Source organism: Silurus meridionalis, chromosome 12 (genome assembly GCF_014805685.1).
Source record: "Silurus meridionalis isolate SWU-2019-XX chromosome 12, ASM1480568v1, whole genome shotgun sequence".
Taxonomy (NCBI): Eukaryota; Metazoa; Chordata; class Actinopteri; order Siluriformes; family Siluridae; genus Silurus; species Silurus meridionalis.
This window is the reverse complement of record NC_060895.1, coordinates 5,252,760-5,396,938: the sequence shown is the minus strand read 5'-3', so window position 1 is coordinate 5,396,938 and position 144,179 is coordinate 5,252,760. Positions and strand designations below refer to the sequence as shown.

The window sequence follows — 144,179 nt, the reverse complement described above, 5'->3', positions numbered from 1 at the left end:
TGACTGAATGATCATAATCAATGTCAAACCGACCAAAACAATCAATTTCAGTGGGGGTTGAATAATTTTGAACACAACTGTAAATGCTATAGACTATTGTGTATAAAATCAGTCAGCGGTTTCTGTGCTAGTAGTGAAGGGGAAGAGTTTAAGGGATGTCAGAAAACCAATTTTATGCATGCATGCTTTTATTTAGCAGTTTTAATGTGATGATACAATGACCAAAATTTCATTAAGAAAACAGCTTTATTACTGTTAAAGCATTGCACAATGTCTTAAAAGTAGCTGAGGTTTACTAGTGTTTGGGTCAATCAACTGTATTGCTTATGGCCATGCTGAAGGAAAAAGGCCATTCGTTTAAAGATATTTAAGATCAGACACCATGAATTGATCATTACAAGGTTCATGCTGCACTAACATTTGCCTGTCCTGCACTTAAAGTTAGGAGCAAGAATCTGCTAATCTCATTTAGATAGACAGTGTGTGTAATTTTTATATTAGAATTTAGTAATAGTATTAATATTATTTTACCTACAAGTGGGATATTTCAGTGATTTCTGAGTAATGGAAGGATTGTATATTTAAATCCTAAACCTTTAACAAAGCCATTGTAGGCCTGTGAACACTATTTTATAGATATTAGTTCTTTAAACCCTAAATTATATTTTTTGGGGGTAAAAAAATAATCATATTGTGTAGTTTTGGTAGTAGAGACAAGAACAAATGTTACATTGGAAGATGATAAAATATATATATATATATATATATATATATATATATATATATATATATATATATATATATATATATAGAAACAGTTAACATCGTGTAGGACAGACTTTAAATATATATTAAGTAAATATTAGCTAAATATGATTGCAAAAGTATTTGGGGAAATTTTCTAAAGTGAAATAAAGAATGACAGTAAAACATTTAAAAAAAGTTTTCAATATTTATATAAATAATGATTTCTTGTTGATATAGATTCCATGCATAATGTTGCTGTTGGAAACACCTAATTAAAATAAATAATTTGGTGCATTGATGCATTAATAGGTGCATCCTGTGTACAAGTATGTTATCTCCATGATGTTACACATCATTAGTCAGATGAAACTCTTTTGGTCTGCCTGGATGCTTGACAACTTTATAAAATTAGCTATTGACAATGCTACCTGGAGAGAAGAATGTAATAATTCCCACTAAGTCTGGCAAAAGTTAATTCAAAATTATGTCTTGCAAAGGAAAATATATATATATATATAAGTTTAAGCTGCCATCTTACAGATGCAGGATGACCAGCTAGATCCAGTGAGTGAATTGTGTACATAGCATCCTATGCATGTGTTCTCACCTCAGTGTTTCTGGGATTTTTGTAATGTGTAATATGTTCATGTGTAATGTGACCTCAGTTGTAAAATGTATTGTGTGTGTATTGTAATTGTGTTTAAATGAAACTGAAAATAATCACAGTTGAAAACACTGTGAGACATTTTGAGTCTACTTGATTAATAAAATTAATAAAATCTAAGTCAGGCTGTTGAAATCTTTTGTGGTATCTCTGTTCATTTTTGGCAAACAGATATCTATTTATCTCATCTCTATTTATCTTCATTTTTGCTGGTATTTTGCCTGGTACATGCCCTCTCTGACAATTACAGCTAAACTTTAAGTCATTAGGTGCAGATCAATAATGTAAATACTTGACAGGCCATTTTGCACCAGTGCATTTTTCTGGAAGCAGATTTTTTTTTTTTGCATAATACAGATTGTGCTGATTGTGGTTATTCTTTGACTCTAAAGCAAGGTGCCAGCAGACACCCTGCAGTATTTTTCTTTTCCTTTTCTTTTACTTTGATCAACTCTTGCCAATAAATAAATATTGCCTACAGAGGGCAGTATTCAACTGCAATTTAGATTTACAACGTTTGTGGGTAGATTTATGTGCATATGCAAATTTACCAACATGAATGCAATGCAATATATAGTTTTTAATTATAGTTACAGACAAAATCTAACTAAAATATTTGATATCTTTTGAGCCAGCCTATGCAGATTCTTTTTTGTATCTAATTACAGTTTTTTTTGGATTGCTTACACACTAAAATTAAAAGTAGTACACTCAAGAGGCAAAACATCAGCCCATATTTGCACAACTATAAGCACATTGTCAACCTCACACTTGTTGCAAAACCCTACACACAGTTATTTGCAAAACACTAAACACACTTAACATACATTACACACAAAAATCTATCATGAAGTCACTTCCTTGCAATACCAAAGCACTGACTGTCAAATTACTGCACCGTCCAACCAATTGGTTCAACACAGTCATCAGGTGTGCAAACACTTGTTTGCATAATTGTAGACACACCAATCAGGTGTATAAGCACTATAAAAAGCAGCAGGTGAGTTCATTGGTCTTCAAGCACAATGGAAAGAGTCAGAGAAAGAGTAAGACGAGGAGAAGAACAAGGAGAATGAGGAGAACGAGGAGGAGGACAAGGAGGAGGAGGAAGGGGAGGAAGAGGAATCAACAGTGGAGGAATCAACAGAGGAAGAGGAAGAGATGGAGGCCATGCTGGAGGTAGAGGTAGAGAAACAGGAAGAGAAGAAGGTGCTCAAAGAGGACCGAATCTGACAAATGAGATCCGCGCAACACTGGTTGACCACGTTGTCAACCACAGCCTGACGCTGAGGGAGGCTGGACTGCGAGTACAGCCAAATCTAAGCCAATACACAGTGGCAAGTGTGATAAGAACATTCCGACTGGAAAATAGGTATTGTAAAAATATCATCATATCGAAAACATCTGCACGGTTTCAGTAACTGCTCACAGTACTGTATTCTCAGCACTTCTGTTACTTTTTTCTGTGAAATTACTGTACTATTGTATACTGTTTTTTTCCTACATAGGATTGAGGGTCAGGAACGACAAGGGGGAAGGCCAAGAGACGGAGATAGTAAACATGGTTATCGCCAACAATGCTATAACACTCAATCATCTCCAAGCTAACATTGTCAGTAACCACGCCAGTTTCAACGATATCCATCAGGTCTCAACATCAACACTGGCACGCATCCTAAAAAAAAAACATATTCAAATGAAGCAAATGTATCTATTGCCTTTTGAGCGCAATTCCGAAAGGGTGAAACGACTGCGGCATGATTATGCAGAGGTATGTATTCACTTTAGCAGTGTGTTCTTGCATACTGTCTCATAATCTTTTACTGTACTGTAATATGTATACTAGATCTACACTGAACTACACAATTTTGCATGACACTGTTCTTCAGAGAGTTTTACGAATGGATGGAGAGGAGATCCAGCATGAGTTCATTTACGTAGATGAGGCTGGGTTCAACCTGACGAGAACACGAAGGAGGGGAGGAAACATCATTGGCCACAGCTATAGTCAATGTCCCAGGGCAACGTGGGGGTAATATAACAATCTGTGCAGCCATTACACAGAATGGGGTCCTCCACCGCCATGCCCATATGAGCCCTTACAACACAGCACTCATACTTACATTCTTGGACCAATTGCACAACATAACAGCAGCAAATCAAAACGATCATATGCAATACATTGTTGTCTGGGACACTGTGTCTTTCCACTGCTCTGCTCTGGTTCAGAACTGGTTTCAGCAACATCCACATTTCACCGTCCTATATCTTCCACCATACTCTCCATTTCTCAACCCTATAGAAGAGTTTTTCTCGGCTTGGCGGTGGAACGTATATGATCTCCGTCTCCAGGCTGAGGTACCCCTCATCCAAGCCATGGAGGAGGCCTGTGACCAGATGGAGGTAGCAGCAATGCAAGGATGGATTCGTCATTCAAGACGTTTCTTTCCAAAGTGTCTTGCTAATGACAACATGCCTGCGATTTTGATGAAATTCTCTGGCCAGTGTGGTTTTTAAAAAGAAGTGTATAGTTTTTACAAGAGTGTTTAATTATGCAAGGGATCTGTAGTGTTTTGCTAATTGGGTGTGTGGTTGTGCTAATTGTGTGTAGTGTTTTGAAAACACGGGCCCTGTTTTGAAAATCGTGCTTAAGCAATCCAAAAAAACTGTAATAAATGTACTAGTATTTATTTATTTGTATAATGCTTATTTTCTCATTTAATGTTTTACAGTTTTTTTTCTGATGTGTGCTGGTTACTGCTTGTAGGAGAGATCCAGACCCAATCTTGAGTTGCAGGTTTCTTTAGGCCTTGATCCACCATATGTGATGTTCATGCAGTGATTTATATTATAGTATTATACCTGTTTTTATGCAGTGCGATCTGAGGGCCTGAAAATCATGACCATTTAATACCACCCATTTGATGATCTAAAGTACTGCAAATGATAAATTACAAATGTAATAATTGTATTAAACACTTTGTTAAATACATATTACATAAATACATATATGTGATCACTTTATGCAAAATCTACTATACACCATTCAACTGTGCCATCCAAGACTACTTACTTTAGGGCAAGACTATACAGCTTTAAAAAAAACAGCTGGTCTTATGAGATAGATAGTCATGTGAAATAAATTGATATATTTATGCGCAAGTCTCTTTGGAGCAAAAAACATGCTTATTTTAAGCCTATTCAAGGATCTCAGGTTTGGCACAACAGGAACCAGTCTGAGGTTAAAGGCTGGCTTATGATCTTCCTGTTTACTTTAACTGTCAGACTGTGGGTTTGATATCTGTACGTGTGTGTGTGTGTGTGTGTGTGTGTGTGTGTGTGTGTGTTGGCCGGGGGAGTTAAGCCAGGTATGTGTGTGTACGTGTGTGTGTGTGTGTACGTGTGTGTGTGTGTGTACGTGTGTGTGTGTGTGTGTGTGTGTGTGTGTGTGTGGTGAGGCAGTATGAGTGTGTGTGTGTGTGTGTGTGTGTGTGTGTGTGTGTGTGTGTGTGTGTTGGCTGTGGGGAGTTGAGGCAGGTGTTTGTGTGTGTGTGTGTGTGTGTGTGTGTGTGTGTTTGTGTGGTGAGGTAGTATGAGTGTATGTGAGTGTATGAGTGTGTGTGTGTGTGTGTGTGTGGGGGGTGTAAGCAACATGTTTAATTGTAATCTGTGGTACTATGAATAACAATGCTACTGTCACATTTGTGCGTTTAAGTGCTGTGCAGATTCTTTGTTAGTCATCAAAACTGACAAATATATTTTACTTGCAAATGTTTTTATTATGGGAACATTAAACACATGACCCACATGTATTTAATGTTCCCATAATGAATAAGTTTGCAAGTTTGATGAATAAAATGAGAAACTAAAAAAAACATAGACTGAAATATTTTTTCTTGATATAATTTGTCAAATGAATCAATAAGAAACAAATAACAAAACAATAAAGGTGGTAAACATTTTAGCATAGTTTCCAGTGAAAAGAAAAATTGCAGTGGCCTCACTTTCTGCACAAAAACACTATCATACTGGTAAAGGTTTGGGCCTCTTAGCTCTAAATACAGACTTTTTAATGTATTTGATAAATAAGACAAAGTAATAAATGTTGTTCCAAATCCAGAAGATTCCATAGCCATCTGTACCCAGTGGTATGTGTGGTCTGAAAACATCTACATGATAGTAGTAAATAATAGGAGACAAATGAATAATTAACCTCCCCACATGTTTACCACTTCTAAATTTGAGAAGACACATGTGACGAAAAAGCAGAACAGGTGGTAACAGTTTGGAAAAAAGTGGTGGTAAAAATGATGCAAAGTGCACAAAATAACACAGAAATAAAAATGCAGGGACATCACTTTGTGCACAGAGGCATTGTCAAACTGAAACATTTGTGGGCCCCGCTAGAAGGGAAACTGTAATGCTTTAGCATAGGAAGGAAACTCATTCACCCCAAGGTTCAATGTTTCATGCACAAAACCATTGACAGTGCTAGGCAGTTAAGGGTATATCCTCAATGTCCAAACAGTATCTTTATGGCAGTCCTGAGAATTTACCTTACAACTGTTCAGCTAATTGCACATAACCATATTGCCAAATGGCACACACAGTATTGCCAGTATGTTCTGTTTCTCAATCCACTTGAATATTAAAAGTAATGATTTTTTTGTGTGATACAGCGTCCAGCTTTGACTAAATCTAGCACAACTGTTATAAACTTACAGACAGATCTTTTTTTGCACTTTGATTACAAAAGCAGTTGCTAAAGACTTTATATACATTTCTTGTTAGGAATCTAAAATCTAAACTGCCAAAAAAATTCACTTGAAAACAAAATCCTTATGAGAACATTAAATAGAGCTTATTAAATAAGTTAAATTCACTCTGTTGATTCATATTTGTCACAACACATGTGGGTAATTTGATTATTTAAACTGAGACACTGAGAAACTTCATAGACTGGGGCTCTTTTTCTTATTTTGAAAAATTAACAGGTTAGAGTCATATTAATCAATAACAAAGAAACAACACAACAACAAACAAATCAACAAATAAATAAGTAGTCAAAAAAAAGGTGGTAAAAATTTCTACATAGTAAAAAAGTAAAAATAATATTTTATATATATATATATATATATATATATATATATATATATATATATATATATACAGTGGAACCCAGTTATGTCGATGTCCTAGGGGGTCGCCAAAAAGCATCGAGGTAACCGATGATCGAGATAAATGAAAATCAAAATGGCGGCAATATATTAACGTGCTTGAAATTTCTTTATGTACATGATGTGCGTTAATAAATGAGAATGTGCATGCACGTGTTTTTGGAGGGTTTTTTACACAACAACGTTGCTGCGATTTGTTTGATGAAGGCATGCTATAAAAATACATACAGTACATGTTTATCTGTCAGGAATCCACCTGCCACGCCCCCTTCGGCCCTCTTCATCGTGTCAGGTGCTTTCTCGGCCGCTTTCTCTGAAGCTTCCAGTTTCAATCGCGCACATACGGTGCTCGTTTATCATCATCACTAGCTCCTATTTAAACTTCCACACTCTCACTGTCCGTTATTGTTGGTATATGTTGGTTCACGGCGGTCGTTGTTATCGCACACGCGTATCCCGATACGAGCCTTCCCACCGGCACTCTCTTAACGGCTGCTCTTTTCTTCCCAAAGCAGCGCCGCGCCCCTACTAACACTATGAACACTAGCACTATCTAACAGCAGAGATTCACCAGTATACAATACAACACCTGTAGCAGCTGTAAGGCTTGATTTTTCCGCCACTTCCGCGAGTTCTTCTGCGGCTGCACCGAGATAACTGACGTTAAATGGCAAATTTTTCCCCACGAGATAACCGGGTTCCACTGTATATATATATATATATATATATATATATATATATATATATATATATATATATATATATATATATATACATCTCAGTTAGATTTTTTTATGCCCACAATTGCTGATGGAGGAAGATAAATTTATTTGGTCTCGGACATTCTTAAAAATCCATTTTTAAAGCGGACTTTACGAAAAAGTTAGACATCGTGAGGAGAGGTCGACCAACCCCAAAGCTAGCTAGCTTGTCTCATTGTTTGCTCACCACTTCCAGACCAGTGCCTACGAGCGGTACCACTGGATTACAGCCTCTGAGGAGCGGTGCATTATGAGTATGCATCTCTGGTAAGTAGGTTGTATTTGATTTAAATTCTTAATGTTTTTGTCACGTTATTAGACAAATATTCATTCTGAACTGCTCTAGATGATGTACATGGCACAGTTATGGTTGTAGTGTAGAGCTTTGGAGATGTCTTTACTGGGTTTCTTGCTTTAGTAAAATGGTATTCACCCTCAAATTTGTGAAATGCCTCTCTCTTTGTAATGCCATGCCTTGTTATATTGCGTTTTTGTATGGTATTGATGGTTTCTATAATTGCTACCTGAAAGTGGTAGTATTAAGATGTGGATTAAGGTGGGTAATTCCCCACTGAAGGCCCAGGTACCAAATGCACTGTCATATTTAAGCTCATGTTTGGGCCCCTGCTAAAAGGGAAATTGTAATACTTCAGCAAAGGAAGGAAGTCATTTACCTCAAAGTTTAGTGTTTTCTGTATGCTGAGAATTCAGAAATTATGTATAGTGCCCAGCAGTTAAGGAGGATATTCCCAAGGTTCAAGCTGTATCTTGATTGCAGTCTTGAGAATTTACCTCACAACTTACCAGCTAATAGCACAGAACACGAGACAACACTGTCTTTTCTTCTCATGCTCGGCCCCATGTGAACACCCATGCAGAGGAAGAAGTTCTAAATGATGCCCACTACCAAAGCATCTTACATTCAAGTACCTACAGTATGACAAGTCTCCATTTGGACATCCAAGGGGCTCCACAGGTGAGGACATTTTCTTTATCTAAAACACAAACTCCATACTGCCAAATGGCACGTACATTGTCAGCATGCTATTTTCCTCCCACTGACTTTAATAAAATGCATAGTGTTGCCTGTGTGATTCAGGAATTCAGCATTCAGATTTGTCTAAACACTGCACAACTGTAATAAACTTACAGACAGTTTTGGGCAGTTGTTATTACAACAGTAATTCAAAAGAGTTTGGATGCTGTGTAAAATATAAATAAAAACAGGATGCAATAATTAGCATCTTGAAGCCATATCAAATGTAATTGACAACAGTTCATTAACATGATTGGGTATAAAGAGAGCATGTTTGAGAGTCCCTCAAAAGTAAAGACTGGAGGTTCACCAATCTGTCAAAACTGTGTCTAAAAATTGTTGTACAGTTTCAGTATTATCTTTCTTAATATAAAATTGCACAGTACATAAGATCATAAAAAAATCTTCTTCGAGGGCTTCTTTTTTTTCTTCTTTTTCTTCTTTCGGCTTCTCCCATTAGGGGTCGCCACAGAGGATCATCGTCTACATACCCTGTCCTCTACATCTGCCTCTTTCAAACCAACTACCTGCATGTTTTCCCCTCACCACATCCATAAACCTCCTCCTTGACCTTCTTTTCCTTTTTACCTTCTTTCAGGCAGCTCCATCCTCAGCATTCTCCTACCCCTATTCTCCTATACGATATACCCCATGTCCCTCCTCTGCACATGTCCAAACCATCTCAATCGCACCTCCCTCACTTTGTCTCCAAAACGTCCTACCTGCGCGGTCTCTCTAATAAACTCATTTCTAATCCTGTCCATCGTTGTGACGCCCAACAAAAACCTCAAAATCTTCAGCTCTGCTACCTCCAGCGCCACCTCCTGTCTTTTACTCAATGCCACTGTCTCTAAACCATACAACATTTGCAAGTCTCACCACAGTCCTGTAAACCTTCCCTTTCACTCTTGCAGATACCCTTCTATCACAAATCACTCCTGCCACTCTTCTCCACCCACTTCACCCTGGATGCACTTTTCTTCATTTCCTTAACAAACTCTCCATTACTTCATCTGGGTTGCACCGAATTTCCATTTATAACAGATAAACGATGTTTTGCACTGACAACTTTTTAAGACGACATTGCACTGTTGACCCCAGGTACCTAAATTGATCTGACTTCTCCACCTCTTCTCCCTGCAACCGCACCACTCCACTGCACTCCCTCTAATTCACACACAAGTACTCTGTCTTTCTCCTACTGACCTTTATTTCCCTTCTCTCCAGCATGTACCTCCACCTATCCAGGCTCTTCTCAAACTGCTCCCTACTCTCACCACAAACCACACTATCATCTGCAAACATCATAGTTCACGGAGACTCCTGTCTGACCTCGTCCGTCAACCTGTCCATAACCACTGTAAACAGGAATGGGCTCAGAACCGATCCATGATGCAGTTTAAGCTCCACCTTGAACCAGTCTGTCGTTCCTATTGCACACTTCACTGCTGTCACACTGTCCTCATACATGTCCTGCACCACCTTCGCATACTTCTCTGACACACCTGACTTCCTCATACAATACCACAACTCCTTTCTTGGCATTCTGTCATACGCTTTCTCCAAATCCACAAACACAACTCCTTTTGACCTTCTCTATACTTCTCTATCAACATTCTCAAAGCAAATAATGCGTCTGTGGTGCTCTTCTTCGGCATAAAACCATACTGTTGCTAACAGATAGTCACCTCTTCTCTTAGCCTGGCTTCCATTACTATTTCCCATAACTTCATGGTGTGACTGATAAACTTTATTCACCTGTAGTTACTGCAGGTCTGCACATCTCCCTTATTCTTAAAGATTGGTACCAGCACACTCCTTCTCCATTCCTCAGGCATCCTGTCACCTTCCAGAGGTCAAAAACTCCAATGCCATCTCTCCTGATCATCTCCACATCTCTCCTTAACATCTCCACACTTCTACTGTTATCTGTCATATGTGATCTGGTCCAAACGACTTTCCACTATTCATCCTCTTAAACGCTGCTCTCCTTTCCTCCTTACTAATCCTATTCACTTTCTGCCAACACCCTACAGTCTCCAATCTCCTTCAAATTGCATCTCCTGCATAGAACATAGTCCACCTGTGTGCACCTTCCTCCACTCTTAAACGTCACCCTATGCTCCTCCTCCTTCTTAGAATAACTATTTACCACTGGCTTTTCCATCCTTTCAACAAAATCTAGCACCATCTGCCCTACCACATTCCTCTCCTTAAGGCCATACCTACCCATCACCTCCTCATCACTTCTGTTCTCTTCACCAACATGCCCATTAAAGTCTGCCCCAATCACCAATCTTTATTTCCTCTGTACACTGTCCACTACTTCATCTAACTCACTCCAGAATTTTTATTTTTCCTCCATATCACAACTCAATTGTGGAGCATAATCACTGATGACATTTATCATCACCCCTTGCAGTAAGAGTGCACTGGCTTGTGCAACCCTAATGGCTGGTTTGCTCAAGGGACGAGGCCAAAATTCAATATTGGATGCTTGTGATTTTCAAAAACTGGTGTGATTCTATAATGGAAATCAAAAACTCCTCCAGAAATTATTCTTTGTAAACATAGTTCACCACAAATCATTAAGTCATCCACGAATGTAGGTTAAAGCTTGATCTTGCAAAGGAGAAGCCATATGTAAACATGATCCAGAAATACAGCTGTCTTTTCTAGGCCAAAGTTAACTTAAAGTGGACTGAAACAAAGTGGGGAAAACTGCCCTGTGGCCGAACAAATCAAAATTTTGAATTCCTTTTGGAAACTAAAGATCTAGCCTGTCATCACCACTCAGGTTAAATAGGTTTTAGAGAACATATGCTTATTTTAGATGTCCTTTTCAGGGAAGACCTTCCATATTTCAGCAAGATAATGTTAAACTGTGCACTGCATCATTACATCAACTTGTCTTGAAGAGCCCGGGTGTTGCAGTTCAGACCTTTTACCGACTGAACACATTTGGAACATAATAAAACAATAAATATGACAAGGATAAGACCCAGGATTCTTGAGCAGTTAGAATTTGCAAATCATCGCATTCTGTTTTTTTTTTTTTTTTACCTTTTACACTGCATCTTAATTTGTTTGCAAATGAAGTTATAAAATGTTACTTCACTATAATACTTTTTTCGTCACTTTGATTACATAACCAGTTACTAAAGTCTTTATAACCACAATTGGATATGTATTTTTGGGTAATGATTTTTTTTGTTTTGATTATGTGTTTATTTACAGATGGGCACAGTTCTTGTTAGGCATCTAAACTGTTAAAACTGACAAAAATATTGATTATGGGAACATTTATCATTGTTCGTTAATTCAGTTACATTACCACTGCTGACTATGAGCACATGTGGGTGGCTTGTTAAAGACAGAAACTGTGAAGTCTCAGAAGTCATATATTGAAACCCCTTTTTCTCGCTTTTCATTGACTGAGTCAGGATGTCGTTGTAAACCTCAAACTTCATCTCTATCATATGATGACTCAGCAGTTACAGTTATGTTTATTTTTCTACAGTTCTAAGCATTTAGAAAATGTCAGTAGTGTTGAATTTAGAGCAACTTAGTAAAGCCAGTTGAGCAACGGTTAGCTAATCTCACTGTGCATCTCTATTGATGGTTACACTTGATGGTTACACTTTGTGATATTAATGGTCATTTAATATGATAAGAACGTATGTAGCTGATGTTGCTGTGTACTATAGAATATAGTATTTTTCTTCCATATATAACAGTTTTTAAAATCTGTATAAAACTTTACACAACTGAACAGTGTGTCTGATATAATAATTGATATAGCATTCTTGCAATATTGCAACATTGAAATTATTGAAAGTTTAGAAAGTAAGAAAAAATGAAGTAAATAAAACAGTGCAGTCTGTGTGGGTTTTACAAAACTGGCCTACCTTGGGGTTTGGGGTTAGTAAAACTCACACACACACACACACACACACACACACACACACACACACACACACACACACACCCACAAAGACAATTTCTAATAGGTGCCACCTCTCATACACAGATCATACCCACTTCTCTCTACTCTATTGGAGCACTCTGCAGTACTTTTTTTTATTCAATCTTGCTATATTGTCATAATAAATGTAATCTCATTAAATGATTTAAACATGTTATTTCCAATATTTGTGACATTTGGACTCATCATTAATCTTCATCAGAGCTTGGGACATCAAGGTAGGTCAGGAGAGCTTTACTTTTTTTAATCAAGGCATATTTTATCAAATAGAGATCCATTACATTATTTTTTTGGTGTATTGTTAATGTTTGAGCCAATTCTTTCATGATCTCTTCACCACCAGTTCAAGATCTTTCAGATTAATTCCTTCAGTGCTTGAGTGCATTTTATAATTTCCTGACTGCATCTAATAATAATCATAATCATAATCATAATCATAATAACATTGTGATTTGTCAGGTGTAATTTTCTTTCTTACCTTTAAATAACAAATCATTTTTTAATCAGATCATATGCACTTTTGATAAGATTCTGTTATGTACCCACATCTATATTTCCCTTGTGCAATTATTGTATTGTATCTATTAAATCTGATCTGCCTAAAATTAACCCACTGAAAAAAAAAACAGCAGATTTAGAAGACATTTGAATTTGCTGGTGCTATAACATTGTTATAAGAACAACTTGTGAGCTAAGCACAATCTGTTTCAAGGGGGATCAGGGCTTCTAGTGACTGATTTCTATAATACTTTTTGTTTTATGGCAGCTTTACCCTTGAATGTTAAAAAAATGTGCTTTGTTATCTTGAAAGCCTGTCTAATGTAAAATATATTGCTTATTGCATTGCTTGTCAGTAGTTTTCTTTACTATTAGGAAAAATAGACTAAATTTAAATTTAGTGTCCCCCCAGTATTGAGGATAGTAATATTAAATAAATAAATAATCAGCCATGTTTGAAACTTTGATGACTGAATTGGGACATTTCAATGACAATGTTTCAGGTTTGGTTATTCAACCAGTTCAGTTTTATCAATAAGGCAACAATGTAGTAGATGTAGGTATGCCCATGTTCAGCTGGCATCCGCATTGGGACAGGTAGAAATCAGTGTGGTCGGCTGCACCATATAGGAATGCCTCAGATGCAAACCACACACCATCATAACTTTATACCTCAAAGTCACATGACTTGAATGCTGTGAAATGGTTCACTGTTTCAATTAGAGAAATATTGCATGTGTCACTTAGATTTGTTTGATAGGTGGATTCCCTATCAAATGCTGAAACAGAAAAGTAGTGAAGTAGCAAAGCTGGTAATTTAAAAAATATAAATGATTTAAACGTACAATGACTTCACAAACCATAAGAAATTAAATGAATTGTATCATTTAATAAATTAATGCTGCACTAACACATGTAATCTATGAGAATTTATTAAGAATTTTCAACACTGATGTTTATTTCATTTGCCAAGAAAATATGTGTGTGTGTGTGTGTGTGTGTGTGTGTGTGTGTGTGTGTGTGTGTGTGTGTGTGTGTGTGTGTGTCCGTTCATTCAAAAAATGAACAGAACATGTCTTCTATATGCATTATTTTCAACATTGGCACTCTTGCCCTAACAACATTCAGGCTTTTTGTGTGTGTCGTACATGACTATTCTCACAGATGTGTGTTTTTATCATCTTTGAAATAGATTTGATCTTAGGAGAGATCATTATTGAACGCCATGTGACAGGAGTGTTGGGAGAGGAAGTAAACCTGCATTGTTTGTACACTGGCAAACTCAACGTCAGTCATTCCTTTTGGAAGCGCCGTGATTCAACAGGGCAAAGGGCAAAGTTGTTGGCAGGATACAAAAATGGCAAACCATTTGCAAAAGACAACTTCTCCACTCCAGCATCTATCACTAATCTTACTGTGAAAATGGATATAAACAGCTTAGAGGCAGCTGGAGTTTACACATGTTTGTTCAGCATAGATGATGATGAAATTATGGAAACAGTAATCCTTAGTGTCATTGGTAAGTTCATATGCACCAAGCCCTCTGATATATAAGTTTAAAAATTCCATAGCTATCTGCACACATGAATATAAAAAGCATGAACAGGAGACAATGAAGCTCATGAATAAGTAAAATCCCCATATATTTACCATTTCTGAGTATAAAAATGCATGTTATGAAAGAACAATACAGGTGGTAAGAGTTGGAAAAAAAAGGTAAAAGATGTGGTAAAGCTGCATAGTGCACAAAATAAAACAATAATAAAAAATAAAAATTCAGGGGTATCACTTTGTACACAGGGGCATTGCCATACTGGAACAGTTTTAGGCCCCAGTGAAAATGTTATCATAAGAATGAAGCACATCCAACTCAAAGTTCAATGTTTTGTGTATGCTGAGAATTACAAAATGTAACTCACAGTTCTCCAGTTAATAGCACAAAACCCAAGACAACACGTCTGACAATGTTTCTTTTTTCTCAAGCTCGGCCCCATGTGAGCACCCATGCAGAGGAAGAAGTTCTGAATGGTATTCACTACCAAAGCATCTTCTGTTCATCTTCTAACGCCAAGCCCAATGCGACTCTCCATTGGGACATTCATGGGGCACCACCCAGTGAGGACATTTTCAAAATCCACAACACACACTCCAAACTGCCAAATGACACATACAGTACTGTCAGCATGCTCCGTTTCCCCATCGACTTGAATTCTGAAAGTAGCGTTGCCTGTGTGATTCAACATCCAGCTTTCACTGAGCCTAGCACAACTGTTATAAATTTACAGACATTTGGTAGGTTATTATTGGAATGTTACTACACTATAATTCTTGTGAAAACGTCTTTGCACTTTGAGTATTAAAACATTTACTAAAGTCTGTATTGGGTAATTACATCATTTTCAATTTGACAAAGGTATATGAGTGTGTCTGTGATTCTGCCTCTTGAGTTGACTATGCTACAGTTGATCTCTTTCTGTGTGACATGTGTTTCCTGTATAATATAAATACTGAAAAAAACTGTTCCACTTCCTCTGAAACTGATGCTTTGCACATAAACAAATAAATAAATATTTATTTTCTTATATTTCCTTATAACTTTTTTTAATCTTCCATTTTCCCTATTAAGTTTCTCCAAACATATCCATGGAAGTAGCCCTCACTGAAAAAGAAGGAAAAGCAGTCTTTGAGGTCATCTGTAGTGCAAAAGGAGGAAGGCCTCATCCGTCAATCACTTGGATTCAACCTGAATCTGCAGACACATCATGCTCTGCTAATTTTGTAAACTTTGAACTGGTTTCTAGTTCTCAGTGCTTTCCATTAGATGTTTATGAGGGGAAAAACATCACCTGTGTATTTGGATACTCTCTTCTTGCTGCCTTGGAGAAAACCATTACACTGCCAACATACTGTGAGTATTAGCACAATATTCAACATTGATTGTGTGTGTGTGTGTGTGTGTGTGTGTGTGTGTGTGTGTATGTGCATGCAAATTGTTTACTGCCCTTAATGCATCTTATTTTCTAGATCTCACCACTCTTCATCTGACAAATAGCAGTATTAGGATGGACCATTTGAACAACTCTAATTTGCTGATATTAAAAGAGGAGGACGGTGACATTAGAGTCGGCATTGAAGTGTTAGGAAATGTCCCAAGATATGAAATTAATTGCACAAAGTAAGAGTTCTCAATAGCTATAATTTTAATTTTTAAGGATATTAGGGATTAGACAGATGGCTGATCCATGTACAGAATACTGATATTTGTATCTGCTTTTCAGGGATGGTGAACCTCTCTCAGAGTATGGGTATGTGGATAGTATTGGTCTCATGATAAGAGGCCCAGTTAGGGCAAACCATGCAGGCATATACCAGTGCCAAGCCTTCTACTACAAACATACAGCTTCTTTACAGTTTGAGATAGATGTGAAGACCAAATTCAGAGAACCAGGTACAAGCAAAATATTTGTTTTCCTAAAACTCTCTTTGGTTTTACTTGAGTGTTCATTTAACGTTATTTCATCTTATGGATCACATCTCTTTCTAAAAGCAATTGCTTGCTTACCTCAAGATCTAACTTCATATTGTCTGTTTCTCCCTAGCAAAAGCATTTATAATTCATATTTCTGCTTGTATGTAAGTTATTAATTATTTGGGTTTAATTCCTCACAGCTCCTATAAAAGTGACACTGACATCCAACACATCTTGGGAGAATGGATTTGAGTATAGCGAGCTGAAATGCATGGCAGATAATGTGTCTCCTGATGCTAAAATCACTTGGGAAACAGGAAACTGCAGCAATGGAATCAGTGCCTCTAAGCATGGAAATGTTGTATTTGGAAGTCAGCAGGACAATGGTGTGGTTTGGAGCACAGTATGGCTCCCAATTTATTCCTATGCAGGATGCACAGTAATTTGTGAGGTTCTTTACCATTCATCGTTAGAGAAACCGGTACAAAAGAGCATCGATATCCCTTTAATAGGTAAAATTTACAACATTGTACTGATTAAGGGATACAACGTTATAATACTATAAACTACAAAAGATCTATACAATATAATCAAATTCCTCAATAGTATTTACAATGGGCTCCTAAAAATAAGTTATTGTCAGATGTATATTATATTAAGTTTATATATTATATTTAATGCTGTTTTATATTATAAATAACAATTTTCCTCTATTTAGCAACTCTCTAATAGTTGATTGTTACCAGGTCGGCTTAGGTTAGCACTTAAAATTTTGGGACCTGGATTCACTATGCCACAGTTCAAACCTTCAAACATTTAGTGATCACTGGTATTGCGTTGATTACAAACTTTCACTTGTCTTCCATTAGAACCACCCAGAAGTCATGTGAACGTCAGTTTGCAGAGAGACTCCACACACTGGACTGCTGTGTGCAAAAGTGTTGAAGCCATTGCCAACATCTCCTGGGTCATTTCTGATACCAATATAACTGCTCTACCGTTGGTCATAAATAAAACAATAGAGGGCAATAAGGTGCTACTCACATGCATTTATAAATTTAATCTGAAGCAGCATGAAGGAAAATTCTTGACATGTGTAATCCAAAATGTGTACGGGGAAATACGGAGAACCATACATGTCCCACATTTTGGTAAGTTGATCACTGACAAATTAAAATTTAACAAGCAAAGATTGGTTTTTAAAAAATCAAGCATAAATTTGTTCTGTACATATTTATTTTGTGGCCAAACGTACATGAACACTGAGTATTAAACATTCAAGAGCAATAGTGAGGTCAAGCATTTGGTGTCAGGTGAAAAGCTTGGCATACAAACTGACTTCCAGTTCATCTCAAAAGTCTTTCGTGGCCAATTTAGGCTACCCAAGTTCTCCATACCAACCCTGGTAAACCATATCTTTATGGATATCACTTTGTGTTAAGGGGCACTGCTATACCAGTACATGTTTGTGCACACTCATTCCAGTGAAAGAAATATGATTAATACTAATTAATATAAAAAAAATAGATATATTAATATTATATGTGTACTTTATTAACATTTAGTAAAAAATACACATTTCTGCTCTTCCTTTGATTCTGCAGTTATCTCATCTATTGTGGTTTGTAACAAAACAATTCCACATGCCAAACATACTGGCTTGCACAGAGTGGCTATACAGGAAAATGTTTCCAATCAGAGGATAATTTTTAGAGTTAATGGGAATGCATCATCATTATCTAATATAAAATGTTTCAGGTAAGATAAGTTAGAACAAATTTGTGTGCAATGTCCTTATTACAATACCATATTTCAATAACATATTTCAAATGAAAAAAAAATGCTAAACTTTTATGAAAAATCTATAACTATAAGTCTTCAAAATGCTCCACATTAACTTAAAACATTTACTTTTCTGAATTATTAAGAAAGCAACACAACAACAATATGTTATTACAGCTATTGCATATCAGTGGTTGTCCTTATGTCTGTGCTTGACTGATATTAGGTCCAATGGACTTTCTGCACAAACTCAGGGTATGGCCCTGGTTTTTCCCCAGCAAGTGTCAGAGAGTGATGCTGGTTTGTATACATGCTTTTCATCATGGTCCAATCACAATGCCACAGTCACTGTTCTGGTGGAGGTAACCAGCCAGGAAATACACAGCAGTGAGTACTACTTTGCCCTAAGTGAAATTATAGTGTCTATACAATGGGCCTTGTTATAACCACATAATAACAAATAATATCAACTATTAATTTAATTAAACATTATATGGCAAAACTTTAAATCTTCTTTCTTTTATAAGGCATAGTGATGCTTATCCTGATCTGCTTTTCCTCTGCTGTTGCAATCACCCTTATATTGATGGTTGTACTCTGCATATTCTGGTGAGTTCTGGTGTTGTTTATTTAAACAACTGTTTCTTCCAGATATAGGTGAGATTGTAGGCAAAACAGGAAACAAGGTTGTACACCTAGACCTGCGTGACATGCTATTCATAAACAGGATACGCAGTGGTTTATATAGACAGGATACCTACTGCCACAGTACACCTTCTGTTTAGCAAAAACAGATTCTTTTAATGACAGTGGATGTATGTGAATTCTTATTTGCCTCTTAGCTTTTCACAGTAGGAATGAACTCATAGGGAAGATTTTAGGGTGTGCTAAAATATGCTAATCATTATACAATTAAGCAACTGAAATTAATTGAATTAAATCAGGGATGGTAAAGGATATAATGAAGCATTCTATGAAGTTTGTACTCTGCAAGTGTTAAATTTCATCGTTACATTTTAATAGACTTCAGGCTTGCTGCACTGGCTTGGTGTAAAAATAATTTTTTGCTTCTGTCTCCCTTTGTAGCAAAAGAAATAAAGAGGTGCAATGTTCAAATCAGGTACAGTATGTATATTTAATGACATTTTTAATTGTTTAATTTCAGTGCCAACTTCAGCTGATCTGTGCCAATGTGTTTTATATAAAGGACTGGAAGAAACGCGAGTCCCTGGCTGCCTTGATGCAGGACCAACGCTCACCAGAAGTCAAGAAAGCCAAAGGGCAAGGGCAAGAGTATGCAGAGTTAGTGCACTACTCCATAGTGATTGATGTGAAAAGCATGGTGTGAAGGAAGCTAAGAGTATTCAAAGGTCTAAAATATGAATAGATCTTAAAAAGCATTATGTGGATATAGTGTATATGAAAAACAAAAACGAAAAGTATCCAACATCACGCTTGCAACACTTCATTTGTAGTGTTTTTCATCTGTGATATGAATGAACTCAATGAAAGACTTATTAACATGTACTTTCATTACAGTAGCTCTTCCATCATTAATTACAAACACACACATGAATGGGTTTGAAAGGCTCATAGAAAGTGGCCAAAGGCACTTTTGGGACTAAGTGTGGAAAAGTAACAAGTAATGCTGACTACCATTGACTTGTTGCACCGTTGCTTACTAATAAGTAAATGTAGTATAAAATGTATTAATGCAAAATAAAATCTATTAATGTATGTCTAACTTAACTGTAATAAAAAAAAGAAACTATAGTATTGCCCTATCACAACTAAATCCAGCATTTGCTTACATTTCACCTCCCTGAGGACACAGGAAAATCATTTAAATTAGTGGTGCTGTAATTGTAACAGTATTAATGACGTCAACTCTTTTTAACAAAGACTGTGTTATAATCATTTAAATAAACACAGAATAATTCATCACTTAGTTTTAAAATTTAGATTATTTAGTTATACATTTTGCTTGCTATATAGTGCTTTAGTGTTATAATCATATCGGTATATCATATATCATAATTTTGACTGTTAGGAGGAAAAGCACTGAAGGTGTGCAATGACATGTGCATTGTTAATCTCCCTTTATTATTATTATTATTTCTCTTCTGTTTCTTTTTCTTCAGGCTACTGCAGCCCTTACACTGTAAAAAGTCTTTAAATGGGTAGATTTAATGAATAAATGTAATGAGAAAACTTAATTTAACAAAATGATTTTCTTGTTGTTGGTTTTTTTACAGTTTTTGTATAAAATATGTATATATATATATATATATATATATATATATATATATATATATATATACACACACACATTCACTCACTGGCCACTTTATTAGGTACACCTTACTAGTACCGGGTTGGACCCCCTTTTACCTTTAGAGCTGCCTTAATCCTTCTTAGCATAGATTCAACAAGGTACTGGAAACATTCCTCAGAGATTTTGGTCCATATTGACATGATAGCATCACGCAGTTGCTGCAGATTTGTCGGCTGCACATCCATGATGCGAATCTCCCGTTCCACCACATCCCAAAGGTGCTCTATTGGATTGAGATCTGGTGACTGTGGAGGCCATTCGAGTACAGTGAACTGATTGTCATGTTCAAGAAACCAGTCTGAGATGATTTGCGCTTTATGACATGGCGCGTTATCTTGCTGAAAGTAGCCATCAGAAGATGGGTAAACTGTGGTCATGAAGGGATGGACATGGTCAGCAACAGTACTCAGGTAGGCTGTGGCGTTGACACGATGCTCAACTGCTACTAATGGGCCCAAAGTGTGCCAAGAAAATATCCCCCACACCATTACACCACCACCACCAGCCTGAACCGTTGATACAAGGCAGGATGGATCCATGCTTTCATGTTGTTGATGCCAAATTCTGACCCTACCATCCGAATGTCGCAGCAGAAATCGAGACTCATCAGACCAGGCAACTTTTTCCAATTTCTATTGTCCAATTTTGGTGAGCCTGTGCGAATTGTAGCCTCAGTTTCCTGTTTTATCTGTCAGGAGTGGCACCCGGTGTGGTCTTCTGCTGCTGTAGCCCATCCACCTCAAGGTTCGACGTGTTGTGCATTCAGAGATGCTCTTCTGCATACCTTGGTTGTAACGAGTGGTTATTTGAGTTACTGTTGCCTTTCTATCAGTTTGAACCAGTCTGGCCATTTTCCTCTGACCACTGGCATCAACAAGGCATTTGCACCAACAAAACTGTCGCTCACTGGATATTTTCTCTTTTTCGGACCATTCTCTGTAAACCCTAGAGATGGTTGTGTGTGAAAATCCCAGTAGATCAGCATTTTCTGAAATACTCAGACCAGCCCGGCTGGCACCAACAACCATGCCACGTTCAAAGTCACTTAAATCATCTTTCTTCCCCATTCTGACGCTCGGTTTGAACTGCAGCAGATCGTCTTGACCAGGGGTGGCCAACCAGTCAGAGACCGAGAGCCACATTTTTGACTGTGTTACCCCAAAGAGCCACATCATACACATGGGCACAGATGAACATCACCCATCCTTTCCTCTTACACACACACACACACACACACACACACACACACACACACACACACACACACCTTTTCTTTTACTATGCATGTTACTTAGTGGGACTTTTGGCATTCTTTGCCTTGAACAATCCCCTTCAAATCTGCCTCGTATTCCGTTGTTGCCACTCGAAGCAATTCTTTCACATGGGTGTCAGTCAGAACAGATCGATGCTTTGATTTCATGTGTTTCAGGGTAGAAAACAAGGACTTTGTTTGTGGGTTTTTTTTATGTGCGTGTTCACTTCGCTTGAGTTCAATACGGTATTTTCGTCAAATGCGCATGTGCGTGAGATGAATATACCGCAGGGGTGGGCAATTAATTTTTACAAGGGGCCACATGAGAAACCTGAATTGTGTCAGAGGGCCACACCAACGATAATATTCCCATCACTGGAAAACTTTCCTGCCTTTTCAAAAACGTCCGCTACAGGCGGAGTGTGCATGCTCGGATTGACTACTTTTCTGCGTCGCGTTCTTCTCATATTCAGAATGGCAATCGGGATGTTTGGATTTCAGGTGATAAATTAAACCTGACTTGGAGAAACTCTTTGCAGAGACACCCCCTCTTGAAATTTCGCGAGCCGCGGGTTGGCCACCCCTGGTCTTGACCATGTCTACATGCCTAAATGCATTGAGTTGCTGCCATGTGATTGGCTGATTAGAAATTTGCGTTAAGGAGCAGTTGGACAGGTGTACCTAATAAAGTGGCCGGTGAGTGTACATACATACATACATATAATGTATGTGTGTTGACTCCCATTTTCAGAGCATATGTATATTTGAAAATGTAACGCATGTTTTTACACCGATAAACGAAGTTACAGACTATAAAGACTAAATAAACTAGCATTGCAGATGTACAATGTGTATGCTATTTCCCCATTCCCGTTTCCCCATTCACCTAAACACTTTAAGCCAGATATAATTGAAAAACCTCAACTTTACCAAATGAACCTGATTTGATGTGAGTGATCGTATTTATAAAGACACTGGAACAAATCAATCAACAAATGCCTCAGAAGAAATTACTAGAAAAATTGGATCACTTCTTTTAAAATCGGAAAGTGTATATAATGTGTTTAGTAAATGCATTGATGAGCTGGTGGAAGAGATAAATTTTATTTGCACAGCTTCTGCTCCCATTAGCCAACAAGTTGCTCATAGAATTTTGTAGAAATACAGCTGTTCTGTTATGGAGGACATGGTTACAGAATTGGTGGAGGAACCGTGCAAGTCATATCCTTATACGCAGTATAAGGTCATATAAGTATGTCATACGCAGTGCACTAGGAGTTAAAGGGCACTTTGTTTCTTCCTTTAAGAAAACACCATCTGAAGTGCGCTCCACACTAACTGCAATACATTGATGCAGTGGTGGGCCATGCATTTGGTCCCTGGGCCTTCAGTGGGGACATACCTGACTTAATATACCTCTTTATACCACCACTATCACGTTGCAATCATAGAAACCATCAATACTATAAAAACACAGTATAACAACGTGGCATTACAGAGCGAGAGAGAAGGGCATTTCTACGGTGGCCGAGAAGTGCAAACCACCTTAACAAATCAGAAAACAAATAAAAAAATTAGAAAACACTAACAACTCTGAAAACAATATAACAAATGCAAAAACAAAATAACAAATCCAAAGGCAAAATAATAAATCCAAAAACAAAATAACAAATCCGAAAACACAATGACAATTTAGACAAACTGGAAAAGGTAGGTATAGTTTGTGAATGGAACACTTACCGATCATTGGACGAGACACCTATCATTCAAGATATGAAATCTTATAACTTTGTTTCTTGTACATGTGTAAAGTTATCCATTTACTTTAAACTATTATTTTTTTATTTCCATTAGTGCACCTTTAAATATAAGAAAATAACAGAATTAAACATTGGAAAGCAAAGAGAAACTGTTGTACTTCAGGTATATCTTGAATGACAGGTGTCTTGTCCAATGATCTGTAAGTGTTCCATTCACAAACTATATCTACCTTTTCCGGTTTGTCTGAATTGTTGCACTAAACACATTAGAAGCATAGAGATGTTTAGGTGAGATGCAGTGGAGTGGAGATTGTTTAAAAGGATTTTGGAAGGTGAGAAGATGCCTGAGGAATGAAGAGTGTGCTGGTACCGATCTATAAGAATAAGGGAGATGTGCAGACCTGCAGTAACTACAGGGGAATAAAGTTGATCAGTCACATCATGAAGTTATGGGAAAGAGTAGTGGAAGCCAGGCTGAGAGAAGAGGTGACCACCTTAGAGCAACAGTATGGTTTTATGCCAAGGAAGAGCACCACAGACGCATTATTTGCTTTGAGAATGTTAATGGTGTAGTATAGAGAAGGTCAGAAGAAGTTGCATTGTGTGTTTGTGGATTAAGAGAAAGCGTACAACACGGTGTCAAGAGAGGAGTTGTAGTATTGTATGAGGAATTCAGGTGTGTCAGAGAAGTAAGTGAGGGTGGTGCAGGACATGTATGGGGACAGTGTGACAGCAGTGGAGTGTGCAGTAGAAACCACAGACTGGTTTAAGTTGGAGGTTGGACTGCATCAAAGATCGGCTTTGAGCCCTTTCCTGTTTGCAGTGGTGATAGACATGTTGACAGACAAGGCCAGAGAGGAGTCTCCATGGACTATGATGTTTGCGGATAATATTAAGATTTGTGGTGTAGGGAGCAGGTGGAGAAGAGTTCAGGTACCTGGTGTCAACAGTGCAGAGTAATGGAGAATGTGTTAGAGAACTGAAAAGAGTGCAGGCAGGGTGGAGTGGGTGGCAGGAGTGATTTGTGATAGAAGGGTATCTGCAAGAGTGAAAGGGAAAGTTTATAGGATTGTGGTGAGACCTGCACTTTTGAGACTCAAAGAGACCTGCACTTTTGAGACTTGTGGTAAGACTTAAAGCACTTTTGTACATCGCTCTGGATAAAAGCGTCTGCTAAATGCCCCAAATGTAGATGTAAATGCGATGTTGTATGGTTTAGAGACAGTGGCATTAAGTAAAAGACAGGAGGTGGAGCTGGAGGTAACAGAGCTGTAGATGTTGAGGTTTTCGTTGGGAGTGACGAGGATGGACAGGATTAGAAACAAGTTTAATAGAGGGACAGTGCATGTAGGACGTTTTGGTAACAAATCGAGGGAGGCGAGATTGAGATGGTTTGGACATGTGCAGAGGAGGGACATGTGGTATATCGGTCGGAGAATGCTGAGGATGGAGCCACCAGGAAGGAGGAAAAGAGGAAGGCCAAGGAGGTGGTTTATGGATGTGGTGAAGGAAGACATGAGGTAGTTGGGTTGAAAGAGGCAGATGTAGAGGACAGGGGGGGGTATGGGGACGGATGATCCACTGTGGCGACCCCTTTATTAAGCAATTACTCATATACAAACAACGTGGCAATAACAAGTACAATTTACATTACAATACACAGAACAGGTGCATAAAAATACAAATATATACACATATTTAGGGGAAGAAGGAAAAAATTGATAAATAAATAACATTTATAATAATAATAATAATAGTAATAATAATAATAATAATAATAATAATAATAATAATAATTAAAAATGTATACAAAAAGGATAAAAATAATAGGACAAAATAAACAGGACTATTATTTATTCTGTAAATCATATTTTTCTATAAAGAACATAAGATTCATTGCATATTTTTTTTTTATCACTTTAAGGGCTTTTGTGAAATAAATAAACTCATTATAAAATGCAAAAAAGGTTGGTTTCACTTTCAAGTATTTAGATTTGTATATAATAACTTTTCCCATCAGAAATATAATATTAACAAGAAAGTCGTGTTTGTTATTGTTCATTACAAGTCCGAAAATTATGTCCTTCACAGTGAAATTTCTTAGATGGAAAACCTTTGGGTAAAGCCAGTTGTGAATATGAGGCAATAAAGTGTCTGAAGTACAATTCAATTCATTTTTATTTGTATAGCGCTTTTAACAATGAACATTGTCTTAAAGCAGCTTTAAACAGATAACAGTATCTGAGTGAACTTCTGTACCAGTATGATCCACGCCTACTTAGATCAAAAGGTGCTGGCTATCTGTTGGTACCTCAAATAATGAAGACTACAGCAGGGGGCAGATCTTTCTCTTATAAAGCCCCACAGTTATGGAACAGCCTTCCAATCAGTGTTCGGGACTCAGACACAGTCTCTGTGTTCAAGTTGAGGTTGAAAACTTATTTATTTAGTCAAGTCTTTTATCAGTAGATTTTTTTTTCTTAGGTAAAGGCGCCGATCTGGAGGGAACATGGATATAGAGTGTTTGGTGAACTGGGATATTTGTATGCTATCGTCCCCTCACTCTCACACGTTCATGGTGGTGTGGTGGGTCGTCTCTTATCCCAGAGATCCCTCATGTCTGTGTTACCTTCTGGTTCTCCCTTTTAGTTATGCTGCCATAGCGAGCCTTGCCGGAGTCCAGACTGCACAATGACATTAACTTTCATACAACAATAAGGACACTTAATAATCCATATCCATGTTCCTGCCCCTCCCGGTCCATCCTCGTCACTCCCAACGAAAACTTTAACATCTTCAGCTCTGCTACCTCCAGCTACGCTTCATGTCTTTTACTCAATACCACTGTCTCTAAACCATACAACATCGCAGGTCTCACCACAGTCCTATAAACTTTCCCTTTCATTCATGCAGATACCCTACTATTACAAATCACTCTTGCTCACTCTTCTCCCCCCACTCCACCCTGCCTGCACTCTTTTCTTTACTTCCCTAACACACTCTCCATTATTTTGCACTGTTGACCCCAGGTACCGGAACTCCTCCACCTTCTCCACCTCTTCTTCCTGCAACCGCACCCCTCCACTGCCCTCCCTTTTATTCACACACATGTACTCTGTCTTACTCCTACTGACTTTGACATATCTACTTATGTGAAAGTCTATCTTATCCTGATCTGAAAATTTCAGAGCATTGTCAGAAGTTGCAAGAAGTTTTCCCTAAGCTGAAACTGACACCAAAACACCATTTTCTGGAGGCATATGCTGCTCTGATAGAAGCTTTGGTCCTATAGTTGGAAAAGGGACTATGCACTTTAAGGCCAAACAAGTTGTTTAAATGAGTACTCACATGCATGGGTAACTTCAAGAATGTTTTGTTGTCTCTTTCCACTAAACATCAGATGATGATGATGGCCTACCATTGGCAGATCTCTCCTCTGGAAGTACTAGATGATAGAATCCAAGAGTCTGTTAAGGAACTGTTCTCTTAGCTAACCAGCTAACCAGCATACAGTTGTCAAATAACCTACTATAGGACACGGTATTCTGCTGGAATGTTCCACTGCAGGGCTACCTGATTTTGTTAAGATTATACATACAGTGATTTTGGAAACCAATGGCTACTTTATTGTAAAGAAACTCAGTGCCTGTTACCTGGAGTCTTTTCTGTTAGAAAGCAGTGGGGAATTGATTCCTTTTCATCACCATAGCCTTCAAAATCATTATCCATTGGCATTTTATTCTGTGGAGGGAAAAGGCAACGGTTACAATGAAAAGACACATTTATTGCAGTTAACCATAATACTAAGTACCTTTATAGCTAAGGCAACTGCATATGTCTACAACAACACTAATTACGTAAAAACTGCTTTATAACATTTAAATGATCAAAGTAGCACAGTTTGCAAAGGCAATCAACAACACAGTTTTCTACGAGTGTCAGTGAATTTTTTGTTCTTGTTTCTTGTTTCTTGTATTTTAGACATGGAAACATGGATTCAACAGCTCTCAGGGTATTCTTTGACCACAGTATAGAGAAGCTAACACTGCCATCTGGAATACCAGAGTCCTTGGAGATGTTATACTTCACTGTCAAGCAGTCTTTAAATATTACAGATGATATCAGTCTTCAGTACATGGGTTCAGATTTTGAGGTTTTTTTTACTCTTCATTCCACTACTCTCCATTGCACCAGTAGTTCCCCTTCAGGAACTCGAGCTGCGGCGAAACGCTATGGGAACGCCCCTGCGTGACCGCGCTCTGAACCACGTGTGTAATCTGACCAATAGGCGTTTGGGCGTGGCGTCATCAGCGGGCGACGCCGCGTAAACAGGAAGCTACAAATGGCTGCGAGATGGACCAGACGCCAGCTTTCTGCTCGTTCAGGTAGCGCTGTTTCGCTGTGTTTTCTGGTCGGTGATGGCTGGCAGACAGGGTTTCCGTGGCGCGTGCATCCGTGTCCGCGTTTTATTACCGGTAAGGATTCGCATGATCGGTGCGTTGTTTGCCTAGGAGTGGAGCATGCACAATCGGCTCTCGAGGGAGTCGATTGCTCTCATTGTAGCCGCATGGCTATGCGCCGCTTCGCTCGGAGGCGCTCTTTGAGAGGAGCTCTCTCCCTCGCGGCTCGGTCCCGCTCTCGCCGAGGCAAGCGGCGCCCGGCGCTCGTGGGGCTCGCAGGCGATTTAGCGGCGAGTTGGAGTCGGATGAGTCCGCTTCAGCCGTCGGCTGAATTGAGCTTCGGCTCTATTGGGGAAGCAGGCCCGATGGCTGCTTCTTCTCCCGGTACGAGCAGCGCGGCATTACATGTCTCTCTCTCCGAGGAGGGTGAGCTGATGGATGCTAGCGAGCCCGTGGAGCCCTCTCAGCCTGTGCTGTACGAGGAGCTCCTCGAGGTCGTGACACGAGCCGTTGCTAAGCTGGATCTAGCTTGGCGGTGGAGCAGCAGAGACAGCGCGCGCAGTAAGCTGGATGAGCGTTTTCTGCGTCCTGTGTCGCTTCCTCGGCGCCGGGGCCTGCCGTTTTTTCCTGATCTGCACGCCGAGGTGTCCAGTTCTTGGGAAACCCCATACTCAGCGCGTGCTTCGCCACACCACTCCTCGATTTATGCAATGTGGTTGGGGCTAAGGCGTGCGGCTATGGGCGATGCCGGCGTGTCGAAGAGGCGCTAGCTAGCTACCTCTCTCCTAGCGTGGCATCGTCGCTAAAGGCTCCGGTGTTCCCTACTAAACCGCTACGTGCTACATCGGCTTTAGTGGGGAAGGCTTACGCGCAGCGGTCAGGCTGCGGGATGTCTCCACACCATGGGTGTGTTGCAGGCATACCAGGCTGACCTGCTGCGTGACTTGGATGAGGGACTTAGCTCCGGGGCCACCGACATTAAGGAGTTACGTCGCTGCCGACCTAACCCTTCGGGCCACGAAGCACACGGCGCGGGCCGTTGGTCGGTCCATGGCGGCCCTGGTAGCCACAGGCGGCATCTGTGGCTCACCCTGTCCGACCTCCCGGACAAGGATCGAGCTGTGCTCTTGAACGCACCGATGGCTCCTCCTGGTCTGTTTGGTGGCGCCGTGGCGGTCGTGAACAGGTTTCAGGAGTCTAAGAAGCAGTCGGCGGCGTTTCAGCAGTACCTCCCTCGCCGGTCACGTGGGGCTGGTCGGCGGCAGCCCCAGCCTGGTCCTTCCGGGCACCATGAGCTCAGAAACAGAGCGTCGCCACCCGGTCTCCGCTGGCGGGTCCTAAGGTCCCAGGCGTCGCTCTGGGCCCAAGAAGGAGCGGGCTGACCTGAGGGTCACCCTCGGCTCCAGCAAACGGGCCGTGGTGCGGAAATCCTGACGATTTTCGGTCGAGGGGGCGGAGTTCGCCTCACGCTACGGTGCCCGTCCCTCCCCCGCACCACCAGGAGGCCGGGCCGTGGCCTCTGCCACAGGATGTGCTTCAGAGCGCGGCCGCCCTCCAGCGGGTGCCTCCCTCCACCCAAAGTCTCGGTACGGATGGGGGAGCCCCGCCGCCTCTTTCGAGGTGTCTTCAGCTGCAGGGCCCCGCCCCAGCTGCTCTGAGTGGGTCAGAGGCCAGTCCCGAGGGGCTGGTTCCCCTGAGGAACTTTCTGGCAGCTTGGGAGGTGCTGCCAGGAGTCTCCCAGTGGGTCCTGCGGACCGTGGAAGGGGGTTACGCACTGCAGTTCGCGTCCTCTCCTCCCCGTTTCAACGGGGTGTGTCCCACCCTGGTGGGTCCCGAGCAGGCTCTGGTCCTGGAACAGGAAGTGCGCACGCTCCTGGGGAAAGGGGCCATCGAGGTGGTTCCCCCCTCGGTTCGAGAGTCAGGCTTCTACAGCCCGTACTTCGTTGTTCCGAAGAAGGATGGGGGGTTGCGTCCCATTCTGGATCTTCGCTCCTTGAACCGCTCTCTCAGGAGACTCAGGTTCAGGATGCTCACCCTCAAGGGGGTCGTGACGCTTATCAGGTCCGGGGACTGGTTCGTCACTGTAGATCTGAAGGACGCGTACTTTCACATCTCCATCCTTCCTGCACACAGGAGGTTCCTGAGGTTTGCTTTCGGGGGCGTAGCATACCAATATCGGGTCCTCCCGTTCGGTCTGGCACTCTCACCCCGCACCTTCACGTTGTGCGTCGATGCTGCACTGGCCCCGCTGCGGCTTCAGGGCATCCGCATTGTGAATTACATCGACGATTGGTTGATCGTGGCTCCCTCGGAGCACCAGGCGGTTCGGCATCGAGATGTCGTCCTCTCCTGCATGAAGGTGCTTGGGTTTCGGCTAAACGCCAGGAAGAGCGTGCTTTCTCCTGCACAGAGAACCACCTTTTTGGGCGTGGTATGGGACGCGGCCAGGATGCAGGCACAGTTGTCGCCTGCTCGGGTCGAAGTCATCCTTACGGCCGTCAGGAGGGTGCGGGAAGGCCAGCCACTCACTGTACGGCAGTTCCAGAGGCTGCTGGGGCTCATGGCGGCATCCAGCATAGTTCGCTCGGGCTCCTGCACATGAGGCCCCTCCAGTGGTGGCTCGGGGCAGGGGTTCTCCTCAGGGAAACCCGCATCGCACTATCAAGGTCTCATGGCGTGCCCTTGAGCCTTGGATGTCTGGAGAGACCGGACATTCCTGTCCCGTGGCCCGGTGTTGGGGGTTCCGTGTCGTCGCATGACGCTTACGACGGACGCCTCCCTCACAGGGTGGGAGCGGTCATGAGTGGCCACTCCGCCCAGGGTTTGTGGGCGGCCACGTCTCTCGTGGCACATAAATTGCCTGGAGATGATGGCGGTGTTTTGGGGTTAAAACACTTTCTCCCGGACCTGAGAGATCGCCATGTGTTGGTCCGTCACGGACAACACAGCGGTAGTCTCCTACATCAACCACCAGGGGGTCTCGATCTCGCCCCTTGTACAAGCTAGCACGGGCGGTCCTCTTGTGGTCTCAGGACAGGTTCCTGTCCCTGAGGGCCATTACATCCCGGTCGGTTGAATGTCAGAGCAGACGCCTGTCGAGGCAGGGGCCGAGGCCTGGGAATGGCGTCTCCACCCGAGGTGGTGGAGCTGGTATGGCGGAGGTTCTACAGAGCCCAAGTGGATCTTTTGCGACCCAGGAGACCTCGCACTGTCCCTCTGGTTCTCTCTCTCACCCAGCCCGTTAGGGCTGGATGCCATGGTGCAGTCGTGGCCGAGGCTACGTCTGTACGCCTTCCCCCCGATCGCTCTGCTCCCAGGAGTTCTGGAAAGGGTTCGCCGGGAGGGAGTCCGTCTCCTCCTGGTGGCGCCTCGATGGCCGAGCAAGCCGTGGTTTGCGGATCTGGTGCCCCTACTCGAGGGCCCTCCGTGGGAGATTCCACCCAGGAGGGATCTTCTCTCTCAGGCGGGCGGGACCCTGGTTCACCCCCGCCCAGAGTTGTGGAGGCTGTGGCTGTGGCCCCTGAAGGGGCGCGGTTCGTGGCAGCCGGTCTCTCCACCGAGGTGGTAGAGACCCTTCTCCACTCCAGAGCTCCCTCCACGAGGAGGTCGACGCCACACGCTGGCGACTGTTCACGTCTTGGTGCGAGCACCGTGGCCTGGATCCTGTTAACTGCCCGGTTGGGTCCGTTCTGGGGTTCCTACAGGAACAGTTTTCAGCAGGGTTAACCCCCTCGACCCTGAAGGTTTACGTGTCGGCCATCGCGGCATATAGCTCCCCGCCTGCGGGGCAGTCGCTGGGTAGACACCCACTGGTAACACGTTTCCTCCGTGGCACCCGGAGGCTGCGGCCCGGGACGCGACCCAGAGTGCCTGTCTGGGATCTGGCTGTTGTGCTGGCGGCTCTTTCTGAGCCCCCCTTCGAGCCGTTGGCCGATGTGGCCCTTAGGTTTCTGTCGGTTAAGACCACCTTTCTGTTGGCGATTTCCTCCCTGAAGAGGATTGGGGATCTGCAGGCTCTGTCCATGGCCCCGTCTCGCCTGGAGTTTGCCCCTGGCATGGCCAAGGTGTTTCTCTACCGAAACCTGGAGTGCGTGCCTAAGGTGCCTCGGCCCCTCACGCCCTGTCGTGTTGCAGGCATTCTGCCCTCCTCCGTTTACTGCCCCCGACCAGGAGCGACAGCACCGACTGTGTCCGGTGCGAGCACTGGATACTTACCTCCGCAGGACGAGTCCTTGGAGGAAGTCGAACAGCTGCTTGTCTGCTATGGCCCTAATAAGAAAGGTTTTCCGCCAATAAGCAGACATTGAGCAGATGGGTTGTGGATGCGATTGTGTCGGCTCACGAGTCCTCTGGCCTCCCCGCACCGCTTGGGGTTCGAGCTCACTCCACCGGTGTGGCGGCCTCTGGCCTGGTCTGCTGGGGTCCCACTCCAGGACATCTGTGTGTGGCGGGTTGGTCCACCCGCTGACCTTCGTCAGGTTCTCGACCTTGACCTCAGAGCCACCCGGGCTCCTCTGTTTTGCGTGCTGGTGCGAGGCCCTCACTCTCTAGGCAGGGTCTGGTCAGTGTGGCGTGATTGGACACTCGTTCCCATAGCGTTTCGACGCAGCTCGAGTTCCTGAAGGGGAACGTCTCTAGGTTACGACCGTAACCCTAGTTCCCCGAGGGAACGAGACGCTGCGTCTCCGTGCCACACTTCCTGCATCCCTGCGGCGCTTACCTTCTCTCGCAGGAGCTAGCGTCTGGTCCATCTCGCAGCCATTTGTAGCTTCCTGTTTACGCGACGTCGCCCGCTGATGACGTCACGTTCCAAACGCCTATTGGTCAGATTACACACGTGGTTCAGAGCGCGGTCACGCAGGGGCGTTCCCATAGCGTTTCGACGCAGCGTCTCGTTCCCTCGGGGAACTAGGGTTACGGTCGTAACCTAGAGACGTTCTTAATTTTTATTCCACCCAATGAAAGCTTTACTGAAGGTTATATCACAGGCCAATCTCTTAATACTACCTCCTCCACATTTACTACCATACAGGACTCCTCTGACACATACGACTCCTTTGCAAACATGGTCATCCTGTCACCAATTAACAGTCCAAAAAGGAAGTCATGGCCTAAAGAATTCCATGCTTCTCTGTTGAGACTGAAATGGTTCTGGAAAGAGCCAATTAAATTTACAGAAAAGATGGGACAGTGCTAACTACCCCAAATATTAACTCAGACATACTTGAAAAAGTGGCTCAGTCCATTTACACATACACTGCATATCCATCCAGCCTTCAGATTCTTTCCAAGATAAAGCACTTGTTAAAGCACACCCATGTCTGAAGGATTGCGGGAGCTTTTCAGGCCTTTATGAATAGCAGACAAGCATTAAATACAAAATGGCTAACTACTGAAAAAAGGTTTTGGCATTCCAGAGGTCACATGCAATGCTCTAAAACACAAACACCTGGATGACAGAAAGTCTGTGAAAAATGTTAAAAAAAAGCCAAGAATAGCTGAAGTCAGTTACCCTCCAACTTTCCCAGTGGGTGAAGATGATAAGAGTTTGGGAAAACAACGTGACGAGCTGGTCTCAAAATTTAAGAAAAGGAACAATGAAAAGATTATGAGGGAAAAAATAAACAAAACATTTGCACATAGACGACATGAAATTATTAATCAATGTCCAAGTGTGGCAGACATAAAGGAACAATGGCCAGCCCGGTTTCAACCTTCTCAAGTGAGTTGCCAAATATGTTTTGAGGCCAAAAGGAGCATAAAGTATCTAAAGCACCTTCTGGAAAAATTTCCTTAAATTAATTTGTCTGGTATTCCATATTTCAGGTGACTGTAGAATTTCAGAGAATAACTACAGTGCAACTGGAATCTAAATTTATGTCCTCTTTGGATCTTCACACTTCCAACCTGCTGAAACTGTTTTGTGCTAAATGAGGAGCATTTGGAGAAAGACTGAACATTGAAATAGAATTGCTGAAGGTACAGTTTATAATGAAGCATGCAAACTAACTGGTTACAAGAGAGGAATCACTTATTCTTGTTTTTTTTGTTCATTGTCAGCAGGTAGCATTTCCCCTTTTTAAAGAATGAAATTGGGAATAAATTAAATTGGGAACATGATTACATTTGAGTTCTCAAACAATTAAGCTGACAGATACAAATATTCGTAAGAACAATTCATTGAGTAAATGTTGTGCTGCATTCTGTTAATTTCATGGACTTTTACATACAACGTTTAGTAAGTACTTTGTTTGTAGAACTTGTAGAAATTCACTGAACTTCAAAACCTTCAACCTTCCGTTAAAAATAATATAATAACAACTTTAATTTAAAGTTGAATTAGCTGTACAGAACAGTTAAATCAGCTGTACAGAAGATAATACAGTGCCATTATGTTTTTATTCAGCAACCTCTGTTGGTAGTTTCAAGCACAGGCTTCTTGATAAACCAAGCTTAGACGGTCATATTGCTCACCGGTTGACAAATTGATTATACAGCTACTTTACAGCACTAAATTAAAGAAATCCGAGGACATATCTTTAATTTTTTTATAACGAGGACATATCTTTAATTTGTTTTCTTTCTTTTATGATGAGCAGTGTTCTGTTTGACCAGAGAAGTGGTATTATTTAATTCCTTGGGGAACATGCAGAAGAAATCTTTAAAGAAACAGATGTGTGAATTTAAATCAAAGTTACTGTTGGTTACTTCCTGAATGGGCCATAATATTGTTAATTGGACTTTATTTTATGACAGTGATCAAACAAAATGTTGAGTTTCAGATTTTTTTATTTCTAATCAATATTTCATAGCTTTTGAGTCTCACTGCTATTTAATGTTGCAGGACAATCAAGAACAGACAGGAATTGAACAAGAATTCAAAGGACACTGGAATCGTTTTCGAGGGAGTCAAAGATCTTATAGGCCTTGAAGGTGTTCCCAGGGTTTGCTATCTCCTCCTCGGTTTGACCTAGGCACTGAATCTTTATTATCCTAGGCATCTCAAGTATACCTTTGAGGTATTTCAGAAACTTCTATTGGAGCTGAATACTTCTAAGCTGTCAAGCAAAGTCCAGTCACTCAGGTCTAAACTGCTGTTTTACAAATGTGTTGGTTCCATGTTGTAATTTCTGGTTCCATGTAATTATTTTGAACATTGTGTGCCCAAAAAGAAACACCAAAAAGTTTTTCTGCATACTTGAACTGTACTTATCCTGTGTTAATTGCTATACCATGCACTGAGAGGTGAAAAATACACAAACAACAATCCTGTGAATAAACAGTGTTCATTTTGTTGTTAGGTAGGTTAACTAATTCCAGTTTTTAAATGAGATTGTTATTACAGTTTTTTACGATTGTTTACACACTAAAATTAAAATTTCCACACAATTAGCAAAATTTTACTCCAATGAGCAAAACACCTCCACAGATTTGCACAACATTACACACAATGTCTGCTTCACCCTTTTTGCAAAACATTACACACAGTGATTTGTAAAACTCTACACACACCTTAGACACAGATAAGGATTGTAAGGTTACTTCATTGTAAATTCAAAGCACCGGATTGCCAATTACCACACTAATGAACGAATTGGATAAACACATCTACCAGGTGTGGAAGCACACATGTGCTAATTTGAAAACGCAGCACTCAGGTGTGCTATAAAAGGCAGCAGGTGAGTTCACCTGTCTTCAACAAAAATGGAAGGAGTTAGAAGAAGAAGAAGAGTGAGAATGGGAGGGGGAGCTCAAAGAGGAGATGAAGGCGGTAGAGGAAGAGGAGAAGAAGGTAGAGGAAGAGGCATAGGTGAAGGAGAAGGAGGTAGAGGAAGAGGAGAAGGAGGCATAGGTAGAGTAGAAGGAGGTAGAGGAAGAGGCATAGGTAGAGGAGAAGGAGGTAGAGGAAGAGGAGAAGGAGGCATAGGTAGAGGAGAAGAAGGTAGAGGAAGAGGCATAGGTAGAGGAGAAGAAGGTAGAGGAAGAGGAAAAGGAGGTAGAGGAAGACACCTAGGTAGAGAAAGAGGTAGAGAAGGACTTGAAGAGGTGATAGAACCTGAACAAAGAAGACGAGGACTAAATTTGACTCGAGAAATCCGTGCAACACTTATTGACCATGTTATCAACCATGGACTGACACTGATGGAAGCTGGACAAAGAGTTCAACCAAATCTTAGCAGAAATACTGTTGCGTCAGTAATTCGGATTTATTTATTTTTATCTTTTTTTTTTTCTTACATAGGATTGAGGGTCGAGGACACCAAGGTGGAAGGGGACCTATGTTTAGTCGTGCACAAGAGGCCGCCATTGTGAACATGGTTTTGGCCAATAATTGTATCAGGCTACGAGAAATCCAAGCTAATATCATCAATGATGACAATATTTTCAATAACATCCAACGAGTCTCTCTGTCAACATTAGGTCGAATCCTAAAGAAAAATCAAATATACATGTAGCAACTGTATCGGGTACCATTTGACAGAAATTCAGAGAGAGTGAAACATCTGCGCAATGAGTATGTGGAGGTATGCATTGTTCATCTGACTATGGTGTGGTATCATGCACTGCTCATAATGTTTTGTCACAAAAAAAATACTGTGCTATAGATATTGAATAGCATCCTATTTTCTTTAATGTGTTTCAGAGAGTCTTGCAAATGGATGCTGCTGAAATCCAACATGAATTTATATATGTGGATGAGGCTGGATTTAACCTTGCAAAAACAAGAAGAAGAGGGAGAAATGTAATTGGGCACAGGGCAATCACCAATGTGCCAGGGCAGCGAGGGGGTAACATCACCCTTTGCGCTGCTATCACACAAAATGGGGTCCTCCACCACCATGCAAATCTGGGACCCTATAATGCAAATCTGATACTTGCATTTCTTGACCGATTGCATGAGATTGTCACAGCATTACACCAAGTGGACCAGATGCGGTACATTGTCGTTTGGGACAATATCTCATTTCATCGGGCTGCTCTGGTCCAGAACTGGTTCCATGATCACCCTGATTTTGAAGTTTTATACCTTCCCCCATACTCCCCCTTCCTGAATCCTATAGAAGAATTTTTTTCAGCGTGGCGGTGGAAGGCATATGACCTGCGGCCTTATGACCGTTTGCCCCTCATTCAGGCCATGGAACAGGCGTGTGATCTTATTGAAGCAGCTTGAGTGCAGGGGTGGATTCGCCACACAAGGCGATTCTTCCAACGGTGCCTTGCCAATGAAGACATAGCCTGTGATGTGGATGAAATCTTATGGCCTGATCCAGCCAGACGGAGAGACGGATAGTTACAGTATTCTTGTTGCTTTTACAGTAGTTTTCTTTCATTTCTGTTTACTTTTACTTTACTTTTCTTCAGAGTCAAAGTGTATGTACTGTAATTCATGCAGTAATTTTTATTTGTCTATAGATTTTATTTGTTTACAGTAATTGATATCATTGTTGGTTGATTACTGTAACTGATTATGGTAAGAAATACTGTAAGTATTGAAATAAATACTTGAAATATTCAGTCTGCAGCATCAAGTGTTGTGGAGTGCTTGGTAAGGTTATAGTAGGCCTACAGTATTTGTCTACATTCTCCTTATATCTCAAAACAAATCATGAATAATGTTGTGAGTTTCTCACTATTTTTTTGTCACCTAAATTTTCTCTTACATACAGTAAGAATGTCTGGCCAAAAATCTATTTTTTTTTTTTTTTTTACAAATGTGTTTTTTATTTATCACAGCAGTGTGAAACTGGCTGCAATAGTGTATGATCATTGATGACTGTGTTGGTTAAATGAAAACAAATAGCATTTTCACAAATATGTGTATATGTTTTGACTGAAGTGTGTCATTTTGCAAACAATCTAGGAATTTTGCTAATTGATTGTGGTGTTTGGATAATTGTGATTATATTTTGACAAAAAGAACTCTGTTTTCAAAATTGCGTGTAAACAATTGAAAAAAACTGTAATATAATCTCTTCTGTGTTTCCATGTTGCTTTACAAGACATTGATTTAATTTGTGTGGTCTGAAAAGGTGGAAACTCATGTTTCTTACATGTATTTTATTTTAAACAACGTAACTGCATTATGTATTTTGAACAGTTTGTGTCTGGATAGTTACTTAAAAACAATTCCATTAAGTAGTTTTCAAGTAATGGAGAGTGTGTTAGAGAAGTGAAGAAAAGAGTGCAGGCAGGGTGGAGTGGGTGGAGAAGAGTGGAGGAGTGATTTGTTAAATCAAGAGTGCAGGAGTGAAAGGGAAAGTTTAGGACTGTGGTGAGACCTGAGATGTTGTATGGTTTAGAGACAGTGGCATTGAGTTAAAGACAGGAGGTGGAGCTGGAGGTAGCAGAGCTGAAGATGTTGAGGTTTTCGTTGGGAGTGACGACAATGGACAGGATTAGAAATTAGTTTATTAGAGGGACAGCGCATGTAGAACGTTTTGGAGACAAGGTGACAGAGGCGAGATTGAGATGGTTTGGACATGTGCAGAGGAGGGACATGGGGTATATCGGTAGAAGAATGCTGAGGATGGAGCCACCAGGAGAAAGGAGAAGGAGAAAAAGAGGAAGAACAGGGAGGCGGTTTATGGATGTGGTGAAGGAAGACATGCAGGGAGTTGGGTTGAAAAAGGCAGATGTAAAGGACAGGGGGTATGAAGACAGATGATCCGCTGTGTCGACCCCTAATGGGAGAAGCCGAAAGAAGAAGAAGAAGTTCTGAATTGCTTTGGATGGGGGTGTATGGGGGTCCAATGAAACCAACTATTTTGTTTAAATTTTATTAAAAAAAAATTGTATGCCCTACCTGCAGTTACTCATTTTTAATGGTTTATTTTAAAATTGTATTATTTATTATTTCATTTTTATTATTATTTGTCCTTCTACACGTTATAGCTCTGCTTTACTATGACTGCTTAGAGTGCTCAAAGTGCAGAACAGTATACCTGTGATGCCAAGTATGCCTCTGCTAGGAAGTCATATATACCCCAAAATATACCTTTACTCTATGGCTATAATAAAATAGCATGCATCCTGCAACATGTAAGTCAGGGCTACATGTCAATCCTCTCAGACCTAAAATAAGATGGCACCCATTTCTAAACAAAAACATGTCAACATTCATAACAAAAGAACCTCCTCACAATATAATCTGAAGCACTGTCCAAAACACTGTGCATCTTTGTCTGAGAAAACATGAGTATGGACTTGTAGAGCTGACTATGCGCAGCTAAATGGAAGAAATGGACAGAACACATATTGTGCACATATTGATGATTCGGAAGAGAAAATCAGTGACAGGTCAAAGTAAAAGATACTACTCACTCTAGTAATTGGACTTTATTGTACTCAACATAAGGGAAAATTATGGCCTGCATCAAACAAATAAAACAAGGACTGCTGAAATCATTGGAATTAGGTCCAAATCTTTATTAAAACCGAGAAGAACGAGAGTTAATTGTGAACAAAATGTTCTCAGAAAAAAAATGAAAATGATTGTGTTCACATCATGAAAATAGAGAGCAGAACTTACAGCTATGTTTAAAACCGAAAGTAAGAGTATTTCCAAAAACAACTGAGTGGCAACCAAAAATGGTACTTGTTTTTGAGACTAATCAGAAACAAAATCACTTCAGTTTGCTTGAGACCGTACAGACCGTGCTGTGTAGCAATGGAAAATGTCATGTGGTCTGATGTGTTCAGATTTACCATATTTCAAAGCAATGTTTTTGGTCATGCAAAGTGCTGACTGTACAAACCACTGGAGGCAGTGTTATGATCTGAAGTTGCTTCAGTTGGTCAAGTCTATCCTCTGCAAGATTATGCAGCAATAAAATTAAGTCAGCTGAGTGCCTGAATGCATGGAATGACCAGGATGGCCATTAAAACATGATTCATAAAGGATAAAATAATACATGTTCTGGTACCAAATGTAGACCTTGAAATGGGCCTGGATACGGGTCTTTCTATGAATAATACACAAAGGGAAACAGATACAAAGTTCATTTCAAGCAAACTCAATAAGTACTTTTGGAACACCTCTGCCTTTTGTTTTAAGGATCCTGTACATACTATAATGAGTCTGACCAAGAGGAATAACTGGAAATCCTTATCAATAAAAAACCCTAAAAAACTGAGATTTAGAGATGCTTCAAGAGCTTGCACACAAACTATCAAACATGAATGCTAGTAGGCAACAGCATAAAGATCACAGGCATCTCGTTGAACAATAAATACTAGGTAACAAGAATTTGTAAAGACTACTGTTTAAAGCTGTCAGATGACAATGAAAGTTAGGTTAGAAATGACATTTGAAGATAGTACAAAATTGGCATTATTTAATTATCCATCTAAACTGATTCCATGGCTACTATTGTAGTGTACAGTTAGTTGGGTGATGGCCCTGAACCTGCTGTGCTGGTGCAAATGTTCCAATATTATTCTTCTTGATTGAAGAAGGTATACAGTTTATGACTATGATGTGAGAAGTGCACGATGATTTTGTGTGCTCTGCTCAGACGTCTGCAGTAGTGAAGATGCCTAGTGGTGTTTGTGGTTTTTGCCACTCTTTGCAGCACTTTCTGTTCATAAAGAACATCATATTCATTCTTTATCACCACATTATCTGTGTAAAGCTGCTTTGAGACAATGTTCATTGTTAAAAGCGCTATACAAATAAAAATGCATTGAATGGAGTTATTGCGCCATCTGGTGTACATTAACAGTATCGCCATTTGAATCTCTTAATTGTCTCCGGAACGTGTTTTTTTTTTTTGTCCTTTTTAAACATTCCGATCTAAACACAGAGCCATTCCTACGTCACAGGAGTCTGTTGACAAGGAAAGCTAACTCCATAGCGACACTTTAACACAACAGTAACAGACACATCGCTTGCTGCAAGCTTGCCGGTAACTCTTTTACATAATATACTTAATTTATACATAACTAATCACAGTGTGTATTATATTAATATTTAATAATTTTAGATACTTGTATTTTTTGATTTATTTTTTTATAATTTAAAAGGTATTTTAAGGTAAAATGGTGCATCCCCTAGTGTTTGAATGTTTCTAAATTCGGATAGTTCATAGTTGGGATAAGTTATTAATCTTGTCCCCTTGTCAAGATCATGTTTATTTCTCAAGTTTTTGGTGAAACGATATAGATGCAGTTGTTTTTAAATCGCTAATACAATAAGCTAGCTAAGTGCTCTATTTTCCTATTCTTTAAACAGTTTTTACTTGTTACAAAAATGTACTTTAAAGTAAGGAATTATTAAAACAGAACATCAGATTAAGTTTTCTCCCTGTTTCTTGCATGCTGCAGCCATGTCTGTGCATGAAAAAGATGTTCACAGAGACACAACCAAGTTTACAGCTCCAAGGGGAAGCAGCCCTGATAGACAATCAACCCATAATTCAGGATCTGTAGAATCTCCTATTGTACCCCTGCTGGCATCTTCCTCCCCAACATTTTTGGGTGACCTGCCAACTGAGCACCCACTCAACATGCCTCAGATATCACAGCTACCTGACACATCTGCTGTTGAGGTTCCTCAGTTGGTAGCAACATTGGGTCCAGAGATGGCATTAGCAGATTCGGTATGGATGGAGAGGCCTGGTCTGATTTCATCTGCCCTTACTGCTGAAGAAACCCAGGGAGTAAAAACAATGTAAGTAATGAAAAATTATTCTTCATGTTCTTCTTCAATGAACAGATTTTTTTTTTGTTTGTTTTTTATTGTGTTGTGTTTTTTTTGTTTTTTAAGCTCTCCAGGTGAATATATCTCCAAAGAAGTCTTCACAGAGGGATCAGAGATTGGGAAAGAGAGTAAGAGGAAGTGCAGTCCTCTTACTGGCATTGAGGTGTTTGAGATGTTTACACAAAAACCGCACCTCGGGGGGCTTCAGTTTTACCATCTTAAGACTTCGGAAGATGGTCTATATAGGTAACATTATCATTTTATCTGTTGTCCTGATGTTTATATACATGTCCTTTTTCACATGACAGAAAGGTTTCAGACTTTCTTTTGACCTGTGTGCTTGTGTCAGCTGATACTTGTCTGCTATGTGTCTGATACAGTCAAATCTGTGAAATGTTCTAGAATACTGAAAGAGGTAGAAAACTAACGAGCAACTATTTCAAGTATCAGCTCAGCTTTGTGCTCAAATCCTACATGTGTGTTGTTTTCAATTAAAACCACTGTCTATAATTGACATTTTTTAGACCCTATGATCTGCATGTTGTGCCATGCATCAAAGCAGGCTCGGATCACTACATCTTCTCGCACACCTCAGTAATTCATGTAAAGGATGGCAGTAGTGTTGGACTCTTGAAACTAACAGAATGGTATCGGGAAGCCATGCTATGGAAAGCCCTGAGAGATATCCCATTTTTCAGAGATTATCTGCTACGAAAGACTTTCACTAGGTGAATAATTACAGATTTAATCTTTGAAAAACATTTTTTTTGTTGTTTGTTTTTCAGCACTGTTCATGCAAATAAATTTTTTTAATTAATATTTATTTATTTATTAGATGGCACAGAAATATAAGTCAAGCCTCATTTCAACGCAAGTGTAAGCAGCTTCAGTCTGCATTACTGATAGCTGTTCCTGAGTTCAGAGATGCTTTATTTCACTTGACCAGGTGTTTCATCCTTTTACATTTTAGATTATTCATTATATAAAAATTGCTCTTTACTCATTACATAAAATGTTTTTTTTCTGTATGACACTTGTTGCATTTTTCCTTGTTTTTAGACAAATTGAAGAGCTTAAAAGAGTGCACTGGTTACCACAGGATGAGTCAAAAACATACACACTTGCAGAATTCCAGACTGCACTGTTGACAAGCAATCAGCAGTCTCAAAGCTCCATAGAAAAATTCTTACATCACTGCTCTCAGATACTGACTAGGGTAAGTTAAAATGTCATCAAAGCAGGTAGCTGCTAATAGAACTCATGCCCATGTTTGTATTGTTGACAGAGACCGTAGTTATTAGAAAAAGCTATCTAAGCTATCTTCAGCAGGAATTTGGCATAAATAAAGTGATTCAACTATTCAACGATATATTTGTAAGTTTTGTAAAATCTTGGCAGGATTGCATTTCCAATGGTTAGATTTTTGGAGCTGAATAAATTGAGCACATCCCACACATGTACAAAGATCTGCCTCATAATATATGGTGGTTCTAGTGGTGGTTCCTTACATTCTAGTTCACTCCACCAGATGTAGCCATCAAGCCAAATATTGAATTCATACAAAGAAACCAAAACATTTAAGTATACAAGTTGAGTCATAATAAATAAAGTGAAATGACACAGGGAATAAGTATTGAACACATGAAGATAGCAAGCTGCAAAATGGCATAGAAAGCCAGGAGATCACCTGAAATCTGGCAGTATTGAGAGATAATTGATATCAGCTGCTTTAGTCCTAATTGATGGCCTATAAAGGCTTCTCATTTCCCAGGAGGCACACAGGAAAGACTTCATGATGGGTAAAAGCAAAGAACTCTTTTAAGATCTTCGTAATCTTATTGTTGAAAAGCATTTTGATGGGAATGGTTATAGGCGCATTTCCAGAATGCTGAATGTTCCTGTGAGCACTGTGGGGGCCATTATCCGGAAATGGAAAGAGCATCAGTTCACCATAAACTGGCCGTAAGATCCCTGTCCGAGGAGTCCAAAGAATAATCAGAGTTCGCCAAGAGCCAAGAACCACTCGGACAGAACTTCAGGAAGACCTTGCATCAGCAGGTACCGCTGTTTCAAAAGAAAACTATAAGCAATGCACTGAACCGCCATGGCATCCATGCACGCTCACCATGCAAGACTCCATTGCTGAACAAAAAGCATGTTGAGGCTCGATTAAAGTTTGCAAAAGAGCATTTGGAGAAGCCTGTGGATTATTGGGAGACTATAGCATGGTCAGATGAAAGCAAAATTTAACTTTTTGGCTGTCATTCTACACACCATGTTTGGAGAAGAAATGGCACTGCCCACCAACCCAAGAACACCATATCAACAGTTAAGTTTGGGGGTGGAAGCATCATGGTTTGGGGCTGCTTTTCAGCAAGGGGTACTGGCAGACTTCATATTATTAAGGGCAGGATGAATGGAGAAATATACTGTGACATTCTGAATGAAAATTTGCTGCCATCTACCATAAAGCTGAAAATGAAAAGAGGGTGGACATTTCAGCAAGGCAGTGATCCCAAACACAAGGCCAAGGAAACAATGAAGTGGTTTCAAAGAAAGAAAATCAAGTTGCCTGAATGGCCAAGTCAATCACCTGACCTAAATCCCATAGAAAATCTATGGAGAGAACTGAAGATCAAAGTTCATAAAAGAGGCCCAAGGAACCTTCAAGATTTAAAGACCATTTGTGTGGAAGAATGGGCCAGAATCACTCCTGAGCAATGCAGACGACTGGTCTCTCCATACAAGAGGCATCTAGAAGCTGTAATCCAAGGCTTTTCTACAAAGTATTAAATAAAGTGTGTTCAATAGTTATTCCCTGTGTCATTTCACTTTATTTATTATGACCTAAAATGTATACTCAAATGTTCTGCTTTCTTTGTATGAATTCAATATTTGGCTTGATGGCGACATCTGGTGGAAATTTTGTCAATAGCCCACTTAGAAATCCCATTACTTATAAAAATGCTTATACTTATTTTCCCTGCTGTGTGTGTGTGTATGTGTGTGTATGTATGTATGTATATATATATATATATATATATATATATATATATATATATATATATATATATATATATATATATATATATATATATATATATATATATATATATATATACCAGGTGTGTGTGTGTGTGTGTGTGTGTGTGTGTGTGTATGTATATATATATATATATATATATATATATATATATATATATATATATATATATATATAAAATTATAATTATTGTGGTGTGTGTGTGTGTGTGTGTGTATATATGTGTTTATAACAATGATTTAGGAAGGTTTTACAAGTGCAGTTGCTGTACCTTTAATTCTGTGTAATCACCTCTAATCTCCAATGATTATCAGCTAGCTAGTCAACCAGTTCAGAATTTTCTACAAAGTGCTTTTACATAACAGTGGATATACAAACTCTGTACACACCAAGATAAATCATGTGTTTTTTCACATTAATGTGATATAGCAAATGATAAGTCATATAGAAACAAATGTTAGATTTAGCTAAAATGCTACATTTTGCTTTTAAAACATATCAATTGCCACCATTGACACTGACTAGCTCTTTGTTCAGGTACTGGAGTCCTGCCACAAAACATACATGGAATTACAACAAGAAGTGGAAGAATTTCAGTTGAAACAATGCAGCCAGCCTTTAAATCTTCAACAGACCTTGAATAGAAACCTTCACATAAAGCTTAACCAGATTGTTAAAGTTCTTCAAAAGCTTGGAAGATTTTCAGCTCTTATGGACTGCATGATTGTACAGAACCTTGTGTCTATCACTCACTCTAAGCTCATGAGCTTCCATAATAAGATTTTGAAGGTAAAACTATTCTGCTCATGACTTGTTAAAGGTTACATAGGTATATTATACACTAGCTGGAAGTCCACAATTGTTATGTCATGCCTTGGTCAATAATATTGGTAGGCAATTATGACAGATGATGAATACAGAGTGTAATGGATCTCATGTCACTAAAGATTATGTTTTATTTCTGATATAGTTATTTGACTGCAAGCCTTTAATCATGCTTACTGGTGTTGCAGTCAATAAAAAAGTGCTTTGCTTGTTTTAATAGAGTTAGTGGAAGTATCGGAAATATTAAATCAATTACTTTAATTCGGAATATAAACTGTCTGAGGCACAGGTCGTATTAGTGTAACATATTTGTGTGAAAAAATAGACTATCAAGAACCTGACTCAAAACGGAACCCATCTTCATCTGGGTGGCAAAAAATGTCTATTCATTATAGTTGTTGGGACTTGTCAAGCAAACTGAGTTTCAGTGTGATTAAAAATAATACAGATAAAGTATGGAAGCAATAAATATATTCAAAAGAGAATTTATTGCTTCTTTATTTTATTATCAGTTAAATTGTTGGCATCACTTTCAGTACTTAATGTAGGTGCCAAATGGGGCACTTATGACCATCTGTTTGTTGATCTTTACAGAGAAAACAGGAAAATCAGGGCAGTCTTTTCCAGGCAGAGTTGACATTTGGAGAAGATGGTCAGCTTGCTTTGTGTCCAACCATGCACCTGTTTCAGGAGCAGCTTCTTAATGCGTTGCAATCTGTGGTTAATTCTACTATGCAAGTGAGTAAGAAATGAGCTTTAAGCATTTCAAGGACTGTGGTAAGTCCTGCTTGACTTCCATGCTAATAAACGATTTGATACTTTAATTTACAGGTTATTGATGACCACAGTAGTTCACCAGATTCTCAAGGTTCTTTGGCTCTTAGTTTCTCTTTTGCCAGTGATTTACAGCAATCTTCTCCAATTCCTGACATTACAAGTTGCACAAGTGTTCCTGTCAAGAGAGGTGACAGAAATTCTTACCTTTTTCTAGGTTCAACCTAAACAATTTTACATGTTTAAGGTGCTTGGAAATGACCATTAAGCAGTGATTTTATATTCATTGAAATAATAGTTACATAAATCCCTTTTTACAGATTATTGTATTTATTTCAAAATATGTTATTTTTAGCATATCAACAGCATGATTCTGCACTCAAAAGTACTGACAGTTTTCCCTTTGAGGAAGAGTCTTGTATTGTATCAAACACAAAGATGGTGGTTCCCAAACTGAGCTCTTTAAGGCTTCAGTGTCAGAGACTGCAAGGACAGCTCTATCCTCTGTGCATTAAACAGTTAGAATGGCACCTGCACCACCATGCCGGGACACAGGAGTTTGAGAAACAGCAATCCAGAATTATAGAGGTAATACTAATTGTTCTTTAGAATGCTTTAATTGTAATTAAACTGCTTATTGCTACCTTGTTATCTCGTTACCTTATTATCTTTAGGCTGTGGTATGAAACTTGTTAGATTCCTGTTTTCTGTCTCTGTTACTTTCTCTGCCATAGACACTTTCTCATGAGCTGTTGTCATTTATCTATTTACTCAGGTGTGAATGTACTCAAAACATTTATTTAATAATTATATAATGATAGAGATGATAAAAATTAGTACATTGTGCAACAGTATTCTGGAATTGGAGTGTTCTGCAATAGTATTAGCAAAATAAATAATAGCTTTAGAGGTGATTTATTTAGGCTGTTTAGTTTGGAGAGTTTCTAAAATGATTCCTGTTGATCTAGTTGTTTTTAACCTAAACGGTGATAAATAGTGTTGATGGGAATTAAGCCCCAAAGCCATCTTCTCACAACAGGAGGGGTTTCTCTAAATGACAGGGAGTGGAATTCAAATGAATAATCCACAAAATCCACAGATTATAACAGGACATCCCCAAGTGGTTCTTCTGCTATTTTGAGTTTTCCACAATTTGACTGATTATTGGTGTATGCTAGTGTTGCCTGCCTTCCCTTGATCCCTGCTTCCTACAGATATGTTGTTTTCTGTATGTCTCGATTGTGACTGTTTTCCCTTTTAATCTAGAAAGCCCTCCAAGAAATCCAAAATCTGTGTGAAAACCATTCCTGGTTGGTAAACGTTTATTCGTTTTCCAATCAGTGGAGCCCAGCTTCACTGGAAAGCATGCGAGGATGGCCTCCCCCTAAATATATGGAACACATCCAGATAACACAATCCTGGATCAAACAAGTGCACAATATGCCCGCTGCTTTTACCACATCCAATAAGCTCATCACCATTAACTGTTCACCTCTCCAAGAGATGCTAGGTGTGTATATTAACGTACGCACACCACCTACAGATATTTGACAAATTACTGAAGAAAAAAGCTCCCAGAAAAATGTACTACATAAATAAATGGCCACTAATACAATTATAAAATAATAATCCACATCCACTATAACTACAGTTTGAAAGTAATGTAAATTACATTCTGTGGCTTTCAGTCATTTTGGACTGATGTTATAGAGCACTAAATGGCTAAATACCTTAGGAAGACCCTTTAATTTTTCTTTTAATTTGTCACAGGTGTATGACTATAATTTTTTCAATTTAGTCTATTCCAGGAGAAAGACTTGTTTGGTAGTGATTTATTTATATGATTTTTATTTAATTTCCCCTACAGAGCTTTTACTGAACACTATGGAGGAGGGTGTTTTAAATTTGATGTCAGAGGAACTGCAGTTCTATGCCACAAAATTGCTCAATGATCTGAAGAAATGTATTGAATGCTTCAAGCTTGAACCCATTGACCTCAAAGAGTTTGCAAATTATGCAAACATGGTATTTATTTGTTAATAGTTTATGTTTTCACTTATAAGTAGTATATAGCAAATATACTGCACTGTTTATGCTACCAGAATCTGAAGAAACAACTGATTTTATGTTTAGGTAAAATGCTACAGTGAAACTAACATGCACCAACAGCTAGACAACCTGTGCGCTTTTCAAAAAATTCATTTTGAAAACATGACTTCTAAGGAACTTACATTGATTGAGGAGGTAGGGAGCTTGATCTTAGTGTTTTTAAATGTTTTAAAATTATTGTAAGTCCTTTAAAATCATTATTATTTAACACACATTGTCAAGACACTATATATTTTTTGTTGTAGACATTTGGCCTGTGGAATCAGTTTGTTCCTCTGCTGAGGACAGCAAAAGAAAGAGTCATGCAGCAACTTCCATCCATGATTGACATTCTGGACAACACATTTTCCTCCTTAACTAAACAACTCAATGGTCTGGTCTGCAGTACCAACACTGGACCTTATCGGGACCTAAATTTTGAAAATTCTAGCCATATAATTCCTAAGATGAGGATAAAGTCTAAACAATTAGATATGATAGTTTCACAACTGAATGAGCTGAGTGAGACCAATCAATGCCTGAAAGGTATTGACTTTTGTTAAAATATTTGACCCTTTTTTTGCAGTGTGTTTGAATTTTCAAATTTCAATCATGTTCCAATAATGTTCCTAGGGCAGCCATTAGATCTCTCATTTGTGATGGCAGCTAAGCTGAATATAGAAGCACGGACAAAGCTGTGGGAAATAATTGAGTTGTCCACTACACAGATTCAGGAATGGAAGCTCATTCTTTTTTCAAAGGTGTGTAATCCAATTGCCGCATCAGTTTTCCTAAATTTTACATGTTGATAACCTTAACCATCTTATCATTTTTAACTCTCCCTAACAGTTTGTAGTATCTGAAGCCCAGGACAAGTTAAACGAATGGCTTCAACAAGCAAATTCAATAGCGAAAGGCCTTCCCTCCTCAGATGAAATGCTTCAGGAAACTTTACATGTATTTGAGAAGTTTAGCCAGCAGCTCTTGCTATTAGACAAACTAAACAGTCCTACAATGAAGCACAAACACTGGGCACACATATTTAAAGGTAAGGCAACAAAAGTAAAAAAGAAAGAAATATTTATATATATTGCATACAATGATGGACAGAAATGTTAGAATTTCATACTTTTACAGATAGTGGCGATATGCTACCCATTTCATATAAACAATTAATTTTCTTAATATATCACATTATATTTTTCATAATTCATTTCATCCTCAAAATAGAAGTGGACCTGCTAGTTGCTGAACGACAGGAACTAACTGTAGGCGATCTTACCTCTAGTGGACTGTGGCAGCATCAAAATAAAATTAGCAAGGTCAGTTAGCACTTATGCAACTCAATGATTAAAATATGATGACATTCAAATAGTCAATTTGTTAAATAAGTACATTTTGTTAAATTGATGCCCTCTCTCTAGATCTGCAGTGAATCCAAAGCTGAAGCAGACATGGAACAAGCATTCCGTAGGCTTCAGCAGATCTGGGAAGGGACAGAATTCAAACTTACAAAATTCAATGTCTGTCAAAAGAAGAATCCACAGTGTGTGGCATTTTATTTGTTAGACCTGGAAACTCTGATGGCCCAGGCTGAGGATAGTGTTATGACTCTGTCCAGCATGCTTTTTTCTCGTCATGTGTGTGATTTCAAAAGGGAGGTAGAAACTTTTAGCCAGCTACTGCAAGAGCTTGGTATGTGTATTTAAAACTATATCAATAATAGATCGGATGTGTTAGGTTAGTATGTTCATTGCTTTTTATTTATTTTTTTAGTGGAGCTTCTAGATTTTTGCAAAAGATATCAGCAGAAGTGGATATTTCTTAGCAGAATTTTTTATGACATGTCTATGAACACAGAAAACATAGATTTGGTAAGTTACTTTTGTTAATTTTATGTATTTAACTGATATTATTGTTTAATATTCATATAACCAATTATATTTTTTATTGCAGATAGAGAAGTTTTCCACAGTTGATCAGATGTTTCATGAACTGATTCAGGCTATATCCTGTGACCCCCATGTGCTGAATTTAGTTAGATTGAAGAAGACAAGAGAGACAGATTGTGACTTGCATGGAAAAAAACTACGCACTGTCCTCCTTAAAGGACTTGCACTAATGGAGGAAATTTGCAGTCAATTATTGTATCTTTTAGACTCGCCACGACGTGAGTTCCCAAGACTGTGTATTCTCAGTGATGGGGAGGTGATGGAACTTCTCTTACTGCATCTGACACTGTTCTCCCTTCTATCAACTGTGCGCAAATGCTTCAGAGGAGTACAGTGGTTTGAGGTTGATAGCAATAGTAAAAATGACATGGCCAACCAACTCCCTGAGCCAGATCTACCCAACACTCAAACGTGGATAAATGGGGTATATGGATCGCTAAAGGAATATGTACCCTTTGTTTGTCCTCTTAAATTTAATGCAAATCCTGTGGTTTGTCTCGAATCTTTGGAGAAATGCTTACAACAAACGGTCAAGCATCTGATTTTTAAATCCATTGCTGCGCAACTAGAAAATAGACCTGAGCAGAACAAAGAAGTTGAAAACAACGGCCTTACACTGGACCATGATGTCATTTTAATTACGTCAGCAAAAGATGAAGACAAATCTCTAAATGTCATTGCATCATCATTTTTAAAACTAATATCTGAATATCCTCTGCAATGCCTTTTGGTTGCTGAAGAAGTTCTGTGGTACAATGAAATCTGTAATGTTTCTTCAAGCAAAGCTCAAAACAAATGGAAAGATATTAAAGCACAAAATACAGCAAAACTGCAAAGCCTTTGCAAAGCCATACAAAATCTCATTGCAGATTCCTGTAATGGCAACTTGAAAAAACAGCGCACTGTGACCGCCCTTCGTGCCATAATTCTACTGATCATGAAGCATTCCCAACAGATTGCTGGACTTGTTGACATTAAAGCCAGTCTGGAATCAACTTTTGAATGGCAGACACTTATGAAGTATCGCCATAATGCTATTGATAAATGGAGCAATGTCAGCCAGGATAACCCACACTATAGTGAAGACTCTGTTTATGTTGATATCTTGGGGACACAGCTAGTCTATGGTAATGAATATATAGGACCGGAAAACTGGATGATGGTGAACACCACTTCAACAGAGAGAGCACATTTGGGCATTCTTCTCAGCCTCACTAGTTACAAATGTGCTTCAATTAGTGGACCTCTTATGTGTGGCAAGCAAAAAATTGTACATCAGTTGGGATGGGCATTAGGACAACAAGTTTTCACTTTAAAGTGTTGTTCAGATACAAATTTTCCAGTTATTTGTCGAATGCTGCTTGGTGCACTTCAAAGTGGTGCATGGCTAGTGCTTAGTTCTGTAGACTTATTGGAACAAGGGATTTTATCTTTTCTTGGGCAGTGCTTGACAGACATACAGCAAAGTCTGTCAATAATTATGGAAAATGGACAACAGACCGAGGTTCAAAATCACAGTGATAATGTTCAAAGGAAAATGATGACTGAAATCAAATGCAAGGGCCTGTTTGGTGAAAAAAACATTTTGGCCAAGCTAAGTTATGGCTGCATCATAATTTCATCAAATAGCTATTCAGCTGAAATCCCAGAAAACCTGCGCATTACTACAAGACCTGTTTCATTGATGCATCCTGATTATGGCATTATTTCAGAGATTATGCTGATTTCTTTGGGATTTTCTGAAGCAGCTTGCATTAGTCGGCGTCTGATTTCTCTCTTAAGCCTAGCAAAGGATTCATGTTGCCTTCCAGAATTTGTCTGCAGAGATCAGTGTTCCTGGTTGGTACTGCTCAGAAAAGTCATAGATGCTTCTGCTGTATACCTGTACAAACTAGACAAAGAAACGTATGCGGAGAGACCAATTGAAGCATTTGAAAATAGATTACAGGACTATCTCTTACCCTCTCATAGGATCACCAATAAAAACACAATGGCAAATGCTATAAGAGAAGAGCAAGCATTAATTAAAGGGGTAATGTCTGTATTATTGTCTGCCATTTCTGATCACAATAGAGCCTGTCAATTCTCTACCATTTTTGAAGAAATCTTCCCAGCAGCCAGATACTGTCCAGATTTTCAATATATTATTGAAGAGAATGAGAGAAATGCCCTTAGAAATGCGGTCACAGAGGAGTTACAACAAACAGCATTTTGTGCTGATTCACAAATACTTCACAATGCTTTAAACCTACATCAAGCACTAAAGTTTTCAAGAGCAGTTGTCATTGTTGGACCAGCAGGCAGTGGAAAAACAACTTTATATAGAGCTCTTGCAGGAGCACTTAGGCGACTTGCAGAGACATTTGTGCAGGAACATGTTGCAGATCCCAGCATTTTGCTACGTTCATGTTGGAGTTTAGTTGACACAATTGTCTTATTTCCAAATGCTTTGTCACATGAGGAACTTTTTGGTGCATCTTATAAACAATCAGGTTCCTGGAGAGATGGTGCTATAACTAAAGTGTTGAGAGACACAGAACGGCATGATTTTACTTTTCATTCATTACCACAAATTAAACAAAAAGATGGGCCACGAAGAGTTAAATATCTAGTGTTGGATGGTGAACCTTTGACCTGTCCTAAGTGGATTGACTTTCTGAGTACATTTGCCAACCCTGAAAATCCCTTTTTTTGCCTTTCTTCAGGCGAGAAAATTCATATATCACAAGAGGGATTAAAAATTCTTGTTGAAACCATAAGCCTTGAGGATGCCACTCCCTCTTCATTGGCATGGTGCGGCCTGGTGTATGTTTCTGGAAATGATATGTGGAAAAATGTGTGGAAAGCTGAAATCGATGTCCTATACAGGCAGCATGATTTAGATAAGAAAACTGTGAAAATGTGGACGTGTCTGGCCGAAGATATTTTTTCTTGCACTATAATTTTCCTGAAGCATAAAGGTTTAACCTCAGTCATTTCCAGTGAAGGACATGGAGCCAGTAAATCAAGTCCTGGAATAACAGATGGCTTGCAAGAAATAATGTCATTTATTAAAATACTCCATGCTCTTCTTGGAGAGTCCAAAAATGAGATTGACCTGAAATCAGCATGTGAACAAAAAAGAGGTAAACATTTTCCAATACATTATGGATATATTCAATTATAGCGATTTTAACAATGGATATTAGCCACAGATAATGTGGTAAGCCTGATAAAGATTGTTCTTTATAAGTGTAAGTTTGTCCCTAATTAGCAAGCGGTGGTGAATATATATATATATATATATATATATATATATATATATATATATATATATATATATATATATATATGTATGTATGTATATATATATATATATATATATATATATATATATATATATATATATATATATATATATATATATATATATATATATATATATATATATATTCTGTTTCATATAGCTACTTCGAGTAGGGTTTTATTGAAGGGTGTTTACCCGTTTGACTGCCCCATCAGTATGACCTCAGTAGCCATCTAATGTTTATTATAAGTTAATAAATTACTAATTCGATATTATATTACTAATCATAATTATATTTAATTATTATAATTTGATGGTATAGATAGAGATAAATAACAGAGATATTTTTTTACTTCGGTTTTGGAGTTTGTTACATTACAAAAAGTTTAGAAAAAAATGGCAGGATCTGTTATACAATTAGGACATACTCACAGTGTTGTTGCCAGTAATGGGGCTGTTTAAGTGGTATTTTATTACATATGATTTTAAATATGATTTTCTTTGCACATATACAATATTTTGAAGAATTTATATTTCTTAATGACATAGCTATGCAAAAAAACTAAACAAATATGTCACTTTTGTCAGACATAGCCACTATCCTGATTAGTTGTCTTATTATCTCTCTTCTGCTAGAACCTACTCTCAAGCCACCAGTCACAGAGCCTAATGCAAGAAACCTCTTTTTGATTGCTTACATTTGGGGTTTTGGTGGGCAGCTGCATCCAAGGTAAGTTCACAATTATTTTCTTTCTAAAAATTCATGTGCATGAATTTTTTTTCCTGTTTAAAATATTTGTGTTACTTTCTTCATTGTAGATACTGGCCACAGTTTGATATATTTGCTCGGGAAGTCCTGTTTAAATGCCGTTACAAAATTGAAGTACCAGTTCCAGGCACAGTTTTTGAGCATTTTTTTAACCTAAATGAGGAAATGTTGGAAGATGCTACTTGTTCATTCATGGAGAACAGTGGCCCACAACATTCTTGCACACCTGTGTCCCAGGTTCGTTTACTTAAGTATTAAACAGTTTCCTGTATATAAGCATTATCTTTATATTTGCCTAAGGGCCATTTACTTGCTCCTCTTCACACAATAAGGGTTTCACAATTTTTATAATCTTTCTAATGTAAATGGAATAGCCTAGGTATTTATTTTATTTTATTTTAGTAAATAAATAATTAAATCATAGCACTAGACCTTATGTTTTGAATAGTTTGACCTTGCTAGATGTGAACATATTTCATTTTGTTTAATAAATTGTAACCAATTCTTAATATCTCTCAACACAGTATAAAAAATATGCATACCTCCTGGAACGTTTATTAGAAGCTCATTATCCAGCATTACTAGTAGGAGAAGCAGGGAGCGGCAAAACAGTATTGTGCAAGACTTTAATACGGAAAAGACCACATCTGCGCTTACCAATAAACCCACTTCTCTGCTCTGCTGATTTACACAATATACTTGAGGGGATTGGGAGCCAGAATGCATCACCGAACTCTTTGGATTCAATCAAACAGCATGAGGGTTTGTTTCTGTTTGTAGATGACTTACATGAATCAGCGATAGGTAAATACATTTTAAAGTCTTCTCTGTTTTGAGCTTTTTCTTAGTTTTTTTTTATTTGACCTGTGTAGATTAATGTTTATTTTCTTTTATACAAGGTAAAACATCGGCAACTTTGGAAACCTTGCGGCAATGCATTTCAAAGGGTGGATTGTGGACTTCAGATGGCTATCACTTTAAGCTGTTTAGCTCGGGAGCAGTTAGTTATCTTGGCAGTTGCAGGACTCTTGAAAGACAGAAAAGTGGCTACAGTCAGATTTCCCCACGGCTTTCTAGACTGTTTAATATCTTGGCACTTCCTTTAATGACTGCAGATATTCTATATTCTTTCCATTCGTCACACTTACAGCAGTGGCTGAAAAACTTTCCACCAATGTCAAGCATGGCAGATATGGCACATTGTATTGTTGATACAACCTATGATGTCTATCTTGCTGTGTGTAAACATTTATCTCCTGCTGCATATTCTCCCTACGTTGTTTTTTCAGTATCTGACCTTCAAAAAGTTTTCCAAGGAATGTACCTCTTTGATTCTAGGACCACAGCCCAACACTTAAACCAAAGATGGCCTAGCCACAGTTTTCAAAGTTTTTCTTCAACTTCATTTTCAGCCTTTGATCCAGATTTCCTGGGCCCCGTAATGAACATACTCAGTATTGCTCGTCTGTGGATGCACGAGTGTTTGCACACTTTTGGTGATCGGCTGTCCTCAGATGAAGAAAGGCAAAAACTGATTTCATTTACTTTACAAGCATCTGAAAAACATTTTGGTAGCAAGTTGGTAACGGAATCCCAAATCTTTGGAGAAATGTCTAGCCGTGGATGTCTATCAGAAAGCACAACCACAAATGGCATTAACCAGCAAGGACAAGTGACTATGCAGCGAGATATTGTTGAGTGTATTGCGTCTAGAATAGAATCTTTTACACCTCCCATGGATGTAGTGAATAGCGGTCTGTCAGATCTGCCTGACTCAGACTACTCTGTGGAGTTAAGCAGCTCCGACTCTACTGCTGCATGTGAAAAACCTCATACCATCTTTAGGCCTGAGCAGCTGCTGTTTGAGATTAGTTCTTCTAGCCATGATATGGTCTTTGGCCCAGAATTTACAAGACGTCATGTGTGTAGAGCACAGAAGTTTAAACAAAACACGTACGAAGAAAGAGACATAGATGTGTTAATACAACAACTGACTAATATCGTAAAAAACAAAGAAGAAAAAGATACTTGTTGGAAATCTGCAAAATTTGCTGTGTATCACCAGAGAGTGCGACAACTTATGCATATCTTACGTGTTTTGCTCATACCTAATGGACATGGGGTTCTGATTGGATCAGCTAAAAAAACAGGACGAAAGACAACCATACGCCTAGCAGCTTATTTAACAGGATACCATTTAATTGAAGTCCATTGTGGTAATGAGGTCAGACTAAACGAGCTTCTCGAAGAGGCTCAGCATCAGATTGACATGAATAGAAAACATGTCATTGTTTTGCTTCATGAGAGTACTAGTCAAGCCACTAGGGATGAACTTCTGGTGATCATGGAAACCTGGCATCATGGAGAAGATATGAGTTCGCATATTAGTGCTTTGTTAAAAAATTCACCAAATCAAAGCATTCACCGATTCAATAAACGGAAAAAACAAAGACATATACATGTCTTTTTACTTCTGCCTCTCAGCCAGCACACTGATCAAAGAGAACTGGAACAGTCATCTGTAATTGCACGTCATGTTACTAAGGCTTTAACTCTCTGCTATTGTGTAGAGGTATACCATCCTTGGAGCACTAAGACTTTAGTAAAAATTGCATCTGTTCATCTGAAGAACAGTCTAGGTAAGTGATTTAGAGTGGTCAAAACTTTAGTCAAGAATTCTAAATCTATCAGGAATCTAAATATTTTCAGTGTGATTAAAGGTATTTTTTACCTTTTTGTAGCTTACATCCTGAAATTCTTTATACAGTATCTGTATCTGACAATAAAGTTCATTTTATTTATATTTTGTGTTTAGATGACAATACTTTGGTGACCAATATTTCTCAGGCAATGGCTGAAATACACCGGTCTGCAACAAAATATGCTTCAGCATTTCTAAACACAGTTTCTAAAAATCTGTTCAGCCCACAGACATATATTGAACTGATTGAAAACTTTAATCACCTTTTTGACCACATCTGTGAGAAAGGTAGAACACATTCCAACAGGTGAGCATTGATGATTATGTGCTTTCATGGAATATAACTCACACCATTGAAATATGATGACAACCTGGTTTTTCTTTGTTTTAACCTATAGGTTGGAAACCGTTCTGGGCCGTGTAAATGATCTGACTGACACAGCCCAGGATTACAGCCAGGAAATTTTTGGGATTAAAGTCAAAATTCAGGAGGCACATAAGGTAAAGGCACCTGTATAAACTTATAATAATATTTAAGTATGATGAATTGGCTTATCGTTTTAATAATAATGCCCATAGATACTGAATGCTAATATAGTGTTAATATATTGAACATTTACTTGAAAATAATAAACATTTCCTTTAAGCTGAATTATATTTGAATAAAAGGACATTTGGCAAAACTTAGTATTGGATATGATATTACTGGTGGTGTGTACATAAAACCCCACTACAAATTTTGTTGCAGGAATTAAGCCATTCGCAAATGGCTATGGATATTGAGTGTGCAGTGTGTGAACAGACTCATCAGCAATGTTTATTGGAGGAGAGCTGTCTTTCTGAGCTACAAGAGCAGTTAGATCTAGCTGAGAAACAAGCAGAGGATACCTTTAATGAGGTCAGACTAGCTAGCTTTTTAAATTCTAATATGCATTTTGGATTTTTTTCAATATTTGGTTTGCTTTATTGTTTGATAAGGCCAACTAACCAACAACCAACTTGTGTTCTATTTAGGTGAATCCACTGTATGAGGCAGCACTTATGGCTCTGCTTTCTTTAAATCAGTCTGACATAGAAGAAGTCCGTCACTACAGACAACCTCCTGATGGAGTGGTCATCCTGTTGAATGCTATATGCAAGCTATTCAATTGTTCATGCGACTGGAAAAGTGTCAAACATCTTTTCGGGCAACTCGATTTCCTACAGGTAATTTATTGCTTACATTGTTATCTAATTAATAACTATCTACTGGTAAAATGTACACAAACCTTATTCTCCTTTACTGATCTTACTCCATCAGGAACTAAAATTTTTTGACCACTCAAAAATAAACGATGAGTTATTTGAAGAGTTGGGGGAAATTGTACACTCACCAAACTTCCAGACAGACTTAATTTGTGGTGTAAGCAAGGCTTGTGAATCTTTATGCAACTGGGTACGAGCAGTTTACCAGTATGCCTGCGTTAAGCGCCAGATGGCTCCACACGAAGCTCACAAGATCCATGTGAACAATTGCATGGCTGAAATCCGAGCACGGCTGAAGGTGGCTAGGATGCATAAAGAAGCTGCTCGAGAAAGACTAGAGGTTGCGGAAAAGCAACACCAGGCTATCAACAACAAATTACAGGACCTTTCAGCCGAGCTAAGTAAAGTTGAAATCCAAGAGAAAGAGGTTGCTTTCACTATTAAGCAAGTAAGATACTACATGGAAAAATGGAACATTGCTAAAAATGTAAGTAAATCATATTTTTTGTTAATGATAAAATTCAGTTTTCCTAGAAAATAACTGGGCAAATTCTTTTGATTTTGTTATTAGATTAAATTACTATTTTCATATTTACATATAATTGAGTAAAACAATTTAGAACTGGCATATTTTTGTTCAAACACATTTTTCAAGTGATATAGGCACATGTGACTGACGTGTTTTTTGCGTGTGCTCTGTTTTTTTGATTGTTCAAAAATGACTATCTACTTTTAGTTTGAGTCTCTGGTTTTACCTGTGAAGAATGGATTTTTTTTTTATTTTGTGAGTAGTGGTTCAAATGAATCCAAATGTATTATAGATGATTTTTTAAATAATGGACATTGTCCCAAAGCAGCTTTATAGAATTAAATGAATTACAAATATAAAATTCAGCATCACAAATATCCATAAGTTTATCCCTAATGAGCAAGCCATTGGTAAGAGACTATGACACTATAACACAGATGTGATGGATCTCTGGAAAATAAGATGGCCTGCCACACACATCAACAAATTTAAGTGAACATGTGAGAGTGGGGGGATGACTGCATTTAAACCAGTTCATCAAACACTCTATAAACATGGGTCCTCCATGACTGCTTCTTTACCTAAGAAAAGTCTACTGGCAAAAGGCTTGACTAAACAAATATAAACAGTTAAACTATGTGTCAATTTTTTTGGAAGGCTGTTCCATAACTGTGTGTTTTTTGTAAGAGAAAGCTCTGCCTCTGCTTTAGTGTACAGTCCAGGGGTCACCAACGAGGTCGCACGCAAGGACCACATGAGTCGCCCGCAAGCCTTTTCTAAAAATAGCTCTTTCCTACCTTGTTATATCATTGTTGATAATTATTGTGAGAAATCATTCAAATTATCAGTGTCTTCACATAGATCAGGGGTGTCAAACTCAGTGATGATATTATATAGATCTATTATTATTGTTATTAATGTCCAGGCGATATGAAGTGCTGATAACACAAACTACAGATCCCATAATGCAGCGCTTCAGCCGCCTTACCGAACGCTAGACTACCTGGGAACATTCCAGCGTCAAGTCGAGCTTTTGTTGATGTATTTATCCATATTGTGAAGTTATTGTGAAACAGCGCCTCACAGTGGTGAGGAGAAAAGTTGATTCTGAAAACAGAGTCTTTCAAAACCGATGGGATTCTGAGTAGATGTTTACTGACACTGCCGGTAAACACGTGTGTCTTATTAGTGGAGCGAATGTGGCTGTAATTAAGGAATTGAATCTAAGACGGAACTACGAGACAAAACATCAGGATCAGCTGAAAAACCTGAATGCAAATCAGAAGATACAGAAAGGAGAAGAGTTAAAGAAGAAACTGACATTTCAGCAGATGTTTTTCACCTGAGCAAAATCACAAAGTGAAGCTGGTGTGAAAACAGAGGAGAAATCAGACTCACATCAGCCAGTTATTTACTGAGGGAGAGTTTCTGAAGAGCTGCATGATGAAGCTGTGAGATGTCTGGTGTTTGACAGGAGAAATTTTTATGGAGAGCAAAATATTTTAAGTTATTTAAAGTTTAAGATATTTTTTTTATAAAATGGCATAAGAGCAAAGAAATCTGTTTTGATTTGTTATTTTAACGTTTTTTTCAGGGTTTTTTCGCAATATTTTTATGGAGAGCTATTTATTTAAAGTTTATTTATTCTGGAATAATATTCCTGTCTGTCTTTATTCATATTTATGTTCAAAAAACATTGTTTTAGTGTGTTCAATAAATGTGTATCCTGTTCGGCCTGCGACCTAAAGTGTGCTTTGAGTTTTGGCCCCCTGTGCAATTGAGTTTGATATAGATAAATATCATTATTTATTAATAATAACTTAGAATTAAAGGTAAATTTAGCAAATTTGTTATTTCAGAATTGTGTATCAAACTGGTAGCCCTTCACATTAGTTGGTACCCAAGAAGTAGCTCTCGGTGTCAGAAAGGTTGGTGACCCCTGATGTACACTATTCAAGGTACCAATAAACCGCCTGCACCTTTTAATCTAAGTAGGTGTGGCAAGCTGTAATAGGCCAGATGTTCACTCAGGGTCTGTGATGTGAAAACATTCAGTGCATATAAACTTTCATTTGATGTATAATTCAATGCAATATTTGTTTGAGAGCCATTGCAGAGTAAATAAGACAAGGGTGACATGATCATATTTTCTGGTTGTGGTAAGGACCCTTTTAGACTAAATAGAGCTGTTTATGCACTTACTAAAGCATCCAGACACTAAGTAACTCCCTGGAGATCTATACATAATTAATCGTATTGACTGACTAGACTTATTTTCGTAAGCTACATGTGTTATGTTGCTGTAAAGAACTTCGAACGTGTTACATTTATGTGTATTCTTTGTGTGATGTAGATCATTATAATAAATATCTGTAACATCACCACTTCTTTGATAGGGCTGGTGTATTTATCTATACCCAGGAGGACTAGCTTCATTTAATACTAAACATTTGTTTGATTTAATCCATGCAATGGTTCAAATCAAGTGTTAGGCAAACAAATATTTACTTTGTTACTTTTTTAAGATTTTGCTCACCTTGGAGGTGCTAAAGTGCCATGTTCTAAGTTGTTTACCACATCTTGCATTTAAATATTTTTATAATTATTCAAATTATTAGGACAGTCAGATCATTGTTTGTCTTATAATGTTTGTCTCGGTGTCTTCTGTGTAGAATAAAAACAGTAGAATTGACCTTGCCATTTCAATACTTTTTGAGGGAACTATAATTCAATTAGCCATTCTGTTTAATTTCTGTAGGAATCTGAAATGAATGACCACACTATTCCTGGTGATGCACTGTTGTTAGCTGCTGCCATAACCTATTTGGGCCCATTTGGGCCTGAGATTCGCTTGGAACTGTTAAAAAAGTGGCACAAAATGTGTCTCACGGGCACAATTGCAGTTAGTCCAGAAGATGTACGTACATCATTGTTTGATGAAACACAGCTTCTTTCTACTGAGACTGCCCATACTGTACAAATTCCTGTGGCTGTGGAGCTTCATATGTCTCTGTCACAAGCACTTGGGTGGGATTCACATCACTTAGAAGAAGTGTCTCCCATTGATGTGTTAAAACTGTTGTTGTGGGGACATAGAACTCCATGGGCTCACAAATGGACATTGCTTACAGACACACAGCAACATAAAGAATGCACTTTCCAAACAAGGCAGAGAGGTGAGTGGTTCTTGCTTCCTTTATTTACTTGGTTATTTAATGGCTGCAATATGAAGTTGTGCTTCTACTTTTCAGAATATTCTGACCAATTCCCAGTTAATGCTGGAAGATCTGAAAAAGAAAACGAATTTGAGCTCATTGTTTCTGCAGATGACCCAGAATTTATTCACAAAATCAGTCATGGTGCAACAAAAGGTTGGCAATTTATGCATTAAATGCTTTTCAGTCTATTTAGGATATCTTAATTTAGCGTTCATTTTCCACTAAATATGTTACAAATGACAATATTGCTGCACTTAAACAGGTTTGAAAGTTTTGGTTACGGAAATTGAACATGCTGTGCCAAGCGATGAGTTCCTCAGTATCTTAAATCGGCCAGCTGGAACTCACATTTTTGATGTGTTTGATCCAGTCACAACACCTCACCCGGAATTTTGCCTATTCCTTAGCACCTCTCTTCCAGCAAAGGTTCTGTTGGAAGGTAGGAACTTGATGCATTTAAAAATCAATTATTGTTGTTAATTTATTTACTTCAATTTCTATGTTTTTCTTTTTTTTTTTAGAAATTCACCCATTTATATTAATAAAGGTGAAAGTTATAGATCTATCTCTAAGCACATCAGAAGTTAAGGATATTGTTCTGAGTGACTTAATGAAGTCTAATTGTTCAGAGCTTTGGTTGAGGCATTCCCAGTTACAAAAAGATAAACAAGTTCTACAGGATAAACTTCATTCAGAAGAGGTAAAGTAATTAAGAAGATATAATATTTTAAACAGTTACAAAATGTTAACTAAAGGTCAATGCTGAAGTCTGTTTCTTGTATTCTTTTCCAATTCTTCTAGGTTTCTTTGATGGATTACATCTTGCAGTCTTCCACCCCACTGCTTCAGGATCCTCAGTTCCTTCCATATGTGTCACTGTGTCAAAAAGCCTCATTAAGACTTGAAGCAGGAATTGAAAAGCTGTCTAACTATATGGATGACAACAAAGCCATAATTAATGCCTTCCACTGCATAGCAGCACTGGCAACAGCTCTTTATCAGGATATCCAGGATGTGGGACGTCTCTATCCTTTTTACTCTTTTCCCCTGTGCAACTTTTTAATTGCTTTGCGGAAAACCTTAGCCCTAAAGGTTTGGTCAGATGTCATCTGCAGTGGAGAAATGCTGGAGGGTGTTGGCACGTCAGACATCTTACACAGAATAGTGTGCCATGTATTTGCTCATTATAGACCCTATTTATTCCCAAACCATGCAGAATTACTGTGGTTATATTTTTCTTTTGCATTCTTTATCCACACTGAGGGCTGCCCTGAGATTGAACGCGTCATCTTTCTCAGAGGACTCAATGGCATAGAATCCACAGTATATTCTGCATCAGCTGAACAGTCTGCTTCTATTCTTCCAAACTGGATACCAACCCAAACAAAAGTTCATTTGGGTCTCCTAGAGAAATTATCTTCCTTTCATGGCTTAACGTCCTCTTTAAGGAATTCATCCAGACAATGGCAGGAGTACTTTCACTTTCCTTCAGCCACAGTGGCTGGAACTGTTCCATGCCAGTCAAATTCCCAATTGACATTATTGCAGCGTGCTATACTTTGGAAGACATTCTGTCCACAGTGGCTTGCAGCAGTGGTGGATGATTTCTCTGCCTGTCAGCTAGGACAAAATATACAATCAGCTATGGAAGGTGGTCCTCATATCAGTTCTCCAGAGGCACTATTGAGCTTTTTGTCCACAAATAATTGCCCAGTAATTGTAACTATGCCGAGTCCAACAGAAATTCGAACAGGAAGCATCCACCCTCTGCACTGGATTAAACACTTTGGACGACACCAAGAAGAAATGAAAGGGGTAAGGTGTTATATAATACATTATATTTTGATGTATAAATATAAATGTTTATATTTATTGCTTTTTTATGATTCTCAATAGGTGAGGGTAGTTGTACATTCATTTGGGTCTAAATGCCAAAAACACGATGTTCTCTCATCACTTAACACAGCTGTTCAGACTGGCCATTGGCTGGTTTTGAATAACTGTCACCTCCTGGATCATTGGGATGCCAGAGTTATTACTCAGCTAAGGCAGTTAATATTCTGCACTGGACAAGGTAAAAACTCTCTTTTTTCAATCTTCAGTCAGGATTTAATTCTTAAACTATCTTTGCTTAGCCACTTAGCATTGGGCTAATGAATTAACAAAAATATTTTGTAGTATGATAAATTTGTTAGGGCTAAAGTACAGAATGTCACCATTTTTATATGCCAATTTTAGATGAGTGCGGTATTTAGAAATAATGCCAAATTAAATTGTTTTACCATGCTTAGCAATTTAAGCATGTTTTAAAAACTGTAAGTGTAGATTTTGTGGTGTTTCCAGAAGAAAAATCACAATCCCTTAGTTAAATTGGCCAGAAATAATTGTATGCACCTGTTGGCAGTGGGCATGACTAAAACAACTCCATACTTATGAGGGATGTCGGCATACTTTTGTCCATATAATGTATAAAACCTTTTGCTTGCAGAATTTTCTTTAGCTGTTCATAAGTAGTCATATGTATTTTTTTTTCTTTTAGAAATTGTTAGTTAGGTTTTAAATGTTGGCAAATTTTCTAAATGTGAAAAATATTTATGTTCGATGTAATAAAAATGTTATTGTTTTTATAAAAATATGAAATATGAATATGAAATTGTACACCATTTAAAAAAAAAATATTCCAATACAGACAGAAAAGAGTATTCCAGAAAACTGATTTTAATGAAAATTCTTACGTTTCTTGCATGTTAGAAGCTATGTGAATACTTACTGTTGAGTCTAGATGTGTTTGGATAGTGACACGAATTCTGTAAATTTGCTTCTGTACACCTCCACAATTTTTGTTCATGCAAGATGTGACTAAATTGTGGACAATTGCATGAAAAGCAAATAAAAAGTTTTTTTGTTTGTTTTTTTTTTAGTTGAATTTTCATTTCCCACTGTTCAGGGAAACTCAAAATATGTGGTCAAAAATGTGTCATTGCAAGTAAAGAAGGCCATCATTAGGCTGAAAACAAATAAATCAGGTTTTAGAAACCTAAGACGTGGTTAAATAAACTTTGTTATAAAAAATTAGTGCAGCAATATTAAAAAGCCAGGATGATCACTTATGACATCTAAAGTGGATGATTGCAAAATTATTTTCTTGGTGAAGAAAAACCTCTTCAACATATAGCCAAGTCAACTCATGACCAAAAATACAAAAAGTTCACCTCAAGATGCAATATGATATTCAAAAACAAAGACAAAATGACAAATGTCTATAATGGTATGCCACAAAACTGATAAGCCTTCAGAATACTGACCTCAAAAGAAGCAGCATCTAAACATTTTCAAAAAAAAGGACTGAAAAACATTTAAAAAAAGAAAACATAAACATATGATGTATCCAAATTTCAAGCATTAATTTACTGCTAAATTATTTGATCTAAGCATTGAAAATATTGGCCTTTCTTGTTAGTTTGCTCTTTTACTGCTTGAGCCTGGGGATTGTGGAAAAATAATTTCTAAAGAGCAAATACTATTTTTTTTGTTTTTAACATTTTGAATTACATCCGAATTTTTATACTTCAACTGCATTTAGATTGTTTCATTTCAAATTTATTGTGGTGATGTACAGAGGCAAAATTATGAAAATTGTATCACTGTCCAAATGTCTAGTCGGGTTGACTGTGTTTAATGACATTTTACAAGACTTGTCTGTATGTGTATCTGTAATTCGATCTGTTATCTATCATATAGTGATGGAGATAAAATATACATTTCTATTAACAAACAAACAAACTGCAGCAAATCCAGTATTACTTAAGTTTTACCAAAAAGTAAGCCGACATCCAGAAACTAAGCGGGGATAAAAATTAGTTAAAAATTTTAGTTAAGAATTGTGACTACCTCTATAAAAACAGAAGCTACTGAACAATGAGCTATTGAAGCAGCCTATTAAACTAGGAACACTTATAAAGTCCAAACAATTCCCCATTCATCATTTGACAGTAAGAAGGATTCAGGTGTGGATTTAAACAAACGCCAGTATAGAGTTATGCTATTCAAAGAGTCAAAGGTCAGATTATTTAATGCTCACAGATACAAAAGAAAAACCCAAGAGCTACATTCTGTGACCTAAAGGGTTATGTAAGCTTATTTATGTCCAGGAGAGCATAATCGGAAAACAAAATTGAACAATTATTGGCTTTCATGGAATTTGTTGGATTCCATCTTTTGCTAACTGGAAAAACATTTATCAAAATAATTAACCAGAATTATAGAGACATTTTGATTTTGAAAAAATATTACACCATCATTATACCATCTTGCGCCTATCCCTTAATTGATTTATTTTTTCTACACTTCAGGGCACTGGATGAATAGTGAGGCAGATACCGGGATTGATCTAATTGGAGGAGATCCAGGCTATAAAGTGCATCCTCACTTCCGACTCTGGTTTATAACAAAAGGCAGTGCTCCACTTTCTATTCCAGGTGTGGAATATTTTATATTATTTTCTCACAGATTACATTTACATTATTTATCTTTATATTGTGTTATGAATGTCAAAGTCTGAGACCACTAATGAAAATGCCTCTGTTTTGTATTTCTGTCTGATGTAATACAACAGTTTTCACTACAAATAAGTTGGTACTAAATCTGACATCACATTTAGCTGTTTAATTGCTCCATATTATAAATTTGCTTACATTTAAATGTTAAACATTCTTGATAATGAACATTGAACCAAATATTGCAAAGTCTTTAGATTTTTCGGAAAGAACCACATATACTGTAGGTGTGATGGCCAGTTGTCCACAAACCATTGCATGTATCATGTGTGCTTGAGAGCATGTGTATAATAATTAGTGAGACCTCAGGAAATAATTGGGCTAACCATGATATCTTAATTGTTTTTGATAGATAGTATCTTTGTAGCCTTCTCATCTAATATCGTATTACCACTAGCCTCCATTGGTCTAAATCTATTTTAAATAGCAAATTTTGTGTTTGGTTTGTTCAGTTTACTAAACAAAACTTTATCTGTTAACTAAACTGTTATTTTATTCCAGTGTAATGTGGGCTTGATGGTTTTGTTCTGTATATAAATTCCATATTTCCTCTGCAGCTTTTATTAGGATGGGTGCTATGCATTTGGTGCTTGACTCTCAGTGGAACCTGAAAGATGAGCTGTACTTCTCTCTGAGACAAGTTACTTCCACTGTTCCTCAAACTATGAATGTGGAGGATCCTCTTCTTCTATGTGCCATCCTTCATTCTGTTTTAATACAGAGACAAAAACTGAAGCATCTGGGGCATGGCAGCATTTATAAATGGTGAAGGAGGTCTTAAATGTTAAAATACTACTAATACGAATAATAATAAAGTTCACTAATTAATAAATAAAGAATTTGACATTTTGTTCTGTGTTTTTGTCTAGGTCATGTGAGGATCTTCTTGCTCTGATCGATGCACATGCCCGCATTACAAAACAGTGTCATGACCCTATTGGAGCGCTGGAATATGTAGCTGGTACTGTTTTTACTTTTATTAAAGTAATTGAAAAACCCTCATTTAAACGGGAAATGATTTGATTTGATCTGTAGGTGGCAGTAAAATGAGCCTTTACAGAGCTCACTATAGTGTGTAAATATAGAAAACTCAGTGATACTCTAGATATAAGCTATATGCAAGCGATACTCAATTACAATCAAGTAAACATTTTTTTATATGTAAACATCTAAAGCTATAATGTTAAAACTGCTAAAACCTTTATTGTTTAGCTATCAGCATTTAAGCCATCATTTTCAAGGTTACAATATTAGTGTAAAATCAGAAAGTCCACAATGCTGTAGGAGGCATTTTCTGCCATGGTTTAGGCCCATTAGTTCCAAGCCACAAAATTATTATTGTATAACAGTAAATGATTACTTTAATTCTGTGATGGAACATTTCTATCTTCATGGGCTTCTTTTTCAAAATGGAAATGATCCCAGTCACAGGGTACATGGGATCACTTGATGGTTTGATGACAGTGAAAATTATGTAAATCTCATATCCTTCTCTAGATCTGAACACAGCCGAACCTTTGGAAAATGTTAAACTGACTAGATGGTTTAAATGTTAAGACTGAAATCCCATCAATATATTAAAATATGTACTGACTAGTACAGTTCACAAGACTTTCAGAAGTTTACATTTGCAGACGCCCTTGTCCAGAGCGTACAAAAGTGCTTTGAGTCTCTATCAACATAAAAGTGATGACAAAATTGAGCCTGTTCTAACAGTTACTTCTATAATATTAACACACTAGGTTTCATGTATTACCCATTTGTATGAATATATATCCTATTTTTCCTACAGTTTACCTGATCTATGGTGGTCATGTGTCAGACCCCGCTGATTTGGAGGCTGTGAAAGCAGTGTGCAGTGTTTGTCTACAACCACCACTGTCTACATGGGGTAGTGGCCCTCATATTCTTACAGAAATTATCAGCACGACAGGATATTTTGGTATGTAATCAATTTAAAGTATTAACTATTTTCTTTTAAATCCTGTATAAAAAAAGACCCGTAACATATTTTTTTTTTTTGTTTTGTCAGATGAGGACATTTTGAAAGCTGTACAGTACTGTGCAGAAACCACACTAAATAACAATGATGCACTGCTTCTTGGATTCAGTGCAGAGGTGACAATTGATGTTATAAAATTTAGAAGCAAGACACTCAGAAACCTACTTCTTCAGTCCCAAGATAGCTTTGCAGCTGTCAGACAATATGGCATGTTTAATAATCTTCTAGCCCAAACACACTACAAAATGGCTCAAGAAACATTACAGGCTTTACAGACCAAGTTTGAATTGGCAAAGAAGAACAGAAGTGTGAGTGAAGGAAAAGTCTCTTTGAGCCCGATCCATACTTTTCTCTGGACTGAGTGGGAAAATCTTTCAGAGATTGTGTCATCACTTCTTGAAAATGCTAAAAAACCACTCAAAGACCCCTCTGCTTCTCCAAAAATCACATCATCCGTTATTTCAAAGTTGGAGTCTCGAGCAAACTTGCTCCAAATGTATCAGTTGAAAGAATACAGTGATTCACTTCCAATCTATTGTTTATCTGCCTTTGCTAACCCACGTGGTTTTCTGGCTGCCGTGATCAGAGAGACTGTTCACAACAAACACAGTGACATCAGCAACATTACATTACAATTTCAGGTATATTACCAGACTGCAAAATAGTACTAACCAAGACAGAAACAGTTTTTTAAAGCAATAGATTGTTTAGATTTTGGATAACATTTCTTGTTAAAAATGCAATTCAAATAATTGAATGAATTTAATTACATTTGTCACGAGTGATTCACATACTTGCTTAAAGAACACTGTCACATGGCAACCATTTGATCACTTCTTAAAAATAGTTTGTCAACCCATGTTATGAATTGTCATTCAAATATAAACAAGTAAAACAAAGCATTCACCAATATACTTGTCTATGTCCTCAGGTTGTAGGTGCTGCAGCATCTCCATCATCAACACCCTCAAACGGGATCTATCTTTCCGGTTTGGAGCTACATGGAGCGTTGTGGGATAAGCAGCTTGGAGCTCTGCAAGACACCCTGTCACCTACACCTTGTCCTTTTCCTCTCCTCTTGGTCAGAACTCAAGAAACAAACTACAACCTCAATGACTCATCTCAAAGTTCACCTTCGAATTCCTATGCTATGCCTCTCTACAAATGTCCTCTCTATTTGGAAAGTCACAGCGAAGATGCCGCCTGGAGCCTCTCAGTGGACAACATTGTCACTTATGTTCCACTTATGACAACATTAGATCCGGTACTTTGCAAAATGAGACGAGTCCGATTAGTCAGTACACTCAAAGAAAATAAACTGAAAAAACTTTAAATATTGAGATATGTTTAAAAGACTGGATTCAATCAGAATTTTTATTTTTTTATTGGAAGGTTGAACGAGCTCTTAAAGACAATTAAGCATAAAAATTTCCTTTACAGATATATTTATCATTGTAAAAACATGAAATGTTTTGCACTGAATACATTTATTTATATATAGAATATGGGATGCAAACACTATGGACTTGAACCATGTAATACAACTCCTGTTTACAATTTAGCACAAAATGCTTTTCATATTGTTACTCTGCAGAGTTGCCTTTTTTATTTATTCTGCTCTGCTTGCAACCCAAATATAAATGCTTTTACCGTTTCTTGTACAAACAAGGCTTGAGTTCAAGCCCGATTTTCCTTACATCATTTGGAACATTGTGTGTCTTCTGAAACTCAAAGGAGTAGAAGTGGCTGTTGGCTGTGTCCTAGAAACAAAATGTAAACATATACAGATTATTTTTTGAAATGCAAGAAAACAAATGTCAGATTTCCTGGTTGTAGATATACACTTATTTACTTAGTTTTCATACTTACCAAAAGCCATTTACTTAACAAACAAATTAAATTCACATTAAGTTTGTTGCATTAGATACACATCAGTTTTTTTGTATTATTTTATATTCACTTTAGCTCTTTTATATTTTTTTACATGGTTCTGTTAAAATTGTATGTATTTATGAAATTAATTTAAGTAAATAGCAACTAAATTCAACATTTGTAGCACTAAATTAGCTTTATGGATAATTCACTATGCAGCTGTGGCCATTACAACCCCTTGGGTACTTTAAGCACAATAGCAATATGTTTGTTTTTACACAACAATCATTTCTGCTCAACTTGCAGAAATGACAAGAAGCACGTTTAAATCATCCTACCTTACTGGCCAACATAAAGCCCAGACGAGATAAGGCCCCAGTGAATTGGCGTATATTATCAAATCTGCTTGCAACTTCTGCAATTTTGAGGACACCCCTGCAATAAATAAAAAGTAGTAAGTAAAAGTCTCATTTGTTTTAAGCCACACCAGGAAACACACTATAAAAGGCCACCAGCACTTGATTACCTGCCAACAAAACTGCTGAAACACCCTTATATTAAATACAGTGCCTTGCAAAAGTATTCGCAACTACGTTTTGTGTCTTGGTCTCATCTGACTATAAAACCTTCCCCCACATTGCAGCTGGGTCACACTCATGCTTACCATTTGTAATTAAAAAAGATTAGATAACTGGTCACTTTGGCAAGGCATAGTTTTGGTGGTTGTAATTGGATGGTTCTAAATTTACCAACTGAAATTGGGCTACTGTTGGCCAAAGGAGGTGAAGGAGAGGAGGAAGACGTCTACAGAGACAGCAGGGAAAGGTGAAGTGTAGGAGAGTGGAGGTTCGGGTGGGCACTTGTTGGTACTATGCCTGGTAAAGGGAGAGAGATAGCTGATATGATGGAGAGGAGAAAGGTAGATATGTTGTGTGTTCAGGAGACCAAGTGGAAAGGGAGCAAGACCAGGAACATTGGAGGTGGTTTAAACTATTCTTTCATGGTGTAGATGGAAAGAGAAATGGTGTAGGGGTGATTCTGAAGGTATATGTCATATACCTACAGAGTATATGACAGAGCAGTAATGTACATAAAAAGTGAGCGTGCATGGTAGTTCAAATATCAGTAAGATATACAACAATATACAGCAGTAACAGTGTGTAATTATATATATATATATATATATATATATATAATTAAGGTCAGTTGTTAATAAGGGTGATTGCCTGGAGAAAGAAACTGTTCCTGTGTCTGGCAGTTTTGGTGAAAAAAGTTCTATAGGGACTGCCAGAAGGAAGGAGTTGAAAGAGGTTGTGAGGAGCACCAGTGCTGACTGACTGAATACTGGAGGTAACCCCACAAAGTGTCACCTATTCTATGCAGGAGATACAACCTGAAGGAGACTGGGGACTGTAAGGTGTTGGCAGGGGACAGTGCAGCTAGACAGCATCAGATGGTGGTCTGTAGGATGGCTATGGAAGTGAAGAAATAAAGGAGGAGAGTAAGGACAGAAAGAAGAATAAGAGATAAGAAAAGTAGGCAGGAGTACTAGGAGTTGCGGCAAAAGGAAAAGGCATATGAAAAGCTGTATGAGAAGTTGGACACTAATGAAGGAGAAAAAAAATTTGTAGCAATTGGTCAGGCAGAGGGACCGAGCTGGGAAGGATGTGCTGCAAGTTAGAGCAATAAAGAACGGAGATGGAAATGTGTTGACTAGTGAGGAGAGTGTGTAGAGAGGAGTACTTTGAGCAGCTGATGAACGAAGAAAATGAGTGAGAGAGAGAGAGAGAGAGAGAGAGAGAAGGTTGGATGATGTGGAGATGGTGAACCATGAAGTTGATAGGATTAGTAAATAGGAAATAATAGCAGCGATTAAGAGGATGAAGAGTGGAAAGTCAGTTGGACCAGATGGCATACCAGTAGAAGCATGGAGATGTTTAGGAGAGATGGCAGTGGAGTTTTAAACTCAATTGTTTAACAAGATTTTGGAAGGTGAGAGGATGCCTGAGGAATGAAGAGTGTGCTGGTACCGATCTATAAGAATAAGGGAGATGTGCAGACCTGCAGTAACTACAGGGGAATAAAGTTGAACAGTTACACCATGAAGTTATGGGAAAGAGTAGTGGAAGCCAAGCTGAGAGAAAAGTGACCATCTGTGAGCAACATTATGGTTTCAGGCCACCACAGACGCATTATTTGCTTTGAGAATGTTGATAGAGAAGGTCAAAAGCAGTTGCATTGTGTGTTTGTGGATTTGGGAAAGCGTACGACAGGGTGGAGAGAGGAGCTGTGGTATTGTATGAGGAAGTCCGGTGTGTCAGAAGTATGGGTGGTGCAGGACATGTATGAGGACAGTGTGACAGCAGTGAAGTGTGCAGTAGGACCGACAGACTGGTTCAAGGTGGAGGTTGGACTGCATCAAGGATCGCAGTGGTGATGGACAGGTTGACGGACGAGGTCAGACATAAGTCTCCATGGACTATGATGTTTGTGGATTATATTGTGATTTGTGGTGAGAGTAGGGAGCAGGATAAGAAGAGCCTGGAGAGGTGGAGGTACATGCTGGAGAGAAGGGGAATGAAAGTCAGTAGAAGTAAGACAGAGTACATGTGTGTGAATGAGAGGGAGGGCAGTGGAGGGGTGTGGTTGCAGAAAGAAGAAGTGGTGAAGGTGGAGGAGTTCAGTGCACTCCGATCAACAGTGCAAAGTAATGGAGAGTGTGATAGAGAAGTGAAGAAAAGAGTGCAGGCAGGGTGGAGTGGGTGGAAAAGAGTGATAGCAAGAGTGATTTGTGATAGAAGAGTATCTGCAAGAGTGAAAGGGACATTTTATAGGACTGTGGTGAGACCTGCGATGTTGTATGGTTTAGAGACAGTGGCATTGAGTAAAGGACAGGAGGTGGAGCTGGAGGTAGCAGAGCTGAAGATGTTGTGATTTTCTTTGGGAAGGACGAGGATGGACAGGATTAGAAATGAGTTTATTAGAGGGACAGCGCATGTAGGACTATTTTGGAGACAAAGTGAGAGAGGCCCGTGAGATGGTTTGGAAATGTTCAGAGGAGGGACATGGGGTATATTGGTAGGAGAATGCTGAGGATGGAGCCACCAGGAAGGAGGAAAGGTCAAAGATGAGGTTCATGGATGTGGTGAGGAAGACATGCAGGTAGTTGGTTTGAAAAAAGGCAGATGTAGAGAACAGAGTAGTGTGGACACGGATAATTTACTGTGGCGACCCGTAATGGGAGCAGTCGAAAGAAGAAGAATTGGATAGTTCTAAATGATGTGACAATTTCAGCTATAAATAATTATAGATATGGAAGCCAATGAAGTTATAGGCATTAAACTTTATATTACCCCATCACCAGAACTCTGTTTGCCTCAGCCAAAAAGTCTGCAAGGTTGGTCCCCATAAGAGAAAGACAGAAGACTGCAATATCTACTGTGGAGTCACTAAGTGGCACCTGTAGAGACAGAAACCATTAACATAAGCATATGACCAGAACCCCCCCATTAGAATTCCACTAAAAAATTTGCAAAAAAGGGTTGTTTTATAACAATGTGCACTAGTAAAAATGCTATACAAGCAAAAGTACATTGAATAAATACAATTTATATTATAAGAAAGAAAATAGTCACCACCGGTTTGCTTATCAGGGACAAACTTGCACTTATAAAGAACATATTAATTCTTTATCACCACATTATCTGTGTAAAGCTGCTTTTAGACAATGTTCATTGTTAAAAGCGCTATACAAATAAAAATGAATTACAGAAGTCATCTTTTTAGTTGTGCATTTAAGGTTTTGGTTTCAGCTCCACTAAAATCACAGATTCAGGAACTGAAATCCAACATAAGAAAGGGGACTCTTTATAATTCAATGTGTCAAATGTACTTCTCAGTGTCTTTAGCATTTTTTTTAATACTGACAAAATCCTGAACTGTCCTAAAATCTTGAAATGACAACGAACTGTCATATGTTCAAATAACAAAGTTATGAAAGTTAAGTAAAAAACACATACTTTATATAAAGAAATATGAAAATAATTATAGTGCCTGTCAAAAGTTTAAAGAAATAGAAGCCAACAAAATTTAATTAGGGCTGCATGTATCGATTAATTTAGTAATCGAGTATTCGGATAAGAAGTACTTTTTCTTCAATATTAAATATTAAAGCAATTAAAGCAATACTAAATATGCAAGAAAAAATAAGACAGGTCTCTTGAACAAGTAATTTGTTTCCTTTTCAAAACAATTAACATTCTTATTGCTGAAATTGCAATCTGTGAAAACTAAACCCATTTAGTGCATTTACTTGCTATCGTACATCAAAATGCAAATACTAAAATAAAATATAAAACAATTTCATATTCCTTAAAAAAGTGTAAACACACCATATGGTATTTTCTTCCAGGTGAAAGGAAAACTGAGCATGGCTACAATTTCATGCTACAGCACCGTTCAAGTTTTGACGAAAGGCATGGCAAAGTATTTCAGCTGAACATTTGGAGAAACTGTCCAGATGTCAGGAGTGTGTAAAGCACTTGTGACAAAAAAGATTCAAATAAAAGTGAAACGTCTGTAAATGTATATGTTTGTTTGGTCAGAGTAAATCTTCATAAAATTAAGATGACATAGTTTGTTGCATATTAAACAAAATGTATAAGTCTTTTTCATTAGAAAAGATTAAATGTTTCCAAACTTTTGACATGCACTGTACTTTTCATGAAAAAGTTTACTGAAACTCAGAATTTTTTTTTTCTTTATTAATAAGCTACAATAATCCCCCACTTTACCGCTCATTTGTCTCAGCCTCTTTTTTGACGTCATAGGACACTTTAACCAATAAACAAGCAGAAAAACTACAAATAGGCTGCGCTACTACAGAACTGTATACTGTACAGTACATGTACTCACTATAAATGTGAGTGTATTGTATTTCTACAAATTTACTCAAAGTTCTTCTCGCTATATTCTTGCAAATGTTTTCTGTGTGTGTTTAAAGTGTGTGGGAGGATGATTTACCACTTAAACAATAAAAAATATATATAAAAAATAAATTAAAAAAGCATTTTTGGGGTGGGGCCGTTTTTCGCAGGCGGTTTTGGAACGTAAACACCATGATAAACGGGGGGTATTGTGTACTTAAACTTCTTTCTTACTTCTATGTTTCACTGTTGCTTTTTTAACACCCCAACATAGTGAATACATCAGTCGACTAGTTTAGGCAGGCCCTTATCACTGTTAATGATTTAGAAAGTAGTAAAAATCTAGCTCTCAATTATGATGATAAATGGGAATAAAAGAGAGAACTTCAGCAGCTGAAAGCACATGTAATAAAAGAAAGCCTGATTGACGTGATTGGGGGAAAAAAAGAACTTACATTGGCCATATCACAGGCAGTGACAAGGTCACAAATTGGAGCCAAATCGAAGCAGTGCACTTTGTTCTTCACACTCTGTGCAATCTTGCAATCACCGCATCCAAAGTCTGCAATTATCAAAGATGACGATCTGAAAATTAAAACAAGAACACCCACTTTTAAAAGGTGTTTACATAAGGCTAAACAATTTTAAGTTACAGGGGTCCTCATTTTTTTTGCAGCAATGGACCATTTTAACTCCGCTGACCCAATCAATACAGAATGAATTAATATATACAAAAGGAAAATAATGGATTACTGAATTAGTGAATATAATTGATAATTAAATGTGGCAACTATTCTTTTGGCTATTTATTGAAGCTGTGGAGCTTTTTTCCTGAAATTTCCACTAAACAGAGACATTTTAAAATTGCTGTTATATCAAATATTTCATTATATATACACTCACCGGCCACTTTATTAGGTACATCTTACTAGTACCGGGTTGGACCCCCTTTTGCCTTCAGAACTGCCTTAATCCTTCGTGGCATAGATTCAACAAGGTACTGAACTCATTGTCATGTTCAAGAAACCAGTCTGAGATGATTCGCGCTTTATGACATGGCGCGTTATCCTGCTGGAAGTAGCCATCAGAGGATGGTTAAACTGTAGTCATAAAGGGATGGAAATGGTCAGCAACAATACTCAGGTAGGCTGTGGCGTTGACACGATGCTCAATTGGTACTAATGGGCCCAAAGTGTGCCAAGAAAATTACATTACCACCACCATCAGCCTGAACCGTTGATACAAGGCAGGATGGATCCATGCTTTCATGTTGTTGATGCCAAAATCGAGACTCATCAGACCAGGCAACGTTTTTCCAATCCTCTATTGTCCAATTTTGGTGAGCCTGTGCGAATTGTAGCCTCAGTTTCCTGTTCTTATCTGTCAGGAGTGGCATTCGGTGTGGTCTTTGCTGCTGTAGCCCATCCGCCTCAAGGTTCGACGTGTTGTGCGTTCATAGATGCTCTTCTGCATACCTCGGTTGTAACGAGTGGTTATTTAAGTTACTGTTGCCTTTCTATCAGCTCGAACCAGTCTGGCCATTCTCCTCTGACCTCAACAAGGCATTTGCGCCCACAGAACTGCCGCTGACTGGATATTTTCTCTTTTTCGGACCATTCTCTGTAAACCCTAGAGATGGTTGTGCGTGAAAATCCCAGTAGATCAGCCGTTTCTGAAATACTCAGACCAGCCCGTCTGGCACCAACAACCATGCCACGTTCAAAGTCACTAAAATAACCTTTCTTCCTCATTCTGACGCCCGGCAGATCGTCTTGACCATGTCTACATGCCTAAATGCATTTAATTGCTGCCGTGTGATTGGCTGATTAGAAGTTTGCGTTAACAAGCAGTTAGACAGGTGTACCTAATAAAGTGGCCTGTGAGTGTATATATAAGCTGTAAATTTTTAATAAAGATGACCAGTCACAAAACACATTATTAAGAGTAAGTTGTTATTTTCATCACTATAACAGTGTAAAGTCACAGACATCATGCTTTTTGGAACCCAGAGAACCACACATATAATAGACAGAATAAAAAAAAAAGTAACTATTCTCACCTTTGCCGAATATAGGAGATGATGGAATCCACTGGATTTGCAGGCCACTGTTTCACTTGTTCAGTGTAGCCTTTGTGGTAAATCTTAATAGCGTCAGGATCCTGTTTGAACATGCGTTTAGCCTCACCACTTGTCGAAGTGTAAAGCAGCTCATTTATGTAGCGAAACCGAGCTGACTCTAACCGCTTCTCCATCCGAGACCTTAAAGCACTGGATCGATCCAGTTGATGTTCGCTGTCTTTTTTTGAATCATCTTTTTTCTTCCCAAGTTCTGAGTCACATATTTTTTCATCACTTTTAATGGTATGGCTGTTTAAAAAGCTCTGCAGTTTCTTAGCCTGGAGCAAAGACTTTTTATCTACTTTGAGAGGCCTCTGTTTTTCACACTGATTATTTGCATTTGACTTCAATTCATCACAGACTGTTTTCATGTCTGTTAACTGATGTGTGTCTAGGTTTGCTTTTTTAGGTGCATCTGTACGTAATGTTACATCATCATTCTTTTCTTTAGATGCCGTTCTCCAAAGTGACAAATCATCATTCTTCATTTTAGTTGCTATTGAGAGATCCTTTGCCTGAGTCATTCCTTTTTCTTCTTTAACTCCAGCTGAACTGAAAAGGAATTTATTCTTGCATCGTTTCTTGTTCTTTATTTTGTTCTTCCACTGTTGTCGGTTTAATCTTTTTTCAGTAGAATCTTCTCCAACTTCATTCATTTTTTTAACGCCTGCAAAACATGAGATAATCGTAATTAAAATACAATTGAGGTAATAAGTTTACATACACAGAAACTGCAACATGTGTTTATATTTTTGAATTAGGGAGACCATAAAAATAGCATTTTCTTTTTATTTTTACTACTGAATAGGCTTTTTACAAAACAGAGTTACATGTAGTCCACAAAAAAGCACAATAGTAACTAAATTTTTGCAAATGTTCAGCTTATGTTTTGTGACAGTTATTTAGGAATCCAGTTAAAAAACAATTTACACAGACCATCCTGTACAAAGTTTTATTCTCAATCTTGCTATTTTGAGAATTAGTGAATGAATAATTTTGAATTAGCACCTTTTGTAATAGTAATTGTAAAAAAGAAAATGGGTCTTAAAATCATAGTTATTTTTAAAAAAAGGTTAACATGCAAAAGTAGACCAAATCATGAGCAAATCCTGCAGAAATCATGACCTACCACAAATCATAGACACAACATAAAATATCCAGATAACAACAAACAGTATTAAGACTCGAGTATGTAAACATTAGAATAATAATATTATGTTGTGGACGATATGTAAACATATGCATTGTAAAATAGCTCATTAAAAATTACTAATTAATACAAATAAATTTAATGCTCCCTTATTTCAAAATATTTCCAATTTACAGATTACGCAAGGTGTATGTAAAACACATGATCTCATCTGTAAGATAAAATGTGACTCTTTGACTCTACTTCTTTCAGTGTTGTCTGTGTCCACTTTAAGCTTCTTTTGTTGCTTCTCCAGAGGTTTCTGCAGCATTGCTGTTTCACTGTCCTTATCTCCTTCGGTTCTTGTGCCAGAATTTTTCTTGTGTTTTTTACACCTTTGTTTCTTTTTCTTCTTGACAATATGTGTAGGAGCTTCTTCCATTTCCTCATCACTACCTGCAGAAGGTTTCATATACACCCAGTCTGGTGCTGACCCTAGGGTCTGTAGAGTTCGCTTAAGACAATGCCTGCTGATTATCTTGTGCTATTTAGGTAAAATAAAAACAGAATTAAAAAAGAAAATATATAAAATGTATGATATCATTATTTATTAGTTGTTTTATTTTTTAAATAAAGGAACAATGATGCTAAGAGTTAAGCCAGAAACACCATTCTAGTTTTCTAAGGATGACACTTGGATTAATGTCCTAAATCACCCAGGTTATTATGTTAAAGGTATTAGAGATTTACCTTCCCAACAACAGGTTCAGTATTCACTACCAGCTTGCCCTGTTCTGCAGCTGGCATGTTATCGGTCCATTCCTCCTCTGCAAACATGTTAACAGCTTCGCCAGGTCTGGGCACAAATACAGACATTTAGAGACTTAAATGCAGCAAAAAACAAAAAACTTTACTTTACTTAACTTTTGTCAGTAGCTCTGCTAATTATCCATAACCACGTTAAATACATAATAAACTCACCTACCTTCTTGAACTAAAGTCGTGCGTTTAACAAGAATAACACGTGGGGAATGTTTACATCCGGGTTAGAGGTTATTTTCTCCAGGTTGTGCACAACGCCACTTAGCGGACTCGTGTGGTACTGTGGTTACTTGGTTCGTCCTCTGTCTTATTTGCGCCACACACCGGCCATTCTTTATTCTGTAAGTCCCTGCCCAATCTGTGTTTATTTAACAGGACTACTATCATTTTGCTGTAGCATTCAAGAGTTTAGAGTTGCAATTTCCTCAGTTTCCCCAGTATTTACCTCCTCGGCTCAGGTTTTTCGACAGGTCGTATATGACATTTTGCATCCGTACTGCACTTTTAAACAGATAAAAATGTACCTTCTGTACAGGTGACTGCTTTAAAACCTCGGTAGGAGTCTTGAATAAAATTCCATAAAAATGCAGAAATTGGCTTGGTTGTATGTGTTTCCTAAATCCCTAAATATCTCACTGCCATCTCACACGAGTTGTTTATTAAGGCTAATTTTTTTCACTGAACATCACACTGCCCCTGACACGTCACCCCCAAAACATCATACTCCCCCTGACACGTCACCCCCAAAACATCATACTGCCCCTGACACGTCACCCCTAAAACGTCATACTCCCCCTGACACGTCACCCCCAAAACATCATACTGCCCTGACCGTCACCCTAAAACGTCATACTCCCCTGACACGTCACCCCAAAACATCATACTGCCCTGACCGTCACCCTAAAACGTCATACTCCCCTGACACGTCACCCCAAAGCGTCATACTCCCCTGACACGCCACCCCAAAACGTCATACTGCCCCTGACCGTCACCCCAAAACGTCATACTGCCCCTGACACGTCACCCCAAAACATCATACTGCCCCTGACATGTCACCCCAAAACGTCATACTCCCCTGACACGTCACCCCAAAGCGTCATACTGCCCCTGACACGTCACCCCAAAACATCATACTGCCCCTGACACGTCACCCCAAAACGTCATACTCCCCTGACACGTCACCCCAAAGCGTCATACTCCCCTGACACGTCACCCCAAAGCGTCATACTGCCCTGACCGTCACCCCAAAACGTCATAATCCCCTGACACGTCACCCCAAAACGTCATACTGCCCCTGACACGTCACCCCAAAACGTCATAATCCCCTGACCGTCACCCCAAAACATCATACTGCCCTGACCGTCACCCCAAAACGTCATACTCCCCTGACACGTCACCCCAAAACGTCATACTCCCCTGACACGTCACCCCAAAACATCATACTGCCCCTGACACATCACCCTAAAACGTCATACTCCCCTGACACGTCACCCCAAAACGTCATACTCCCCTGACACGTCACCCCAAAACGTCATACTGCCCCTGACACGTCACCCCCAAAACATCATACTGCCCCTGACACGTCACCTCCAAAACGCGTCATACTGCCCCTGACACGTCACCCCCAAAACATCATACTGCCCCTGACACGTCACCCCAAAACGTCATACTGCCCCTGACACGTCACCCCCAAAACGTCATACTGCCTCTGACACGTCACCCCCAAAACGTCATACTGCCCCTGACACGTCACCCCAAAACGCCATACTGCCCCTGACACGCCACCCCAAAACGCCATACTGCCTCTGACACGTCACCCCAAAACGCCATACTGCCCCTGACACGTCACCCCAAAACGCGTCATACTGCCCCTGACATGTCACCCCAAAACGCCATACTCCCCCTGACACGTCACCCCTAAAACATCATACTGCCCCTGACATGTCACCCCCAAAACATCATACTGCCTCTGATAAATCACCCCCAAAACAAAAAAAATTACTTTCTTTTTTTAGCTTTAACTTCTACAGCAGATCCAACAGTTTTAATAGAAGGAGAGTTTCACACTCATCACTGATGTTATTTTAAGAGTCATTTGATTCACTTTGACAAAAGAAAATTGAACTGTTTGACTACAGTTCATAGTTCTAGAAGTGAAATGAATCACATTATCCTCACCCTAATGAGGAAGGCTTCCCTTTTGAGTCTGGTGTTTTGAAGTTTCTTCCTCTGTCATGTTCAGATAAAATAAAATATTTATATATTCTGTAAAACTGCTTTTTGATTATGTTCACTGTTAAAAGTGCTATAATATACATAAGATGTGTTCAGTTAGAATGTTTGTTATTTAAAAAAAATAAAATAAAAAAATCAATCAGTATTATTGGAGTGGGTATATTGTTTGCAGCTTCTGGTTATGATGATGAGAATCCTCTCGAAACGATGGACCCTCATAACCACCTGCCACTCACTTAAACACTAATAACAATTTTACACAATTATAGATTATTACTCTGAAATTGGTGAATATTTTTTTGCCTGGATACAAATGCATTTATATGTAAATTGTTTGTAGGAGTATTTACATGTAAACGATTATAAAGTTATAGAGGATTAAGAATGATATATGTATGTTTGTACAAAGAAACAAATGATTTAATTAATAAATGGATAAACTCAAGTATGAATAAACACCTTTTGGTCAATAAAAAGGTAAAAGGTTGGCACATTTACTATACTTAAGCTTTTTCTGTGTTTCAACATTTGTTTGTTTATTTATGAGTTGATGAATTTATTTCTATATTTATTTCCACCTTTATTTCTGTGTCCATATGCTAATAACGTGGGCAGTCCTTACCTCAGTTCATTAAAATGATCCACTCAGATTCTTCCACTTATCTGTTCAGTGTCTCTTTCCATCACCCACAGCAGTGCATGCTAGTTTTTGGGGTGGTCACAAATGAGCATACAAAATGTAATTTGAAAATAAATAAATAAATAAATAAATAAATACATACATACATACATACATACTTGCATAAGGTCATTTTCATTTATGCAAAATCATTTTAAAAATAGACACGACATTTTACATATTCACATAAAACGCATTATACCATATTCCTGTGTAGCAGTTTCACATACATGCTGTAAAAACATCAATTAAAACACAAGTTTAGTTTTAGGTTTTTCTTACCTACTACTCAAATGCACTGTTCTAACTTCTCTCTTCCTGATGAAAGTATTGAGAATTTACCTCAATCTATCAATGTTGTTCAGACTCATCAAAGGCCACAGTCATTCATCAATGTTCAAAATCAATTAGATGCTCATTCACACCCTGCAATAAGCTTGTGGTGCATAATTAGTTTGTAGTATGTGAAGGAGAAAGCCACAAAAACAAGTCATTTGCTGTCCTTTTTGTTGTAATAGGATATTTTCAATGTTAAAATACGATTAACAAACGCTGACTTCTGTAACATTAATTATTTTATACAATTAAAATGCATGCTGTGAGTCCCAATTTAAAACTTTTTTTTTATTTACTGGTCAAAAAATAAACCAGTGTTATACATAATTTTTCATCAGTTTTTCTCCTCACTCAATTCACATGTCCTTGAACTTTTCTGTAATTTGTCTCCATATTTTGACCATTTTTGGGATTGTTTAACTGTTGGATAATACACAAATAATATATTAAACCACTAACAGGAAGTGTGAATAATCATATAGATTACCTCATTAAAATGGCACTTCTCAAAAGGTGGGCAAATATTAGGGAGCAAGTGAACAGTCATCTAAAAAGCATTTAGGTGGTGCATTTACTGTTTGTTTCTCTATCTGTATATATACTTGTACATATATAATTTCATTAAATATTTTATTACTTAAAACTACAGATTGTTCGACAGTTTTCACGCTGCATGCCAACATCATGCTGTAATAAAGCTGTGTACTCTTTGGGAACTAGTTTTAAACTCTTTGCCATGTTGGGTCTTTTCAGTTCTTATAATAGTTTATTTTTAAAGAACTATCAATATCAGATTTACTATCAAGCTACGCTATGTAATTTAATTGCATGCTGCTTGTATAGTGTCACATAAATAAGCATTAAATGGTTCAATATAATGTACACCTGATTATCCAAATTTCAAACTAAGGACATTCATATAGATACGTCTAACATAGCGCTTTTTTAAAAACAGACCTGTCTGAATAAGTCACAGAAAAAGACAAATGTCCAACTTCAGAAAATAAACACATGCTAGTTTCATCATCATTGAACAGTTACACAGTTTAATTATGCAACCAACAAATACATGTATTTTTAACCCGTCATACATTAAAAAAATCATTTTTATTAACATCATCTAAAAACACCTTCTGGGCAATCTTAGGATATGAAGTTAAAGCAAATTTACAGAAACTTATATTGATCGCTATTAAAGGATTCCTTGCTGCTGACTCTTTCCGGCTATTTTCTTGGAGCATTCCAGCAGAGCATTATGAATGTCTTTAGCACAAGATATCTGAGATTTGATCATGCTGAGATACTGAGAGTAAGATAGAGATTCTGTTTGCACTGTGTCAGGTTTTGTTGCTGTGGGTACCAGGTTTGGAGAGTGTTTGGCACTGTCAATGCTCTGAGAGAGGCACTCGTGGGCCAGGCGCTAAAAAATACAAAGAATTAGTCTGAAACTCCAGTTTAATGCTTTATCACTTTTTTTTTCTTTTTGCATTAATCTACTCATAGTCACTACAAAATGGCCTTTATATTGCATGAAAATGTAAAACAATTTATCATCCTAAAGATGCTTTACAAGAGCTGTTATAAAGAAGATGCTAAATAATATACTTTATATTCATATTTTTTTAAACATTTATTAGAGATTCATCTTAGTTAGTATTTACCAGACAGAGCTCCAGTTGATCACACAGGGCGTAAAACTCTTCTAAACTCTTGTCAAATCGCTGAACTGTGGAATCATTACTCTTTCTAAAATGGACAATAGGCAATAACTTAGTAACTAGTCATATTTCTCGATGTTAATAAAGATGTGTGCTAATGCATAAAGGGGAAAAAAAAAAACATTAAAACATGTATGAGAAACAGCAGTGTTTTCATTTCAGGATGGAAATGGGTTTTAAAGATATTATACAAGTCTAGATCAAGTCTTTATTAACTGGTTACTACCACGCTGACAACAAAGACAACCATTTAAAAAACTTTTCTCCACTATTTACTGTTGGAATATTTTGGGAGAATAGTTTATGTAATTCTGCATTCTAATAAATTCATTCATTTTCAGTAGCATCTTCACTAAGTGTGGGCATGAAAAGTACATTTAAAAGTGCATAGGCTGTAACCTGGTCTCAGGGCCGAATAGAGGAACCTGAACCTGTGAGATGGCAATGTGACCTACTGTAACATAATGCCACCTCCATTTATTAACAAAAATATAATAAAACCAAAATATCTTACATTTTTAACACTTCTTAAGTCTTAACATGATTAAATATAGAAAACTAATTTCATTTATTAGTTTAACTACAAACGTTTGAAAATATAGGGAAGAACTAAGGAGGTTGAAAGCAAAATCAAATGTGAAGTGAAGCCCATCTTCTGTGGCCAAGGAAGATTTCACAATAACAAGCAATGACAGAAAGACAAAACATGATGAGCTGGGTTTCACTTGAGCCATCAGAACTTTACAAACTGTCACAAATGAAGAGAAAATGAGCATCAACACGACAACCACTGATGGACTTTTAGACAACTTCACAAGTTCACTGTCCTACTTACACTACTTACCTTGGTGAGAGTGGCTTTTCTGCCCTCACTGCACTAAAACGAAGTACAGACAGACTTCATGTTCAGAACAGCTTTCACTAGAACTGGCATGCATTTCACTGAAACTTGGAGACATCAAACTCCCACCTCTTGTTCATACACTGTCCTTATTTAACACGATATTTTTATAATCATTATATTATATATATAATTTGAAACTGGCCCACATACAAGGGGATTAAAGAGAGTCTTAATAATCAGTTAATTACTGTGAACAAGACATCCTGTAAAAGTAGACTGGAGCGGAACAGCACATTTATTTCTCCCAAAGGCGCCCAGCAGCTTTACTACTACAACCTGAGGTACTCGTCTCGTTAACAACGATATATATAAAATGCATTAACATTTGTTTAAGTTAAAAATAAAGTGTACTTACATTCCGTTATCAATTGCAGTGTTGTGTGCAAAATTTTGTGAAGCGATGGCCATTACGTTCTGAAACAAAAACGAACGGTGATTCATTTGTTTCCAGAGAAACAATGACCGGGAATATACGCTCCAAACGTTAATAAAAGCCCGTCGTTTATACAAGCCATTATCACACCTGTAAACTTTCTTTTAATTGCGGAATCAGCATTTTAAACCTATGAACCGGGTCGAAATCCTGCTGCTGGTTGAGCTGCTGCTGCTGCTGCTGTGGAGGCTGCTGAAGTACCGCCTGTGGATTTCCTGGCGGAGGCTGCTGCTGCGACATGACTGCAAAAACCCAGTGTTTTTAAGTACACATTCACTAACGAGCTTCTTCTGCTGCTACTGCTTCTGATTCTTCTTCTTCTGCTGCTGCTTCTTCTGCTGCTGCTGCTGCTGCTTCTTCGAGGCAAACTGTCTGGAACACAAATCAACACTACCACCTAGCGGACAATTGTGCAATGAAGTATAATTTAATAAAATATGTTTACTTACCACCGTAAGTGTGTTTCAGATTTTTGTAAAAAATTTTGATCATCACAGGACAAAACCTGTTTTTCCGAGAGATCTGCAATTATTGTCCAAACATAATGGCTTGTTTTTGTTTTTTTGTTTGTTTTTATTCAGAAAGATAATTGTAAAGAATGATTACACAACTATATTTTAAAAATTCATGTGACACAAAGCTCCCATTTGGCCACTTGGAAGTTCAATGATGCTCTTAAAGTGCACCCAACAAATTAATCAGTCTTAATCAATTGTCTTTTAAATTTTATATTTTTAGCAAATATTCATCATAATTACAATGTGAGTATATTTCATTTTGACCTTCATATGACAAAGGATAATATGTGACACTCATATAGCAATAAAGTCTGGGCTGAGTCTGGCTTACATTCTGCACTTTTGGCTTTATTTTGGTGCTGGGTTTTTTCCACAGTCTTTTGTCAAACAGCATTAGGCTGAACTCTGGCTTGAGTTTGGTCCCCCCAAAAAAGAAAATATTTTTAATAATTTATTATTGCCCCTCATTAATTGGAGGCAACAATAAATGTTTTTAGAGAAGATGTACAATCAAAGCATACAAGGAGGTGTCAATATGCAGAATTAACAAAAACAAAATGAAAAGTTTCCAGAATGATGGAAGGCAAAGAAACAAAATCAGACAAAACAAAATTGAATGGGGACTTAATGTGAGTGTATTTTACTTGTCATTTTACTAGAAATTAGAAAGTAATTATTAAAAGTTTTTAGTGAGGTAGATTTATGACTTTAGCTGAAATAAACATTACCACCTTTAAACAACAAATGGATATAATAATACTCACTGGTTCAGAAACTCGATTGTGATTTTAACTAATTATGTATGAGATGGTTTGGACATGTGCAAAGGAGGGACATGAATTATATTGGTAGAAGAATGCTGAGGATGGAGCCACCAGGTAGGAGGAAAAGAGGAAGGCCAAGCAGGAGGTTCATGGATGTGGTGAGGAAGACATGCAGGTAGTTGGTGTGAAAGAGGCAGATGTAGAGGAGCAGCCGAAAGAAGATGATGTATACAGTATATTATACACATGATTAATATATAACTAATTCCTCATATATATCATCTTCTTTTGGCTTTTCCCATTAGTGGTCGCCACAGCGGATCATTCGTCTCCATACCCCCCCCCTGTCCTCTACATCTGCCTCTTTTAACCCAACTACCTGCATGTCTTCCCTCACCACATTGCGGAACAGTTAGCCAGCCACCGTTTTTTTAATACATAATATTTACCAACACAGACTTGGAAGTAAATTGCTAAGTATCTTGGCTCTGTCTCTTCAAACTTTAATACTATAAGGTAAGTTATTGTTTAACAAACACAGATTTCACTCATTTTCTTCTGCGCCTTTACTCGATTGAAATTCAGTTGAGTTTCAGGTAGTTCAGACAAAAATTTAAATGTACTCATCCTCAAGTGGTTCCAAACCTTTATGTTTTATTTTTCTGTTAAACACAAAATAAGATATTTTCAAGACTGTTGAAAACCGGTAGCCATTGATATCCATAGTAGAAAAGAAATAGTATGAAAGTTAAACGCTAGCAGTTTTCAGTAGTCTTCAACATATCCTCTTTTGTGTTCAACAGAAAAAAGAAACTCAAAGGTTTGGAAGATGTGGACAGTAGGTAAATGATGACAGAATTTTCTTTTTTGAGTGAACTATCCTTTTTTTAACACAGACTGGTTTAACAGGTCCTTGTATCATTGTGCAGTTTAACAAATTGTACATTTCTTTTTGAACTGCAAAAAAAAAAAAAAAAAAAAAAAAATGGGATTATCTTTCATCAAAATTAGTAAAAAGTGATGAGGTTACCACATCTCAAAAATGTATTTGGCCCAAGCCTCTCAAATACAGCGACTGTCCCAAAGGATTTGTTTAGCTTCTATTGAGCTACAACCAAGTCCTTTAGGACAAAGACAAAACTATTATTTTAATTATATGTAGTTGTGTCTTTGTTATTGTATTGTGACCATTTATTTGTTGTTAATGTTTTGACTTGCTCATATTACTGGTTTATCTTATATTATTGATAAACCAGTTTTGTTCCATTTTTCCCTCTCCATCAATAAAACACTACATTGCATTTGCATATTTTTATTTTATTTTACCTTGCACAATATATTATAATTTAAATCTAATTTCTGGTGCCTCTGGACAAGTTCTGGGTTAAAATTGGTAGCAGTTTGGCTCTTATCTAGCTGACATCTGCTGATTCTGGCACTTTTGTTGGCCAGTTATTTCTGACTTATTGGGCATTGTAAAGTTGTGGCTGAGTTTTGGTCTGCTTCTGGCATTGATCTGGTTGACTTTCAGTAAACAGTATTAGGGCCAATCTTGGGGCGTAATTCCATGCAGCATGTGGGCCAAACTCACTGCTGAAACTCAGCCAGATCCGGCACAGAAACAGCTTGCTATCTGGACCTGCTCTAGCAGACAGAATTAGCTACAATTTGGAATAGGTTTTAACATCACTATGTAAATAAATTTCAGATTCTGTCCATTCAAAAATAAATATTCCAGCTTTAAATTATAGCTATGTAATTGCAATGTCTTATACCTGGGTAAAACTGTGTTTAACGGTGTGAAAAAAATGCTAAACTTGACTTGTGCAATATAACAATATTATCCATATAACATTTGTGCAATGTTACCAAAGTACACGTTCAACATCAGTTTATTACATTTATTAAAGGTGACATTTCAGACAATAATGGTCAAAACAGCAAAAAAAAAATACCCCACAAAATAGAATATTTTAAATGATGTTAAGGTGTTAAGTTGTTAAGTTTTCTTTTGCTTTTTGGGTGATTTTGGGTGCTTTACAGTGAGCTGATAGAAATATGTTTGCTACATAAGTGTTGTGTTATATTTAAGTTTTGAGTTTGTCAGTTCCTGACAGCATAGGTAATAATTTTATTATGACCTCATCTACTCCTTAAACTCAAAAACGATGGAATGCTCATTTTTCAATATCACACAAGCCTAGGCCACAACAATAGGTGTCCCTGTTAATAACCAGACTTAACTTACAACAATATTTCTATAAACACATTTAAAAAGCTCTAAAAGCTTGGCAATGGAAATTTAAAAGCAGAAATTGGAGACCAACAGCACAGTAGCTGAATCATAAATATGCATGGTGCAAGCAGAGCTTTTGCACAATTGACAGAAATCAGCTGACAATATGCTTTGAAAAAAACAAACAAAAAAAAAATATGAAACTTGTTACTCCCTGGATTTTAGCTTTTCATAAATATAGAAAACCTGTTAATATGAAGTTTACTGTAAAATCAATGTTATTTGGAGGTTGTAGAACTTTCATGAGGTGTACGATTGGGCTGATTAGGTCCGATGTATTTCAGGGGAGTGTATGAAGGCTTTTCAATCACTTCTATTCCAAGGTAAGGCTGCAAAACTTCTGGAACAAGTACAGTTCCTTCCTAATACAGAAAACACAAAATAAAGAATAGTTTAAAAAATTTTTTACAGGTAAACATAACCAGTTTAACTAACATTTTTGTTTGAAATTAACTAATTTCAAAATTTGAGACAGATTACATTCTGTTAAATTAATAAATGATTGATATACTATTTACAACAAAAATAATGTCTGGAAGTAATCACAATTATTCTCCCCAAATAAGTAAATCTATACTATTGTCACTAAAAATGGCTGTGCAACAAAGCAAATGTAACCTCAAATGAAAAAGTAACCTCACTTTTGTTTGATGCGTTTCCAAAAGTGCAATAATAGTCCGTGGGATCGCACACGCTGTAGCATTCACCTAAAATAAAACATATTATAGATGGTTATAATTCCTAGGATACTCTGCAACTCATCTATCAAGTTCATCAGTCCCCTCCAAAAGTATTGGGCTGGCAATACCAATTCTATTGTTTTTGCTTCACACTACAAATTTGTGTTTGAGATCAATGGATGAATATGAAATGATAGTTTATATCTATACAATAGACCATATACATCTGGGTGTGTTAAACATGCAACGTTTGGTGGCAGATCACCAATTCTTTAGCTGAGCAAAAGTATAGAAACGATAGTATTAAAAGTAAACAACACTGATTAATGGGTTTCAGATTGATTGTTTGCAATAACTGCATCAAGTCAGCAATCCAGTGACATCACCCAGTTAAACTGAATCTAATTGTATTTGATGCATTTCTCTGTAATAGTGTACACAAGTCAATGCCACCATGCTTGTCTTTAGTTCAGATGTCTTGGATCATGTCCTTAATTTCCCCACATTTCTGGCCTGTCAGTCACTTTGGTAGAGGTTAATCTTGGTTTTGACAACTTTTGGCCCATCTAAGTATTTCTCTGTGAATTCAAACATCTAATTTTTACTGCTGATTAGTGGCTTGTATCTAGTGATACTGTTCAGCCTTGATGTTTCTGCTCTTTAAGTCTTCTTTGAATTGGGCTTATAATACCTTCAACCCAGCCTTATGAAAGTTGTTGTTGATTGATGGGTCAGTGGCTGTTGCTTGTGTTACCGTTATTTCTTCACAGCTACTCAAAGTCTGGTTGTTAATATAAACGTGGATCCTTTCTTTTTCAGGAAATCAAAATTGTTCTATTCGCTAACCCTAATGCTTGCACAAAATCTGTTTCAATATTTTTGAGCATTAAAAAATTGATGGGTTCAAGCATACAATGCATTGGTTTAAAGTGGACTCAAACCCAAATTTATTTGCTTAATATAAAATACAAATGAATGGCCACTCTAGCACTTAGGGAGAGGTGAGTGTATATCTTGATAACTGCACTTTATAAATGTAGTGTACACATTTTTGCTATGCAGTGACACCACATGATATGGATTACACTTTGCTTTTAGTTGCATCCTCAGTGAAGACAACAAATAGATTCACTTACTGTGTGTGCATACTTAGAACTGCCATCACTTCTCTCATATAGAATATTCAGTCGCCGGCTCTGGTAGTCAGTGCAGTTAGATGCACTGGAGATCTATTGAAGGTTTAAGAAAAAAATTTAAATAATACATAATCTGTAAAAGTTCTAAGACAAAATATGACATTTATATATTCCTTAGAGTGCTGTCCAGGGTTTATTATTTGGTCTGATTAAAATATCAGCAGTAGACATGTACACATCTTGTATTTATGGCTATGTTCTAATGCAGGGGTCACCAACATGACTGGTTGCCCGCGGGCAAAAAAATTACAATATAAAAAAAATAACTTCAAAAATATTTCATATTAAGTTAGATCTAGCTGGTCTCTACGCAATGGTTGGAGCTAGCGGGCGCAGTGTAGGTGAGGAGATGATTTACCCCTGAAAACATGGCAGAAAAAAAAGAAAACATTTTCACAGTGCATGGGAGAAGAGTTCTTTTTGTCACTGTGAAAGATTCCTGCGTGTGTCTCTTTTGTGGGGCGACGGCAAAGCAGCACAATGTTGAGAGACATTTCAAAACGTCACGCAAGCTACCATGCTAACTACCCACCAGGCAGCGCACTACGTGCGGAAAAAGCAGAGTTAAAGGAAGGTTTGTGCAAACAACAGTCTTTTTTCACGAGATCGGTGAAAAACTCCCAAAAAGCAACCGAAGCCTCATTTAGAGCGACACATTTCTTCGCCGAAGAACTGAACCATTTGAACTGTGAGCTGCAGGGCAAAGGTAAGACTGTTGCTGACATGGTAAGTGCTTTAAATGCATTTAAAGCCCAGATTTTCTCTGTGCATTTACAGAGAAAAAGGTGCTGCACTTTCCCTCTGTGCAGATGGTGCTGAAAGACATTGCTTCTGCGTCTGAGACTTTTGACAAAGTTGCAGAAAAGTACTAAACAGTACTAAGTCATAAACAGACCTGGGCAAGAGTTTGAGAAGCTGGAGCCATGTCTGTCATTAATTTCCACAACTTTCATGAATGTGGACACAACATGCATTGCTGAGCAACTAAGTGCAACGTTCAGCTTGGATGCTGGACAGGTGGAAATCGAAATTGTAACATTGCAAATTGACATTCACCATCCAGCCTCACACACAGAACATGCCTCACTGATGCACATCTGCAAGACTCACTCAGAGTTTCAGTGTCAAGTTACACCCCTGATTACAATACACTGGTGAACAGCATGCAATGCCAGATGCTGTAGATCTGGTGATAATTTCATTCAAATCTGAAAGTTGATTTTTGTGTTACATAATTGATAATCTGTACAAACATCATGCAACGTAGTGCACGATTTGGTAAAAATTGTTAGTTGCTAGTAAAAATGTTGTAGTAAATCATTTGAAAATGTAAATACTTTCAGAGTTTTCTAATAAAGTTTTGCATATTGATATTTATCTGTTTCCTACCTTGTTAAATCATTGTTGATAATTATTGTGAGAAATCATTAACATGATCAGTGTCTTCAAATAGATGAATATCATTAATGATTAATAATAACATATAATTAAAGGTAAATTGAGCAAATTTGTTATTTTAGAAGTGTGTATCAAACTTGTAGCCCTTCACATTAATCAGTACCCAAAAAGTAGCTCTCAGCTTCAAAAAGGTTGGTGACCCCTGATGAGTAGGTTCTGCGAATCACTGACATTCAATGAGTTGTTAATGGATAAACTAAGAGAGTATAGACAGTAAGAGAGAGAGAGTTAATGAATCCAGATATGAAACATCATTCAGAACTGTCACTTTTGTACTTACTTACCAAGTGTTGGGCAATAACACGTTACTGTAACACAGTTACTTTTGACAGTAACTAATACTGTAACACATTACTTTTTAAATAAAGTAACTCCGTTACCGTATGATGCGTTACCCGTTACTTTTTTAAATAAATGAATTTTGGCTGAAGTGTAGCCTACAGTCTGACCTGTTTACAGCAGAGACGCATTGTAGGATTGGTGGATGAACCACTGTAAACACGAAGAAGACGCACTGTGGGCGTGTCTCCGTTTATTCAGGTCTGTGCGGCAGTAATGGCGAGTCGAGGCGAGAGCAAGACGAGTTTCTCAAAGTGAAAATATGCTCATTATTTCACTTTAGTTAAGTATAAAGACAAAAACTTTTAAGTCAAATGTAAGCTGTGTTTTTCTGGTTCGAAGCTCGTATCTACTGCGATAAACAGCAACTCCAATCTGTTGAAGCTGCTCCAGAAACTCCATGCCTCGACGAAGCTAGAAGCTAACCCGGTGTTCTGTTCTACATTGTTGATAGTTTTCATACTTAAGCTGTAAAAGGAACATTTTTAAGAGCTCAACACAACAGCTTTTATGATGCAGAAGCCACTATAGTTTTTGATTCTGAAAATATTATTCAGCTTGTTTTGTTATTTATTTCAGAAATCCTTGTGATATATTCAGTTTGTGCAGGTCTGACTTAAATAAAATAGTGTTTAAAAATTACTTTGTGTTTAAGTCAGTTTTGTGTTTGTATAGATCATAACGCATAAAAGGGCATTAAAGGGAACATTAAAGAACGTTCTTTTAAAAAGTAACTAAAAAGTTACTTTTAACAGTAACGCATTACTTTTTAGTGTAAGTAATCAACAAAGTAACTGAGTTACTTTTTGAATAAAGTAGATAGTTACTAGTTCTTAGTGACTAGCACAACACTGTACTTACCTCACCATATTTTCCACGGCCTGGCATCCATGCTTCAATGTCATACTTTCTGAATGCTGATGGCCCCAACTCCTGAGTGGGCATGTCCAAAACCCTTTGATTGAAAAAGAAAAAGAAACTTATATATATATATATATATATATATATATATATATATATAAAAAATACATACACACAGTGGAACCCACTTATCTTGACCTCGGTTAACTCGACAACCCTATTAAGTCGACGTTTTTGAAGTGGAACCGCCAAATTCTCGCTTTGTCTAAGCATTTTTTAATCGGTTATGTCGGTATGATGCCGAATCCTAATATCTCGAGCACAAGGGGGGAAAAATTTGCCGTTTAACGTCGGTTATCTCAATCGGCACTGTGCAGCCGCAAAAGAACTCGTGAAAGTGGCGGAAAAATCAAGCCTTACAGATGCTACAGGTGTTGTATTGTATACTGGTGAATCTTTGCTGTTAGTTAGTGCACATATGCCTTTTGTTGTTAAATGTTATGCGATGAACGCGGCGCTTGGTAGGAGCGCGGAACGTGGGATGAGCAGCAAAAGCATAGAATTAACAATGGCAGGATTAACAAGCGCAGCCGTTGAGAGAGTGCCGGTGGGAAGACACGTACCGGGATACGCATGAGCGATAACATCGACCACCGTGAACCAACATATACCAACAATAACGGACAGTGAGAGTGTGGAAGTTTAAATAGGAGCTGATGATGAGTGCTAACCAAGCACCATATGTGCGCGATTGAAGCCGGGAGCTTCAAAGAAAGCGGCCGAGAAAGCACAGATTCCTGACAGTTAACAAACATGTATGTACATTTTTATAGCATGCCTTCATCAAACAAATCGCGGCAACGCTGTTGTGTAAAAAAAACCTTCAAAAACACGTGCATGCACATTCTCATTTATTAACGCACATCATGTACATAAAAAATTTCAAGCACGTTAATATATTGCCGCCATATTGATTTTCGTTTATCTCGATCATCGGTTACCTCGATGCTTTTTGGCAACCCCTAGGACACGCTTTGTCTTAGCATTTTTTAATCGGTTATGTCAATTCTTTTATGTTGACGAACCCTAATATCTCGAGCACAAGGGGGGGCAAATTTGCCACTTAACGTCGGTTAAGCGTCTTATACAAAGTTTTACATACCCCTCACCCAGGGTGCGTCTTATATACGCGAAAATACGGTAGTGAGATGGCACTGTGCAGCCGCAGAAAAACTTGTGGAAGTGGCGGAAAAATCATGCCTTACAGGTGTAGGATACTTTTCAGAGCTGTGTGTCAAAGTGAAATGACTCGAGAATTTAATGTTGACACTGCTTAGCTCTTTTTTTTTTTTGGTTAGCTTTTTTTTACACCCCGCACGTTTTTTGTGATTTTGTGAGCGATTTTTGTGTTTGCAATGTTGGAGAATATAATAAAGGTTTGTTTTGAGAATCGACGGTGGTTTGTATTGTATACTGGTAAATCTTTGCTGTTATTTGGTGCACATATGCCTTTTGTTGTTAACAAATATGTACGACATTTTTATAGCATGCCTTCAACAAACAAATCGTGGCAACGCTGTTGTGTAAAGAAATCTCCAAAAACACGGGCATGTACATTCTCATTTAAAAACGCACATCATGTACATAAAGAAATTTCAAGCACGTTAATATATTGCCGCCATATTGGTTTTCGTTTATCTTGATCATCGGTTATCTCAACGCTTTTTGGCGTCCCCTACGCCGGCGACATAACCGTGTTCCACTGTATGTATATATGTATATATGTGTGCATAAATATAGATGTATATATATGTGTGCATAAATATAGGTGTATATATATATATATATATATATATATATATATATATATATATATATATATATATATGTGTGTGTGTGTGTGTGTGTGTGTGTGTGTGTGTGTGTGTGTGTGTGTGTGTGTGTGTGTATATATATATATATATATATATATATATATATATATATATATATATATATATATATATATATATATATATATATATATACAGTGAGGAAAATAAGTATTTGAACACCCTGCTATTTTGCAAGTTCTCCCACTTAGAAATCATGGAGGGGTCTAAAATTCTGCATGTCCACTGTGAGAGACATAATCTAAAAAAAACAATCCAGAAATCACAATGTAAGATTTTTTTAACTATTTTTTTTATGATACGGCTGCAAATAAGTATTTGAACACCTGAGAAAGTCAATGTTAATATTTGGTACAGTTCTGGCCTGTCGCTGAGAAACACGGAGTTTGAGCTCCTTCCAAAGATTCTCTATTGGGTTTAGGTCTGAGGACTGGCTAGGCCACACCAGAACCTTGATATGCTTCTTACAGAGCCACACCTTGGTTATCCTGGCTGTGTGCTTCGGGTCATTGTCATGTTGCTTCTTCCATTTTCTAATGATTGTCCAACAGTGGACCTTTTTTCACCAAGCTGCTTGGCAATTTCCCCGTAGCCCTTTCCAGCCTTGTGGAGGTGTACAATTTTGTCTCTAGTGTCTTTGGACAGCTCTTTGGTCTTGGCCATGTTAGTAGTTGGATTCTTACTGATTGTATGGGGTGGACAGGTGTCTTTATGCAGCTAACGACCTCAAACAGGTGCATCTAATTTAGGATAATAAATGTAGTGGAGGTGGACATTTTAAAGGCAGACTAACAGGTCTTTGAGGGTCAGAATTCTAGCTGATAGACAGGTGTTCAAATACTTATTTGCAGCTGTATCATACAAATAAATAGTTTAAAAATCATATATTGTGATTTCTGGATTTTTTTTTTTAGATTATGTCTCTCACAGTGGACATGCACCTACGATGACAATTTCAGACCCCTCCATGATTTCTAAGTGGGAGAACTTGCAAAATAGCAGGGTGTTCAAATACTTATTTTCCTCACTGTGTATATATATATATATATATATATATATATATATATATATATATATATATATATATATATATATATATGGGTAGGTATGGCCTTAGGGAGAGGAATATGGAAGGACAGTGTAGCTAGAGAGAATTGGATGGTGGTCTGTAGGATTGTTTTGGAGGTGAAAAGGAGGAGGAGGAGAGTAAAGACTGAAAGAAGAATAAGATGGTGGAAACTAAAGGAGGAAGACTGTAGTGTGAGATTCAGGGAAGAAGTTAGACAGGGGCTCTGTGGATGATGTAAAGCAGGTAATGGATAGGATTAATAAGGATGAAGTGAGAGCAGTTATTAAGAGCATGGAGATGTTTAGAAGAGATGGCAGTGGCAGTTTTTAACTCGATTGTTTAACAAAAATCTGGAAGGTGAGAGGATGCCTGAGGAATGGAGAAGGAGTGTGCTTGTACTGATCTTTAAAAATAAGGGAGATGTGCAGACCTGCAGTCACACCATGAAGTTATGGGAAAGAGTAGTGGAAGCCAGGCTGAGGGAAGGGGTGACCATCTGTGAGCAACAGTATGGTTTCATGCTCAGGAAAAAAAAGGTGGAGGTGGGACTGCATTAAGGATTGGCCCTGAGCCCTTTACTGTTTGCAGGTTGATGGATGAGGTTAAAGAGAAGTCTCTGTGGACTATGATGTGTACGGATGATATTGTGATTTGTGGTAAAAGTAGGGAGCAGATTGAGAAGAGCCTGGAGAGCTAGAGGTATGCACTGAAGAGAATGGGAATAAAAGTCAGTAGGAGTAAGACAGAGTACATGTGTGTGAATGAGAGGGAGGGCAGTGGTGTGGTGTGGTTGCAGGGAGAAGAGGTGGAGAAGGTGGAGGAGTTCAGGTACCTGGGGTCAACATTCCAAACTAATTTTATTTGAATTAATTTTTTTTTTTTTTGTTATTTATTTTAACTAACAGACAGACTGATATTTTAGTGTTTATTTCTTTTTATTTTGATGATTATGGCTAACAGCTAATAAAAACAAAAAATTCACTCAGAACATTTGAATATTGTGAAAAAGTTCAATATTGGAGACTCGTGGTGTCATACTCTAAAACTTTCTTTCGGCTTCTCCCATTAGGGGTCGCCACAGCAGATCATCCGCATGTTTGATTTGGCACGTTTTTTGCTGGATGCCCTTCCTAACGCAACCTTCCCCATTTATCCGGGTTTGGGACCGGCACTAAGGCTTGTGCAACCCTAATGGCTGGGGTTGGTTCCCTGACCGGGGATCGAACCCGGGCCGCAGCAGTGAGAGTGCCGCATCCCAACCACTAGACCACCAGGGAATGACGTGGTGTCACACTCTAATCAGCTAAATAAATCCAAACACCTGCAAAGGTTTCCTGAGCCTTGAAATGGTGTTTCAGTCTGGTTCAGGCTGCACAATCATTGGGTAAGACTGCTGACTTGACAGTTGTCCAGAAACAATTATTGACACCCTGCACACGGAGGGTAAGACACAAAAGATCATCGCTAAAAAAGCTGGCTGTTCAGAGAGTGCTGTATCCAAGCACATTAATGGAAAGTTGAATGGTAGGGAAGAATGTAGTAGAAAAAGTTAAAACAAAGCGTTTCAAGAATTCACAAAGTGGACTGCAGCTGGAGTCAGTGCTTCAAGAGCCACCACACACAGATGTATCCTTGGGCTACAACTGATGCATTACGCATTGTCAAGTCACTCCTGAACCAGAGACAACGTCAGAGTTGTCTTACTTGGGCAAAGGACAAAAAGGACTGGACTAATGCTCATTGGGCCAAAGTCGTCTTTTCAGATGAAAATGTTGCATTTCATTTGGAAATCAAGGATCCAGAGTCTAGAAGAAGAGAGGAGAGGCACAGAATTCAAGTTGCTTAAGGGCCAGTGTAAAGTTTGCACAGTGAGTGGTGGTTTGGGGAGTCATGTCATCTGCTGGTGTTGGTCCACTGTGTTCTATCAAGTCCAAGGTCAGCACAGCCATCTACCAGGAAGTTTTAGAGTATTGGCGTATTGTCAAGAGGAAAATAGGAAACAAGAGACCAAAAATTAAAATGAGCTGAAGTCCAGTTTCAAAGAAACCTGGGCTTCCATACCAGTCTCAGCAGTGCCACAGACTGATCACCTTCATGCCATGCCAAATTGAGGCATTAATTAAAGCAAAAGGAGCCTCTTACAAGTATTGAGTACATATAAAGTAAATTAATATACTTTCCAGAAGGCTAACAATTCACTATTTATTTATGGCTACCACAGTGATTGCAATATAGTGAAAGTAACATTTTTATTTAGGGGATGCTTCTCAAAAAACTAATCTTAAATAACAAGAAAAATAACATTTCATGCTTTCAATATTTCTTTCTACATATAAGAAACAAAAAAGTCATGCTCTACCTTACTATTTATTTTGAGGTAACTGTGTCTGCTAAGATTTTGCAGCATTCTCTTATTTTATGCAGTGTTCACATAAGTGAATGGTATATTTTTTTAGATTAACAACATGCACAAAACATCCAATAATGAGGTGGGTGGATTACAACAATAGAAAACTACATCAGGTTTCACTCCTGTAAGCCAAGCACATGATCTGAGGCTATATTGAGGCTATTATATTTGCTCTCCGCAGCAATAAAGTTCTTATGAGTTACAGACATGTAGTTCAGAAAAGTTAGATCAAAGATTCCACATTAACAGAGCTTCCACTGAATTTTTTTTCATTGTATATAACCCCTAAATACCAGTGAGGAGTAAAATTCCCAGATGATTAGCAGTGTCTGAAATATATAAACCATCTTGCATTTTTTTATGACAGAAATTACAGCAATTGAATAAAAGTATTATTTTTTACAATATTTGTTGCAATATTAATTAATCAAAATATAGTGAATATTCATACTAAATTACATGAAAACCTGAAATGGAGCTTGAGTGAAGAGAAAATCTCCTTCTGCAACAACACAAACTCATCCAACAACTGGGAACTCTCCTGGCCAGTTTCATCTGCTGTTACACCAAACATCTCCACCTGAAATATAACATTTTTAAAAGTTTTCTTAGTTTTGACAGACTTAACAACATGCTAAATGAAACCAATAACATACACTAACCATCCATTTTAACAGAAAGATATATACACCTGCCCATTTATGCATTATCCAAATATTCAATAAAGGTGGCAGCAATCTAGTGCTTAAATCTTGCAGGTACAGAGCAAGAGTTAATCAGTTAATAGTCACATCAAAAACACAAATTGGGGAAAATGTGATCAGTTCGTTCTAATCGTGGCATGGTTCTTGGTACCTAATAGGCAAGTTTAAGCATTTCAGAATCTCCTGGGATTTTCACATGCAACACTTGACAGAGCATATTGTGGAACATAAATCAATTCTGTGGCAAGAAACATCTTGCTATCTAGAGAGCTCAGAGGAAAATAGTCAGGTTGTTTCCAGCTGCCAGGAAGAGTATAGTAACTAAATCACAATTTACAACATAGTGATCAGGAAAGAACTGCAGCATCGGCAAAACACCAAACTGTGGTGAATGGGCTACAACAGCAGAAGACGAAACTGGGTTCCAATGTCAGCCAAGTACAGGAATCTGAGTTTATCATGGACACAGCTTCACTCAAACTGAATAGTTGGATTAGGGAAAAAAGTTTGAGGTTATCTCCCTCTGATCTGTAGCAACAATGTGTTTCAGCCTGCAGAACCTCTGCACATAAGATACTTTTGCACCATTCAGTATATCCTCTACAGATTGCTGTGTGTGAAATTCAAGCCCACCTGGTATCAACAACCGTTGGTCAGTGAGGCCTCATTTTCCCTTTCTGATTTTTAATATGACCATATGCTGAAGATCTTAAACTGTTTCCACATAATTTTATGCATTGTGATAGAGCCACATAAATGAAATATTAAATAACTATAAAAGAGCAAGTGTACAAGTTAAACTATTAAAGTTCATCAAAATAATGAAATGTACATTCACCTCTGATATATGTTTTCAATGATTTTATTAAATCCAGTTCAAAATATAACTGCTTTGACTTAACCCTACATTACCTTGTTAAAGTGATGAACCCTGTAAAGGCCCCAGGCTTCTCTACCCGTATCAGTTTCTGCTCGGTAACATGTGCTACAGCACACCGTCCTGCAAAATTAAACAACACATGCACAGAAAACTATGTTAACTAAATATGAATTCGGTCAACAAATTTTTTCAACATCTTTTTATGGCAGAGCACCATGTTGTGAATATCAGGTCATAAAACAAGACATCTTACTTTACTGGCAGGTCTTTCAAATTCACAGCATGGTCCATAAAGTAACCTTAAAAAGTACATCAAACAAAAACAAATTACTGTGTTTTTTTATAATCCATTATCTAATTTCTGGTTAAATTTGTTTTAAAACATAAAGTTTATTAAAAACATTCTCTCATTTTTGTCAAATTTACAGAGGGCACAGAGTAAAAATTAATTGCATCCATGCAATATTTATAAAGAAACTGTGTTGCAGCTTCTTACCTGAAATTCCAACTTCACCTGTCCCAGCAAGATTAAGGTTGGGAAAGCGGCTTGGGTCCAGAGAGTAAACCTGCGAGCGGTGGGCATAAGGCTGCATCCCACAACCCTCCTGAGAAAACAGATTCAGCAATAATGCACAATAGCTATTTTACGAACCTTGCATTTTTATAATCCTTTTTATAATCCTACACTGCATACGTAACCCAACATCTATGTGGTCTTCATTTTCCACCTTTGATCTGCAGCTCAGTGTTTATACTTGTCTTAAACTAACATCTGCTATGCTAAATAATGGAGTACCTATACAAAATTGAATCTTACACAATACACAAATACACAATGAAATCGTTATATTGCACTCACCTTGTTCTTTAAAGTAAATAATACAGGTTCAAATTTAAGAAAAAGTTGTGATAAGTTTTTTAAGGAAAGAGATCCTATCTAATTTTATTAATTTAAAGCTCTACTGTGTTTTGTTAAGACATGAAACAATACCATTTGAATATTTCATGCAGTTAAAAAAACTGAATTAAGCAAAACATTTATTAAATAGAATTTTTAATTCATTCAAGAAATTAAATTAAACTTACAAACACAGCTCCTTTCAGCATGTCTGGAACAACCATTGGTATAAAACCCTGAAAGTTACACAAATACTTTTGACCTTTCTCATGCAAATGTCCAAAAAGTGTACATATGTATATATTTTGGGCACAACTGAATACATGATTTCCATTAATAGAACAACTGGTTAAATATACATTATATATGCAGAGCAAAAGTATTTTGAAAAAGAAAAAAAAATTAAACCAGGCTTTGTTAAAAGGGGCAGTTTGATGCAGTCACTCCCTATCCTGTTACCACAATCTTATTTTCTAAACCCCAATGCATCACCCCTCATTTGTCATAAAGACATATTCAAGACACCTCAAAGCATAAAGGTGCAGTAGAGGAAGCGTACGACAGGGTGCCGAGAGAGGAGTTGTGGTACTGTATGAGGAAGTCAGGTGTGTCAGAGAAGTATGTGAGGGTGGTGCAGGACATGTATGAGGACAGCGTGACAGCAGTGAAGTGTGCAGTAGGAACGACAGACTGATTCAAGGTAGAGGTTGGACTGCATCAAGGATCGTCTCTGAGCCCTTTCCTGTTTGCAATGGCGATGGACAGGTTGACGGACCAGGTCTGACAGGAGTCTCCATGGACTATGATGTTTGGGGATGATATTGTGATTTGTGGTGAGAGAAGTGAGCAGGTTGAGAAGAGCCGGGAGAGGTGGAGGTACACACTGGAGAGAAGGGGAATGAAAGTCAGTAGGAGTAAGACAGAGTACATGTGTGTGAATGAGAGGGAGGGCAGTGGAGGGTGCGGTTGCAGGGAGAAGAGGTGAAGAAGGTGGAGGAGTTCAGGTACCTGGGGTCAACAGTGCAAAGTAATGGAGAATGTGTTAGAGAAGTGAAGAAAAGAGTGGAGGCAGGGTGGAGTGGGTGGAGAAGAGTGATAGCAGAAGTGATTTGTGATATATCAGTAGGAGAATGCTGAGGATGGAGCCACCAGGAAGGAGGAAAAGAGGAAGGCCAAAGAGAAGGTTCATGGATGTATAGGACATAAAACAAGACATCTTACTTTACTGGCAGGTCTTTCAAATTCACAGCATGGTCCATAAAGTAACCTTAAAAAGTACATCAAACAAAAACAAATTACTGTGTTTTTTTATAATCCATTATCTAATTTCTGGTTAAATTTGTTTTAAAACATAAAGTTTATTAAAAACATTCTCTCATTTTTGTCAAATTTACAGAGGGCACAGAGTAAAAATTAATTGCATCCATGCAATATTTATAAAGAAACTGTGTTGCAGCTTCTTACCTGAAATTCCAACTTCACCTGTCCCAGCAAGATTAAGGTTGGGAAAGCGGCTTGGGTCCAGAGAGTAAACCTGCGAGCGGTGGGCATAAGGCTGCATCCCACAACCCTCCTGAGAAAACAGATTCAGCAATAATGCACAATAGCTATTTTACGAACCTTGCATTTTTATAATCCTTTTTATAATCCTACACTGCATACGTAACCCAACATCTATGTGGTCTTCATTTTCCACCTTTGATCTGCAGCTCAGTGTTTATACTTGTCTTAAACTAACATCTGCTATGCTAAATAATGGAGTACCTATACAAAATTGAATCTTACACAATACACAAATACACAATGAAATCGTTATATTGCACTCACCTTGTTCTTTAAAGTAAATAATACAGGTTCAAATTTAAGAAAAAGTTGTGATAAGTTTTTTAAGGAAAGAGATCCTATCTAATTTTATTAATTTAAAGCTCTACTGTGTTTTGTTAAGACATGAAACAATACCATTTGAATATTTCATGCAGTTAAAAAAACTGAATTAAGCAAAACATTTATTAAATAGAATTTTTAATTCATTCAAGAAATTAAATTAAACTTACAAACACAGCTCCTTTCAGCATGTCTGGAACAACCATTGGTATAAAACCCTGAAAGTTACACAAATACTTTTGACCTTTCTCATGCAAATGTCCAAAAAGTGTACATATGTATATATTTTGGGCACAACTGAATACATGATTTCCATTAATAGAACAACTGGTTAAATATACATTATATATGCAGAGCAAAAGTATTTTGAAAAAGAAAAAAAAATTAAACCAGGCTTTGTTAAAAGGGGCAGTTTGATGCAGTCACTCCCTATCCTGTTACCACAATCTTATTTTCTAAACCCCAATGCATCACCCCTCATTTGTCATAAAGACATATTCAAGACACCTCAAAGCATAAAGGTGCAGTAGAGGAAGCGTACGACAGGGTGCCGAGAGAGGAGTTGTGGTACTGTATGAGGAAGTCAGGTGTGTCAGAGAAGTATGTGAGGGTGGTGCAGGACATGTATGAGGACAGCGTGACAGCAGTGAAGTGTGCAGTAGGAACGACAGACTGATTCAAGGTAGAGGTTGGACTGCATCAAGGATCGTCTCTGAGCCCTTTCCTGTTTGCAATGGCGATGGACAGGTTGACGGACCAGGTCTGACAGGAGTCTCTGTGGACTATGATGTTTGGGGATGATATTGTGATTGAGAGTAGTGAGCAGGTTGAGAAGAGCCGGGAGAGGTGGAGGTACACACTGGAGAGAAGGGGAATGAAAGTCAGTAGGAGTAAGACAGAGTACATGTGTGTGAATGAGAGGGAGGGCAGTGGAGGGGTGCGGTTGCAGGGAGAAGAGGTGAAGAAGGTGGAGGAGTTCAGGTACCTGGGGTCAACAGTGCAAAGTAATGGAGAATGTGTTAGAGAAGTGAAGAAAAGAGTGGAGGCAGGGTGGAGTGGGTGGAGAAGAGTGATAGCAGAAGTGATTTGTGATATATCAGTAGGAGAATGCTGAGGATGGAGCCACCAGGAAGGAGGAAAAGAGGAAGGCCAAAGAGAAGGTTCATGGATGTATAGGACAAAATAGTGTGAAGACAGATGATTCGCTGTGTATATGCATGTTTGGATCTTCTTCTTCCGGCTGCTCCCATTAGGGTCGCCACAGCGAATCATCTGTCTTCACACTATTTTGTCCTATTCATGGATGTATATCCATGAATATTTATAGTATATATATTTATAGTGTGAAAAAGTGTTTGCCCCTTGTAGTTTTGGATTTTGTTTTCGACCAATAATAAAAACCTTCATTTAAAAACTGCATGTTGTGTTCACTTGTGTTATCTTTTACTAATATTTAAATTAGTTTGATGATCTGAAACATTAAAGTGTGATAAACATGCAAAAAAAATAAGAAATCAGGGAGGCCAACACTTTTTCACACCACTGTGTGAAATATATTAGTAATTAGTGTATATTAGTAATTAGTAATTCAAAAGAAAAAGTGAAACCTCGTATATTATATAGATTTATCACACACAAACCCGATTCCAAAAAAGTTTGGACACTACAAATTGTGAATAAAAACAGAATGCAATGATGTTACAATTTCAATATTGTATTCAGAATACAACAAAGATGACATATCAAATGTTTAAACTGAGACAATGCATCATTTTAAGGGAAAAATCTTTTTTTCTCTGAGAAACTCCTTTCTAATATTGCTCCACTATTTTTTGCCGTAGCACTGGGGGAATTAGTGATCCTCTGCCCATCTTGACTTCTGAGAGACACTGTCACTCTGAGAGGCTCTTTTTATACCCAATCATGTTGCCAATTGACCTAATAAGTTGCAAAATGGTCCTCCAGCTTGGTCTTATTGCTACCTGTCCCAACTTTATTTGGAATGTGTAGCGCTCATGACATTTCAAAATGTTGAACTTTCAACTATTTGATATGTTATCTACAGTTGTGTTCAAAATTATTCAACCCCCACTGAAATTGATTGTTTTGGTCGGTTTGACTTTGATTTAGTCATCCTGCTTACAATTAAATCAAAGAGGCACGTGTAGGTCAGACAAATATAACATAACATTTATAATGAAATAACCACAAATGTCTTTTCTGAGCTCACATCATTATCAGTTTTATTCAACCCCCAAGTGACATTCAATCTTAGTACTTAGTACAACATCCTTTTACAGTTATAACAGCTTTTAAACGTGAAGCATAGCTTGACACAAGTGTCTTGCAGCGATCTACGGGTATCTTCGCCCATTCATCATGGGCAAAAGCCTCCAGTTCAGTCACATTCTTAGGCTTGCGCACTGCAACTGCTTTCTTTAAGTCCCACCAGAGGTTCTCAATCGGATTTAAGTCTGGTGACTGCGATGGCCACTTCAAAATGTTCCAGCCTTTAATCTGCAACCATGCTCTAGTGGACTTGGAGGTATGCTTGGGATCATTGTCCTGTTGAAAGGTCCAACGTCTTCCAAGCCTCAGGTTTGTGACGGACTGCATCACATTGTCATCAATATCTCCTGGTACTGAAGAGAATTCATGGTACCTTGCACACGCTGAAGCTTCCCAGTACCTGCAGAAGCAAAACAGCCCCAAAGCATGATTGACCCCCCGCCATGCTTCACAGTAGGCAAGGTGTTCTTTTCTTCATAGGCCTTGTTCTTCCTCCTCCAAACATAGCGTTGATCCATGGGCCCAAACAGTTCTAATTTTGTTTCATCAGTCCACAGAACACTATCCCAAAACTTCTGTGGTTTGTCCACATGACTTTTGGCATACTGCAGTCGACTCTTCTTATTCTTTGGGGACAGCAAGGTGCGCCTGGGAGTTCTGGCATGGAGGCCTTCATTACGCAGGGTGCGCCGTATTGTCTGAGCAGAAACTTCAGTACCCACATCTGACAAATCTTTTCTCAGTTCCTCAGCAGTCACACGGGACTTTTCTCCACTCTACGCTTCAGGTAGCGCACAGCAGTCGAAGTCAGCATCTTCTTTCTGCCACGACCAGGTAGCGTTTCAACAGTGCCCTTTGCCTTGAATTTGCGAATGATGCTTCCTATGGTGTCTCTTGGTATGTTTAACATCTTTGCAATCTTCTTATAGCCATTGCCCTTCCTGTGAAGAGTAATCACCTGTTCTCTTGTCTTCCTGGACCATTCTCTTGACCTCACCATGTTTGTAACCACACCAGTAAATGTCTAGAAGGAGCTGAGTATCACAGTCATTTTAAAGCTGCCTAATTGGTGCTTATTAGGCTTTATTGCTGCTCCCTGATATCCACAGGTGTTTTCAATACCTGATTGAAAACACTTCATTGAACCTCTGTTCTTCAGAGTGGTAGTCTTTAAGGGGTTGAATAATTATGTCAATGAAGAATTCACAAAAGAAACATTTACTACTGTATTACAAAACTAATTGATGTCATTTTAGTTGCATATGGTTCTTTAAGAAGTCCTTGTAGGATTTCATTCTGAATACAATTACAAATGTACACTAAATTCCCTAAAACCATTTACAGCATTGGGGGTTGAATAATTTTGAACACAATTGTATATTCTATTGTGAATAAAATATAAGTTAATGAGATTTGTAAATGTTTGCATTCCTTTTTTATTCACAATTTGTACAGAGTCCCAACTTTTTTGGAATCGGGTTTGTAGAATACTTCATAAGACCAATCAAAACATTTTTAGTAAATTGTTGGCCTTCTGGAAAGTATGTTCATTTACTGTTTATGTACTCAATACTTGGTAGGGGCTCCTTTTGCTGTAATTACTGCCTCAATTTGGCATAGCAAGAGGTGATCAGCTGTGCTGACCTTGAACTTGATAAAACACAGTGGACAAACACCAGCAGACGACATGACTCCCCAAACCACCACTGACTGTGCAAACTTTACACTGGACCTCAAGCAACTTGGATTCTGTGCCTCTCCCTCTTTTCTTAAAGACTCTGGGACCTTGATTTCCAAATAAAATGCAAAATTTTCTTTCCTTTCATCTGAAAAGATGACTTTGGCCCACTGAGCAACAGTTCAGTCCTTTTTGTCCCCTGCCCCAGTTAGACACTTTTGACGTTGTCTCTGGTTCAGGAGTGGCTTGACACAAGGAATGCATCAGTTATAGCCCATGGATACGTCTGTGTGAGGTAGCTCTTGAAGCACTGACTCCAGCTGCAATGAATCTTCCCAAATTCTTGAATGGGCTTCGTTTCACCTTTTTCTACCACGTTTTCCTTCCATTCAACTTTCCATTAATGTGCTTGGATACAGCACTCTGTGAACAGCAGCTTCTTTAGCGATAATCTTTTGTCTATTAAACTCTGTGTGCAGGGTGTCAATGATCATCTTCTGGACACCTGTCAAGTCAGCAGTCTTCCCCCATGATTGTGCAGCCTGAATCAGACTAAGACACAATTTCAAGGCTCAGGAAACCTTTGCAGGTGTTTGGATTTAATGAGCTGATTAGAGTGCGACACCATGAGTCGCAAATATTGAACTTTTTCACAATATTCTAATTTTCTGAAATACTGAATTTTGGGTTTTCATAAGCTGTAAGCCATAATCACCAAAATAAAAAGGAATAAACACTTGAAATATATCAGTCTGTGTGTAATGAATCTATATAATAGGAATTTCACTTTTTGTTTTGAATTACTAAATGAAATTTACTTTTTAATGATATTCTAATTTAAGGAATGTTTACACTAGCTATCACACTTTCTATGTGACTTTGACCATGTTGCTATAGTAACAGTTGTTTATAAATGTTGCAAATGAGGATTACAAGGACCAGAACTACCTGTGCCTTCATAACAGACACCTACAAGTCAATTAAAATGCAAAAAGCATTCAGACAGATCATTTTATTTATATACGCATACGCATTAATGTGAAAAAGAAAATACACCTTCTTTGAATTCTATGGTTTTATATAGCAGTAGATAAAAATTATCTGGTCCTTCTCAGGTTGTAGAATTAGGTAAATACAACATGAGATAATCCTGGGAAAACTGGCATCTGACCTGAATATTTTCCACTTGTGAATATGTTCCTCACTATAAACAATTTAACATCTATCATCGTACGATTTCTGAATTCCTTTGAAACAGTAAAGGTGTACATAGTTTTTCCACACTTTTATTTTTGGCATTTTCTCCTACATTTTGGAACTATTGCATGCCAGGATTTCTCAACAAGTTTTTACAGATTATACCATAGGATGCACTGACCCTTTTCTGAAGGATGTCTAGAGCGAAGTTCTGTAATGCAATCTGGAGCTGGGCACCTGCTCCCCTGAGAAAGTATGACCTGTGACCTGACACATGAGCAAGACGTCTGAAAGAGAGAAAAAATAAAAATAACAGTAAAAGAGGAAAATAATAAAGCCCTTTTACAATTTACTGTGTTTACACTTAAATATATGCAGATCCAAGTCATTTCTTTGTTATAAGACTGTGGTAAACTTCATAAAAATAAATAAATAAATAAATAAATAAATAAATAATACATAAATATAATAATATAATATATAATTAGTATAAATGTAAAGTGTTTCTCCCACCTTTAGTTTTAGCTATTATAGAGATTAATTGACAGAAAGGAGAACAACTATTGTTTGTATTGTATCTGTATTCTTTTTCTTTGTTGGCCAGTGACTTTAATCAATGGTATTTTCTTTTCTGTTTTACTCACTCACTCAATCAATCAATGGCAGGCTCGGTGTAACTGGGGGAATATTTTGTTTCTCCACTTTTGTGAGGTGGCTAGGAAATTGCTGTTTGTAGTGTGATCGTTGAAGTTATTTAAAAAATAGTTTTGTGGTTTCTTTGAGCGAAGGCAATACTTCCCACTTCCCACCTGTAGCATTGTACCAGTCCAGTTGTGATTGATTATGGCTAGCTTTGAAATTAAACAAGTGCGTCTATGTTTGACATGCCAATCATTTATTTGAAGAGCCATGAAGTAACCTTTGCTATCCAGGGGTGTACAATTAAATCGTCTACGAAATCAGATTTCAGTCTATTACAATGCATTTAAAATGGTCACAAAATATAGGGACAGAAAATGTGTACATTAATATAATTTCATATAGTTAATATGACAGGCCATTTTCTTCTCCAAAAATCAGTATTATTCAAATTGTGATATTAATTTTATTCACTAGTTCAATAAACAAGAAGTTATCATTAAAAGAAATGTGTTTTAGACACCACATTGCCTTTTTGTTTTTATTTCGCCAACAAAAATAATTCCAAACAAACGACAGTACTGTGTTGTGTCTCTGAGCAACACAATGATTATTCATTCCAGAATGAATCACCCGTTCAAATGATTTGGTTAAATCGCAATGACTTAGTAACAGTGACTCGCTGTCACCTACTGCGGTTTTAATTTAACATTTAAAGTCACTTAAAGCATTAAAGCATTACACAATGTGTAATTACATCTAAATATCAATTCATTCTTTTTTTTTATCCTTTCATTTAAGAATTTTTATTGATTTAATTTGCTTGGTAAAATCCAAATTGTCTTATTATTCTAATTGACTGAATAAATGTAAGAATTTGACTTAAAAGAAAAGAAAGGGCACACTTTTAGAAAAAAATGGCTTTATAAAGGTAGACAATGACCATAAAAGATATCATAAAAAAATCTATTAAAACTTTATTATATGAAGAATATCCAAAATCCTAGGAGTCAGCTGTCCACAGTAGTCTTTAATATACCACCAGGTTTTTTTTTCTTTTTCTATTTTTCATAAATTAAAAAATTCAGTTGTACAATTCTGTTGTACATGTACCTTAAATTAATACTTTTAAAGTTTTCAATACTCTTATCAACATACTTTTAATGTTTTGCTACTGATTTTGTGAGTTTACCCCCTTACAAAGAAATTAACAGTCTAGACATTTTATGGTAGGTTTATTTTAACAGAGAGAGAGACACCAAATGACCAAGAATTCTGACTCCCACAGACCCAAATTAGGAAAGTTTATTAACTCATTATGTGAAAATATGACACCTGTCACAGAATCAACCTCTTCCATTCAAACCTTCACCACAATGGCCAATAGCCATGGCTGTATGTTTTGGGTCATTGTCATACTGGAAGACCGATACACGACCCATCTTCAGTGTTCTGGCCGAGGCCAGGAGGTTCTCATCCAAGATTCTACAGTGCATGGGCCAGAACATTACTGAAAGCATGCTTTGAGTAATTAGCTAAAATTGGCTTGGACGGAGCGTCATTATTAAAATCGCTAACCGCCTGAAGTTGGGCTGAAATGTGCTTTGGGGCACTTCTTGAGGACTGAGAAAATAAGAACGGGAGCTTTAAGGATGGATTTGGACTGTAGTTAATGTCAACAGACTGCTACATTGACTCAGGACTACAGTTCGCTTCTGATCATCATCACTACACCCTGCAACATCATATATCTGCAATAAATGGACATTCGGTGCAACCCAGATGAGGATGGGTTCCCTCTTGAGTCTGGTTCCTCAAGGTTTCTTCCTTATGCCATCTCGGGGAGTTTTTCCTTACCACAGTCGCCACTTGCTCACTCATCAGGGACAAACTTACTTATAAAGAACATATTCTCTTTTAATCACCACATTATCTGTGTAAAGCTGCTTTGAGACAATGTTCCTTGTTAAAAGTGCTATACAAATAAAAATGAATTAAATTGAATTGAGGAAGAGCAGGGCTTGTGGAGGGTAAACTGAAATTAGCCCTAGCCTCTGATGTACTAGCAGCAGCATAAATACAGACACATTTAAAAAATCCATACATCACACATTGCAGTTGAATAAAGTTTTATAAAGATTTCATGTCGTTTAAACAAGCATTTGTTAGCTACTGCACAACAATCATAAACTGACAAAATGTAAAAAATAAATAAATAAATATGGAGCTAAAGCTTGCAAGTGAGTCAAACTAAAAGTAGAGTGAGGCGATTGGTGAAAATCTAATCCGGCCGCTGGGGCGGGCTGTGGGTAGGACTGTTAGAGGCTGATCAATGTTCATTGGCTCTAGGCTGCCCACCCAATCAAAACAGAAAGCATGGTGGTATTTTCTGGGTAATTTTCCCCTTAGGCTAAAAATAATACAAATCAAACTTTGATTGGAAGTGGAAGATGCAAATTGGGGTTGCCTAAGACCATCCCTGCCCACTGCTGCCCCCAACCCAGGTCAAGTGACTTGTCACTCTAGTGTGAATTAACAATTACGAAGAAATGAGATTACCGTTGTCTTATGATGTCCAGGTTTTCCCCAATTTCAAGGTGGCCTTTTGCTTTGAATTCAAACTCTGTGGTAGATACAATGCAATATAATAAGATGTATTGGTAACTGTGCATATGCATGGATAAATAAAAGTTTAAGATGTAATCTTCTCTAATATAAGCACAAATCCACAAGTAAGAAATAAAAAGCAGGCAGGGTTGTCACTAAAATGCAATATACTCTAATTATATGGTAAGAATGCTCGAATTTGCCTATGGAAATTGTGTCAAAGTATTACAATAGGTTAAATAAGCAGACAAATTCTACCGTTGTAATAAATGGTATGTTATTTACCAGGTTTTTGTCCGAGCATTTCAACTACCTTCGCCTGACTCTCATCTCCAATGGGCTGAAAAAAGAAAATATAAATTCTCACGTTTGGATATAAATATATTATTGAAATATAAAAAAAATTATACCATTATATAATGTTACATCAAAGCAACATTAATAACTACATGATTTTTTTTGCTTTTTGTTTTTTTAAATAGAAGATAAATGTAATATAAATTACAATAAATTAAAAAGTGGTATTGCAAATTTTTATAAAAATAAATAAATAAAAAGCTATTAAGTATTTAAAGTGTTCATGAGGTAGATTGCCTGGGGGGAGAAACTTTTTTGGTGTTATTTGATGACTTCTGCAAAATGGTCTTAAAAATATAAAAGAAAAAATGAATAAAAACAAACTGTTATGTATCTACTGCACGACAGCAACAATCAAAAATGTAAAAAAAAATAAAACGATTTGCAGTCACAAGGTCAGAATCGAACTCTCACGTGGTTCATGCGCAGTAGACACAGAGGTAAACCGCACAGGCAACATGTCTGAAGCGCAAGACATAAGTCGCTGCATGCTACAGATATTACTTAAGAATTAAAGAAAGGAACATATAACAACAAAACAATACAATTACAACAAAACCTTGGCTTATAAACCTGTTTTTTTATTATATCGTTTTAGTTGATGTTCTATGTTCTGAAAAGTTCCTCGTTCATGTTCATCATTTACACACCATCAAACTCAAATGAAACGTTTGTTTATTTTACGTTTCTTTTTATTCTTATTAAAATGAAAAGCGAGTAAAACTTAAAAATTATACTTTTATATAAAAATATAAACGGATAGTGGTTACAAGTAGACAGTGCATTGAAAATAAAACTACCAAATACATTTTACCTGCAGGCTTTAGTGGGTGGGAGCGAGAGATAATAACATGTTTTGCTTGAGTGGGACTGAAAAATCTGTCCCGTGCAGGTCTTTAGTGCGGTGCTTTGTAGCCTCGCCCACACGGCAAAAGTAACGGATCCAGAGTGACACTGGATGTATAGAGTTCTTGAAGAGTGGACAGGGGAGAACTAATAATACTTTCAAAATAATCCTTTCATAAGATAATTATTTTTATAATAATATAATAAATAAGTATTATTTTTCACTGCTTGCATATATATTAAAGGAATGTCAGCTTTAAAAAAAACAAACCAAAAAAACCCCACTGTAAATTGTTGTTAAATTCAGTACTAATTTTGGATTTCTAAATTTGGAATTCTGGTTATGAAGGACAGAAATAGTGTGGGAGTTGTAGTGTAGATTTTAGTGTACAAGTTCTACATTAAATAAATTGTTTATTATACAGATTACTAACAATTTACATTAGAGAGGACTTTTTTTGTTATGCTGCTCCTGTAACAATTAAAGATTTTCATGAAATCCCACAAGTAGAATATGAGCCAGGAATTGATTTGAATGTCATCTTTATTGCATATTGAAGGTTTAGAACCAGAGCAGTGCAAAAGCATTCTTAACTTTAAAGAAAGGTGAAAACTACAGAAGCGCATTGCATTCACAAAGAGAAAAAAAAAATCACAGAAGATAAGTCATAATGATGAGATCCTATCTCATCATTATTAAACTTATTTTAACTAGCAACTTTTAAAGAAAACTGCTTTCATTATTATGCAACATTTACTTTCGGCCCACAGACCTCATCCAAGTTTGAATTTTGCCTTTTATAGGAAAAGGTTTTATGCAACTATGCAATTTGGCCAATGCAAAATTGAGCAAAAAAACATTCCCATGAACTCAAAATGTAAAAATGGTCTGTAATTCTTTATTAATAAGTTTAGAATGTTAATGTTACATGCATGTCTTTGTCCAAAAGAACATGTATTGTCAATGTAGTTTCAAAGCATAATTTGTAAATGCAATATTTATGGTAAATGTATGTGTATAGATAAGACAGCCAGATTCTGTATTAAGTATAAAAAGTCTGCATATCTGTTAAATGGCAGCTTTTTAAAGAAAAGAAACTAAGAAACTAAGAAACTAAGCACTTTTTCTACCTGTTAAGTGATCTAGCAACCAAATGAAAAACAATTTTATGAAAAATGTGTTAAAGTTGACTACACTTATTTTTTTGGTCTGGCATTGAACTGACATTGAACTGAATGTGATGTGGCATGTTATCTAAAATAAGTTAGACACCTTTTATTTAAATAAATTGAAACAACAAATGTAATCTTGCATCAGCTGTAATCAGCAAATGGAAATCTTAGAACTGCAGAGATGAACCAAGTAAACCCATGTAGTTTGCATTTCTAGTCTTGTTTCAAGACAGTCCTAAAAGCCAAGGACGACTTATAGACATTTTCAAGCAGGCTCCCTGTTAACATTACTGATATATGTATATTGATAATCAACTACAATGTCATTTAATGCAAATACGTTAAGTCATAAGCAGATTCGTGCATTCATTTTCATACAATTTCAAGTACAGTATTTTGGTGACTAGAAGGACCGAACCCTTACCACATCTGGATGTGTCCGGTTGGGAAGCCTCAGAGCTCCATTATAATATTCCTCCTCCAAGTCACTCTGTTGTGAGTACAGCTGACTCAACCGCAGTCTGAGTTTTCGGCCTTCATCTCTCAAAGACTTGTATGCCGTAAGCTGGGAGGAAAAAAAGAGAGAATCAGTAAAACAAACAAACATTTCTTACTCACTCTCCGTTATCATTAAAGCCACTAACAAAAATAATATTATCTTATCCAACCCCAAAATCTTTGAACTGAAAACCAAGTCATTTTATGGAATTCTCACTACATCAAAATGATAGCCTTAAATTGCACATGCTACTCACAAATGACAGATTAACTACCTATCAATTCACATTTCTTTCAAGAAAACTACTCATATTAGCGATTTAATTATAATGAAATAAAATAATATCTAACTCTGTCTGAACAGTCATATATCACATTACAATGAATAATGCAAATGGTATCAAGAACAACTTACATTAGACAGGACTTTTTTGTCATGCTGCTCCTGTAACAAAGATTTTCATGAAATCCCACATGTAGAATATGAGCCAGGAATTGATTTAAATGTCACCTTTATTGCATATTGAACGCTTAGAACCGGAGCAGTGCGAAAGCATTCTTAACTTTAAAGAAAGGTGAAAACTACGGAAGCGCATTGCATTCACAAAGAGAAAAAAAATAAATCACAGAAAGGATCTCATCATTATGACTTACTATCTCATAATTATGAGATCCTCAACTGAATTCATTGCTCGAAAGCGCCTCATTGCACAACCATGGAGATGTAGCAGATATCATAGGGTTTAGCTTGATGACTGTAAATTAGTTTAATTAGCTACTGGATATTTCCTCGCTGACCTGCCCCTCCTGCAAATTAATCTAGTTATGATAAATCTTGTGACCAGTTAACAGATACGAGGCATTACCTATTATTATTATTATTATATTTTAACATTGAATACTGATATGTTACACATTCTGACTGTACACTTGATAAAACAAACTCATCAAACAGACAGTCAAAATGTGTAACATATATTAGGAAATATCCAGTAGCTAATTTAACTAATATACAGTCATCAATCTGAATAATATGAGACAGTAAAACCCCGTTGGACGATCATAATTCGTTCTTGAAAATTGCTTGTAGGTCTATTTGCCCGTAGGTTCGAACTGATTTTCCCCATAAGAATGAGTGTAAAAGTGATTTAATCCGTTCCGAGATCTTATTCGATCGCTTATTTCTGCACTTAAAAAGTATTTGTAGCCTGTTTTAACCTTCAAATACACCGCAAATTATCGTAATGTAAACATAATTTAACACTGACCCATGTGGTAGTGGTTGATTGTGAGTGTAAGATGCGAACCACGCTCATAACCTCTTCGGTTTCCATGGTAATTCTTTTTACTTTCGTTTACACTGAACAACGAGAGCGACCGAGTGATACGTCATAACTAAGCGACTGATGCGACCCTCCGCCGAAAACGTGAACCGGCAGCGTGGGTTTGCTCGTGCCTTCGAAATTTGCTCGTGAAACGGTACAATTTTGCGAGCAAGGTCGCTCGTATCTCTGTTTGCTCGTACTATAGGTTGCTCGTACAACAGGGTTTTACTGTATCTGCTACATCTACATGGTTGCGCAATGAGGCGCTTCCGAGCGACGCATACAGTAACGTCATCCGGTGTTATGCGCTAAAATGCTCCCCTGCCACAGACTGCCCCCACTTATCTCATAATTATGAGATACCAAGTCATGATTATGAGATCCTTTCTGTGATTTTGTTTTTTTCCTCTTTGTGAATGCAATTCGTAGAAAACAGACTGACTGCACCATGTCATGTTTAGGTCTATCCACATGTCCTTTGGCGATTAACAAGCTACCAACAGCAGCGAACATGCTGCTAACAAACACTAAGTCTATGCCGCCTGTGTAACCTAAATATAAATCAGTTCTCCTTCACCAGTTGTTCTATTTCTCTGCACTATAGCACTATCCATTTCAGCAAAGGTAAAGTAAAAATGTATTAATATGTTTAGCACAGGAACTGAATGTTGACACTGCACGATCCTGTTGGTTTAAAATAAATAATAGCTAAAAACTAAAATTTACCACAAGAGTCCGGACTTTGTCACTGATCGTTTTCTTATGTTTTTCCAACTCGTTGATCTCTTTCTGAACCTCCTGAAGCTGTTTCCACGCACATATCTAGCAGACAACAGAAAACTTGATTGGTTGATTTAACTTATTAAAAAAAACAACGAATATTCATCAGGGGTTATTGCAAAATGTAAAGCAAATGAGATTTAACTGGTCCTTACAATAGCTCGTACATCAGCTGCCACTAAATCTCCTTTCCTGTTCAACACCTCAGAAATGACTTGGTCGGTGTGTTCACATATTCGCAGCATATCCAGCTTGGGTTTATCACTGTAGCCCTCCTTAATATGCTCGTAAAGGCTGCTCCTGGTCTGGATACGGCCAGAGGAACACGAGCTGAAAATCCGCCCGAGTGTTTTACATGCATGTTTTACAGCTGATGTGAAAACTATCGAGCGAAATCGAATGACCGTTCTAATGGAGGACGCCATGTTTCTGTTTCTTCTTCAACTTCTTCGCTAATATTTTATGGTGCATATTCCGCCACCTACTGGGGTGGAGGTTGCTGTACACTGACCAAGCATAACGTTATGCCTGGTGAGTGAATAACTGGTAAAGTATACAGCAAGCCAGCAATCAGCTTAGAGCACGTGGTCTGTTTTAGACTTGGTTTAATCACCGCTTTTGGTATGTATTTTTAAGAACATACAGTTCATCAGCAGTTCAACTGCAAGCAGAACATTTTGAGAGGAATAAATGACAGAAGAAACTCCTGACTCTACCTTGCCACAACACTATTGGCCTTTATTTGTGCTTTTTTTTTTAAGTAGTTAAAAATAAGGTTTTGGACTCATGAACATTCAAATAGATGGGATATATTTAGCAGCAAGTGAAGATTTTGTGAACAAATTTAAAGTCTTAAAAGCAGGAGAAATGAGCAAGCGTAAGTATTTGAGTGAGTTTGACAAGAGCCAAATTGTAAAGGCTAGAAGACTGGGTCAGAGCATCTCCAAAACTGCAGGTATTGTGTTGTGATTCTGGTCTGCAGTGCTCAGTAACTATCAAAAGTAGTCCAAAAAGGAACAGTGGTGAACCAGTGACAGGGTCATGGGCAGCGAAGGCTCATTGATGCACATGGGGATCGAAGGTTGGACAATGTGGTCCGATTCAACAGACAAGCTACTGTAGTTCAATTGTTTGACAGGTCAAGACTTTTTTGGCAACATAAGGGGGACCAACACAATATTAGGCAGGGGTCATTATGTTATGCCTGATTGGGGGCCATAAGGTTATCCCTGGTCGGTGTTTATATCAGCAGTTTCCCCTTTACAAGCCATGGTGCATTGCAGATAATTTTAAGTGTTTGTGCAACAATTGTTTATTATGTATCCCAACCAGAATTATGCTTTCAGTAGTATTCCTGATGCCTAGCTCTGCCTCATTACAATAAGGACACTGATCATTCAAGCCTGTATTTTAACACTTAAACATAGTTATACTTTTATTCTTGAAATATGTATTTAAAATTGCAATTTAGCACAAATATGAATAAACACACACATGAAACAACCCAATTCACATTCCACTTTTATTTAGACTTGCACTTGCTTATCATCTCTCTGGATATTTCTGTTAAAATTAAGGAGCATAATCATTGTGATATAAAACTGAATGAAAGTTTAAAGGCTGTGTCTGTCTTTTTCTATTTTCCTTGTAAACTTTATCAAGAGATAACCACATTCAAAATGTCATGTTACTCAGAACATCTGCCTTACAATTAATAAGTCTGCAGTGTTGCTTTTTTTTTTACCTACTGTCATACAGGTGGTGGGAATAGGAATTGCATTGTCCCCTTAAAAGTAGCATTACATTATTTAAACTTGAAGACCCAAACCAATTCCAGTATGAAAATGCCTCTGTACACAAAGTTAGCTACATGAAAATATGGTTTAAATGAGGTGGAGTGAAAGATTGTATGTGGCCTGCCACTGAGTTCTGCTCTCAACCCTATTGAACACCTGGATAAATTGGAAAGCTAACTGCACCCCAGGGCCTATTGTACTTAACCTAGTGTACATCAGTAAATAAAAAATCTTATGGTCCAGTGTCAATAAACTTTTGTCCATGAAATGTATGTAAGATGCTCTAGCGTTTACCATCATTGGTCTTACTCTTCTCTCAATTTCAACCTGCAGCAAGTTCTTGCTCAACATCAGTTACTCATTGAAAACATGTAGGTTTACAGTGTCTTGAAGTTATAGTTGATTCTAAAAAGGTTGCCCTCTTCCACCCCAAGGAACTGTTGTAATAGATTTGTTGGGCAGATGCATTGATTGTGGACTGTCTCTAGCATATTTCCGGTAGTAGGATATATTTATTTATTTTTGTCCCCTATGAAATAGTTTCTTTTCCACTCTGCTGGCTGTGACTGTTGATCATAGTCATTGGTCACTCAAATAGGCAACATTAAAATAAAAAAACATGCACATGCCTCAATATAGTATTAAACTGCTGTCTCCCTCTTATCACAATCAGCCACAGAGTAGACCCTCTGACAATGAAAATTCAACATCCATAACAAGTGACATTGCAAGGTATCTAGCTTTTATACAGCTTGTGAAAGCAGAGCTAACTTAATGGTTATTGTACTTTGGAAATCCTCCTACCAAGGTGCCATCTTCAGAACATCATTTTAAGTTGAAAGCTGTTTATATTAGAAGCTCTTTTGCTGTGCTGATAATGAAATGGCAGAGACTAGAGGAACTGAATGTTTTTTTCAGAAGCAATTGAATAGGCTCTCTTCACCAAACAAGAAAACATCCCCAGGGTGACAAATAAAGAGCCACAAAAGCTTTGAGATATAGGCATCATTCTATTAGAATTAGGATATTTACTAGGTCTTACATACTTGGACACATCTGAGGAGTAAATATTCATACCATCCAAGAAAAGTAGATGTTGCCTGGATACAAATAAAAGGACAATATGAACAGGAAAAGAGATCAGTTAGCCCAAAACCAAACCTGCCTTAAACATAGAAAAACTTATCCTTTGAGAAGATATAGAGGTTTCCAAGCAAAATTGTTGCATGATGGAATGCAGTTCCTGAAGGAGCATAAGGGGAGTGGTAGCTCCAGCGGTTAAGGCGCTGGGTTACTGGTCGGGGGTTCAAGCACCGGTATCGCCAAGCTGCCACTCTTGGGCCCTTGAGCAAGGCCCTTAACCCTCTATGCTCCAGGGTCACCGTATCATGGCTGACCCTGCGCTCTGACCCCAGCTTCTAAGCAAGCTGGGATATGCGAAGAACAAAATTTCACTGTGCTGTAATGTATATGTGACAAATAAACGCTATAATGTGTGTTACCATTGATTTTCCTTAATTGAACAAAAACTGCACTGCGGATGTTTAATGCAAAGAATGCGGTAATTATCAACAGTTCTTCATCCAGGTCCTGTCCTCTGGATGTTTAAGGTGCCTGTGCATGTTCTTAAATCTGTCTAGTCATCGTTTGTTGAGCAGGGCACAAAGAGAAACCAAAGAGGATGTATGCTGTCCTACATAAACAAAATAATTGTTCTCAGCTGAGAAAATTAGTTTCATTGTGATCTCCATTAATGAAAAGATAAGTCTATTGCTTTCTACTCCTAGAATACAATCATATTCTGAACAATTGTACACAGATTCCACCTTCTGAAGCAGCATTCTATCATTGTTAGCTGAGACTTATAGCACAGGAAATACCACTTTTTGATTCCATTATGTCCAACTTGCTAAAATGTGAGCATAGAGAGATTGCACTGCCTCTTAACAAGGACAGAAAGTGTGGTACTTGGAGTTTATCATCCTAAGAAACCTGAAAATAACTTAAGTTGTCTTATTGTGGCATTTCAGTAAGTAACAGTCTGCTGGTTCTGATAAGATTTCTGTGGCTAATATTTTTTGGTTAGAAAGGAAAAGTGCCATTACTTTAATGAGTTAAACACTGATTGATATCTAATAAATTATTATGAGCCCAAACCTCCTTTTCAATGAGTTCAAAGAAATCGCACAAATAAAGCCATGGGTGCTGTGACGAGTTCAAGCCAGGAGTTTATAATTTATTCCTCTCTAAATGTTCTGCTTGCTGTTTAACATACACTGAACTATATGTTAATGTTAAGTAGATACTACCAAACAGAAAAGGTGGTTCTAGCTTGAATGACTCCCTGGGTGAAACACACCATGGCCAACGTCTACCCCATTGATTAGTTTCAGCTTTGAAAACTTTCTCAATGCTTCAGCTAACATCACTTGAGTCAGACATATTATCAGAGAAGTCAACACATCTGGATACCTTTCTGAGAGCTCCATTTCAGGTATAAATATCACCCTAAATTTATTGCGGAATTCAATACGTCATTGTGCACAATTTATCAAACTCTCAGAAACAAGAACCATAAAACTCCTTGGGTAATTTTTAGCCATAAATATACATCTTTATCCTAATATGTTTTTAAAATTAGCCTTTTAAGCTGCACTGGAGATTCCCCTTACTGAACTCATTTCAGGATCTATACAGTACAATCACAGAAAACCATTGAAATCAACTCAGTAAAAGGTAACCAAATCAATAAGTGCTAGCTTAATTACAATCCAACAAGACTAGTTATGTGGTTATTGTTTTGTTGCTACACACATTATAATAAACTAAATACTATAAATTATAATGTTATGCAAGCTAAAATAAATATTGTTGCTCTATGCACAAAAGCACAGCAGGCAACACAGCATCATTCAATTCAATTCAATTAATTTATATTTGTATAGTGCTTTTAACAATGAACCTTGTCTCTAAGCAGCTTTACACAGATAATGTGATGATAAAAAAAATGAATAAGATGTTCTTTATAAGTGTAAGTTTGTCCCTGATGAGCGAGCCGGTGGTGCCTGTGGCAAGGAAAAACTCCCAGAGATGGCATAAGGAAGAAACCTTGAGAGGAACCAGACTCAAGAGGGAACCCATCCTCATCTGGGCAGCACTGAAAGTCAATTTACAATGTTAAACAATGTTGTGGGGTACACTGATGGTAATTAGAAGCAAACTGTAGTCCTGAGTCAGTGTAGCAGACTGTTGATATTAACTACAGTCCAAATCCATCCTCAAAGCTCCCGTCCTTATTTCAAATTTCATGGAACCACCCATGGCTTTGATTTGAAACAGTCCCACCTTGAAGGTCACAGAGTGGCCTTCAATCAAAGAAAACACCATCCGGAGGCAGGCCTGGACGAAGTGGGAAGATTCAAAGAGGGAAGAGGCAGGCAGGAACAGTGGCCACTGGAACCTCGGGAGCATGTTTAACGAGAGAGAGAGAGAGAGAGAGAGAGAGAGAGAGAGAGGTTACAGGAAGAGCAGAATATGGATTACTATCCCTCCTTATTTTTGTATGGAAGAAACTGTGCAGTTGGGGACTCCGGCAAGACTCGCTATGGCAGCATAAATAAAAGGGAGAACCAGAAGGTAACACAGATACGAGGGATCTCTGGGATAAGAGACGACCCACCACACCACCATCAACAAACCTGAGTGAACGTGTGAGAGTGAGCGGATGACAGCATACAAATATCCCAGTTCACTAAAGACTCTATATCCATGTTCCCTGCAGATCTGCTAAAGAAAAATCTACTGATGAACGTATAAAAAATGAATATGTAAATAATAAATACTTATTTGCACCTGTATCATACAAATAAATAGTAAAAAAATCATACATTGTGATTTCTGGATTTTTTTTTTTTAGATTATGTCTCTCACAGTGGACATGCACCTACGATGACAATTTCAGACCCCTCCATGATTTCTAAGTGGGAGAACTTGCAAAATAGCAGGGTGTTCAAATCCTTTTTTTCCTCACTGTATATATATATATATATATATATATATATATATATATATATATATATATATATATATATATATATATATGAAAGAAAAGGATGTATATACAAAAAATGCTTATGGCAGTAAACAGTGAAACAGTAAACAATAGGCAGTAAACAGTGAAACAGTAAACAATAGACAATTTTAGGTGGTTTAGATTGTACATAAAGTGTCCGTGTGAGGTATGATGTGGTGGAAAGTGTCCATTAAGTGTCCGTGTGCGGTATGGTGTGGTGTAAAATGTCCATAAGTGTCCGTGTGAGGAATGGTGTGGTGTAAAGTGTCCGTGTGCGGTACGGTGTGGTATAAAATATAAAGTGCACTGTGCTGTGTGAGTCCAAAGTTTAAAGTGTCGTGGTGCGAAAGGTGAGATATGTACAGAGAAGAAGTGTGATGATGGAGAGAGTGGGCCAGTTTTTAGATTGGGTCCGTCTCCTGGTTTAAACTCTGAATGGCCTGTGGGAAGAAGCTCCTCCTCATGCTCTTTGTGTTCGCTTTAAGGGAGCGGAAGCATTTCCCTGACCGCAACAGAGAAAAGAGTCCATTATTGGGATGGCTAAGGTCCTTTATAATCTTCCTGGCTCTGGTCCGGCACCGCATGCTGTAAATGTCCTGCAGGTTAGGGAGTTCGGTGTGGATGGTACGTTCAGCTGAACGCACCACCTTCTGGAGGGCTTGCCTGTCCTGCATGGTGCTGTTCCCGAACCAGGAAGTGATGCTACCCATCAGAACGCTCTCAATGGTGCAGGTGTAGAAAGTCTTTAGCACCTGAGAGGGTAGTTTAAAGTCCCTTAAGCGTCTCAAATGGTACAGACGCTGCCGGGCTTTGACAGGACCAAGACAGGTCCTGTGTAATGTGAACACCAAGGTACCGGAACCTGTCCACTCTCTCCACTGGGGTCCCACTGATGTTTAGCAGTTGGTATGACCGCTCCTGCTTCGTGCTGAAGTCCATGATCAACTCCTTAGTCTTGCTGACGTTCAGGAGAAGGTTGTTCTCCTGGCACCATCTCTCCAGGTTTTTAACCTCCTGTAGGTAGGCCGTCTCGTCGTTGTTGGAGATCAGGCCCACCACAAAGGTGTCGTCAGCAAACTTGATGGTGGTGGAGTTGGAAGTGGCCACACAGTCATACCTGTACAGTGACTACAGCAGGGGGTTCAGAACACAACCCTGGGGAGCTCCAGTGCTGAGGGTGAGGGTGGATGAAGTGTGATTTCCCACCCGTACGGCTTGTGGTCTGTCTGTCAGGAAGTTAGAGATCCATTGACACAGCGGCAGGCTGAGCCCCAGGACCTCCAACTTAGAGGTGAGTGTGGAGGGAATTATGGTGTTAAACGCTGAACTGTAGTCCACAAACAGCATCTTTGTATAACTCCCATTTCTGTGGTCCAGGTGGCTCATCGTAGTGTGAAGGAGATGAGCAATGGTGTCCTCAGTAGAACGGTTCTGACTGTACGCGAACTTTAGTGGGTCCAGTGTGTCCGGTAGTGAGGCAGTGATGAAATCTTTGACCAGTCTCTCGAAGCACTTCATCACTACTCAGATCAAGGCTACAGGGCGATAGTCGTTAAGGCGGGCTGGGGTTTCTTCGGGACAGGAACAATGGTGGACTGTTTGAAACATAATGGGACAACAGATTGTTCCAGTGAGAGGTTGAATATCTCAGTGAACACCGGTGCTAGCTGGTCAGGGCAGGCTTTCAGAACCTGACCTGTGATGCCATCTGGTCCTGCTGCCTTCCTGGTATTCACCCTCTTGAATGCCCTCCTCACGTCATGCTCCAAGATGGTGAACGTGCTTACCTCTACGGCTCTCTCAACGTGCACGCAGGTTGTGCCGCTAGCGTGGTTAGCTGCAGCCTCGAAACGAGCATTAAAGGTGTTTAGCTCATCTGCCAAAGAAGCGTCCGCATTCACCATTTTAGAAGATGGTGTTCTATAGTCCAGTATTGTTCTTAGTCCCTGCCACAGGCTCCTAGAGCCACCATGTTGGAACTGTGACTCTAGTTTCGTCCCATAGCGCCGCTTTTCATCCTTCACCACTCTGCGAACACTGTAAGATGCAGCCCTGTACTCCTCCATGTCCCCGGTGGTGATCCCTGTGTTGTAGGCAGCGGAGCGGGATCTCAGAGCGTCGCGGATGGTTTTATCCACCCACGGCTTCTGGTTGGGAAACGTTCTGATAGTGTTTTTTTGCACAGTATCATCCGCTAGTTTTCCGATATATTCCACAACCGCTTCCGTAAACATGTTGACGTTATCAGAGCTGCGCCTGAACATGTCCCAGTCTGCGTCATCCAAAGCATCCTGCAGATCGGCCACCGATTGGTCAGTCCAGCGCCTGACCTCCCTCTGAACCGGAGCTTCCTGTTTCAGCCTTTATTTGTAAACAGGCATGAGGAAGATGGCGTCATGGTCCGATTTCCCAAACGGTGGATGTGATTGTGCCTTGTAGCTGTTCTTTAGTGTTGTGTAACAGTGGTCCAGTGTCCTTTCGCCCCTGGTGGGGCAGGTAATGTGCTGATGAAAGTTCGGTAGTGCGCGGTTGAGGTTGGCACTGTTAAAATCTCTGACCACAATGAGCGCAGCGTCCCGATGCTGTGTTTGGTGAAGAGTTAGTGTCTCGTGTAAGTCCCATACTGCAGTGTCCGTGTCCGCTTGAGGTGAAATATAAACGGCACTGACTATGACCAAACTGAATTCCCGAGGTAGATAGAAGGGCCGACGTTTGATGGTCAGTAGTTCCAGGTTTGGTGTGCAGGAGCGTGAAAGAGGAACAATGCTCGTGCTGTCGCACCAGTGGTTGTTCACCATCAGACACACTCCACCTCCTCTTGACTTCCCTGACTCCAGTGACTGGACGTTGGCTAACAGGATACTAGGTAAGGGAGCGCGGTGTGCGCGTGCCCTCAGCCTGTTTCTGACGCCTTGATGCGGGTCGCGTCCTTTGTTCTCCCTCAGGCTCTCGCTCGGCAAGCATGGGTCCAGGTTTAAAAGCGAACGTGTGAGAGTGAGGGGATGACAGCATACAAATATCCCAGTTCACCAAAGACTCTATATCCATGTTCCCTGCAGATCTGCTAAAGATCCTTTACCAGAGAAAAATCTACTGATAAACGATTTTAATAAATAAATATGTTTTCCGCATCGACTTGAACACTGAGACTGTGTCTGAGTCCCGAATACTGATTGGAAGGCTGTTCCATAACTGTGGTCTTTTATAAAAAAAAAAAGATCTGCCCCATGCTGTAGTCTTCATTATTTGAGGTACCAACAAATAGCCTGCACATTTTTATCTAAGTAGGCGTGAAAGATCATATTGGTACAGAAGTTCACTCAGATACTGCGGCCCGAGACCGTTAAGTGCTTTATACGTCTTTAGACTATACTATCAGTAGTAGTAATTTATAATCAATGCCAGATTTAATTGGGAGCCAGTGTAGACTGATTAAAACAGGGGTGTTGTGGTCATATTTTCTAATATTTCCTTGCTGCTGCATTTTGTACAATAGTCCAATGTAGATGTAACAAAAGCATGAACAATTTTTTCTGCATCTTGCAACGACATCATATTTCTAATTTTAGCAATATTTCTAAGGTGAAAGAAGGCGATCCTGGTAATATTATTTATGTGAGCCTTAAAGGAAAGACTAGGGTTAATAATCACACCAAGGTCTTTGACTGCTGTACACACTGAGATAGAAACACCATTCAGAGACGCTATTTAATCGGAAGGTTTGCTTCTAGCTGCATGTGGTTCTATTAAAAGTACTTCAGTCTTATCCAAGTTAAGCAGTAGGAAGTTATCAAGCATCCACTGTCTAATGTCCTTTACACACTCCTCAACATTTTTAAGCTTATCTGGATTTGCTGAAATATACAGCTGTGTATCATCAGCATAGCAATGGAAGCAAATACCATGTTTATGTATAATTTCACCCAGAGGCAGCATATATAAAGAGAAATGCAGTGGGCCTAAGACAGATCATTGCGAAACACCAAACTTTACCTCAGAGAGTTTGGAGAATAGCTGATTACTCCGTAATTCGTCCTGTCCACATAGTGATGCAGCGCATGGACAGGACACAAACAATAAAGCTGCTACAGGTCTGAGTTCAGCCTGATAACCAAGTAAATAATTTCCTGCGTGGGCAATAAGCAGTTTTTTTGTTTAGTTTATTTTGCCGCCTTGACGGAGCGCAAAGGAGGAGATCCTTGGGGCTAATGCCAGCGCGAACAGAGCTGTCAAAAATTTGTAGGCTGTGCCAGGCAAACCTGATTAATTTTCTGTGCGCCAGATAAATACTTATGTGAAAGAGTCCTTAAGATCTACTGATGTAATTTTATTGTTGACATTACACAAGAGTGTTCTGCGCATGTGCATCAACTCTCTGCGTGAGCAGAGAGCAAGCAGCTGCAGCTTTTGACCCAAAACCAGACAACAGGTTAGGTTGCCCTTCTCTTCTTCCCTCCCTAAGGGTTATCTGGGTGATGCTTACCTGCCACTGCTACAAAAGAGGCTGGAGCTGTTTTTGCATTGACTGCTGAGGTGTGGGGGCCTAGGTGCTCTGAAACATGCTTGTCCCCCTCTGGAAGTAAAGGTAAAACCTGTACACATGGGTTGGGGGGGCGAGCAGTAGGCTTCCTGTGGGGGCAAGTTTCTAATGCTTCCCCATCCTTCTTGCATAGGTCGCACTCCTGACACATATTTGTCACTGCAGTCCTAAAAAAAGGGTTTTCAGCTCCACTGGGGAATCATAAAACTTCACCTTCTCCCTCTCTGATAAGCCTGTCAAACCCAAACACAGGGCTCTTTCGCCCACCAAGGCCAAACCCATGCTGTGGCCGCAGCTCTGGACTGCTTTCCTTGATGAGTGCAGGTTGAGATCTGCAATGACGCAGATCTCTTTCCACAAGGCTAAGTCGGGTGACCCAGCATTAATCTGTCTCCCCATGTCCTCCATGAGCTCCGCTTGGTATGCTGTGAGCAGTCAAAATCAAATCAAATCAAATTTTATTTGTCACATACACATACATACAGGGTACGACATGCAGTGAAATGCTTATTATGACGGTCCGGCATGAGGGAATAGGATGGAGAGAAAAATAATATAAAGAAAAAAGACTGATAAATAAAATATAAAAACTATATAAAATAAAATATAAGAATATATAAAGATATATACAGTGAGGAAAATAAGTATTTGAACACCCTGCTATTTTGCAAGTTCTCCCACTTAGAAATCATGGAGGGGTCTGAAATTGTCAACGTAGGTGCATGTCCACTCACATGATATATACACAATATATGATTTTTAAACTATTTATTTGTATGATACAGCTGCAAATAAGTATTTGAACACCTGTCTATCAGCTAGAATTCTGACCCTCAAAGACCTGTTAGTCTGCCTTTAAAATGTCCACCTCCACTACATTTATTATCCTAAATTAGATGCACCTGTTTGAGGTCGTTAGCTGCATAAAGACACCTGTCCACCCCATACAATCAGTAAGAATCCAACTACTAACATGGCCAAGACCAAAGAGCTGTCCAAAGACACTAGAGACCAAATTGTACACCTCCACAAGGCTGGAAAATGCTATGGGGAAATTGCCAAGCAACTTGGTGAAAAAAGGTCCACTGTTGGAGCAATCATTAGAAAATGGAAGAAGCTAAACATGACTGTCAATCTCCCTCGGACTGGGGCTCCATGCAAGATCTCACCTTGTGGGGTCTCAATGATCCTAAGGAAGGTGAGAAATCAGCCCAGAACTACGCAGGGGGAGCTGGTCAATGACCTGAAAAGAGCTGGGACCACCGTTTCCAAGGTTACTGTTGGTAATACACTAAGACATCATGGTTTGAAATCATGCATGGCACGGAAGGTTCCCCTGCTTAAACCAGCACATGTCCATGCATGTCTTAAGTTTGCCAATGACCATTTGGATGATCCAGAGGAATCATGGGAGAAAGTCATGTGGTCAGATGAGACCAAAATAGAACTTTTGGGTCATAATTCCACTAAAGCGTGTTTGGAGGAAGAAGAATGATGAGTACCATCCAAGAACACCATCCCTACTGTGAAGCATGGGGTGGTAGCATCATCTTTGGGGTGTTTTCTGCACATGGGACAGGGCGACTGCACTGTATTAAGGAGAGGATGACCGGGGCCATGTATTGCGAGATTTTGGGGAACAACCTCCTTCCCTCAGTTAGAGCATTGAAGATGGGTTGAGGCTGGATCTTCCAACATGACAATGACCCGAAGCACACAGCCAGGATAACCAAGGAGTGGCTCTGTAAGACACATATCAAGGTTCTGGCATGGTCTAGCCAGTCTCCAGACCTAAACCCGAAAGAGAATCTTTGGAGGGAGCTTAAACTGTGTTTCTCAGCGACAGGCCAGAAACCTGACTGATCTAGAGAAGATCTGTGTGGAGGAGTGGGCCAAAATTCCTCCTGCTGTGTGTGCAAACCTGGTGAAAAACTATAGGAAATGTTTGACCTCTGTAACTGCAAACAAAGGCTACTGTACCAAATATTAACATTGACTTTCTCAGGTGTTCAAATACTTATTTGCAGCTGTATCATACAAATAAATAGTTAAAAAAATCATACATTTTGATTTCTGGATTTTTTTTTTAGATTATGTCTCTCACAGTGGACATGCACCTACGATGACAATTTCAGACCCCTCCATGATTTCTAAGTGGGAGAACTTGCAAAATAGCAGGGTGTTCAAATCCTTTTTTCCTCACTGTGTATATATATATATATATATATATATATATATATATATATATATATATATATATATATATGAAAGAAAAGGATGTATATACAAAAAATGCTTATGGCAGTAAACAGTGAAACAGTAAACAATAGGCAGTAAACAGTGAAACAGTAAACAATAGACAATTTTAGGTGGTTTAGATTGTCCATAAAGTGTCCGTGTGCCGTATGATGTGGTGGAAAGTGTCCATAAAGTGTCCGTGTGTGGTATGGTGTGGTGTAAAATGGCTTAGATCACTACTGAGATCAAGGCTACAGGGCGATAGTCGTTAAGGTGGGCTGGGGTTTCTTCGGGACAGGAACAATGGTGGACTGTTTGAAACATGAGGGACAACAGATTGTTCCAGTGAGAGGTTGAATATCTCAGTGAACACCGGTGCTAGCTGGTCAGGGCAGGCTTTCAGAACCAGGCCTAGATACACCTTCTATCACTTTATCTAACTCACTCCAGAATTTTTCTTACTTTTCCATCTCGCAACCCACTTGTGGAGCATAAGCACTGATGATATTTATCATCACCCCTTCAACTTCCAGCTTCATGTTCATAACCACATCAGAAACTCTCTTCATTTCCACTACACTCTTACTAAATTCTTACTTCAGGATCACCCCTACACCATTTCTCCTTCCATCCACACCATGATAGAACAGTTTAAGCCCCCCTCTAATGTTCCTGGCCTTACTTCCTTTCCACTTGGTCTTCTGAACACACAACATATCTACCTTTCTCCTTATAATCATATCAGCTACGTCTATCCCTTTACCAGTCATAGTACCAACATTTTAAGTACCAACCCTAATCTCCAATCTCCTACACTTCTTCTTTTCCTGCTATCTCTTTAGATGTCTTCCTTCTCTCTTTCTTCTCCTTTGGCCAACAGTAGCCCAATTTCCACGGTACCTTGTTGGCTAACAATACCTGTGGCGTTCGTTGGTAACCTGGGCCTCGACCTATCCAGTATGAAATTCTGATTTGTGATCCGCATATTTGATACCCTCCCCATTTATCCGGGCTTGGGAACGGCACTGAGTGCACTGGCTTGTGCAACTCTAATGGATAAGATAATAACTAATAAGATCATTTGTGCTACATTTCTTACAGCAGGCAAAAGCCTAGGGTGAGTGCAGAAGTCAAAAGAACAGAGAACTGCACAAGAAAACAGAACTAAGACTAAGCAGACCTATACAAAGTACTGCATAAAGTGCGCATGTGAAAACGTGTGCAAACAATACATCACAGTACAATAATTGCAAAAGAGAACAATAGAACAATAGACACAATGAATGACAGTGTATCACTGACCAGTAGGAACACAGAGCTAGTGTGGCATAAACTGCAAAGATTTTGTCTCTATAATAATAAATACTGTAAATGTTCCTGTACTGTATATTCTGTACTGTACTGCTAATCATGCATAATAGCTGATTGCATCTACACAGCATTACATTAAGAAACAGGCTCTGCCCTGCAGTTTAGAAAAGCCTTTGGCACTAATCGGAAACTTTATATCATTTACATTTTAGTCAAATAAACAAATCACTTGTAACACAACCTGTCCAGTTTCAATATTACACTGTGCATTCATATCTGTAAGAAATCTCAGTAATAAAAATAATTATTGGTTCAAATTACAAATTCATCATAAATTACTATAGTAACATTAATTTTAGTTATTCACACACAATATACCATTGTTTCACTGTGTAGTTTTAAAAAACATTACATTTTGTAGTACAAAATATGTGATATTTATATGATACATTATGATGCTACACCTAAACACATCACTGTAAATAGACTACTTGAGTGAATAGAGTGTAACATCAACCTGCAGTGTTCCATGCTTGGCATACTGCAAAAAAAAAAAAAAGTTTGATTACTGCATTTCTCTATTTATTTCCATTAACAGTGCGTAGTAAATTTGCCCACAGGTACTCATCCACATCCGCACTGGATGTTTTCATCATCCACACATATAAGAAAGAATATTTAGCCATAGTGAATCTAGGCCGGGCACTTGGTTGTGGTTATGTCTTTGCATTATCTATAATCTGTATAAGGTTGAATTGTTTTGCAAGGGCATCGATCATATACCTTCCATGTATATGTGGAGACTGTAGTACGGTAATTTATTTTCAATTTTTGCTGCTCCTCCTCCAAATTTCTTCTAATCTTTACTACATTTACATTTTTGTCAATTTGCAGACACGCTTATTCAGAGCGATCAAGTGAAGTTCTCCACCAGATGAACACCAAGTAATTTGGTGCTCTTGATGATATCCACGGAGGATCCATCGATGATCAGTGAAGAATGGTCGCTCTGTGTTCTTCTAAAGTCAACATCCATCTCTTTAGTTTTGTCAACGTTCAGAGACAGGTTGTTGGCTCTACACCAGGCTATCAACTCTTCCTCTCTGTATGCTGACTCGTCGTTCTTTCTGATAAAACCCGCTATGGTAGTGTCATTGGCGAACTTGTTGATGTAATTTCGAGCTGTGCATTACTACACAGAACCGAGAGATACAAAGGAAGCTGGCGCAGTTGCAGCTGGAAGAACTTTCTAATAAGAACAAGGGAAAGGTCCTGTCAGAGACAAAGAGAAGACAGAGCAGTCATTAGTTATGGCTTCTGTGAGTGCACTGCAGCCATCAGGGGTATCAGCACCACCACCCCCAGTGCCTGTGTTACCAGCTATACTGCCAGCAACCTCTCCAGCAAATCCACCACAGTCAGTACCAGTCATCAATATGTATGCAAACCAGAGGAATTCAAAGGGTGAAATAGACCCCCACAGGAAGGAAGAGGGAGCTGAAAACGCTCTCATGGTCTTCCAGGGGTGTGCTGGGGTTGTAATCAGCCTGGACACACTTGATGCAATTGCCCCACCAATCAATGGCAACAGCCTCCTGGGAGTGAAAGGGGTTGGTGACAGTCCTATCCAGATCAGTCTCATGTCCTAGTTCAAAATAAGGGGCCAGTAAATACTTGTGGTGAGTCCAATCAGGGGTATTGGGGTGCCCATAGAATCCTAGACTTTCCCCACTTTTAACAACTAGGGCAAGAACCTAGGTTGGAGGTTGATGTAGAAGGGAAAATTGTGCACAATCGTCGACACTAGAGCAACTTACATGTGTGTAAGTCCAAATTATGCAAAACACCTCCCTATGGTAGTGTCTGGTAAGTTTGTTAAGACAGTAGGATTCTCGGGACAGACTCAGTTAATTCCAATTACAGCTCCAGTGCATCTTAAAACTAAAAATAGAACAGCTGTACTACCCATTCTGGTCTCTCTGGAGTTTTATTTAACACAACCAGGTTCTGTAACACACAAATATTGGCAGCTGCTAAAGCTGACACATCTAAATGGCATCTAGTCCATGACTTAAGAGCTGTAAATGAAGATGTGGAAGATTACCTGGCAATGGTTCCTCATCCACGCACGTTACTGACAAATGTTCCACCTGATGCTAAGTATTTCACCTATTCAGTATTTCATCTCTATTCAGCCTTTTTCAGTGTTCCTCTTTCAGAGGAAAGCAGACATTTGTTTGCATTTACATATGCAGGAAAATAGTATACTTACACCAGAATGCCTCAAGGCTTTAAACATTCAACACATGTGTTTATTCAAGTGCTGGATAGTGTGATACTAGAGTATGTGGATGACATTTTAATTTGCTCTTAATCTTTAAAACAGTGTCATAAAGATTATATTACATTGTTAACTAAACTTTCTCAAGGAGAGCAAAAGCTTAAAAAAACTCCAGTATTGCCAAACTCAGGTAGAGTATTCTCATAGGTAGAGTACTCAGGTAAAGTATTCTCATAGAATTTGCATATTTCATCACAAATTTAGCTACTTCTTTAGACAAAGCATTAATTGTTGGTGACTTTAATATTCATTTTGATAATTAGGAAGACTCCTTAAGAGCAGCAGTTGTGTCCATTCTAGATTCCATTGCAATTAATCAGAATGTTATAGGACCCACTCATAGTGGTGGACACACTCTTGATTTGTTGTTAACATTTGGATTAAAAATAAAACATTTAGTCATAATTACACAGTCTGAAGCTATTTCAGACCATTATCTCATCTCTTTTAAAATCCGCCTCAGTCATTGCATTACTACCTCACCACGTTAAGTGTACATTCATGTCAGCTACAGCAGCGCGTTTTATCAATAATCTTTCAGAAATTATAATATTAAATAGATTTCCATCTGACCCTGCAGATCTTGACTGGGCCACTAAATACCAAGAATCAACGTTACGTTATACTCTTGATCAGGGGTGTCAAACTCAGGCCCGCGGGCCAGATTTGGAATTTTTTTTTGTAATTATATTTGGCCCACGAGATCATATCAAATGTGTATTAGAGCTGGCCCGCCAGTAAATAGCGCTTACACCGCTAATACTACAAATCCCAGAATGCTTTGTTAGTGTGTTGGCGCATCAGTCGAGACCGCTGAAAAACTCTGCGTTGAAGAACTCCGCGTACTCAGCGCTGAATTTACCCGGGATTTACCGACTTTGGAGCCCAGAAATGCAGATTTAATCTGCTCAGTAATCCGTTTGTGGTTGACTTGGAAAGCGCACCAACCAACCTCCGAATGGAGCTGATTGAACTCCAGTGTAGAGACACGATCCAGTCAAAGTACGACTCTGTGTGTGCTGCACAGTTTCCAGGTTTTCTCCCGACACACTGCTCCAACTCCCTGCCCAAGCTGCTCAAACACTCTCTATGTTCAGCAGCACATATCTGTGTGTGTAACTGTTCTCTTTAATGAAGATGAACAAAACACCACTCAGGAGTCTCACTGATGAACATCTTCACTCAATCCTGAGGATTTCCTCATCTCAGAGCCTAAACCCAGACATGATGCAGGAATCTGGATTCAACCAATCAGAGTAAATCAGAGTGTAGAAACTGAGCTTGAATGAATGTTGTCTTTATGCACTTTTTCTACTCTAAGGCATGAACTGGTAATGGTTAAAATATTGTTTTTTTAATTGAAGGAAATTATTAATATTTTTGGTTGTTGGCCTGTGAAAAAAGATTTGCATTAAAAAGGAATTCGAAAGTCGAGAGAGAGAGAGAGAGAGAGAGAGAGAGAGAGAGAATAAGAAACGAATAACACTGATGTGTGTTTTATTTCAAATTTTATTTTCTCATGTGTTTATAATTTTAAACTTCGGTTGTTTCAGATTCAATGGTTAAGCAACACTAAAGTTTGTTTCTATATGAAAAGGTTCAACATTACACATCTGGAGAGACGGAAAACATGCACAATTGCAGTCAATTTTTCAATAAATATTGAGTCTGGCTCGCGACTTTGTCCCAGTTTTTAATTTTGGCCCACTGTGAATTTGAGTTTGACAACCCTGCTCTAGATGATGTAGCTCCACTTAAAACCAAAATGATCAGGGAGAAAAAATTAGCACAGTGGTATAATGATTATACACGCACCTTAAAACAGACCACTCGGAAATTAGAACGTAAATGGCGTCAAACAAAATTGACAGTATTTTAAATAGCATGGAAGGAGAGCCTCCTAAATTATAGAAAATCTCTTAGTGCTGCTAGATCAGCATATTTCTCCACCCTCATAGAAAATAACAAGCATAATCCTAGATTTTTATTCAGCACGGTAGCAAAATTAACAGAAAAATATAGCTGCAAGCAGCGATGGCGGGCCCTCGCACATTTGTGTATCGCTATACGGTGCCCCCCAGAAAACAATGCACGGTGTGCAAGTGCATCAAGTGGGTAAATATCAGTGGACTATTTTATGTTGTTACTGACCCATTTGGGGACTGTAAGTGAAAGAAACCTCACATTTTAGACAAACGGGGGCGCTAGTGGGCCACTTAAGAGACACACCCTTGTCCGACAATTTTTGGACACACTTAACAGCCGACAAATGTGATGTATGTGTTAAATTTCAAGTTAATCTAAGCACGCCAAAAGCCTTAAATATGCCTGAAATAAAATGTAAGTTTGACGTTGCCATGAGAACAGCGTTCGAGATAACAAAAATCACTTTGCAAATTATCATCTACAATGTTTTGCCATCATGTTGATTACGTTTGGTGGCAATCGCATGAATATCCTAGGAGGAGTATTTAAAAGTTCACCACATGCAACTGTCAAAAATCCACCTTTGTGACTGACACACTTCCTGGCGCCTGTTGGTGGCGCTATGTCCAAGATTCACAATAGGCACATCGATGCGATCGGAATCCTTGGCGAACATATACACTGCGTGTCATCCGAATAAGACATTTTTTGCTTTAGATATTAGACACTTCCTGTTTCTCTGAATTCGCCATAAATTTGTCGCCTCGCCATGGGAGCACCGTTCGAAATATCAAAATCTCTTCACAATTTAGCAAGTGCAATGTCTCGGCATCATGTTCACCACTTCTGATGTCAATCGCATGAATTCCCTAGGAGGAGTATTTAAAAGTTCACCACATGCACTTTTGAAACCATTCAAAATGGCCGATTTCCTGTTGGGCGGAGCTAATAGGTTTGATTGTGAAAGTTGTTCGGGTCGATGAGATCTATATGCCTACCAACTCTCGTTCATGTGCGTACATGTTTGCCTGATCTGTGCACCAATATTTGTTTTTACATTACAGGGGGCGCTACAGAGCCCTATTGCCACGCCTATGTTCCAGCCTTTGACCGGTCCTAATGGCAAACGATTTTGACGTCTGTGCCAAATCTCCGGTGTTTACAAGCATGTTAAGGCACACAAAGTGCATGCCAAAGGCTTAAATATGGCTGAAATGAAAGTAAAGTTTGACGCGTTGCCATGGGAACGGTGTTCGAGATATCAAAAATCCCTTCATAATTTATCATCTACAATGTCTCTGCATCATGTTGACCACGTTTGGTGTCAATCGCATAAATATCCTGGGAGGAGTATTTAAAAGTTCACCACATGCAACTGTCAAAAAATCCACCTTTTGTGACTGACACACTTCCTGGCGCCTGTTGGTGGCGCTATGTCCAAGATTCACAATAGGCAAATCGATGCGATCGGAATCCTTGGCCGAACATATACACTGCGTGTCATCCGAATAAGACATTTTTGCTTTAGATATTAAACACTTCCTGTTCTCCGAATTCGCCATAAATTTGTCGCCTCGCCATGGCAGCAGCGTTCGAGATATCAAAAATCCCTTCGCAATTTAGCAAGTGCAATGTCTCGGCATCATGTTCACCACTTCTGATGTCAATCGCATGAATTCCCTAGGAGGAGTATTTAAAAGTTCACCACATGCACTTTTGAAACCATCCAAAATGGCCGACTTCCTGTTGGGCGGAGCTAATAGGTTTGATTGTGAAAGTTGTTCGGGTCGATGAGATCTATATGCCTACCAACTCTCGTTCATGTGCGTACATGTTTGCCTGATCTGTGCACCAATATTTGTTTTTACATTACAGGGGGCGCTACAGAGCCCTATTGCCACGCCTATGTTCCAGCCTTTGACCGGTCCTAATGGCAAACGATTTTGACGTCTGTGCCAAATCTCCGGTGTTTTCGAGCATGTTAAGGCACACAAAGTGCATGCCAAAGGCTTAAATATGGCTGAAATGAAAGTAAAGTTTGACGCGTTGCCATGGGAACGGTGTTCGAGATATCAAAAATCCCTTCACAATTTATCATCTACAATGTCTCAGCATCATGTTGACCACGTTTGGTGTCAATCGCATAAATATCCTGGGAGGAGTATTTAAAAGTTCACCACATGCAACTGTCAAAAATCCACCTTTGTGACTGACACACTTCCTGGCGCCTGTTGGTGGCGCTATGTCCAAGATTCACAATAGGCACATCGATGCGATCGGAATCCTTGGCCGAACATACACACCGCGTGTCGTCCGAATTAAAAATTTTTTGCTTTAGATATTAAACACTTCCTATTCTCCGAATTCGCCATAAATTTGTCGCCTCGCCATGGGAGCACCGTTCGAAATATCAAAATCTCTTCACAATTTAGCAAGTGCAATGTCTCGGCATCATGTTCACCACTTCTGATGTCAATCGCATGAATTCTAGGAGGAGTATTTAAAAGTTCACCACATGCACTTTTGAAACCATTCAAAATGGCCGATTTCCTGTTGGGCGGAGCTAATAGGTTTGATTGTGAAAGTTGTTCGGTCGATGAGATCTATATGCCTACCAACTCTCGTTCATGTGCGTACATGTTTGCCTGATCTGTGCACCAATATTTGTTTTACATTACAGGGGCGCTACAGAGCCCTATTGCCACGCCTATGTTCCAGCCTTTGACCGGTCCTAATGGCAAACGATTTTGACGTCTGTGCCAAATCTCCGGTGTTTTTGAGCATGTTAAGGCACACAAAGTGCATGCCAAAGGCTTAAATATGGCTGAAATGAAAGTAAAGTTTGACGTTGCCATGGGAACGGTGTTCGAGATATCAAAAATCCCTTCACAATTTATCATCTACAATGTCTCAGCATCATGTTGACCACGTTTGGTGTCAATCGCATAAATATCCTGGGAGGAGTATTTAAAAGTTCACCACATGCAACTGTCAAAAAATCCACCTTTTGTGACTGACACACTTCCTGGCGCCTGTTGGTGGCGCTATGTCCAAGATTCACAATAGGCAAATCGATGCGATCGGAATCCTTGGCCGAACATACACACCGCGTGTCGTCCGAATTAAAAATTTTTTGCTTTAGATATTAAACACTTCCTATTCTCCGAATTCGCCATAAATTTGTCGCCTCGCCATGGCAGCAGCGTTCGAGATATCAAAAATCCCTTCGCAATTTAGCAAGTGCAATGTCTCGGCATCATGTTCGCCACGTTTGATGTCAATCGCATAAAATCCCTAGGAGGAGTATTTAAAAGTTCACCGAATACACTTATAAAACAAACCAAAATGGCTGACTTTCTGTTGGGCGTAGCTCATAGTTTAGAGGGCGAAAGTTGTTCGGGTCGATGAGGTCTATATGCGTACCAACTCTCGTACATGTGCGAACATAATTGCCCGATCTGTGCAAGAATGTTTGTTTTTTAATTACAGGGGGCGCTACAGAGCCCCCCTGCCACGCCTGTATACCAGCCTTTGTACGGCCCTAGTGACAAAGGACTCTGACGTGTGTGCAAAATTTCAAGAGTTTTCGAGTATGTTAAGGGACCTCTAATGACCAATGTGTGTAAAAAAAAATAAAAAATAAATAAATAAATATAGCTGCAAGCAGCGATGGCGGGCCCTCGCACATTTGTGTATCGCTATACGGTGCCTCCCAGAAAACAATGCACGGTGGGCAAGTGCATCAAGTGGGTAAATATCAGTGGACTATTTTATGTTGTTACTGACCTATTTGGGGACTGTGGGTAAAAGAAACCCCACATTTAAAACAAACGGGGGCGCTAGTGAGACACTTAAGAGACACACTCTTGTCCGACCTTTTTGTCCACACCTAACAGCCGACAAATGTGATGTATGTGTCAAATTTCAAGTTAATCTTAGCATGCCAAAAGCCTTAAATATGCCTCAAATTAAAGTTAAGTTTGACCCGTTGCCATGAGAACAGCGTTCGAGATATCAAAAATCACATTGCAGTTTATCATCTACAATGTCTCGCATCATGTTGCTTAAGTTTGGTGTCAATCGCATGAATATTCTAGGAGGAGTATTTAAAAGTTCACCGCATGCACTTATAAAACAACCCAACATGGCCGACTTCCTGTTGGGCGGAGCTAATAGGTTTGATTGTGAAAGTTGTTCGGTCTATGAGATCTATATGCATACCAACTCTTGTACATGTGCGTACATGTTTGCCTAATTTGTGCACCGATCATTTTTTGCATTACAGGGGCGCTACAGAGCCCTATTGCCACGTCTGTGCCTAATCTCCGGTGTTTTTGAGCATGTTAAGGCACTCAAAGTGCATGCCAAGTGCTTAATTACGCCTGAAAATGAAAGTAAAGTTTGACGTTGCTATGGGAACAGCGTTTGATATATCAAAAATTCCTCCTCAATTTATCATCTACAATGTCTCAGCATCATGTTGACCACTTTTGGTGTCAATCGCATAAATATCCTGGGAGGAGTATTTAAAAGTTCACCACATGCAACTGTCAAAAAATCCACCTTTTGTGACTGAAACACTTCCTGGCGCCTGTTGGTGGCGCTATGTCCGAGATTCACAATAGGCACATTGATGCGATCGGAATCCTTGTCCGAACATATACACAGCATGTCATCCGAATAAGACATTTTTTGCTTTAGATATTAGACACTAACTTTTTCACTGAATTTGTCGCCTCGCCATGGCAGCACCGTTCGAGATATCAAAAATCCCTTCGCAATTTAGCAAGTCCAATGTCTCGCCATCATGTTCGCCACGTTTGATGTCAATCGCATGAATTCCCTAGGAGGAGTATTTAAAAGTTCACCGCATGCACTTATAAAACAAACCAAAATGGCTGACTTCCTGTTGGGCGTAGCTCATAGTTTAGAGGGCGAAAGTTGTTCGGCTCGATGAGTTCTATATGCGTACCAACTCTCGTACATGTGCGTACATAATTGCCCGATCTGTGCATGAATGTTTGTTTTTTAATTACAGGGGGCGCTACAGAGCCCCCCTGCCACGCCTGTATACCAGCCTTTCTAAGGCCCTAGTGACAAAGGACTCTGACGTGTGTGCCAAATTTCAAGAGTTTTCGAGTATGTTAAGGGACCTCTAATGACCAATGTGTGTAAAAAAAATAAAAAAAAAAATAATAATAAATTCTAAGGAAACCAATAGGGCTTCGCACCTCTGGTGCAGGCTATTCTGGCCTGCTCCTCGGTGCTCGGGCCCTAATAAATTCTAAGGAAACCAATAGGGCTTGCACCTCTGGTGCAGGCCATTCTGGCCTGCTCCTCGGTGCTCGGGCCCTAATAAAAGCACTGCACTAACATGCACACAATCATTAGGTAGTAATGATTTCATGAACTTTTTTAATAATAAAATTGAAAACATCAGGCAAGAAATCCAGACAATTAATATAAATCCAAATTTTTTTACAAGTAACCCTGTAGACAGCAGCGTAATTATAGCAGAAAATCAATTACAAAGCTTCACTCCTATTCATGAGAATGACTTAATTTCATTAATTTCCTCATCAAAATCATCAACCTGCATTCTTGATCCCTTGCCTACAAGTTTCTTTAAACAGATAACTCCAGAGGTAATTGAACCTGTTTTAAAAATAATAAACTCTTCCATTAGCACTGGTTATGTACCAAAATCCTTCAAACTGGCAGTTATCCACCCCCTTATTAAGAAACCTGACCTTGACCCATGTCAACTGTCCAACTACAGACCAATATCAAATCTCCCCTTTATATCCAAAATTTTAGAAAAGGTTGTAGCACAGCAGTTATGCTCACACCTACTTATGAATAACATTTTTGAAATGTATCAGTCAGGATTTCGGCCTCATCATAGCACAGAGTCGGCGCTAGTTAAGGTGGTAAATGACCTGTTATTGGCCTCTGATCAGGGTTTTGTCTGCTTACTTGTTTTGCTCGACCTTAGTGCAGCTTTTGACACCACTGATCACACTATACTACTTGTTAGACTTGAGAACGTTGTTGGAGTAAAGGGAACAGCTCTCTCTTGGCTCAGGTCTTATTTGACTGATTGCTATCAATTTGTTGATGTAAATGGTGAGTTCTCCACACTCTCTGTGGTAAAGTTTGGTGTTCCTCAAGGATCTGTCTTAGGCCCTCTGCTTTTCTCTTTATATATGTTGCCTCTTGGTGAAATTATTCATAAACATGGGATTCGCTTCCATTGCTATGCTGATGACACACAGCTGTATATTTCAGCAAAGCCAGATGGGAGAGATCAGCTTAACAATGTTGAGAAGTGTGTAAAGGACATTAGACAGTGGATGCTTGCTAACTTTCTTCTGCTAAACTCAGATAAGATGGAAGTACTTTTACTAGGACCACATGCAGCTAGAAGCAAACTTTCCAAATACATAGCATCCCTGGACGGTGTTTCTGTTTCAGCGTGTACAGCTGTCAAAGACCTTGGTGTGATTATTGACCCTAGTCTTTCCTTTGAGGCTCACGTGAATAATATCACCAGGATCGCCTTCTTTCACCTTAGAAATATTGCTAAAATTAGAAATATGATGTCGTTACAGAATGCAGAAAAACTAGTTCATGCTTTTGTTAATTCTAGATTAGATTACTGTAATGCTTTACAGTAATGCTTTGGGTGTGCAAATAAGTGCACAAATAAGCTTCAGTTAGTTCAGAATGCAGCAGCAAGTGTCCTCACTAGATCTAGGAAATATGACCACATCACCCCTGTTTTAATCAGTCTACACTGCTCCCAATCAAATCTCACATTGATTATAAAATACTACTACTGACGTATAAAGCACTTAACGGTCTCGCACCGCAGTATCTGAGTGAACTTCTGTACCAGTATGATCCTCCACGCCTACTTAGATCAAAAGGTGCTGGCTATCTGTTGGTTCCTCAAATAATGAAGACTACAGCAGGGGGCAGATCTTTCTCTTATAAAGCCCCACAGTTATGGAACAGCCTTCCAATCAGTGTTCGGGACTCAGACACAGTCTCAGTGTTCAAGTTGAGGTTACAAACATATTTATTCAGTCAAGCCTTTGATCAGTAGATTTTTTTCTTAGGTAAAGGCTCAGATCTGGAGGGAACATGGATATAGAGTGTTTGGTGAACTGGGATATTTGTATGCTGTCGTCCCCTCACATTCACACGTTCACTCAGGTCTGTTGACGGTGGTGTGGTGGGTCGTCTCTTATCCCAGAGATCCCTCATGTCTGTATTACCTTCTGGTTCTCCCTTGTAGTTATGCTGCCATATCGAGTCTTGCCGGAGTCCAAACTGCACAGTGACATTAACTTTTATACAACAATAAGGACACTTAATAATCCATATCCTTTTCTTTCTGTCACCCTCTTCTCTCTCTCTCTCTCTCTCTCTCTCTCTCTCTCTCTCTCTCTCTCTCTCTCTCTCTCTCTCTCTCTCGGTCGAGTTAAACTTGCTCCTGAGGCTCCAGTGACCACTGTTCCTGCCCCTCTCCCCTCCGTGGATCTTCCCACTTTGTCCAGGCCTGCCTCTGAACAGTGTTCTCTTTGACTGGAGGCCACTCTGTGCAGCTTGGGACGGTTTCTCATCAACACCTTGGGTGGTTCCACGAAATTCCAGAGTAAGAACGGGGGCTTTGAGGATGGATTGGACTGTAGTTAATGTCAACAGTCTCCTACACTGACTCAGGACTACAGTTTGCTTCTGATCATCATCACTGTACCCCGCAACATTGTATATCTGATTCAAATGGACATTCGGTGCAACCCAGATGAGGATGGGTTCCCTCTTGAGTCTGGTTCCTCTCAAGGTTTCTTCCTTATGCCATCTCAGGGAGTTTTTCCTTGCCACAGTTGCTCATCGGGGACAAACTTACTTACAAAGAACATATTTACTTTTAATCACCACATTATCTGTGTAAAGCTGCTTTGAGACAATGTTCATTGTTAAAAGTGCTATACATATAAAAATGAATTGAATTGAATTGAACATTAGCATTGCATGGTTAACGTGCAATGTGAACTATATTATTTAAGTATAGCCATGAATGTGATCAAAATATTCTGCAAACTATTGGTAGTTTTAAAAATAAAATTCTCTTTGGTCTTGGAGACTTTTTTGGATATGTTATTTTTTTATATTAAGAGAAATGCAGTAACTTTTTTGTTTATTTATTTATTCATTTATTTATTTGTTTGTCTTTGATAACTTTGTCTTGGTCAGGGTTGCAATTTCTCAGTCAATTTCTCTCAATGTCAATGAAGAATAGAGATGATTGTTGAACACTTGGAGATCGCGTTCCATTACACAATAGAGCAACCATGGAAAGTCAAAATCTTCACAGAGGACATCTCCTGGGCTGAATAGTATGTGTCTAGCCAAGAAAGTCTAGGTGCATTCTTCTGAGGGTGAGGAAATCAACCCCCAACAAATCCCCACTTCTAAAGGGGGACAATAGAGATTGTCTTGACCAGCTGTTGTCTCTCTGCCTGGTACAGGAAGTGCCAAGTTCGTTTAGAGACAATTGTTTGCACAGGTTTTACAACAGTGCTCCATTGTCCTGTCTAATTAATGTGCAGTTTTATTGTCCTGTGTATTTATTGTTTATTTTGCACTTTTAAACTTGTCATAGCATGTGTGTATTGCTTCATGATCCCTGAAAAACAATATATTAATCCAAGGTATAATATATATATATTTATATTTCACACTAGACATTGCACACACCTGCACACAGTCACAGTCTCACACTCACACTTTACTTTGTTCTTACATTACCTACAAATTTAACCTCATATCTATCACATCTACCTCATATGTATTGCACCTTAGTTTAATGTTACTCTTGCTGTTTCACTCTCTATGCACCCTGATCCGTAGCAACGGCATTTCGATCTTTTGCATACTGTGTATGTGGAAGAATGAAAATAAAGCTTTAGTTGAGTTGAAATTG

General features: G+C 38.5%; 5 protein-coding genes across 11 annotated transcripts; 2 read left to right on the top strand and 3 right to left on the bottom strand.

Moving 5' to 3' along the window:
• The first annotated feature begins 12,388 nt into the window (after nucleotides 1–12,388).
• Nucleotides 12,389–19,874, top strand: si:ch211-149e23.4. Its single transcript, XM_046862183.1, has 13 exons — nucleotides 12,389–12,588; nucleotides 14,061–14,387; nucleotides 14,852–15,160; nucleotides 15,495–15,776; nucleotides 15,893–16,043; nucleotides 16,147–16,316; nucleotides 16,538–16,849; nucleotides 17,207–17,488; nucleotides 17,942–18,095; nucleotides 18,346–18,506; nucleotides 18,647–18,728; nucleotides 19,206–19,239; nucleotides 19,327–19,874. Exons 1-13 carry the CDS (start codon nucleotides 12,522–12,524, stop codon nucleotides 19,465–19,467), a joined length of 2,472 nt encoding a protein of 823 aa, XP_046718139.1. The 5' UTR covers nucleotides 12,389–12,521; the 3' UTR covers nucleotides 19,468–19,874.
• A 20,772-nt stretch (nucleotides 19,875–40,646) lies between these two features.
• LOC124394659 (dynein heavy chain domain-containing protein 1) lies at nucleotides 40,647–70,802 on the top strand. Of its 4 annotated transcripts, XM_046863033.1 has the most exons (42): nucleotides 40,647–40,771; nucleotides 41,190–41,535; nucleotides 41,632–41,811; nucleotides 42,090–42,293; nucleotides 42,401–42,511; nucleotides 42,625–42,781; nucleotides 45,146–45,397; nucleotides 46,028–46,171; nucleotides 46,265–46,397; nucleotides 46,563–46,795; nucleotides 47,474–47,717; nucleotides 48,075–48,232; nucleotides 48,341–48,451; nucleotides 48,562–48,841; nucleotides 48,929–49,056; nucleotides 49,145–49,343; nucleotides 49,526–49,617; nucleotides 49,720–49,990; nucleotides 50,072–50,169; nucleotides 50,252–53,372; nucleotides 54,170–54,263; nucleotides 54,353–54,539; nucleotides 54,827–55,106; nucleotides 55,202–56,941; nucleotides 57,118–57,310; nucleotides 57,402–57,504; nucleotides 57,752–57,901; nucleotides 58,018–58,209; nucleotides 58,304–58,735; nucleotides 61,536–61,953; nucleotides 62,029–62,148; nucleotides 62,258–62,434; nucleotides 62,517–62,695; nucleotides 62,797–63,810; nucleotides 63,892–64,069; nucleotides 66,348–66,473; nucleotides 67,109–67,316; nucleotides 67,421–67,512; nucleotides 68,344–68,493; nucleotides 68,584–69,194; nucleotides 69,485–69,817; nucleotides 70,732–70,802. In XM_046863033.1, exons 2-42 carry the CDS (start codon nucleotides 41,192–41,194, stop codon nucleotides 70,735–70,737), a joined length of 13,443 nt encoding a protein of 4,480 aa, XP_046718989.1. In that variant the 5' UTR covers nucleotides 40,647–40,771; nucleotides 41,190–41,191; the 3' UTR covers nucleotides 70,738–70,802. The 4 variants fall into 4 exon arrangements, with proteins under 4 accessions (XP_046718989.1, XP_046718988.1, XP_046718987.1 ...); XM_046863032.1 differs by lacking the exon at nucleotides 70,732–70,802 and having other exon boundaries at nucleotides 62,050–62,148; nucleotides 69,485–69,896; XM_046863031.1 differs by lacking the exon at nucleotides 70,732–70,802 and having other exon boundaries at nucleotides 69,485–69,896.
• On the bottom strand, nucleotides 69,922–79,706 carry rrp8 (ribosomal RNA processing 8). Of its 2 annotated transcripts, none has more exons than XM_046863036.1 (8): nucleotides 79,580–79,706; nucleotides 79,349–79,454; nucleotides 78,863–79,142; nucleotides 77,410–78,136; nucleotides 75,806–75,935; nucleotides 73,779–73,885; nucleotides 70,764–70,860; nucleotides 69,922–70,313 (listed from the first exon to the last, which is right to left on the bottom strand). In XM_046863036.1, exons 2-8 carry the CDS (start codon nucleotides 79,433–79,435, stop codon nucleotides 70,200–70,202), a joined length of 1,542 nt encoding a protein of 513 aa, XP_046718992.1. In that variant the 5' UTR covers nucleotides 79,436–79,454; nucleotides 79,580–79,706; the 3' UTR covers nucleotides 69,922–70,199. The 2 variants fall into 2 exon arrangements, with proteins under 2 accessions (XP_046718992.1, XP_046718991.1); XM_046863035.1 differs by having other exon boundaries at nucleotides 79,584–79,705.
• Nucleotides 79,707–83,699: 3,993 nt separating this feature from the next.
• On the bottom strand, nucleotides 83,700–86,084 carry med29 (mediator complex subunit 29). 2 transcript variants are annotated; one of them, XM_046862179.1, is made up of 5 exons: nucleotides 85,816–86,084; nucleotides 85,648–85,706; nucleotides 85,233–85,265; nucleotides 84,332–84,416; nucleotides 83,700–84,090 (listed from the first exon to the last, which is right to left on the bottom strand). In XM_046862179.1, exons 1-5 carry the CDS (start codon nucleotides 85,963–85,965, stop codon nucleotides 83,863–83,865), a joined length of 555 nt encoding a protein of 184 aa, XP_046718135.1. In that variant the 5' UTR covers nucleotides 85,966–86,084; the 3' UTR covers nucleotides 83,700–83,862. The 2 variants fall into 2 exon arrangements, with proteins under 2 accessions (XP_046718135.1, XP_046718136.1); XM_046862180.1 differs by lacking the exon at nucleotides 85,233–85,265 and having other exon boundaries at nucleotides 85,816–86,079.
• A 2,799-nt stretch (nucleotides 86,085–88,883) lies between these two features.
• sars2 (seryl-tRNA synthetase 2, mitochondrial) lies at nucleotides 88,884–117,429 on the bottom strand. 2 transcript variants are annotated; one of them, XM_046863277.1, is made up of 16 exons: nucleotides 117,119–117,428; nucleotides 116,910–117,005; nucleotides 115,274–115,303; nucleotides 114,785–114,925; nucleotides 112,270–112,324; nucleotides 111,937–112,000; nucleotides 108,920–109,025; nucleotides 103,745–103,792; nucleotides 103,155–103,263; nucleotides 102,912–102,957; nucleotides 100,825–100,912; nucleotides 99,676–99,788; nucleotides 93,838–93,931; nucleotides 91,120–91,212; nucleotides 89,945–90,010; nucleotides 88,884–89,665 (listed from the first exon to the last, which is right to left on the bottom strand). In XM_046863277.1, the coding sequence occupies exons 1-16, from the start codon at nucleotides 117,386–117,388 to the stop codon at nucleotides 89,522–89,524; spliced, it is 1,563 nt and encodes a 520-aa protein (XP_046719233.1). In that variant the 5' UTR covers nucleotides 117,389–117,428; the 3' UTR covers nucleotides 88,884–89,521. The 2 variants fall into 2 exon arrangements, with proteins under 2 accessions (XP_046719233.1, XP_046719234.1); XM_046863278.1 differs by lacking the exon at nucleotides 103,745–103,792 and having other exon boundaries at nucleotides 117,119–117,429.
• Between the last annotated feature and the right edge of the window lie 26,750 nt (nucleotides 117,430–144,179).

Bases quoted from the DNA above. Each gene is read 5' to 3' on its own strand.
- LOC124394659 (XM_046863031.1), top strand. From the start codon at position 41,192: ATGTCTGTGCATGAAAAAGATGTTCACAGAGACACAACCAAGTTTACA. The intron at 53,373-54,169 runs GTAAACATTTTC...CTCTTCTGCTAG, and splicing joins AGCATGTGAACAAAAAAGAG to AACCTACTCTCAAGCCACCA. The intron at 54,264-54,352 runs GTAAGTTCACAA...TCTTCATTGTAG, and splicing joins GGTGGGCAGCTGCATCCAAG to ATACTGGCCACAGTTTGATA.
- si:ch211-149e23.4 (XM_046862183.1), top strand. From the start codon at position 12,522: ATGTTATTTCCAATATTTGTGACATTTGGACTCATCATTAATCTTCAT. The intron at 14,388-14,851 runs GTAAGTTCATAT...TTTTTTCTCAAG, and splicing joins AGTAATCCTTAGTGTCATTG to CTCGGCCCCATGTGAGCACC. The intron at 19,240-19,326 runs GTACAGTATGTA...TTTTATATAAAG, and splicing joins AGGTGCAATGTTCAAATCAG to GACTGGAAGAAACGCGAGTC.
- rrp8 (XM_046863036.1), bottom strand. From the start codon at position 79,435: ATGTTTGCAGAGGAGGAATGGACCGATAACATGCCAGCTGCAGAACAG. The intron at 78,137-78,862 runs GTAGAGTCAAAG...CATGTTTTGCAG, and splicing joins CACAGACAACACTGAAAGAA to GCGTTAAAAAAATGAATGAA. The intron at 70,861-73,778 runs GTAATATAAAGT...TATTTATTGCAG, and splicing joins AACAGAGTTCTGGTGATGGG to GGGTGTCCTCAAAATTGCAG.
- med29 (XM_046862179.1), bottom strand. From the start codon at position 85,965: ATGTCGCAGCAGCAGCCTCCGCCAGGAAATCCACAGGCGGTACTTCAG. The intron at 85,266-85,647 runs GTAAGTACACTT...ACTTCGTTTTAG, and splicing joins ACTGCAATTGATAACGGAAT to TGCAGTGAGGGCAGAAAAGC. The intron at 84,417-85,232 runs GTAAGTAGTGTA...TGTCCATTTTAG, and splicing joins GAAAAGCCACTCTCACCAAG to AAAGAGTAATGATTCCACAG.
- sars2 (XM_046863277.1), bottom strand. From the start codon at position 117,388: ATGGCGTCCTCCATTAGAACGGTCATTCGATTTCGCTCGATAGTTTTC. The intron at 114,926-115,273 runs GTAAGTTGTTCT...TTTTCCTCCCAG, and splicing joins ACAAAAAAGTCCTGTCTAAT to CTTACGGCATACAAGTCTTT. The intron at 102,958-103,154 runs GTAAGAAGCTGC...GTACTTTTTAAG, and splicing joins AGGTGAAGTTGGAATTTCAG to GTTACTTTATGGACCATGCT.